Here is a 144179-nt window from a genome sequence, read left to right as displayed (position 1 = left end):
CTCCCCTGGCCAGGCGTAGTTGTAGGCCTCCCAAACTGACTGTACTCTTCTGGCTACCTTGCTAGAAGCTGATGTAAGTAGCCCACGTCCCTGAGTGTACCGTGTGGTGCTCACCCGTATGGCCGGTGACTCGGGGCCTTCTAATGGCTTCCGCTCCACGATGGCGGTGCTGGTCCCACGCGTGTGACCGTGCCTTCGGGCTTCTGGGCCAGAGGACCTGAAATCCCCTGCCTGACGGATTCTGCTGCTGGGTAGGAGTTAGTCCCCACAGCCTCGGACTCCGGGTCCGGAAAGAAGTCTTCTTAGTCAGGGCGAGCTCTGCAGCTGCCAGCCCCTGACTCCTTGTGACTCTGCTGTTTCCTATGCTGCTTCTTGTCTCTACTCCACTTGTCTGACTCACCCTGCCTCAGCCCCGGGTTTATACAGGGGAAGTTCTTCCCCTCCCAAGACTGGGCAGGAGGTGTGGCATGCACAGGATCCCTGACCAAAGGACCTCCCACCTGCTCTCAGACATAACATTACATTACTGTGGAAAACCAGACCCCTGGGGTGCCACATTCCCCCCTAGTGAAATTTAGTACTCCGGGACTAAACACATTTAGAAAAACATAACAAAGTATAACAATAACAATACTATAAGAAAAACACATAAGATGGTTACGGCGTGTCCGCAACCGGATGCAGTCTTTGAAGAAAAGCAAAGGTGTCCATTTCACCAACACAGGGAGACGTAACCAGGTAGGGGTCTGTCCTACCCCGAGTCCTTAACAGTCTCTAGTCCATCCTGGGTTACGCTCCAACTATATACAAGGATTCCCGGTAAATCCACCAAGGTTTCCTAAAAACAACTGGAAACACAAAATTATACACAAGCAACAATACACAGATAAACATAAATAAAACTATTTTTACACTTCAAATTCTCCAGCGTGCGGGTAACTGGCCTCTAGTGGCCCTAGTGGACCTACGGAGCTGACTGTCTGGCCCTGAACTACAGGGTGTAGGAGCTGTCAAGGGTAAACTGGGCAGCTGTCTACCGGCTCTTTGTCTCACTAGGGGTACGGCAGGCTCACTATAAGCAGAGGGTTGATTCTCCTGTTCTACTCATGTGGAGTCTTCTGCCTCCTGGACCGGCTGTTCTTCCAGCTCTACCCGTTGCTCCGTAGGTTCTTGGGATGATGGTTGGAGGAAGGTGAGTACGGGTACCACAACTGCACCATTGACTTGAGTCCAAGACCGAGGGAAGTCCCCGAGCACGGTACTAACCATATCTTCCCTTTCCTCTACGGGTCGATGGTCTTCTTGTTCTTCTTCAGGGTTCCTCAGTTGTTCGGGACACTTCTTCAGGTGGTCCCGGGATACAATGGCTGTGGTTTCCCCTCCGTCTTTACTGATGGTACAGACCTTCGGGTTCTCGTGGCTTGAGGGCAGTACGGTGTACGGGTCCTTCTCCCACTGGTCATCCAACTTGTGGAGCCGTCTTTTCCTCTTCAAGACCTGCTCTCCGGGTACCAGGGGAACAGCGGGAGCATACTGGTTGTAAGTCTTCTCTTGTCTTTCCCTAGCCTGACAGAGACTTCGCTCCACGCTCTCTTGTACTCTCCGGTACTGCTGCTGCCTCTCTGTGTCCCAGTCTGTTTCTGGTGAAGTGTCCTCAGGTGTCAGGACTCCCAATTCCAGGTCAACAGGTAACTTACCAGGTCTCGCCCTCATTAGGTAAGCCGGGGTACAGTTGGTGGAACCTACCGGGATGTGGTTGTATAGGTCCACCAGATCGGGCAACTTCTCAGGCCACAGACTGCGTTCTTCCAGGGGCAATGTTTTTAGAAGATCCATTACCACCTGGTTCATTTTTTCACAAAGTCCATTAGTTTGCGGATGGTAGGGTGTCGTCCTTATCTTCCGGCAGCCATACAGATTGCAGAATTCCTGGAAGACCTCCGCTTCAAAGGCAGGTCCCTGGTCCGTCAGCACTTGGTCCGGGTACCCGTGTGGACGGCAGAAGTGCTGCTGGAAGGCTCTAGCTGCTGTTTGAGCCGTTAAGTCCTTGACGGGGACGACAACCAAGAACCGGGAGTAATGATCCACGATGGTTAACGCGTAGACGTAGCCACTTCTGCTTGGGGTCAGTTTTACATGATCCAAGGCTACCAGTTCCAACGGTTGCCGGGTGACGATGGACTGCAGGGGAGTCTTCTGGCTGGCCCGGTCCTTCCTTCTCAGATTGCACGGGCCACAGTCTCTGCACCACTTCTCGATGGTTCCCCTCATGCCTACCCAGTGGAACCGCTCACGCAGCAGGAACTCCAGCTTTTTCCACCCGAAGTGTCCAGCTCCGTCGTGGTATCCCTCCATCACCATGGCTGCGTCTCTTCGTGGCACCACTACTTGCCAGAGTAGTTCATGCGTCTGGGAGTTGACCATTCTGCGGCACAACTTCCCCTTGTAAAGGAATAGTCGACTCTTCTCCGCCCATAGTTGTTTGGCTTCCTCCGGAGCGTCTGGTTCAAGGCGAGCCTCCGGCCGAGTCAGCATCTCCTTCACCAGTCGGACGGCAGGGTCGCTGTCTTGCGTTTCCGCCCAGTTGTAGTGGGGTAAGGGGTTCAACGTAGCAGCCTGCTTACCCCTTACCCGGTGGGAATACTGGATAGTCCCATGACGGTGGAACGCAGGGAGTTCAACTTCTTCCAGTCCCTCCGGATCTTCTCCTTCGTCCGGCAGGTTGGGCATCCTGGACAGGGCATCCGCGTTAGTATTGGAGCGTCCTGCCCGGTATTTGATTGTGAACTCGTAGTTGGACAGACGGGCCATCCACCTCTGCTCCAGGGCACCGAGTCTTGCCGTGTCCAGGTGTGTCAACGGGTTGTTATCCGTGTATACGGTGAACCGGGAAGAAGCGAGGTAATGCCTAAAGCGCTCGGTGACTGCCCATACCACGGCCAGGAACTCTAGCTTAAATGAGCTGTAATTCTCGGGGTTCCTTTCGGTGGGTCGCAGTTTTCGGCTGGCATAGGAGATTACTCGTTCTCTCCCCTGCTGAATCTGGGACAGTACGGCTCCTAGCCCGATGTTACTGGCGTCGGTGTAGAGGATGAAGGGCTGGCTATAGTCCGGGTACGCCAAGATTTCATCCCCCGTGAGGGCCATCTTCAGCTGGCGGAAGGACTCTTCTTCTAGCTCTTCCCATTTGAAGGGCGGCTTCTGGTTCTTGGCCTTTCGGGACTGGCCTATCAGGAGGTCCTGCATAGGCGCTGCCTTTTTGGTGAAACCGGGAATAAACCTTCGGTAGTAGCCTACCAACCCTAGGAACTGCCGCACTTCTTTTACGCTGGAGGGGCTTGGCCATCCCTTAATTGCGGTGATCTTATCGGGGTCGGGAGCCACTCCGTCAGCGCTCACCACGTGTCCCAGGTATTGCACCTTTGGTTTCAGGAGGTGACACTTGGAGGGTTTCACCTTTAGGCCGTAACTCGCCAGAGCTTCGAACACCTCCGCCAGGTGTTTCAGGTGGTCCTCATAAGTTTTGGAGTATACGATGACATCGTCCAGGTACAACAGGACCGTCTCGAAGTTTCTGTGGCCCAGACAGCACTCCATTAATCGTTGGAAGGTTCCTGGGGCGTTGCAGAGTCCGAACGGCATGCAGGTGAACTCGCTAAGTCCCATCGGGGTGGTGAATGCGGTCTTCTCCCGGTCCGCCTCTGCTACAGGAACCTGCCAGTACCCGCTAGTGAGATCCAAGGTAGAGAAGAAGTTAGCAGATCTTAAAGCAGCCAATGACTCCTCTATCCTTGGTAAGGGGTACGCATCCTTGTGTGTGATACGGTTGATTTTCCGGTAATCTACACACATCCTCATGGTGTTGTCTTTCTTTTTGACTAAAACTAGTGGGGCTGCCCAGGGGCTACAGCTATCCCGGATTACCCCAGCCTCCTTCATGTCTCTAAGCATCCCCTTGGCGTGTTGGTAATGTGCAGGGGGTACGGGTCGATACCTCTCTTTTATGGGAGGATGATCTCCCGTGGGGATGCGGTGTTCTACCCCCTTGACTCGCCCGAAGTCTAACGGGTGTTTACTAAACACTCTCTCATACTCTTGAACCACCCGATAGACTCCTTGTTTCTGATGTGAGGGAGTGGAATCAGTACCCAAATGTAGTTGCTGACACCAGTCCTCCATGTCTTTCTTAGAGCTGTTACCTTCCTCCGGGTGAGATGGAGGCAAGGGTTCCACAGATTGTATAGAATTTTGATTAGTGGTATATAATTTGGCTAGCGTGGCATACCGGGGCAGGTACACTTCCCTCTCCCCGATATTTATTATGCGAATGGGCACCCTCCCATGGCGTACATTGACCACCCCCCGTGCTGTCAAAATGGTGGGCCTACTGTCTGAGTAAACTGGTTCTACCATTGCCTGGTAATCTCTACCTCTCAGACCAATAGCTGCCCGGCACCAAATCATCATTTCACTTTTTGGGGGCATGGCAATAGGAAAAGGGTCACACATTCTTACGCTACCAATCTCACCGCCGGAGAGTTCCACTTGTTGCCGTTGCATCAGTGCCCGGATCTCTTTCTGGAGCACCCGCTGCTCGCCGGAGCTGGCGTTCTTGGCAACCTGCTGTAAAAGGAAAATCACCTCTGCAAGACAATTTTCAATTACGTTAGTTCCTAGAGTTATTTTTGGGTGACTCTCATGTTTATCAATATCTACAATGATCAGTCCCTGTGCGGCCAGTTCGACTCTACCGATTTTGAGGGTCACCTCTTTAAATCCGATCTGTGGCATGGGCTGGCCATTGCTGGCGATGATACTCAAGTCGTCGTCAGGGTAGCGGGTAATATCCGAGTCATTCCAGTACTGCTTGAAGAGCACGTACGGGATGGTGGTGACCTGTGACCCGGTATCCAGTAGGGCACTCATGGGAATGCCATCCAGTACCACAGGCAAGACTGGACGTCCTCCCACATATCTGTCGCGCCAGTTCGATGGGCCTGGTGATCTTTTTCCTGGGGGTTGGCCCTCTACCCCAGGTTGTGCCCGTTTAAAGAACAGTACCTTTCCATATGTCCGGGTTGATTGCAGCGGCGGCAGATGGGTCGTCCGTCCTCGCTGTATCGGTCACTGGGTCTTCCTCTGGCCGGTGGGGTCCTCCTTGGTCGACGCCACGGGATGTCCTCCGGTCCGGATGCCAGCTGGATCTTCCCTGGGGTGGAAACCTGTAAAGACTGCACAGTTCGGGTTAGCGCAGCAACGCTCTTAGCTAGCTCTTGGACCTGATGGTGTAGGTCTGGAGCCGGGTCATTGTCCAGAGCCTGCGCATCAGCTCCCACAGGCCCTGCTGACAAGGGCGCCGCCTCCTGGTAGTAAGTGGTAGTGGGGCGTCTGTGGGTCACAATGCCACCTGGTGCCGGTTCTCGGAGCACCCGGATGGCTCTGTCCTTGAACTGTGCAAAGTCCAGATGGGGATCCTGTAAGGCCATTGCCCGCAACTGGGTTCGGTGGGCATTGCAATATAAACCCTCTATAAATTGTTCAGTCAACAGCCTGTCCTCGTTTCCCACTCCATCAGGGTTGGTCTGCTTAATGGCCCTCAGGGCCTCTTGTAGGTTTAGTGCATAGTCCCTTATACTCTCATGCGCTCGCTGCTTGCACCCGTAGAATCTAAGCTTAATCTCGGCTGAGGTGCGGGTATCAAAGGTGTCCTTCAGCCGGGTTAGTATCCCTGCGACAGTCTTCCTCCCAGGTGGCCAGGATTTTACTTCCCTTTTGGCTGCCCCAGTTAGTTGGGCCAGCAGGATGCTCACTTTTTGCTCTTCTGTGAGGGGGTACACCTGGAAGAGGCTATCCAGCTTTTCTCTAAAGTCATGCAGGGTATGTGACTCCCCTGAGTACTGGGGTAGCCAAGCTGCTCCCGGGATATAGGGCATGGTGAAGGGCATAACTGCAGCAGCGGTGGCGCTGGCGGGGGTTGAGGCAGCGAAGCTCTCTTCCGTATCCGACATCTTCCTCCCCCCTAGTGGACCGTGGCCTACCTTGCGATGATCCTCTTCCGTAGGCCGCGGCTCCGCAGTGGATCGTCAGGGTTGAGGACCTTCCGTCGCGCTCCTGTGACGTCGGCGTCTGCTGGGCTCCTTCCAGGACCTTACGCAACGTCCGGACGTGAGGCGGGGCTTCAGTTCTCGCGCGCTTTCGGAGTCCACGCCCCTCTTCTTCCCGCGCGGCGTCCTCAAGATGGCGTCCAATGGCGGGAAAACTCCACGGATGGCGGGAAGAAGGTCGAAGATGGCGCCGGATGGCGGGAAAACTTCGCGGATGGCGGGAAGAAGGTAGAAGATGGCGCCGGATGGCGGGAAACCTCCACGGATAGCGGGAATCTTCACCACTGGTAAGTTTGAACAGTCTTTGCTTTTCAGGCACGCAGTACCCGGTGGTTGCGGGCACGAGATCCTGCCGACTACGCCAAAGTTGACGCGCCCCTGGGCCTGTGTCGCACTGCGGTGCGCACGCGGGAACTTACCCGGAGCCGGATCCGTGGAGGGTTGTAGTCTCGTGGCGGTGACCCGGTCCGTGCCCAGGGAGTCAAACTGGACGGCAGTCTATTAGTAGTAAATAGTTGATGACTACGCCACCCGTTGAGTGCAGCCAGGGAGCTGCTGCTGCGGGGCAGACCGCTGAGGCCGATGGTAGGATTATGCAGCGTGATAGTATAACCCCCAACGGGAGGGGTATGGCCTCAGGGCAGCCGACGTGGATGATGGGGGTAGCAGGAACCACTCAGAGACGGTACGGTGTAGTTCAGGGTCTTTACTGGTAACAACGATAGACCCTCCCGGAGTACTTGCTAGCGAACGGGGCCTGGTCAGTCCTTGAGCAGATGGGATCTCCCCTGGCCAGGCGTAGTTGTAGGCCTCCCAAACTGACTGTACTCTTCTGGCTACCTTGCTAGAAGCTGATGTAAGTAGCCCACGTCCCTGAGTGTACCGTGTGGTGCTCACCCGTATGGCCGGTGACTCGGGGCCTTCTAATGGCTTCCGCTCCACGATGGCGGTGCTGGTCCCACGCGTGTGACCGTGCCTTCGGGCTTCTGGGCCAGAGGACCTGAAATCCCCTGCCTGACGGATTCTGCTGCTGGGTAGGAGTTAGTCCCCACAGCCTCGGACTCCGGGTCCGGAAAGAAGTCTTCTTAGTCAGGGCGAGCTCTGCAGCTGCCAGCCCCTGACTCCTTGTGACTCTGCTGTTTCCTATGCTGCTTCTTGTCTCTACTCCACTTGTCTGACTCACCCTGCCTCAGCCCCGGGTTTATACAGGGGAAGTTCTTCCCCTCCCAAGACTGGGCAGGAGGTGTGGCATGCACAGGATCCCTGACCAAAGGACCTCCCACCTGCTCTCAGACATAACATTACATTACTGTGGAAAACCAGACCCCTGGGGTGCCACATGTGCACAGTGACTGCACCAGCAGAATAGTGAGTGCAGCTCTGGAGTATAATACGGGATGTAACTCAGGATCAGTACAGGATCAGTAATCTAATGTATGTACACAGTGACTGCACATGTAGAATAGTGAGTGCAGCTCTGGAGTATAATACAGGATGTAACTCATGATAAGTACAGGATCAGTAATGTAATGTATGTACACAGTGACTGCACCAGCAGAATAGTGAGTGCAGCTCTGGGGTATAATACAGGATGTAACTCAGGATCAGTAATGTAATGTATGTGCACAGTGACTGCACCAGCAGAATAGTGAGTGCAGCTCTGGAGTATAATACAGGATGTAACTCAGGATCAGTAATGTAATGTATGTACACAGTGACTGCACCAGCAGAATAGTGAGTGCAGCTCTGGAGTAAATACAGGATGTAACTCAGGATCAGTAATGTAATGTATGTATACAGTGACTGCACCAGCAGAATAGTGAGTGCAGCTCTGGAGTATAATACAGGATGTAACTCAGGATCAGTACAGGATCAGTAATGTAATGTATGTACACAGTGACTACACCAGCAGAATAGTGAGTGCAGCTCTGGAGTATAATACAGGATGTAACTCAGGATCAGTAATGTAATGTATGTACACAGTGACTGCACCAGCAGAATAGTGAGCGCAGCTCTGGAGTATAATACAGGATGTAACTCATGATCAGTAATGTAATGTATGTACACAGTGACTGCACCAGCAGAATAGTGAGTGCAGCTCTGGAGTATAATACAGGATGTAACTCAGGATCAGTAATGTAATGTATGTACACAGTGATTGCACCAGCAGAATAGTGAGTGCAGCTCTGGAGTAAATACAGGATGTAACTCAGGATCAGTAATGTAATGTATGTACACAGTGACTGCACCAGCAGAATAGTGAGTACAGCTCTGGAGTATAATACAGGAGGTAACACAGGATCAGTAGTATAATGTATGTGCACAGTGACTGCAACAGCAGAATAGTGAGTGCAGCTCTGGAGTAAATACAGGATGTAACTCAGGATCAGTAATGTAATGTAAGTACACAGTGACTTCACCAGCAGAATAGTGAGTGCAGCTCTGGAGAATAATACAGGATGTAACTCAGGATCAGTACAGGATCAGTAATGTAATGTATGTACACAGTGACTGCACCAGCAGAATAGTGAGTGCAGCTCTGGAGTATAATACAGGATGTAACTCAGGATCATTTCTGGATCAGTAAAGTAATGTATGTACACAGTGACTACACCAGCAGAATAGTGAGTGCAGCTCTGGGGTATAATACAGGATGTAAGTCAGGATCAGTAATGTAATGTATGTACACAGTGACTGCACCAGCAGAATATTGAGTGCAGCTCTGGAGTATAATACAGGAGGTAACTCAGGATCAGTAATGTATGTACACAGTGACTGCACAAGCAGAATAGTGAATGCAGCTCTGGAGTATAACACAGGATGTAACTCAGGATCAGTACAGGATCAGTAATGTAATGTATGTACACAGTGACTACACCAGCAGAATAGTGAGTGCAGCTCTGGGGTATAATACAGGATGTAACTCAGGATCAGTAATGTAATGTATGTGCACAGTGACTGCACCAGCAGAATAGTGAGTGCAGCTCTGGAGTATAATACAGGATGTAACTCATGATCAGTACAGGATCAGTAATGTAATGTATGTACACAGTGACTGCACCAGCAGAATAGTGAGTGCAGCTCTGGAGTATATTACAGGATGTAACTCAGGATCAGTAATGTAATGTATGTACACAGTGACTGCACCAGCAGAATAGTGAGTGCAGCTCTGGAGTATAAATACAGCAGGTAACTCAGGATCAGTAATGTAATGTATGTACACAGTGACTGCACCAGCAGAATAGTGAGTGCAGCTCTGGAGTAAATACAGGATGTAACTTATGATCAGTACAGGATCAGTAATGTAATGTATGTACACAGTGACTGCACCAGCAGAATAGAGAGTGCAGCTCTGGAGTATAATACAGGATGTAACTCAGGATCAGTAATGTAATGTATGTACACAGTGACTGCACCAGCAGAATAGTGAGTGCAGCTCTGGAGTAAATACAGGATGTAACTCAGGATCAGTAATGTAATGTATGTACACAGTGACTGCACCAGCAGAATAGTGAGTGCAGCTCTGGAGTATAATACAGGATGTAACTCAGGATCAGTAATGTAATGTATGTAGACAGTGACTGCACCAGCAGAATAGTGAGTGCAGCTCTGGAGTATAATACAGGATGTAACTCAGGATCAGTAATGTAATGTATGTACACAGTGACTGCACCAGCAGAATAGTGAGTGCAGCTCTGGAGTAAATACAGGATGTAACTCAGGATCAGTAAGGTAATGTATGTACACAGTGACTGCACCAGCAGAATAGTGAGTGCAGCTCTGGAGTATAATACAGGATGTAACTCAGGATCAGTACTGTAATGTATGTACACAGTGACTGCACCAGCAGAATAGTGAGTGCAGCTCTGGAGTATAATACAGGATGTAACTCAGGATCAGTAATGTAATGTATGTACACAGTGACTGCACCAGCAGAATAGTGAGTGCAGCTCTGGAGTAAATACAGGATGTAACTCAAGATCAGTAATGTAATGTATGTACACAGTGACTGCACCAGCAAAATAGTGAGTACAGCTCTGGAGTATAATACAGGATGTAACACAGGATCAGTAGTATAATGTATGTGCACAGTGACTGCACCAGCAGAATAGTGAGTGCAGTTCTGGAGTAAATACAGGATGTAACTCAGGATCAGTAATGTAATGTAAGTACACAGTGACTTCACCAGCAGAATAGTGAGTGCAGCTCTGGAGTAAATACAGGATGTAACTCAGGATCAGTACAGGATCAGTAATGTAATGTATGTACACAGTGACTACACCAGCAGAATAGTGAGTGCAGCTCTGGAGTATAATACAGGATGTAACTCAGGATCAGTAATGTAATGTATGTACACAGTGACTGCACCAGCAGAATAGTGATTGCAGCTCTGGAGTATAATACAGGATGTAAGTCAGGATCAGTAATGTAATGTATGTACACAGTGACTGCACCAGCAGAATAGTGAGTGCAGCTCTGGAGTATAATACAGGAGGTAACTCAGGATCAGTAATGTAATGTATGTACACAGTGACTGCACCAGCAGAATAGTGAGTGCAGCTCTGGAGTATAAATACAGCAGGTAACTCAGGATCAGTAATGTAATGTATGTACACAGTGACTGCACCAGCAGAATAGTGAGTACAGCTCTGGAGTATAATACAGGATGTAACTCATGATCAGTACGGGATCAGTAATGTAATGTATGTACACAGTGACTGCACCAGCAGAATAGAGAGTGCAGCTCTGGAGTATAATACAGGATGTAACTCAGGATCAGTAATGTAATGTATGTACACAGTGAATGCAACAGCAGAATAGTGAGTGCAGCTCTGGAGTAAATACAGGATGTAACTCAGGATCAGTAATGTAATGTATGTACACAGTGACTGCACCAGCAGAATAGTGAGTGCAGCTCTGGAGTATAATACAGGATGTAACTCAGGATCAGTAATGTAACGTATGTATACAGTGACTGCACCAGCAGAATAATGAGTGCAGCTCTGGAGTATAATACAGGATGTAACTCAGGATCAGTAATGTAATGTATGTACACAGTGACTGCACCAGCAGAATAGTGAGTGCAGCTCTGGATTAAATACAGGATGTAACTCAGGATCAGTAAGGTAATGTATGTACACAGTGACTGCACCAGCAGAATAGTGAGTGCAGCTCTGGAGTATAATACAGGATGTAACTCAGGATCAGTAATGTAATGTATGTACACAGTGACTGCACCAGCAGAATAGTGAGTGCAGCTCTGGAGTATAATACAGGATGTAACTCATGATCAGTAATGTAATGTACGTACACAGTGACTGCACTAGCAGAATAGTGAGTGCAGCTCTGGAGTATAATACAGGATGTAACTCAGGATCAGTAATGTAATGTATGTACACAGTGACTGCACCAGCAGAATAGTGAGTGCAGCTCTGGAGTAAATACAGGATGTAACTCAGGATCAGTACAGGATCAGTAATGTAATGTATGTACACAGTGACTACACCAGCAGAATAGTGAGTGCAGCTCTGGAGTATAATACAGGATGTAACTCAGGATCAGTACAGGATCAGTAATGTAATGTATGTACACAGTGACTGCACCAGCAGAATAGTGAGTGCAGCTCTGGAGTATAATACAGGATGTAACTCAGGATCAGTAATGTAATGTATGTACACAGTGACTGCACCAGCAGAATAGTGAGTGCAGCTCTGGAGTATAATACAGGATGTAACTCATAATCTGTAATGTAATGTATGTACACAGTGACTGCACCAGCAGAATAGTGAGTACAGCTCTGGAGTATAATACAGGATGTAACTCAGGATCAGTAATGTAATGTATGTACACAGTGACTGCACCAGCAGAATAGTGAGTGCAGCTCTGGAGTATAATACAGGAGGTAACTCAGGATCAGTAATGTATGTACACAGTGACTGCACCAGCAGAATAGTGAGTGCAGCTCTGATCAGCTGCTAGTCAGTGTGGTGAATGCGGGTGTGGTGGCTGAAGATCCTGCTGTGAGCTCCTGATCTCTGAGAAACCAACACCTCTCCACCTGGGGACCTGCTTTCTCTCTTTCCCAGGGAGGGAGCGGGTTTCTGGGATGAGTGATGGAGCCAAGTCCCAGGCTTCTGCTTCCCGAACCAGGCCGGCGGGGGGCAGAAGAAACCAGCAACCGGCCTGCACATCAGGGGACTCGGGGGTGAGACGCTGCACCAGGAGTCGCAGCAATGTGGCTCCTACTCCCCCCGGGATTGTGGAGACCCCCAGAAGCCGCAAGGCTTCCAGCATGGAGGAAAAGCCTGACAGCGGCGTGCAAGATGGCGCTCCTTCCGGAGGAAAGCTGAGTGCTCACGGAGGTGAGGCCGACCTCCCTGAGGGGGAATGGGCGCTGCAGGGACCCCGGGAGTCTGTGTCCACCTATGCCTCCCGGGTCATGATCCGCCTCCATGAGTATGAAGATGCCAGTAAGCTCATCAGGAGGCTCCGGGAGGAGCTGCGTTGCACAAGCGCCAAAGCTGCGGGGGCCTCCAAACCAAGGAAGGCAAAACTCCAAGCCGAGGTAAAAAGACTGAGCAGTGAAATTCAACGCCTGGAACTTAGGAAAGCCACCATCAGAGAGCAGAGTGGTCCTTTCAAAGAAAAACTTATAAATGAAGACCGCTTTAGAGAAATGGCTGATACCAGAGAGCAAAGGCAGATAGGGCTGCAGCCTGAGAGCCAGGTGGATGATGAGAGTGATGATGACCAGCAGGAAGCCCCACCTGGCAGCCTGCAAAGTCACCCGCAGGCCACGTGCAGCGAGCTCCCTGCAGGACAGGCGACAGTGACATCCGGTCGCAGTTCTGCCGGCTCTGGGGAGGACAGTGACAGCAGCGGCCAGGGAGGGGCGCTAATGGCGGAGATTAAGCTCCTGGAGTCCCCAGTGTGCCTCCAAAACTTCCATCTTGGTGACGATCTACCAGAAGAGGCACCTGGGGGCCACAAAAAGGCAAAGAAGACCAAGCCAAAGCTGCAGGAGGTGGTAAGATACGTATATGCCCCTCTCCCTGTACCCCCTGAGTCGGTGGCAGGCTCAGCTCGCTGTATAAGCCCCGTTGTCCAGCCCAGCCCGGGTTCTGCTGTGGATCCGGTGCAAAGGCGCGGGGAGATTACAGAGCGCGGTAGTGAGGCGCAGAGCTCCGTCTCTGCTTGTAGTAGTGGGGACGTAGCAGGAGGTGCATCAGCCGAGAGGCTGGACAGTGAGGGCGGCACGGCGGCGGGCGTTCCGTCAGGCCACGATGCTGTGGTGCGCTCCTCAGTGGGTGGGGGGAGCGGCCCGGTGTCGGGGGCAGCTCCAGTAGCCTCGGCACCTCTGAATGCTGTTGCCGCTGATCACTTAGCTGAGAAGCGGCGGCAGTGTGAGGGGGCAGTTGGGGCTGAGCGTTCCGGTCCTCCCACGAAAGTGCTATTTTGTGTTGGCGTCGCTGGTCCGGAAGATCCTGATGCTAAAGATCAGCGGCGCCTAACTGCAGCTAGAGATCAGCGGCACATTATACCAAATGCCAAACAGCGGAAATTACCGACCGATGATGTGGAGGGCACACATAAGACCGAGGGTGAGGTCGCCTCCAGTTCTATGGAGGTGACTGAGCCCCTTGTGCCTGATGCGGAGGTCAAAAGGTCATCCACCATTGTTACTGGTCCAGCAGGAATGAATGTGGTGGTGGGGGTGAATGAGGCTAATTCATTGTCTAGTGGTGTGGTTGCTGGTTTGGTGGAGGGTGAGATGGAGGTGGGTAATGGTGATACTGTTGGGGCTGATGTGGTCACTGGTCCGGTTGCCCCCCCGGGGGTGGCAACACCTGTCCAGAGTTATGCCAGTGTCACCTCCGGGGCAAATAGGGCATCCTCCTCGTCTCCGGGCTTTGGGGATGGCATGTTGCAACGGCGCCTTTTGGAGGCTCTAAAGAAGGGGGAGAGATCACTAATGGTGGAGGGTCGAGAGGTTGATCTATCCTTCTGGATAGAGAGGCATGGCCTCGGGGCCTTCCGAGAGCAAAAAGGGGGAGATACAGTGTGGTCCCTCCCAACAGCCGGGCCAGGCAGTGTGCGTAGGAATGTGGTCCGTCTTCGGTGGAGGGGCAGTGATGCATGTCCGCCAAGGTCTAAAGTTGTGGAGCTCCTGCTGAGGATGGGCTTCAAGGCGATTGACATCTACGCCTTGATACATCCCTATTCCACGCCTGAGTTTGATGTCAGCTTTGTTCGGCCGGAGGGGCTTGAGCTCTTCTGGGCGAATTATGAGTTGGCAAAAATGAGCCCGGCTGGCGAGACTTTGCCGTTCAGGCAGTGTCTCGCCAAAACCAGATCAAGAAAGTGACCGTGATGACTCATAACGAGTCGCTTTCTTGCTATGACATCATGACGTGGTTTGGTCGGTATGGAGAGGTGGTGGAGATGCCAAAGAAAAACCGCGATGAGTTTGGTATCTGGTCAGGGGCCTGGACGTTTATGGTAAAACTTAAGCGTTCAGGTGGTACGGTTGCCCACATTCCATCGTCTGCCTTCCTGGGTAGGGATCGTATCCTGGTCTTCTACCAGGGGCAACCGAAGATCTGTCACAGGTGCGGCGACCCCACACACTTCAGTGCAAACTGCACCTTGCAGAAATGCGCGTTGTGTGGGGGTGTCGGCCATCTTGCCGCCTCTTGTGTGGAGATTAGGTGCCACCCGTGTGGTGAGTTAGGCCACCCATTCAGCCGTTGTCCTCGCTCCTTTGCTAATGCAGTCGAGACCCCGGTGGGAGTAGACCGTGAGGCCGATTCTGCTGGAGAGGGGACTAGCAGGGGTGGGGGAGCTGAGGGGCCAGGGAAGAAAAGCAATAAAAGGACGCCTGCCCAGCTGAGGCGTCTAGACAAGCGCAGACAGGAGAGGGAGCGGGCCGAGCCCCAGACTACCGGGGCAGCCCCTGTCCTGGATGCCAGTGTTGCTGCTGAGGCCCCGAGGGATGATGAGTTGGATGAGGAGGTCAGGAGGATCCACAGGGAGGAAACTGCCTCTGCTTCAGAATCCTCCCATTATTAAAGTATGGATGAGGATAATAAGCGGTGGCTAGAGCACAAGCGTAAGCTCGGCACCAAAAAGAAGAGAAAGAAGGGAGATAAAACATCTTCTCCCGCTCTGACCAAGGTACCTAAGGAAGGTAAAACCGACTCCCCTCTAGTTGGTCTTTCTAACCGGTTCCAAGCCCTTGATAACATCTCTTCCTCTGAGGAGGAGGCTGAGGGTGAGGTTCCGGTTTCAGCGGAGCTTACAGGGGGCGCCGAGTCTCCTTCTCCTGGGGATGCAAGGTCCTTGGGGGGAGGGACTGGCCCAGAGTCCGGAGACGAGGACGAAAAAAGAATGAAAAATGTGGGAATGGACACCTCTGTGTCATTAAAGAGGGGGAAGGATTCCTCCTCTGAGGCAGAGGATAAGGGGAGTGGGAAGAAGAAAGCCATCTAACTCAATCACCAATGATGGCGGTACCCACTCCGTTGACGCTGGCGTCCATTAATGTCGCCAGCATTAAGTCAAACATGGCTAGATTTGCGGCCTTTGATTTTCTCAGCCGGGTTGAAGCTGACATTTTCTTTTTGCAAGAGACCAGGCTGCCAAATATGGCAGAGGTGTTTATAGCTAAGAGGGAGTGGAGACTCGGGTTAATCATGAGTACCTCTGGTCTGTCCTTCTGAGGTATGGCCTGCCGGGGGGGATTGTTGATTGGCTTAAGACCTTGTACTCTGGGGCAGAGAGTTTCCCGCTTGTGAACGGTTGGATTGGCAGCTCTTTTAAGGTTGGGTGTGGTGTTCGCCAGGGTTGTCCCTTGAGCCCGCTACTGTACGTGTTTGCGATTGACCCACTTCTTAGGAGGGTGGAGCGTGGACCGTTGCCGATGACGTCACCGTTTTTGTTTCCTCTGATGGGGAGGCAGAATGGCTGATGTCAGAGGTAAATCGCTACTCGGAGGCATCTGGGTCTAAGATCAACCGGGATAAGTGTGAGAGTCTCTGGCTGGGAGGAGGAGATCCTGGTTTTGATCTCCCGGACACCCTTCCAGAACCCAAAGTCTCTGCAAAAGTTCTTGGCGTCGAATTTGGCCAGGGGGATTACCCCAAACAAAATTGGGACAGCAGGCTAGAGATCGCCACTCAGAAGGTGAACCAATGGAAGGGTTGGTCTTTGACCCTAAGGGAAAGGGTAAACCTGATCAAAACTTACCTGCTCCCTTTGCTGATCTATCTGGGCAGTGTGTGCATCTTGCCAGAGCCTCTCTGGACTCGGGTCTACAGTTTGTTCTTTCAACTGTTATGGGGGAATAGACTGAACCTGGTCAAGAGGGAGGTTACTTACCGTACGAGGAGACTAGGAGGGTTGGGTATGGTCAACCCTGTGGTATTCCTTGTGAATACCTTCATTAAGATCAATATTGCAAACCTCTGGAAAGAGAGGGCTCCTCCGTGGGTATTCTCCTGTAAGGGATGGTTTCAGCCTTTCTTCCAGGAATGGGAGACAGGAGGGCAAGTGAAGGATCTCCGCACACCGCATGGACATCTCCCGGCTTACGCTACCGTGGTTCTGAAGGTAATTCGCCGGTGGGGTCTGGGAATGTGGGAGGTCAGGACTCTGCCAAGGAAGCTCCTTGACAAAAGGGTTCTGTTGACCCATTTTCAGAGGCCTCTGGCGCTCAGGGATTGCCCAAGTCGGGATCTTGGGGTGGGTCTGCATCTTTTGAATTCTATCAGGATCCCCTCGAAGGTTTGGGACTTGGCTTGGCGCTGCTTCCATGGGAAACTGTGTGTGAGGGACAATCTGAAGTGTAGGAGCTCTGAGGACAGGAACTGTCCTCGGGAGCATTGTGGTACCATGCTTGAAAGCATGGACCACTTCCTGCTTTGTTGTCCCTTTAACACAGAGGTGTACAACAGGGTGGGCGCCTCCATTGGCTGGCCCCGGCTGGCCGGTCTCTCTTATGCGGAATGGGCCTATGGAGCATTCGGGGACCTGGGTGGTCGGGACCGCTGCACCTCATTTCTAGTTAGCGCAGTGGTTAGGTATCACACGTGGAACGCACGGTGCTTAGTATCGACGCAGCGGAAAATCCTCCCAGTGGACGATGTGTTTAGGACCATACTTGGTGACCTGGTGAAGGTGCGTTCTCTGGAGTATGAGAGACTGGGTACACGGAGGGCCGCTCTCCTCTGGAGGGGCTTTTCTTTTAGTGTGCCCTAGTCTGGTCGTCTCCTCTCCTGGTGGTGGGCTGCTGCTGACACCATAGATTTTTGTTTTATTGATCAGTAGACAGTGATGTAGGGCTGCAGGCGCCAAACTTGGGCTTTGTCAGTTGTGGTTATTGTATTGTTTGTTTCTGTATATATTGTATATATGGGTTTGGGTAGAGGTGTTAGGTTGGGTGGAGGGAAAAGGGGGGAGGTGGGTTCATCTTGTGGGACACTGGTTATTTGGGTGAAAAACTGGCACTGCCTGATCTGTCCTATGGACGTTGGACATGGACTGAGGCATGAGGCGCAGGACCAGCTCTCAGGTCAGTGCCGGGGAGGGACTGGTGGGCTCGAGTGTGGGGGGTTTTGTTTTGTCTTGTATATATTTGTATAGTTAGCATTTATTTTATTTATTTAAAAAAAAAAAGAATGTATATATTAGTTTGTATATAATTTGTCGGTTATTGTTTATTATATTGTTATTATTTGTTTGGTAACCGGACCAGATGTCATGGTGTGGTGTAGGTAGTTATTATTGTGTATATATGTATAATATGTGTGTGAGGAGAGAGAGAGCGGCTGGACCAGTTCACTACATTGTTTATTTTCTGGTTATTAATTTTCTTATGTTTCTGTTATTATTATTGTTATGTTTTTCATTTTTATAATAAAAGATCTACAGGATGTAACTCAGGATCAGTAATGTAATGTATGTACACAGTGACTGCACCAGCAGAATAGTGAGTGCAGCTCTGCAGTATAATACAGGATGTAACTCAGGATCAGTACAGGATCAGTAATGTAATGTATGTACACAGTGACTGCACCAGCAGAATAGTGAATGCAGCTCTGGAGTATAATACAGGATGTAACTCGGGATCAGTAATGTAATGTATGTACACAGTGACTGCACCAGCAGAATAGTGAGTGCAGCTCTGGAGTATAATACAGGATGTAACTCAGGATCAGTAATGTAATGTATGTACACAGTGACTGCACCAGCAGAATAGTGAGTGCATCTCTGGAGAATAATACAGGATATAACTCAGGATCAGTAATGAAATGTATGTACACAGTGACTGCACCAGCAGAATAGTGAGTGCAGCTCTGGAGTATAATACAGGATGTAACTCGGGATCAGTAATGTAATGTATGTACACAGTGACTGCACCAGCAGAATAGTGAGTACAGCTCTGGAGTATAATACAGGATGTAACTCAGGATCAGTAATGTAATGTATGTACACAGTGACTGCACCAGCAGAATAGTGAGTGCAGCTCTGGAGTATAATACAGGATGTAACTCGGGATCAGTAATGTAATGTATGTACACAGTGACTGCACCAGCAGAATAGTGAGTGCAGCTCTGGAGTATAATACAGGATGTAACTCTGGATCAGTAATGTAATGTATGTACACAGTGACTGCACCAGCAGAATAGTGAGTACAGCTCTGGAGTATAATACAGGATGTATCTCAGTAAAGGATCATTAGTAGTGAATGTACAAAATGACTCAACTCGTTATGGAGGTGGATTCTATATGAATATTGTGTAATGAGGCTCAGAGGTCATTAAACCTTTCTAATTTGATAGATAATAAAACCTGTTACTACTGCAGGTTTGTGTCTTCTCCGCTGACAATCTCACCTCTTTTTCTCCTGCGTGAAATATATTTACTTCCTAACACTAAGATTTAGGATGACGAGGAGGAAAAATGAAACTGAAGTCTTAAGGGATTTTTTTTTTTATCAATTTTCCAAGCCATCGTCTTTACCTTTAATTTATATTTGTGAGGGAAAATTGATTTAATATCGTGAAGCTTGAACATCCCATCCAGTTTTATTACATTCTTCATGGGCCCGAGTATTAAAGAGATAAAATCGGGCTCAGAGCTTCTACATTGTAAAGACGATGAGGACAGGACTTATACTTTCATGTCTGCAAAAATGAGGTCAACTAAGACCTATTTCTATAAAAAAAAACACAACAACTTGCAATGCATTTCGTGATACATATATTTTCCAGGTTCTAGTGCATGTTAATATTGTGGCTAATAAATGCGCCCCCTGTTGGAAGCTGTTGGTACTAATTGGAGAAAAGTCAATAAATTTGCTCTTCACTTATGGGTCAATATTTTATTCCAACTGTTCCACATATACTTCCAAATTTCAGCACTTAAAAATTGGTTTCCTTTGCATTTTTTCTTAAGGGATTCTCTGATCAAAAGGTAAAATTGGCAGCGGACAGTCAGGGAGGCCAAAAGGGGTTTTCACATCATAAATGAGTAAACTTGCAAATTCTTGTAAAAAAAAAAACAATCAACTTTGCAATTTATTTCTTATTAAAAATCCTCTTCATTCTTAGGAAGGTTTTTTAAATTCATTCCCTGGGTTAAGGGCCACTGCTGTGGTCTATCAGAGGTGGTCGGTCGTCTAGACAAAGAGCGCAGCACTTACAAGCTTTTTGCCATGGAGCTTGCAAGTGCTCCTCTGAAGCTCCCTGGCTTGAGGCCATCAGAGTGATTTACCCAAATCGCTCAGTTTGGGTCGGAGGTGCAAAAATCCTGCTGGTGTCTGAACTGTCAATCATTAAGGAGTGCAATGAGACACAGCAAGCAGTAAAGCAGGGGAGTGCCGTGTTCCCAAAAAGCATACAGGAGAACACACCTTAAATAATAAAATAAGGCATTCTCACCCCGCACTCCACCCTGCTTCCCGCTATGATGGTCCGCAGGCTACTAGTGACCGGACTGCTGCGCTCACTGGGGTCACCGATGTCACTGCTCCTGGCATGGCCTCCACCACTGGTACGGAAGGGCGAAATTAGTAAGTTAAGTCCATGGGTGAGTAAGCATACTTTTATTTTGCCTCTTGGCTGCCCACGGTTGAATTTACTTTTAATGGTATATTGCTATAATTTGCAATCGGTGGATGGTTCGATCAATGTGACCTCTGACAATCCCTAAAATTAGGTTCGGACTGGCCCACAGGGGAACCAGGGAATCCTCTGGTAGGCCACCCCTGTGAAGGATTGCTAATGAGTAGTATTATTACACTTGATTCACAATTTGCAGAAAAAGGTATCATCTAATCATTCATTAAACAAGCATTTTCCTAGCTTTAATGACACCTTGTTGAAGCAATCAGAGATCACAATGATTACAAATCCTAGCAATATATCAGTAACGTCTTAAAGGGGTTTTCAGCTTTTGGACAATACTTTTTAATTTGAAATTGGAATAACCAGAAATCAGCAATTGTAGCGTCGGCGTCCCTGCCTCCTGCTAGGCAGGGACGCCATTCCCCCTCACCTCTCCGCTCCGTGCCCGGCGTCTTCCTCCCGCTCTGCTGGCAGCGCGTGCTGCTTCCCGGCCTCTGTGCTTAGGGCGCGTGCGCGCTTCCCCTCTCTTAAAGGAGCCGCGCGCGCCGTCCTAAGGTGTCCCCGGCCAATGGCCGGAGGACCTCACCATATATAAGGCACCTCCAACAAAATGGAGGTGCCCGAGCAATGTTGTTGCAAAGCCTTTCAACTCTGCTTCAGCCCTCAGGTCCCGTTACCAGTTACCTGCCAGTCACCTGCCAGAGTCCTGCTTGATACCTGCCTGATATCTGCTTACCTGCTTGCTATCCTGCGGTCCGACAGTCTGCCTACCAGCACCTGCCAGTCTGTCTATGGATCAGTCCGCCTGCGGACCAGGAAGTACCTGCCAGATACCTGCCTACCTGTCCAGAGACTCTTACTCGCTCACCTGGGAACGTTCACCTGCTACCTGCCTGCTAGCCTACCTGGAGGCTTAGCCGTCAATTGCTGTGACCACCTGCCTGTCCAGAGACTCTTGCCCGCCTTCCCTGGGAGCCACCAGCTTCCTTACAAGGACTGCCCCTTTGTATAGTTGCTCAGAGGTTCCACCTCCCAGACCCGTTACAGTTTGCTCGGGCCCTGGAACCCGGTGGCACCCAAGCTCCCTCGCTCTCGGACCTATGCCATGAACTGTCCCGTCGGAGGTCCCAACAGGAGTCCATCCTGAGCCACCTGCGTAGTGTTAACTCCCGTCTGGACACACTGACTACATCTTCGGGACCAGCTTCCAGTCGTACGACTCCTACCCCGGCAGCGCCGCTGCCCATCAATTCCATGGCATCTCTTCCCGGTCCCCGCCTCTCCGCCCCGCCTCGTTTTGGCGGAGATCCCGGTCAGGCACGGGGCTTCATTAACCTGTGCACTCTGCACTTCGAACTGTTGGCACACCAGTTTTCCACCGACCGAGCCAAAGTAGCCTTCATCATGTCCTATCTCACGGGGGAGGCGCTGGCCTGGCTAAATCCTCTATGGGAGAGAGGAGACCCCCTGGTGTCCAATCTGCCAGCCTTTCTCTCGGCTTTCCGGAAGGTCTTCGACGAACCAGGACGGAGGACCTCATCCGCCTCATCTCTGCTACGCCTCCACCAAGGAAGTCTCACCGTGGGCCAATATGCCATACGGTTCCGTACCCTTGCTTCGGAGCTTGCCTGGGATAACGACGCCCTGGTGTCCGTCTTCTGGGAGGGTCTGTCCGGCCGTATTAAAGATGAACTCGCCGGTCGGGACATTCCTACCACTCTCGACGACTTAATTACACTTGCCACCCGGATTGACATCCGGTTCCAGGAGCGCACCAAAGAAGTCACCCGTGAGAGGAGGTTTCCGCGCCTTGCCCCTACCTTCCAGAGATCCGTCACTTCCTCCGTTACTCCTCCGACGCACTCACCCGAGCCTATGCAGGTCGACCAGACCAAGATGGTCAAGACCCGTCATGAATTAAGCCGTGCCGAGGGCAGCTGCTTCTACTGTGGCAGTAAGGAGCACCGGATCCATTCCTGCCCGGAGAGGTCGGGAAACGCCTGTGTCTAGGATCGCTCAGAGAGGTCACCCTAGACAGAAATAAACCCTCTCCATCTCTAATGCTGTCGGTCTCTATCATCTGCGGGGAGAACCGTTATTTTGAACTGGCTCAACTTGACTCTGGAGCTGCCGGAAATCTCATTTCTCAGTCCCTGGTAGAGAAATACCGCATTCCCACCAAACCTCTGGCTGTACCCTTATCTGTCGCCGCCGTGGATGGGGGCCTCTTACCACATCCCATCCAACTCATCACCGAATCCATAACTCTGCAGGTGGGAATGCTGCACTCTGAGAGCATCTGCTTCCATGTTCTGCCTGGACTCTCTCACGCCCTCTTGCTAGGCCTACCTTGGCGCCAGAGACACGCACCCGTGCTTGATTGGCAGACCGGAGAAGTTCTTCGCTGTGGACAGGACTGCCATAAGTCTTGTTTAGTTCCCGTTCATCCTGCTCGTCCTTCTCCTACCCCAGCCAATCTATCCGGCCTACCGGCTCCCTACTGGTCTTTTGCCGACGTCTTTAATAAAAGTGAAGCAGAGACATTACCCCCTCATAGACCATACGACTGTCCAGTTGACCTGATGCCCGGCGCTACTCCTCCCTGTGGGCGTATTTACCCTTTCTCCGCTGCTGAGACCCGGTCCATGTCTGAATATATTGAGGAGAATCTGGCCCGGGGATTTATCCGGAAATCTACCTCCCCGGTGGGAGCAGGCTTCATTTTCGTCAAAAAGAAGGACGGCTCACTCCGTCCCTGTATAGACTATAGAGGCCTTAATCAGATCACAGTGAAGAATAAATACCCCCTTCCGCTCATTCCTGAATTATTTGACCGTCTGAGGGGGGCTAGAATCTTCACCAAGCTGGATCTCCGTGGGGCGTATAATCTGGTCCGTATCCGTCAGGGGGATGAATGGAAGACGGCATTCAACACCCGGGATGGCCACTATGAATATCTTGTAATGCCCTTCGGTCTCTGTAACGCTCCCGCCGTCTTTCAAGAGTTGGTCAATGACATCTTCCGTGACCTTCTCTACTCCTGCGTGGTGGTGTACCTGGACGACATCTTGGTCTTCTCTCCGGATCTTCTCACTCACCGGAGGGACGTTCGTCAGGTCCTGCTCAGGCTCAGGCAGAACCACCTCTACGCTAAATATGAGAAGTGCCTCTTTGAGCAGACCTCGCTTCCGTTTCTGGGCTACATAATCTCTCAGACCGGCCTACAAATGGACCCTGAGAAACTGTCTGCCATCGAGAAGTGGCCCCGACCAGAGGGGTTGAAGGCTATTCAGCGGTTCCTGGGCTTCGCCAACTACTACCGCCTCTTCATTCCGCAATTCTCTTCCCGGACTGCCCCTATCTCGGCGCTCACCCGTAAGGGCGCTAATCCCAGAGAATGGCCGCCCGAAGCAGAGGAGGCCTTCCTTTCCTTAAAAAGAGCTTTTTCCTCCGCCCCTGTGCTGCATCGTCTGGACGGCAACAAACAATTCTTTCTAGAAGTTGACGCTTCCTCCTCCGGAGCCGGAGCAGTACTTACCCAAAAGTCGTCTTCCGGAGGAATGGTAACTTGGGGCTTCTTCTCCAAACTCTTCTCCTCTTCGGAGCGCAATTATTCTATAGGAGACCGAGAATTGTTGGCCATTAAGCTGGCACTGGAGGAGTGGCGTTACCTGCTCGAGGGGGCTCTTCACCCGGTAATAATTTACACGGACCACAAGAACTTGGCTTACCTCCAGAGAGCCCAGAGACTTAACCCGCGCCAAGCCCGGTGGTCCTTGTTCTTCGCCCGCTTTGATTTCATTCTTCATTTTCGCCCGGCTGACAAAAACATCAAAGCTGATGCCTTGTCCCGATCCTTTTTGGTCTCTGATCTTGAGGAGGAGCCTAAAAACATCATCGACCCTGCCAAAGTAATGCAGGTGGCCCCCGTGAATCTAAATCGTCTTCCACCCGGTAAGACGTTCGTAACTGTTCCTGATCGTGAGAAGGTTCTACACTGGGGACACTCGTCCAAGCTAGCTGGCCACGCTGGTCAGAAAAAGACCCTCCAGCTTATTACCCAGCATTACTGGTGGCCTACCCTGCACAAGGATGTAATAGACTTTGTTTCAGCCTGTGTGTCCTGTGCCCGCAACAAGGTTCCGAGACATCTGCCAGCCGGCCGTCTCCTTCCTCTTCCTGTACCTGCAGCCCCGTGGCAGCATATAGCTATGGACTTTATTACGGACCTCCCTGTCTCTGCCGGTTGTACGGTCATATGGGTGGTCGCTGACCGCTTCTCCAAAATGGCTCACTTTATTCCCCTGCCGGGTCTCCCGTCTGCATCAGAGTTAGCTAAAGACTTTATCCATCATGTCTTCCGTCTTCATGGTCTTCCTCTCCACATGGTATCCGACCGAGGGGTTCAGTTCACCTCTCGTTTTTGGCGAGCCATGTGTAAACTGCTGGGGGTCACCTTGGACTTTTCTTCTGCTTATCACCCACAGTCCAATGGCCAAGTAGAATGGATCAACCAAATTTTAACCAGTTACCTCCGGCACTTTGTTAATGCTCACCATTCCGACTGGGTGGATCTTTCACCGTGGGCCGAATTTTCTTACAATAATCACGAGAGCGAATCTTCCTCCAAATCCCCGTTTTTTGTAGTCTTCGGTCAGCATCCTCGGATCCCGTTTCCTGTCTCCGCCTCGGTGGACAATCCGGCTGCAGAATCTCTCGTTAACGAATTTTCCTCCATTTGGGAAAGTACCAGATCCACATTTCTTCAGTCATCCGAGCAGATGAAAAAACAGGCTGACAAGAGACGTCTGGATCCACCACAATTCCGTCCTGGAGATAAGGTCTGGCTCTCGTCCAAATATGTCCGGCTCAAGATTCCTTCCTACAAGTTAGGGCCTCGGTTCATCGGCCCACTGGAAGTTATCAAACAAATCAACCCGGTGGCCTATAAATTGAAACTCCCGGCCAATTTGCGGATTCCTAACTCCTTCCATGTATCTCTACTCAAACCCGTGATACTTAACTCTTTTTCCAAGTCTACAGGTACGCCTCCTGCTCCGGTTTCCGCTGAAAACGAGTTTGAGGTAGAGAACATTCTGGCCACCAAAAGGGTAAGAGGAAGGACCTTTTTTCTAGTGGATTGGAAGGGGTTTGGTCCTGAGGAGAGAACATGGGAGCCCCGGGAGAACATCCATGCCCCGCTCATCCTTGATAAATTTCTGTGTGGCCTAAAAAAGGGGGGGCCTAAAGGGGGGGGGTACTGTAGCGTCGGCGTCCCTGCCTCCTGGTAGGCAGGGACGCCGTTCCCCTCACCTCTCCGCTCCGTGCCCGGCGTCTTCCTCCCGCTCTGCTGGCAGCGCGTGCTGCTTCCCGGCCTCTGTGCTTAGGGCGCGCGCGCTTCCCCTCTCTTAAAGGAGCCGCGCACGCCGTCCTAAGGAGTCCCCGGCCAATGGCCGGAGGACCTCACCATATATAAGGCACCTCCTCCAAAATAGAGGTGCCCGAGCAATGTTGTTGCAAAGCCTTTCAACTCTGCTTCAGCCCTCAGGTCCTGTTACCAGTTACCTGCCAGAGTCCTGCTTGATACCTGCCTGATATCTGCTTACCTGCTTGCTATCCTGCGGTCCGACAGTCTGCCTACCAGCACCTGCCAGTCTGTCTATGGATCAGTCCGCCTGCGGACCAGGAAGTACCTGCCAGATACCTGCCTGCCTGTCCAGAGACTCTTACTCGCTCACCTGGGAGCGTTCACCTGCTACCTGCCTGCTAGCCTACCTGGAGGCTTAGCCGTCACTTGCTGTGACCACCTGCCTGTCCAGAGACTCTTGCCCGCCTTCCCTGGGAGCCACCAGCTTCCTTACAAGGACTGCCCCTTTGTATAGTTGCTCAGAGGTTCCACCTCCCAGACCCGTTACAGCAATATTCTGTAGAAAACCCTGGACGTAAGTGTTACATTTCCCTGCAGCACCACCACAGGGGAAATAAAGAATTACACAATGCCTATTAAATTCATTAGGCTGTCTGTTTAATGCCGGGCGGGACCGGTTTTCCGGACAGAGAGACGCTCTTTGTAGCCATTCTGCGATAATTGATTGAAGCTGTGAATGAGTGATTATCCTCTAATAACTACTCATACCTTAAAAAGTTACCGACGTCATTTTTATATCATAAATCAATAGTACAGGTGAAAATAAGAAATTTTGTAATATATCTCATCAGAGAAATCTGCTTCTTTCTCCTCCTAGATGGATCGTTCGCTCTGAATTCATGAGTAAAATCTGTATTCAGTGAAGACAGATTTTCACATTACTGAGAAAGGACATGACAGTTGGTGCTTTTGACATTCTATGGAGGGTGGAGTTAAAGGCAGACATTGACATTCTTCTGCCAGTTCTCCTGAAATGACAGTTATTGTTGTCCATAGAACTTTATGAGCACCAACTGTCACCTCCTATCTCAGTAATGGGAACATATGTATTCACTTATGTCAGAGGAAATTAAACCCGTAAATTGTAAGTTTAAGGGGGGAATGTTTCTCTTTGTGGAGCCCACCGAGCTGGCGGATGGAGACTTATAAGCCATGCAATGCTCCTCTGGGAATTTAAATATGCAAATAGGCTCTACAAAGAGGAAGAGGACTAGAACTCTATTGGATGTCGCAACCCTAAAAGTCAATATCGACCCTTTAACGAGCCTTGCCACATGACGTAGGATAAGAAGTCAAATCAGAAACTCCATTTGCAGACACATGTTTCGGGTATTTGCCCCTCCTCAGTGCAAAGCAAGAGATCAATAGGTGAAAAGGCTTTTTTTGCACCTGTAAATTGAAAATTTGTGAGACTGAGACATCAGTCCAAGAGGAGAAAGAAGCAATTTTCTCCAATAAAAAAATAAAAATATTTTAATTTAATATTTTCTCAATAATTCTTGATGAAAAAAAATAATAAAAAAAAATTACAAATGATTATTCTTTAATAGTCTGTTTGAGTTTCTTTAACCATGCAATCCCTTTAAGTCTTATAATCATAGGACTAAACAATCCCTTGAAGGCTGGATCCACTCCACCCGGATTTCCTTTGCTCCTTATACTCGTTACAATAAAGATATTCCGGACTCCTCTGTCATCTTACTGAAGCACGAGGCTCCCGACACCTCGTGAGGGTTGATACACCAGCAGGTTATACTTCAGACGGGATACGTTCACGCCGGCTAGGTCCCGTGTAATCCGGAGGTGCAGCTCGAGGACAAGCTCATTCATGTTCACTTCTGTGGGATCTCGGCGCTCGTTTGCCCTGTGGCCGCTCTCATCATCAGACACAACAAAGACACAGTTGTCTGCTACATGAAACTAGAAAGACGCTTTAATTCCAAAGTGCTGATTTCTGCTTTTTTTTTTTTTCTTTTTTAATCACTGAGCCGGCTCTGACGTCTTTCAGCCGCCTGATGAAATCTCTTTGATTGCACTTCTGACAGAGCGGAGCGTACGGGGGGGGCCGTGATAGAGAAATGTGGGGATGGCGAACAAACTGCACACAATAGTCAACACCGTAGAGAGGCCGAAGCTCAGGACCCGGGTGTATAATAGGGGCCCCACCTTCCGTCAACCATTTATAATATTAGTGTCTTCCTGGCAGAGGGGCCGTTGGACCTGCTCATACGTCACACTCGGACTACGACCCTATTTCTAGGTAACATCCTAGGAAATCTGTTTTCCCTAAAAAAAAAAAAAAAAAAAAAATCTAAAAATCTAAATGGGTTATCTGTCCATCAAACATTCATTCCTGTAGGGACTACTCTCATTCTCCTGCATATTTGTATACTGCAATTTTCAATCTTTTTCCCATCTCCAGGACCTCTCTCTAATTTTCAATTGTCTCTAAGCTAGTGGGTAGAGACTAGCTGCTATGGTATCTCCTATACACAGACATGAGGGATTTTTGCTCCTCTGTCTCTATGTAGAGTATGTTCAGAAGCAGCAGCAGCATGGAGGACATTATACAGCAATACTGAGCAGTGTAGCTGTGAATCCAGCTCTGGGGCTGAGATAAAACACTTACTAGAAAACATTAGTGTTGTTCTGTGTATGTCTGCAGTTCTTTTTTCCTTAAGATTCTCACTCTGCTCCTCCTTCTTTCTCCTTTCTCCACAGACTTCCAATGGTAGCTGTAATCTGATTCCTCAGTGAGCGGTGACAGATTGAAAAATTGCTAAAAGTGAATGATGAGCTCAGAAGGCGGGTGGAGTAGAAGAAGTGGCTCGTACACAGCTCCGCCAACCAAAAGTCACCCGAAAAAGAAAGACAAAAGTCAATATTCGATTTCTATTTTTATTACTGCAGTGACATAAAATAAATTTTATTTTTCCAAGCAGCCCAGGTATCGTACAGTCACACACAGGGATAACTTTACTGTAAACCCCCCAAAGTTTTGCTAGGTTCCCAAGATCTCCACCAAGACCCCAGTGCCCCTCTACTGACCAGTATCATCACAAGTCACGCTGGACTTTGTGCTACCCAGCAGGGGGCGTAATTCCATGCCAGCGCCAGTCTGGCATGATGGCAGCCTAGCTAAATGGATGCCTATAGCTGAGGAGCAGCGGAGATACTGGGAAGTAAAATATGTAGGGGGGGGGTCCAGGTACTAACTTGAAACTTCCCAATTTACCATGATCATTACTCAATTCATCAACGTGGAGGAGATCCCTACAGGAATCAACCAGATCACTGCTTTTCTTCATCTGATCGGCTGCTTGTAGGCCCATTTACTTTTAGTCTGGCCTAAAATCAGAGCAGAATTTATAAAAAAATATATTGTGACAAATACAATTTTTCGAGAATTAGCGTCTCAGTGACGTTACTGGGTTCAAGTGGAAATTATAGATGGAAGCTCTGAAAATGGCGGCCACCAACTGTGCAAGTCAGATGAATACGAGGGTTACTAACCTACAAATGAACATAAGAAAAGATCAAAAAAAGAAAAAGATAAAAAAAAAAAGAAAATGATAAAAGAAAAGATTAAAAAAATAAAAAAAAGAAAATGATAAAAGATTAAAAAAAAATTGCAAAAATTTTTGAGACAGTCTCGTAAAAAAGTTGAAAATGAAAAATTCCTTAGAACGGCAGCGCAACCCTTATGCTCCAAGTCTCTATTTCATCCTAACTTTCCCCCGACAGATGATGTCAGGGATAACAAGGACTCGACATGTTAAATTTCAATGCCTCCTGGAAGATAGTCATTACCGAACAGCTCTGGCAGTGACTTCAGTCCCCTCTCCCAATTCATGCACCTTGTTACAGTGATTGGGGGAGTCAAGGGGCATCTGTAAAAGGGTCCACTGACAAACTGATCACAGCATATCTGTCATTTGTGCCAATAACTGCAGTGAATGTTTTGTCTTCCTGCAGCTCCCCCACAGGAAAAAATAAGTATTGCACAGTGGTGGTCCTCCAGGGTGAAAAACTTTTTTTTTGTAGTTGCCTTCTATTTTGGGCAAAAAAAAAAATGACGAGTACCCCCTTTCATCTTGCAAGTACCACCTAGCGGAGGAGCTACCTAATAAGGCAATGTCCATCCCATCAATTATAGACAGCCTGTTTGGGGGTGTTTGCCCCCTCATCAGTATTAGCTGAGTCTGAGTGCAATATTAAGGAGAAGTACTGGGTATGGAGTCTTAAAGGCAATGCTCCACGGGAGAAAGTATGCAAATTAGCGCTATCACATACCAGAACAAAAATATTTTGCAAAATTATCTAGGAGATATTTTTATATAGGGTAGCTCCAGTATAAGCCAGGTGCAAGGAGAAAAGCGAGGGCACAGGGTAAAGGGTCCACAGGGTGGACATTTCTCCACTGGACTTCATTAATGGTTTCTCCCTTTAAACGAATAGGTAGAGACCTCCCAACTGCGCTAGGTAAGTGGACACGTCTCACATTTTACTTAAAAGTAGTCTGTCAGCATAAAATGACTGTTCAAACTAAGCACAGGCACTCGAGCAGTTCATTGCACCTTCTCCCCTACTCAAGCATTTATCACTGCACCTCTCGATTGATTGACAGATGAGACTTCACAGGAGCCGGAGAAGGGTGAAGATGCACTGAACCATATTGGCCTCGGCTTTTGTGCTTGGTTTGACCAGTCATTTTGCGCTGATAGATTCTCGTTAATATTGAAGCTACATCCAATTTTCTCCTCTTGGATCTGAAATCTCCTGAATGTGTCACAATGTAAACTATAGATTGCATTCCTGACTGTGGAGGAATCTGCGATCAGTCCCTAGTTCTGCCCATAACCATCTGCTGGCGTCACTCAGCGGGCGCGTGGCTTGGAGGTGTGATATAATGTAGCACATAGAATGAGAAATGTGTCACGTTATTTATATCTATATCACCGTCTGTATCCCCAGGTAAGACACGAGCCGTAAAGTGCTAATAGCCTCGGAGTCACTGAGATATACAGAGGGCCAATTGCAACATATATCCGAGCCACGTGCATAAAAAAATAGCCGGAAAATTCAGATTTTTTTTTTTTTCAATGTGTATAAGATGAGGGTTAATTTTTATTATACGATCCTCAACGTTAAAGTTGCAGCATCAAGTCAAGAAATATTGTGAAATTATGGAAAAAAAAAATCACAGGATGGAGATCAATCAAATGATGAAAAAAACAGACACAAATTTTTCAAAACCTCCAAAATCCAAAGTTTGCAAAAAAAAAAAAAAAAAGTCGCCATTTTCTGAGATTCGTAGCGTCTCCATTTTTTGGGATCTGGGGCCGGGCGAGGGCTTATTATTTGCGCACCAAGCTGACGTTTTTATTGATACCATTTTGGAGTAGGTACGATGTTTTGGTCGCCCGTTATTGCATTTCATTGCAAGGTTGCGGCAGCCAAAAAACTTAATTCTGGCGTTTTGATTTGTTTTCGCATTACGTCGTTTACCGATCCGATTAATTTACTTCAGATTTTGATAGATCGGAAATTTCTGAAAGGGGGGTGATTTGAAATTTTAGAGTTTTTTTTTAAATTCTTTTAATAGTTTTTAAAACTTTTTTTTTTTTTTTTACTTTTTACTGGCTTCAATATTCCTCTTTGGAGACTTGAAGCTGGGATCATCCAATCGCCTGTGCTACACATAGCAGGGCTCAAACCCTGCTATCTATAGCATAAATCAAGATCTCCTATGAATGCTGGCCACGGCCCAGCGTTCATAGGAGACTTACTATGGCAGGTACGGGCGTCTTCTGCAGACCCCCGGCTGTCATAACAACCCATTGGTGCCCTGCAATCATGTGACAGGGGCGCCGATGGGCGGGTATGTGACGCACTTCCTTCCGGCATGTGCTACTTGCTGCTGTCAGTGATTGACAGCGGCATTTAACTTGTTAACAGTCGCAGGTGGATCAGATCCCCTGTCATGTGCAGGGAAAGATGCCACCTCAGTGCTGGAGCCAGCATCAAATGCAGGGACGCAACCTTCGACGTACCTATAAGTCAATGTCACACAAGGTGTAGGAAAGACAAAGTGCAACACAAAGGGAAGGGGGAAAAGGGGGCCCAGACTCTAGGGAAAGGGGGTAGTGGAGACCTCCTAGGCTGATCTGCAATCACCCTGTCTCCCCTAATGTCCCTATATTGGTTCCGCACCAATCGCTGCACAGGAACCTCGCCCTATCTTTCCCTGGAGTTTGGCCCAGTCTAGGGAAGGGAGGGGATGAGCACTAGTCGATCCCCACTGACAACTAAAGACAACAAGGGGGAACAAACAAGGGAAGATAGCTTAGCGTAGTCGACTTCAGAGAGATGAACGCATGTCCTCTTAGTGCCAGAGAGGAAGTAGTAATGCACTTGCTCTAAGCCTTCACAAGGGGTCATGTGAATATCACCGGCACCTCCCTCTAGTAAACAGCAGGTATTTATACACCCAGGCTAGGTTGTTATCAAGAGGAAGGTAGCGGCTGGGTCCCAGAGAGACAGCTTCTAAGAAGGTGTCTGTAATGCTAAACGAAGGGATCTTCCCCAACCAACTGCAGGGCGACTGTCTGTCACTTCTGACACACCCGTGACAGTCCAAAGTAGTGAAGGGATTAAGGGTATTAATGCTGAATATACTTGGGCATGGAAATAATCAAAATCCGCTGCTGGCAGCTGCCTTTGTATTTGCCGACCAATGAATTCCAAGCTGTGTTCGATGGGAGACAAGTCTGGAGACACTGCAGGCCATAGCTGCACAGATAAAATGCGGCCTGCAGTTGACTACTCCTTCTGGTTGTTGCAATTTCAATGTTGAGGAGTGTAGTTTTACCTCTTTACAAGTCACAAGTGCGGCCACATTTTTACTCTGGAGCCCAAAATCGTACGCAATATGCGAAGAAGGACATAACTGAATGGGTGCAGAGAAGAGAGACTAAGGTTATTACAGGTGGACTGCAAGTTTTGTTTCTATTTGCAGATCAGTAACTCGTCTCCATCCTGTGATTTCCTTATTTCCACGACTTTTCCTTCTTGATGTTGAGCGGTGTATTACAATAGATACACATTATTGATTTAACTAAACATTTTCTAAAAATGAAAAATCCATTACGCCCCCGTACCGCGCACCCGGACTTCACCCGCTTGCCCTCCAGCCTCTTGTGGCTTTAGCACATGCAGCCAAATGTCCCGAAATAACAATCACCCAGGTAGGAAATCAAAGGTTGCTGCCAACTAAGGTGAAAGTGATCCACTAAGCGACTGCCGCTGCTTCCCCATACCCATTATGCCAAGTTTCCAGATGTTCTCAGTAGGTGATATAAGTATCTGCTACACACGTCTGGGAGTGGCCTACTTGGAGAAAAAAGGACTAGACATGTTGAAATTCAACATGCCCAACCTTTTTTTAATGTCGTGTGACATGTAATAAGTGGAACAGTAACAAGTTCATACTTAGACCATTACCAAATATTTCATATAATGTCTCACACCCTCTGACCCCATGGCTGGGGTTGTCTGAAATAAAGATTTTACATGTTATAGCGCCACCCTGGTCCTATGGTTGTGTCTGATATTACAGCTGACCTCCATTGACTACCAGGCACAGCCCCAGTGCTGTTCATGGAAATAGTAGACAATGTGTTCTGATCCTTAAAGGGGATGTCTAGAACCAGAATATCAGATCAGATTGATCAATTTCATATAGGTGGGGGGGTCAAACACCAGATGCCCTTACCAATCAGCCGTTTTCAGGTCCTCCAGGTGATGGAAGTACATAGTGTATGAAACAAGGACACCAGAGCTTCGTACTCTGCATAGTGACCGTTCTTGGCTACTAGAGCGCAGATCATATCCACTTCTCTAGGAGCTGAGCTGCAGTACCAGAGAACAACCACAAGACAGAGTACGGCGCTGTTTAGTTCTGTGCATTTTCAGCACTCGTGGGGTCTAAAAACAGCTGACCATGGGGGTATCTGGTGTTTGTCCCCCCACCCACCAATCTGATATTGATGACCTATCCTAAGGGTGGGTCATCTTTAGCTTAGTTTTAGTATTTTCATCCAATACAACAAAATAAATCCAGCAAAAATGAGTTTCAGAAAAGTAATTCCAGCCCTTAAGAGTTCACAGTAATTTCCCAGCTAGGTCTATAGGACTTTAGGAATCCCTATGGACCCAAAATAAGGTTGAGGTTTTCAAAATATATATATATACAGAGTCCGTGATATGGAGGTCTATTCTTCTGTGTCACAGGAGCGGGGAGATCGATGCACGTGGAGATTTCAGAGAAGAGACTCCATTCCCTACTGAAAACAAAGAAGCATAATGAGATATGAGGTCATTGTCCTCCGGGCGGAAGACCCCACCCTCGCCACCCACCAACTGAGCCTGTTGTCTGTAACCAACGGTTTAGCCGTGGCATGCGAAGAAAACTGTTCCCTTATTGTTCCCTTGTCTCGGAAGGCGGGAGAAGGAGAGGAGGGTTAGGAGATAATAGGAGGACATCACAAAGACATTCGGAGTCTAATACAAGAGGCTACAGGCATACATTATGCACCATGGGGGATTATGGCAAGAGCACCTTGGAGAACAAAGCGGTCCTAAAAAGCATGAAGCATGTCATGGGGGAGGAATCTTCTGGAGCCGGATGTCAACTTGATTACTACGGTGGGCGACAGTTGTTGTGATGCCAAAAATTCAACTCTATGCACAACCTAAATGGTGGTCCCTTAATATGTCCAGAAAGGATGCAGCATATAGTGCTTCACGCCAAAGACCCCTAAAACAAAATCTACGAACATTGACAGCCGTTCACCAGACTACGGCTGAGGTGAGATCACTTCTGCTGCAGACTGATGGTCAAGTCGGGTGTCAATAATAGGACAACACGTCTACAATAAGCCAAAAATCACGTAAAGCCCAAACGTTTTTGAAGAGACCCTTTGTATAAGCGACATGCTACATAATGCCCCAATGAAACGTCGAAGTAGTAGTGTGCATGACATCAAATTTCCCACGTTAAGTTGGCAACGGCCCAACCAACTTGGATGGAGCATCACAACCAGACAACATGACAGCAGACCAGAAACCAGACCACAGTCCTCCAGAGACCCCCATCATGTAAACCTGAGGTTCCACAGATCCAGTTTGGGAAACTCTTCTATACTGGGTGGCAAAGGAGGCACTGTATCACCTTGGCTCCAATACAAAGTATGTACTTTACTGGCGGCATTGCTTATTGGGGCACCAGTCCGTTCGGTCGTAAGGGGTGGACGCTCTTATGGCACTATAATTAGGGTCACCATGATATTGTAAGCTCCATAAAGAGGTAATTGTCTCATGGCATGAGAAGTTGTACATAATATCAGTATGATGAGCTATTGCATTACCTTTTTTATACACCGATCAGCCATTAAACCCACCGGCCTAATATTGTCTAGGTTCCCCTCGTGCCTCCAAAACAGCTCTGACCCATGGAGGCCTGGACTTCATCAGGTCTCTGAGGGTGTCCTATTGCATATCGCCCGGATCCGTTAAAGGGATTGTCCAGTACTTCAGTATTGATGGCCTATGAATAGGATAGGTCATCAGCACTAGACCGGTGGGGGTGCGACACCCTGCATCCTTGCCGATCAGCTGTTCCCGATGGTGGCAGCTTGATGTTATGAGTTGTGGAGCTGCATAGCACACCTCCACCAACTGCATCGTGGCCACAGCTGAGTAATGTACTGGGGTGGATCCGCAGTACCTCGCTGCGGCCACTACGCAGTTGATGGAGCTGTGGTTTTCTGCTCCGCAACTAAGCACATTTGGCCACTACCACCACCTAGAACAGCTTATCGGCGGGGGTGTCCGGTGTCCCAGCTGCAGCTGGTTTCTTCCATTAGCCCTCACCCTCTCCACTTTATTAAGGATTTCTGCACTATGGAGTGCCCTGATTTTCAGTCTCATTATAGGTTCACACCTACCAATCTGGTATTGATGACCTGTCCTAAATATAAACCTGATGGACAATCCCTTTAATTTAGTGGTGTTGCTCGGTGCAGCCTCTGTGGATCGGACTTTTTTTTTTTCTACACATCCCATGATTCAGATTGAGATCTTTGAAATTTTGGAGACAAGTCATCACCATGATCTCAGTCATGTTCCTGGACAGTTTTTGCAGTGTGTCAGGGGGGCATTAACCTGCCGGAAGAGGTCACTGCTTTTAGGGAATGCTGCTGCCATGAAGTTGGGTACTTAGTCTATGCATTTTTAGGTCAAGAATGCTTGTCTCATCGACATGATACCAGGAGCCAAGGTTTTCCCAGCAGAAAATTGCCCCGTCACACGGCCTACGTCGGCTCGTCTTCTTCCCATAGAGCATCCTGGTGCCGTCTCTACCCCAAGTAGGTGACGTTCTCACATCGGCCGGCAACATGATGGAAAATGTGATTCATCAGACAGACCAGGCCACCTTCTTCTATTGCTCTATGATCCACTTCTGAGACTCTCGTGCCCATTGTAGGTGGACAGTGGTCAGTGGTCAACAAAGCACTTTGACCGGTCTACGGCTACCCATCCACATTCATGGCAAGCAATGATGTTCCTGCGTGATATGACACTTTTCTTTTATAGCGATCACTATCTTTTCGAGCAATTTATGGTCTTCTGTAGGATCAGACCTGATGGGTTAGCCTTTCCATCTCACGCGCGTCAGTGAGCCTTGGGCATCCATGACCTCGTCACCGGATCACTAGTTGTCTTTCCTTGGATTCCTTTATGTAGGAACCTTCCACTGAACACCTAAAAAAAATCCTGCCTTTTCGGAGATGCCCTGACGCTGTCGTTTAGCCATCAAAATTTGGCCCTTGTCAGAGTAGCTCACATCCTTACGCTTGCCCATTTTTCTTGCTTCTAAGTTCTCGGAGTGACTGCACACTTGCTGCTCATTGTATCCCACCCTTGACAAGAGCCATATGTCATAAGATGATCAAGGTTATTGCCTTCACCTATCAGTGGTTACCGTTCTGGCTGATCGGCGTCTACCAGTATATAGCCACGGTCAACGGTCCATGTGACAGTCACATATTGCACGCAGCTCAGTAGCAGTTTACAACCGGCACGTTTGGTGTTGGCCCTAAACGAGTGATTTTTATTACAGAAAATAAAGAGAGAGAATCGAGGATTTCAGACGCGTAATAATTACAGCCGAGAAGTCTGAAGTCTATTGTGAAACAAGCAGCGCAACTTATTGTATGAAACAATCCCCACGAGAGAAACATAAAATCAATACCCCACACAAACACTCCATTAAAAAACCATCAATGTGGAACGGCGCGGAGACAGACTGGAAAATAATACAGGATCCGCCAGAAAAATGTCTGGGCTCTAATACATACAGCGACACACGTCGCAATGAATAAAACATGGTCGGATGGATGTGAGCTTTAAGGAACACCAAGAAGTAATATCAAAGGAGAAAAAGAAGAACAGATGAAATGTATGCAAAAAAATATAACACAAAAAACACTGTGGAAATCATTCCCACTCACAAGTACAGGACAATCCCCCTGCATCAAAGAGCCTCCGTTACCCAAAATCTAAGCCCGGAGTGTGCCCCCTATAGACAGACATTCCTAAATGACCAGTGCCAAAGGGTGCCCACAATCCAAAACACTACTAGGATAGTACTCCAAATAACTAATATCACATGGTGCCCCATATAAACACTACTGTCAGCAGTGCCCCTCATAACCACTGCCACAAAGTACCCCAAATAACTAATATCACAGGGTTCCCCAATAAGTAATACCAATATACTGCCACAGCAGTGCCCCTCATAACCACTGCTATAGTGCCCCAAATAAACATTACTGTCAGCAGTGCCCCTCATAATAATTTCCACAGATTGCCCCAAATAAACACTGTCAGCAGTGCCCCTCATAACCACTGCCACAGTGCCCCAAATAAACACTAGTCAGCAGTGCCCCTCATAATCATTTCCAGAGTACCCCATATAAACACTACTGTCAGCAGTGCCGCTCATAACCGCTGCCACAGAGTGCCCCATAAAAACACTACTGTCAGCAGTGCCGCTCATAACCGCTGCCACAGAGTGCCCCAAATAAACACCACTGTCAGCAGTGCCCCAAATAAACGCTACTGTCAGCAGTACCCCTCATCACCACTGCCACAGTGCCCCAAATAAATGCTACTGTCAGCAGTGCCCCAAATAAACACTACTGTCAGCAGTGCCCCTCATAACCACTGCCACAGTGCCCCAAATAAATGCTACTGTCAGCAGTGCCCCAAATAAACACTACTGTCAGCAGTGCCCCTCATAATCACTGCCAGTGCCCCAAATAAACACTACTGTCAGCAGTGCCCCAAATAAATGCTACTGTCAGCAGTGCCCCTCATAACCACTGCCACAGTGCCCCAAATAAACACTAGTCAGCAGTGCCCCTCATAATCATTTCCAGAGTACCCCATATAAACACTACTGTCAGCAGTGCCGCTCATAACCGCTGCCACAGAGTGCCCCATAAAAACACTACTGTCAGCAGTGCCGCTCATAACCGCTGCCACAGAGTGCCCCAAATAAACACCACTGTCAGCAGTGCCCCAAATAAACGCTACTGTCAGCAGTACCCCTCATCACCACTGCCACAGTGCCCCAAATAAATGCTACTGTCAGCAGTGCCCCAAATAAACACTACTGTCAGCAGTGCCCCTCATAATCACTGCCAGTGCCCCAAATAAACACTACTGTCAGCAGTGCCCCTCATAATCACTGCCAGTGCCCCAAATAAACACTACTGTCAGCAGTGCCACAGTGCCCCAAATAAACACTAGTCAGCAGTGCCCCTCATAATCATTTCCAGAGTACCCCATATAAACACTACTGTCAGCAGTGCCGCTCATAACCGCTGCCACAGAGTGCCCCATAAAAACACTACTGTCAGCAGTGCCGCTCATAACCGCTGCCACAGAGTGCCCCAAATAAACACCACTGTCAGCAGTGCCCCAAATAAACACTACTGTCAGCAGTGCCCCTCATAACCACTGCCACAGTGCCCCAAATAAATGCTACTGTCAGCAGTGCCCCAAATAAACACTACTGTCAGCAGTGCCCCTCATAATCACTGCCAGTGCCCCAAATAAACACTACTGTCAGCAGTGCCCCAAATAAACACTAGTCAGCAGTGCCCCTCATAATCATTTCCAGAGTACCCCATATAAACACTACTGTCAGCAGTGCCGCTCATAACCGCTGCCACAGAGTGCCCCATAAAAACACTACTGTCAGCAGTGCCGCTCATAACCGCTGCCACAGAGTGCCCCAAATAAACACCACTGTCAGCAGTGCCCCAAATAAACACTACTGTCAGCAGTGCCCCTCATAACCACTGCCACAGTGCCCCAAATAAATGCTACTGTCAGCAGTGCCCCAAATAAACACTACTGTCAGCAGTGCCCCTCATAATCACTGCCAGTGCCCCAAATAAACACTACTGTCAGCAGTGCCCCAAATAAATGCTACTGTCAGCAGTGCCCCTCATAACCGCTACCACAGTGCCCCAAATAAACACTACTGTCAGCAGTGCCCCTCATAACCACTGCCACAGTGCCCCAAATAAACACTACTGTCAGCAGTGCCCCTCATAACCACTGCCGCAGAGTTCCCCAAATAAACACTACTGTCAGCAGAGTGCTTCCCTATAGAATGAAATTATAAAATGAAGGCCTTCTGCTGCTGACACTAGGGGGCGCTCACTGTATACTGTGACGTCAGCAGGAGAAATGACTCAATACATCTGCAGAAAGCTCAATTATTATGATTAGTAAATGTCATGTCGTGTGCTGAGGAGGATTGAGGGACTCAGGACCCTTGTTCTTATAATCTCCCCCAAATATATTTTGTGGCAAAACCCTGAAAGCAGAGATCTTGTGATTTTAGAATGGAGCCAGTGTCTCTGTATGTGACACTAACCCCCACGCCACCCATTTTCCATGGATCCCACCTATTATCCAGAGCCTGCTCCGTACCTGATGTGTCAGCTGCGTTGCGTAGCCCCCCTGCTCTTCACCATGGTCCATTGCCCGGAGGGGGGTTATGAAATCTTGCATTGGAGCATCCTTCAGCTGCTGAGTCAGGAGCCGTCTCTTCATCCCTGAGGATTAAACACAATCCCATTATAGAGCAGTTCAGGAGGGAAGGATGGGGAAATCAATGCTGATATGTATGAGAACATCACAATATCGCAGGGAACATCACAATTACTGCTCTCATAGGACTGATTTCATTACTCCATTACCAGGAGCCGAGTGCCCGCTGCACCCGCATCCAGGTCATGTTTACAATTTAGCTTTATTTCTTGCCAATGTTGCCAGGCACCTTGCCGGCCACCGAAGTGAAGAACGAGGTTCTGCTTAGGGTACTTGGCTCGGGACCTGGTTTTGTGTCTCTTCTGTATAATGGCGTTATGCCAGCATCCTGTGAAATCGCTTCCCACACAGGAGGAGTTTATTCCACTTAATTAAAGCGGTTCTGTCTCACTCGAGCCTGGGAAATGTGACTTCTCTGGATACAGAGCGATGGAGGATGACCTCATCGACAAGCCTCCACCGCAACGTGCCATTAAGCGATTCCCCAATATCCTTCCCTAATGGATGACCTTGCCGGTGTCCCCGAGTCTGGTGACACGGTTACATTACTCCCCATCAGCTCTACAGAGGCAGGAGGACAGTCTACAGACACGGGCTTACATGCACATTAGGACCCTCATCTGCTTTCAGCCTGGCGTCTATAGTTACACCATTTTCTTGGACAAGTCTATTGAGGGTCTTTTTTTTAATGGGTATTGATTGAAATAAACAGATGCAGCCCCATCAGCTCCAAAAGTCAATCAAAATATTGCCCACGTATGCATTATTCCAAGAATGATAGAAATGGTGTCGACGTTACGTAGATGACGTTTCACGGAAATGATCAGATCTATGAAGTTTTATATCTGCAGCCTGTAGCTCTACCACTCCCGGTAGATTCAGAAAGCAACAGGCAGTGGGAATTGGAAGTTTTGCAGCAAATATAACAAAATGAGGCCCTTTCCAGTTGTGCTGGAGGGAGGACGGAGGGTAGTACTGCTCCAATCTAATTTCCATAATGATTGCATTTTCCACTTTCTTGCATGACAACATTGCAGCACTTCTGAAGTCTATGGAGATTCTTACCGAGTGGACCCAAAGCCCCTGCATGGGCTGCCTGTGTTGTGCACATGTCCTTGATTAAGGGATATTAGGCGTTGCAGTTGTAGTTTCACAAAAGGCAGTGGTCTAAGGGGTAACGTTTCTTCTTATGGAGAGTGACATGACTGACATGACACTAAAGTTCAAGTCCTCTTACTCTCTGAATAGACAATTTACAATATTACCCCTTAGACCCCAGTCAGAGGCCTCTCACACAGCCAAATCAGGTCACATGCTTTGCACTAAGGAGGGGCAACACCCCGAAACATGTGCCAGCAAATTGAGATTCTGGTTTGTCTCTTATCCTAAGTCATGTGATAAAGCTCTTTAATGGGTCAATATTGACTTTTAGGATTGCTACATCCAATAGGTGACACTAGAGCTCTAGTCCTCTTCCTCTCTGAAGAGACAATCTGCAACGTGACCACTTTCACAGGCCTCTCACCCAGCCAAATCATATCTCATGCTTTGCACTGAGGAGGGGCAACACCCCAAAACATGTTTCTGGAAATTGAGATTCTGGTATGGCTTTTAGCCCAAGTCGTATGGCAAGGCTCGTTATAGGGTCGATATTGACTTTTAGGATTCCTACATCTACATCCAATAGGTGACACTAGAGTTAACGTCTTTTTCCAATTTGTACAAAGGCCAATGACTTAGTGCTTTCTGACTTCTAATATATCCTGTATATGGTCAGGTATATTGATAATCGTTTTCTGCAAAGGTCTATAGTAGGAATATCTCTAAGAAGGTTATCCCACTAAACAGGCTCATGTCTTATCCATTGATGTTGTCACGCTGTCTCTGTATACTGGAGGTAGGGGGCCTAAGCTGACCCTAAGCTGGGGCCCTGACTAATCCCTCAACCTGGAGGTACTGTTAAAGGTACAGAGGTCCAGGCCGCCAGCGTAACCCCTACCTCCTGAAGATCCCTGCACCTCAGTAATCTAGTCCTGAGAAGGACCCCGATCACAACCAAAGGGAACAAGAAATAATATGCCCAAACACAGTATTTAGACGAACGAGACAGTACAAGGGAAAAACCAAAACCACCTTGCATACAAACAACTTCTCAACTACAACAGAGGGAAAACCAAAGGGAAAGGAGATAAATGATAAAGCGAGGAAAGGGAAAAAACACTTCCAAGTACACTTATCTCAGCAACTCCAAACACCACGATCCGCTCTGTCAGTCTGAATGAAATGCTTTCACCGACACCTCCCAGACAGACCAGCAGGTATATGAAGGAGTCTCACTACAGAAGTATTGATTGCAGCTGGGCGAGGCTGGACCTCATCTAGCCCAGAGAGAGAGAGAGAATTAACTCCCTCACTGCCGAGAAACACAAAGCACCAACAAGTCAGCTGCGAGAAGTCAGGCTGTGTACTCGTGACGATCTTCGTGGCAACACACCCGTGACAGTACCCCCCCTTCTACGAGGGGCCTCCGGACCCTCAGGGCCAGGTTTATCCGGGTGAGTCGTGTGGAAGGCCCGAACTAATCGGTCTGCGTTAATATCCGACGCAGGAACCCACATCCTCTCCTCAGGACCATACCCCTTCCAATGAACCAAGTACTGAAGGGACCGGCGATTAAAGCGTGAATCAATGACCCTCGATACCTGGAACTCCAAGTTACCATTGACAACCACTGGAGGGGGAGGTAAAAGTGACGGTACCACCAGCGCCACATACCTCTTAAGCAATGATCTGTGAAACACGTTGTGAATTTTAAACGTAGGGGGGAGGTCAAGACGGAATGCCACCGGATTAATAATAGAACTGATTCTGTACGGCCCGATGAACCTGGGACCCAGTTTCCAGGAGGGAACCTTAAGTTTTATATTCCTGGTAGACAACCATACCCGATCGTTCACACTTAGGTCCGGACCAGACACTCTCCTCCTATCAGCCATACGTTTGTATCGGTTCCCCATAGTATTCAGATTCTTCAGCACCCCTCTCCATACTGAAGCGAGTGATGAGGAAAATCGTTCCTCCTCAGGAACCCCCGAAGAGCCCCCCCCACTGAAAGTACAAAACTGGGGGTGAAAACCATATGCCCCAAAAAACGGGGACTTACCAGTGGACTCGCTCCGCCTATTATTAAGAGCAAACTCTGCCAGAGGTAAGAAAGAAGCCCAGTCCTCCTGGTTCTCTGACACAAAACACCGGAGATATGTCTCCAAGCTCTGGTTCATACGTTCCGTCTGACCATTGGTCTGAGGATGAAAAGCCGATGAGAATGACAACTGCATCCCCCGCCGTGCACAAAACGCCTTCCAGAACTTAGACACAAACTGAGACCCCCGATCAGACACCACCTCGGAGGGTACCCCGTGAAGCCTCACAATCTCCCCAATGAACACCTGCGCAAGAGTTTTAGCATTAGGGAGAGCCGGAAGAGCGATAAAATGTGCCATCTTGCTGAACCTGTCCACTACAACGAGTATGACCGTTTTACCCGAAGACGGAGGGAGGTCCGTAATAAAGTCCATAGACAGATGAGTCCAAGGACGCTCCGGGATCTTCAAAGGTAAGAGGGCCCCAGACGGACGGGTATGTGAGGTCTTAGAGCGCGCACAAACCCCACAGGACGCGACAAAAGTTACCACCTCCTTATGTAAATTAGGCCACCAAAACCGACGCGAGAGGAGATCCACAGTTGCTTTACTCCCCGGGTGTCCTGCAAAAACTGAGTTATGGTGTGCCTCGATCACCTTTTGTCGCAACTGATCTGGAACAAACAATCTCCCTGGAGGTCCAACAGGGGCGTCCCCCTGAGCCTCCAATACCTCCTCCTCCAGCTCAGAGCATACTGCCGAAACCACCACCCCCTCCTGAAGGATAGGAATCGGGTCGTCCGTATTCCCGGCCCCCGGGAAACTACGAGATAAGGCATCCGCCTTTACATTTTTTGACCCAGGACGATATGTAACGACAAAATTAAACCTGGTAAAAAACAATGACCACCTAGCTTGTCTGGGATTCAGACGTTTCGCGGACTCCAGATATAGCAGGTTCTTGTGATCGGTGATGACGGTGACCGGATGAACTGCCCCCTCCAGAAAATGGCGCCACTCCTCAAAAGCTAACTTAATGGCCAAGAGTTCCCTATTGCCGACATCGTAATTCCTCTCAGCGGACGACAATTTTTTAGAGAAAAAGGCGCACGGATGCCACTTACCAGGGGACGAACCTTGTGACAATACTGCTCCCACCCCTACCTCGGAAGCGTCTACCTCTACAATGAATGGCTGAGACGCATCAGGTTGAATGAGTATGGGCGCCGAGGCAAAGCATTTTTTCAAAGAGGAGAATGCTTGACAAGCCTTGTCAGACCACCTAGAAAAATCCGTCCCCTTTTTAGTCATGTCAGTGAGAGGCTTAACCATGGACGAGAAATTACGAATGAACTTTCGGTAATAATTAGCAAACCCCAGGAAACGTTGTAGTGCCTTAAGATTCTCTGGCCGATCCCACTCAAGAACTGCCCGCACTTTCCCAGGGTCCATACGAAAACCGGACGCTGAAACCAGGAAGCCTAAAAACTGGAGTTCCTGTACGGCGAACACACACTTTTCCCACTTGGCATACAGTTTATTATCCCGCAAGATCTGTAACACCTGCCTAACGTGCTCCTGATGAGACACCAGATCCGGCGAGTAAATTAGGATATCATCCAGATATATGACAACAAACTGTCCCACCAAGCGGCGAAAAATGTCATTAACAAAGTGTTGGAACACCGCCGGGGCATTAGTCAGACCGAATGGCATGACAAGGTTCTCATAATGCCCCTCCGGAGTGTTAAACGCCGTCTTCCACTCATCCCCCTCCTTCATCCTAATCAGATTGTACGCCCCCCTGAGATCCAACTTAGAAAACCATTTGGCACCCACGATCTGATTAAAGAGATCGGGAATAAGTGGGAGCGGATACGGATCTCGGACCGTAATCCGATTAAGTTCACGGAAATCCAGGCAAGGGCGTAGGCCTCCATCTTTCTTCTTAACAAAGAAGAACCCCGCAGCCACCGGTGAAGATGAAGGTCTAATATGCCCCTTAGCCAGACTTTCTGAGATATAATCCTTCATGGCCTGCCTCTCAGGACCAGAAAGGTTATACAACCTAGCTTTAGGTAACTTGGCCTCTGGGAGCAGTTTTACAGAACAGTCATACACGCGATGAGGAGGTAGTTCCTGACACCCTTTCTCCGAGAATACATCCTCAAAGTCCGCCAGAAATGGAGGTAAGACCCAAGGAGTAACCGCACCAATGACCGTGTTCATGCAGTTTTTATTACAGAATTTACTCCATTGGCTTATCTCCCTGGTTTGCCAATTAATAACCGGGTTATGCTTAGCTAACCAAGGAAGGCCCAACACAATAGGAGTGGGAAGACCCTCCAACACGTAGCAAGACAACAGTTCTTTATGTATTGCCCCCACTTGAAGTTTTACGTCATGCACAACTTGCAAAAAACTTCCCTGCCCGAGAGGCCTGGCATCGATCGAGAATATGGGGATGGGTTTAGCCAACTCACTCAACCGCATACCTTGAACCCGGGCAAACCGAGCATCAACCAGATTAGCCCCGGCCCCACTATCCAGAAGAACAAATATCTTCTCAGTTCTCGTACCCACCACCACCTCCGCCGGTACGAGAAACTGAGACGAACCTAGGGACGAAATACCTACTCCCAGATTGCCGTCCACCACACAACCTGGGATCAACAGTTTTCCGACGACTCTTCACTCTGCAAGGGACGGGATGGACACCCCCCAATAAAATGTCCCTTTCTCCCGCAGAAGAAACACCTTCCTGCCTTATGGCGCACCACCGGTCCCCTCCCCCGAAATGATGTCCCTCCTAATTGCATAGGCTCCTCTGGACTGACCAGGGGAACCACCATATGAGGGGACCTTGTAGGAGGTGGAGTCATCACAGGGGGTAGAGTTATCCCGCACCTCTCCCGAAGCCGTCTGTCCACGCGAATAGCGAGGGCCATAGCGGCTTCCAGAGACACGGGAGAGTCATACTGTGCCAACACATCCTGTAATTTGTCGGATAAACCATGACAAAACTGGCTCCTAAGAGCCGGGTCATTCCACTGGGTGTCCGTGGCCCACCTACGGAACTCCGAACAGAATTCCTCCGCCGGACGATCTCCCTGCTGGATCCTACGTAACTTAGACTCAGCAAGGGAGATCCGATCTGGGTCATCATATACGAGTCCCAGGGCAGCGAAAAACCTATCCACTGTCTGGAGAGCCGGGGAACCCGGGGGAAGAGAGAACGCCCAAGATTGTGGGTCCCCTTGTAGGAGCGAGATGACAATTCCCACCCTTTGTTCTTCACTCCCCGATGACCGAGGCCGCAGCCGAAAGTACAATTTACATGCCTCCCAGAAAACAAAAAACTTGTCCCGCCCCCCAGTGAACCTATCAGGGAGAGCTACTTTAGGTTCTGGTCCGGCTTGCTCCTGAGGATGCCAAACCTTGGACCTAACGTCCGCCAGCTCCATGGACAAACTCTGCAATTGCCGAGCTAGACCGGCTACTGGATCCATAGTAGCTGGAGAAAAACTAAGTGGGTCGGTGAAAATGTCACGCTGTCTCTGTATACTGGAGGTAGGGGGCCTAAGCTGGGGCCCTGACTAATCCCTCAACCTGGAGGTACTGTTAAAGGTACAGAGGTCCAGGCCGCCAGCGTAACCCCTACCTCCTGAAGATCCCTGCACCTCAGTAATCTAGTCCTGAGAAGGACCCCGATCACAACCAAAGGGAACAAGAAATAATATGCCCAAACACAGTATTTAGACGAACGAGACAGTACAAGGGAAAAACCAAAACCACCTTGCATACAAACAACTTCTCAACTACAACAGAGGGAAAACCAAAGGGAAAGGAGATAAATGATAAAGCGAGGAAAGGGAAAAAACACTTCCAAGTACACTTATCTCAGCAACTCCAAACACCACGATCCGCTCTGTCAGTCTGAATGAAATGCTTTCACCGACACCTCCCAGACAGACCAGCAGGTATATGAAGGAGTCTCACTACAGAAGTATTGATTGCAGCTGGGCGAGGCTGGACCTCATCTAGCCCAGAGAGAGAGAGAGAATTAACTCCCTCACTGCCGAGAAACACAAAGCACCAACAAGTCAGCTGCGAGAAGTCAGGCTGTGTACTCGTGACGATCTTCGTGGCAACACACCCGTGACAGATGTCTGCTGGTCACCTGGCAATCCCAAGAATAAAGGTCCCAAAGTCCGCCATGTAGATGGAACAGGAGTGCAACCACCTCTAGGGATGTTAGTCCTATGCAGGAGAATGGAGTGTTGGTCACACCTGCATACTACCACTCCATTCACATTGGGATCAGAAGAGGGTCAGAGCGGTCAGATCCCCAGAGAGCATACATTTATCACCTATCCTGTGGGTAAATCCCTTTGTGCCCCTTTAGAATCCTCCCAGTCCAAACTTCATTTGACAGATTCGCTTGAATAGGGTGAGTTGCAATACCAAATGCAGCCTATGGATAAGGGTGGCGCTGTTACTCAGAAAAACTTAATAATGAAAGATATAATAAAACATTTCTCATAGGGAATGTGCAATAACACATCTGTTCCAGAGGCCTGTAACTCATCTGTAATAATAAAGCATATTACAGGAGGGGGAAAAGCGATATATAATTATTAATTGGTTTGGGTGTAATTTTTTGAGGGCAAGAAATATAATAATCAATGCAAAACAATGATTAAAAAAAAATTGTTTTCGTACGTAATAATCGCATGACTGGACACGATAATAAGCAGATTAATGCCGTCTATTGTTCTCCGTTTCCATTCTTCAAAGGGTCTCTAAAAATGATTGATTGCGCCATCTTTTCTTTCCACTTGTTTTATCGACTTATTTACGTCATTTTCTTTTGAACATTTTTTTTTTTTCTTCATTTGTCTACCAGGGTCGATACCTACGCATAGGGAACCCGGGCAAGAGCTGCACAGGTAAGTTGGAGGCGCACAATGCGTTTTTACAGAGGGCTCAGCCGCCACCCGAATCCAACAGCTGCAAATGGAGCTGGCTCTGATCGCTGCAGTTCAGCCTTTCAGATGCTGCTGTCAATCGCGGCAACAGCAATTAAGGGGATGGAAATGGGGGAAGGTTGTCCCTTTCTGATTCTCATCGGCCTCCTGCAACATGAGGTGGGAGCCAGGTTTCATAGTAGATCGATAATGTTACAATACACTGCAATATTACGGTATTGTAGAGTATCAAATGATCACAGGTTCAAAAATAATAATAAAAAAATCTAAAATACAGTTCAAATTGCCCATATTTTCCCAAAATATAAATACAATCTTAAAACAAAAAAACCAACAACTCATATTTGGTAACGCCGTGTATGAAACTGTCCGGACTAATAAAATATTTACCCCATATGGGAAACACAAAAAAAAAAATCAAATTATCAGAATTGCTGTTTTTTTGGTCACTTCACCTAGCTAAAAGGAGAATATAAAGAGATTGGATAGTCGTATGGAGCATAAAATGATATTGATAAAAACTACAATTCGTACCGCAAAAAACGAGCCCTGATAGACCTCTATTAAGTGGAATATGTAAATGGTATATACCTTAGAAGGAGAGGAGAAAAAAAATCAAAAGCCAAGAGAGGCCCAATGGGACTTACCTAAGGGCCCACGTAAACCTGGAGCCGACCCCGGCTCTTGATAATCCAGTACTAACCTACTCTGCTACTTAAAGGACGTATTATCCAAATTTTTTTACAATTTTTCAATAATTTGTGATGTATTTTTTGTCTCATTCTGGTCACTATAAATTATGATGTCTTCTGCTCAATAAAGTTTTGGGCAATTTCCTGAACGGTCTGGTTCCCCAGCTACATATTTCAGTACCTGTGAGGCAAAATACCCCCCCGTAACATCTGCTGTCTTAATTTTTTTTTTGACGAATTAATTAATGTTACTCGTGCATGTCTGAGAAATCTCCGCTGAACACGTCTGTAATCTCCTTCTTCATCTCCAAAATCAAGCAGAAAATCAACCCATGCCAAGCTTAACAAGTCTCTAATGAGGCCTGTGATACCACGGGGAGAGACCAAGACACCATAGACCGTCATAGCGTGGACTGTCATCCGGCCCGGTCCATACTAAGGGTAGAATGACCACCAGGGATTAGACTGCCGTACCGGTCATTACTTTTTGACTGAAGGCAAGGTTAACATATTCAGGCCCAGCTGTCGGAGGCCCATTCGGGGTTAATTTGTTGCTTACCAGTCTTTTTTTTTTTTCTTATTTCTTCCTGACAGTCGGTGACAAACGCACTTTGGGGGATTAAGCTTCGAGATAAAATTATAATTAATAATGAAAAATTGCCCTACTTTCCCGCTCGCTAAACAGCCATTATTACTAGGAGAGCTACCGACTTGGCTAAAAATGGATTCTTTCATAGAAATGTGTTAATGGGACACGGCTGGGAGAATTTTTGGAAAAAAAAAAATAAAGATGCATTTTTTGATAAAGATGTGCTTATAAAAAGACTTCTTATAAGAAATCATAGATTCGGGAATGAATCTAAGCTTACAGAGTGTGGGAGGAAACAGCAGACGAGGTTTAGGTGGCACGAACAGTCAATGATCTACTTGGGACTCTGTTCTCGGGGCCATAGACCTCTATGCATCTTGGGGTATGTGGGAGATCTTAGTCTTTTATCAGGGGATAGTCATCCGGCCAAATTAAAGAAATGCAGGAGTCAGTGAGTGGGATCTGGGCACCCGCAAATTTGTTGTTAATTTTCCCCAGTGAAAGTCAAACTCCTCAACAAACGCCAATTGTTACAGATCTTTTGTCGGATGTGGTCAGTTCTGGAGACAGGTATCATCGGTGGGACCTTCATCTACTATACAGTATATTTATGACACAAGGGCACAAGATGGGAATACTCTGTTCCAACATCATCTGTTGTGGGAGAATCAGGAGGACGGATACACATCAGATAGTCATCTAAACTGTATGTATCAACGAGATCTGGGCCCTCGGCACTGGGCCCCCAGGGGTCTCTGGGCCCTCTGACACTAGTCCTAAGCCCAAATGCCCAAGGTGATCAATGGATGAGAGCAATGGTTTCTCCTGTGTAGGAAAGAAGGGAGTGAGAGAAAGGAAAATGGGAAGAAAAAAGGAATAAACGAATGAAAGGAAAGGGGAGTGGGAGGAAGGAAGGAAAGGAGGAAGAAAGGTAGGAAGAGAAGCAGGAAGGAAGGGAAGAAGGGAGGAACGAGATAGGGAGATAGAGAGGGAGGTAGAGAAGAAAGACGGAAGTGAAGGAGGATGGAAGGTAGGAAGACAAGGAAGAAATGGAGAGAAGGAAGGAAGGAAAGAAGGAAGTGAAAGAGGAAAAAAGGTAGAAAGACAAGGAAGAAGGAAAGAGAGAAGGGGGAAGGAAGACAAAGAAGAAAAGAGAAGTAAGGCAGGAAGGGATGAAGAAAGGAGGAGGGAAGTGAAGGAGGAAGGTAGGAAGACAAAAAAGAAAAAAGAATGAAAAAGAGAGAAAGAAAGAAAAAGAAGGAAATGGAATTGAGGAGGGTAGGAAGAGAGATAGAAATGTAGAAGATCAGGGAGAGAAAGAAGGTAGAGAAAGAAAGCAAAATCAAAAAGGTACAAGGAAAGAAGGCAGAAAAAGGACCTAAAGGACAAAGAAATAAAGTAAGTATGGTAGAAAAGAAAGGAAGGGATGACGAGGGAGGTATGGAAGGAAGGAAGGAATGGAAGGAAGGAAGAGAAGGAATTGAGAAAGGACATAATGACAGAAGGAGGAGAATGCCTGTAAGGAAGGAAAGAGAAGGAGTTAAGGAAGGGATAAGGGGGAATAGGAAATGAAGAGAGAGATGAAAGAATGGAAGGAAAGAGGGAATAAAAGCAGGATGGAAAAAAAATTAGAATGGGAGAGAATAATAGGAAACAAGAGAAGGAAAGAAATGGAAGTGAACGAGAAAGAGAAGGAGAAAATAAAGAAAAGGGAGGAAAAGAAAAAAAAAGGTTAAACAAGAAAATATTAAGAAAGTAATAAAGGAGCAGAGAGAAGGGAGGGTGGGAAGGAAGAAAGAAACACAAGAAGGAATGAGCGAGAAATGTTGTCCGATCATAAAGTGAAATTAAAGTGCGCGGTTTACTTTCTGGCGTAGACGGAGTGTAATGTGTCGCAGTCATTCTGCCTCCTGCCCGGCCGCTTCCCCCTTGGGCTGTGATCTTCTGGGCCGGATCCCACATAGTATATGAGTGAAGATATGGCGCAGGCCTGCTTTATTTCAGATTAGCTTCCTCGGTTATCTGCTTTCCTCCCATACATCAGGAAGATAATGTGCAGCTCCACATTACAGCAGGGAGGTTCTGCTCTCTGTTTGGATATCTGTGATGCTGTTAATGAACTATGTGGTAATTTCTCTGTCCGCCCTGCAGCGAGAGCTCGGTCCCGCGCTGCCCGCCATCTTATCACTGGGAGCAGATGCGCAGCTTTTAATGCATTTCGCTCAAGCTGTGATACGGGGAAGGAAATTACAGAGAATTGTTAATGCGGAAATGAAACATGGACGACCTTTTATGCTCTGCCAGGCGTCGCCCTGTCTGGGATCTCACGGGCCGGGGTGCACAACACAAATACATACACGGTGGGTGCCCAACATCTCAAAAAGACACCTGCGCCATAACATTGTTGGTAGCATGGCTTACATACACTATTTTGGACACAGTTCCAGTTTTGACAATTGATAGATTGGATGGACAGCACCAAATATCTAAGGCGACGTCCCTCGTAAGACAGAAACCCAAATCACTCTCTGTCTACCCAATTAAAGGGTATGTCCATATTATTTCTCCAGTGATTCTATAACAAAATGTGAAGCAACTTTAATTAGAATGCAGACCTAGGCGTCGCTATGGTTACAGACTACAAACAAACCCTGTGTGTAGTCAGATCCTGCTGTCAAGTGTTCCTTCAAGTGAGGAAGAAGAGGAGGCAGAGATACAAGTGTAGTCTGATCTCACACTGGTGTTACTCTACTCCCACTGCCTCCTTAATGTTTGGCTGCAGGATCAGACTACACATCAGTTACATAGTTACATACATAGTTACATACATAGTTACATAGTTTATAAGGCCGAAAAAAGACAAGCGTCCATCCAGTTCAGCCTATTTCTTGTGCACTGCAGCTATTCCGCAGCGTTGATCCAGGGGAAGGCAAAAAAAACCATGCGGTATATGGCAATTTACATCATTGAGGAAAAATTCACTTCCCGACACCAATCTGGCAGTCAGATTAAATCCCTGGATTAATTAACTATCACTAAGTATAAGATGTAATTTTATTGTTCTCAAGAAAGGCGTCCAGGCCTCTCTTGAACTCATTGAGTTGGACATCACCACTTCCTCTTCCAGAGAGTTCCAGAGTCTCACGGCTCTGACCGTAAAGAATCCCCTTCTATGCTGGCGCAGGAACCTCCTTTCCTCCAGACGCATAGTGTGCCCCCTCATCTTTGTCACCATCCTTGGTATAAACAGGTCATGGGAGAGATCTCTGTACTGCCCCCTGATGTATTTATACATGTTTATGAGGTCTCCCCTAAGCCTTCTCTTTTCCAACGTAAATAGGCCTAATTTTGACAACCTCTCTGGGTATTCTAGTCCCTCCATTCCCTTTATTACCTTAGTCGCCCTCCTTTGTACCCTCTCTAGCTCCAATATGTCTTTCCTGAGCACCGGAGCCCAGAACTGTGCACAATATTCTAAGTGCGGCCTTACCAGCGCTTTATACAGAGGAAGAACAATGTTCTCATCATATGCCCCTATTCCTCTTCTGATGCATGCCATGACTCTATTTGCCTTCGCAGCTGCTGCCTGACACTGGGCACTCCAATTTAATTTGCTATTAACCAAGACGCCCAGGTCCTTCTCCATGTCAGATTTCCCCAACGGTTTCCCATTTAATATGTATGGGTGATTGCTGTTTTTCTTTCCCATGTGCATGACCTTACATTTATCGGCATTGAACCCCATTTGCCATTTTTTGGCCCAACTCCCCAATTTATCTAAATCCTCCTGTAGCTGTGCCCTATCCTCATCTGTATTAACTACTTTACAAAGTTTAGTATCATCTGCAAATATTGCTATTTTACTATGCAACGCTTCCACTAGATCATTAATAAATATATTAAATAATATAGGGCCCAAGACAGACCCTTGAGGCACCCCGCTAGTAACCCTGACACACCCTGAGCTTACTCCATTGATAACCACCCTCTGCTTCCTATCACTCAGCCAGCTATTTACCCACTTGCACACATTATCCCCCAGACCAAGCATTCTCATTTTATATACCAACCTTTTGTGTGGCACGGTATCAAACGCTTTGGAGAAGTCAAGGTATACAACATCCACTGACTCTCCCCGGTCCAGCTGTGAGCTCACCTCCTCGTAGAAGGCCATCAGGTTTGTTTGGCAGGAGCGATCCCTCATGAATCCATGTTGATATGGAGTTAGACAGTTATTATCATTAAGATATTCTACAATAGCATCTCTAAGAAATCCTTCAAACAATTTACCCACAACAGACGTTAAGCTGACTGGTCTATAGTTCCCAGGGTCACTTTTACACCCCTTTTTGAATATTGGTACCACATTTGCTTGGCGCCAGTCTAGTGGGACAGTCCCTGTCCATAAAGAATGCTTGAATATAAGATACAGCGGCCTGTCTATCACATTACTTAATTCTTTTAGTACCCGGGGGTGTATGCCATCTGGGCCTGGTGACTTGTCTATTTTGATATTATTTAGGCGTTTCTGAACTTCCTCCTGGGTTAGGTGGGTGATATTTAGCGGAGGGTTTACTTTATCACTCTGCATTTCCTCCGATAAATTGTTTTCTTTTGTGAAAACAGTGGAGAAGAAGCTATTGAGTAGGTTTGCTTTACCCTCATCGCCCTCTATGATTTTACCCAGGTTATTTTTCAATGGGCCAACGCCATCAGTTTTAATCCTTTTACTGTTTATATAGTTAACCGGTTCCCGACTGCCCACTGTAGATAAACGTCCGCGCTGCCTGGGCTCTGTGCAGCGCCGACGTTTAAAAACGGTGGGTGGTCTCGCAGTGCTCAGGACCCCCAGGGTCCTGCAAGCACTGCGATTCCGGTGCAGAGCGTTAGCTCTGACAGGGTACATCATCGGGACCTGATTAGATCAGGTCCCAGTGATGTTAACCCTTTGCTGTCTTCTATATGCTGTGATCTATAGTGATCGCGGCATATAGGAGACAGCAGGAAGAGAGGGGGTCGTCTTACTTACCTCCGAAGACCTCCGTTTCGTTTGAGGACCTGGGGTTGCTATGGCAGCTGGAGGTCACATGACCGCCTCCAGCTCTGCCATATATGGTGTCCTTCCTGTCTCGCTTCAGCCTGTATGTAGCTGATGCCAGACAGGAAACTGACTGAAAGAGTCAGTGAAGATCTCATGTAATGTAATATATGTCTATTACATTACATGAGATCAGTGATCAGAAAAATAAAAATTAATGTCCCATACAGGGACTAAGTAAAAATGTAAAAAAAAGTAAAAAAAAAGTTTTTAAACTATTAAAAAAAAAAATCACAAAATAAATAAAAATAAATAAATAAAATATTAAACCAATAAATCCGTATATTATTACAAAACCAAAAAAAGTACACATATTTGGTATCGCCGCGTCCGAAACAACCCGAGCTATAAAACTGTCACACTAATTAACTCCTTCTGTGCACACCGTAATAAAAATAAATAAAAAACGGAGCAAAAAAATATGCTTTTTCATCATATTGCCAAACAAAAAGTGGAAAAAAATGCGATCAAAAAGCAGAATAGAAATAAACATGGTACCACTGAAAACTTCATCTTGTTCCGCAAAAAAAAGCCGCCATACAGCTCCATCAGCCGAAAAATAAAAAAGTTATAGCGCTCAGAATAAAGCAATGCAAAAAAAATATATTTTTTTCTATAAAATTGTTTTATTGTGTAAAAGCGCCAAAACATAAAAAAAATACAGTAAGTGTAGTATCGCTGTAAACGTACTGACCCGAAGAATAACGCTGCCTGATCACTTTTACCACACACAGAACGGCATAAAAAAAACCTCAAAAAACAATTCCTGAAGTGTTTGTTTTTGTTAACTTTACCTCCCAAAAAACGGAATAGAAAGCGATCAAAAAATGTCACGTACCCAAAAATGGTTCCAATAAAAATGTCAACTCGTCCCGCAAAAAACAAGCCGTCACATGACTCTATCGGCCGAAATATGGAAAAATTATAGCTCTCAAAATATGGTGATGCAAAAACTAGATTTTGCAAAAAAAGCGTATTTTAGTGTGTGACAGCTGTCAGTCATAAAAACCCGATATAAATCTGGTATCTCTGTAATCGCACCGACCCGAAGAATAAAGTAATCTAATCAGTTATATCACACTAGGAACGGCATAAAAAATAAATAAAACAAATATTATTCACCTGCTACTGATTTGTTTATTATGTCTCCCAAAGATCCCAGTAAGGCTCTGCTCACATTTATCCTGTGCTCTGCGCTGAGCACTTACACCAGAGTTTCTGTGTAAATCTCTGAAATACGTGATTCAGCCAGAACCCATGATGGAAGATTCCCTGTAATGAGGCAGATATAGGCCACTGTGGACGCCGTCTAGCCTGGGATCCCACGGTGTCATTTGTTTTAGGCGTGCATAAAAGTGCGGTTGGCCACAGTTTTGTGCACTTCTGAAAAAAAGGACAGCGCTAAACAGAGGCCAGACGGAGTCCAGAGTAACTCTGCTGCCTCATTATAGTGAATGGATCCTGCAGGGGTTTCATCTGAATTACATCACTTGGAAATATAGACGGAAACCCCGATGTAAGTGCTCAGCCTAGAGCGCCGGATAAATGTTACGTAAAATGTTCCCAATAAAAGCTTCAACTCAGTCCTCAAAAAAAGCTAGTCCCCACTCAGGTCCATCATCTGTTAAAAATATAAGGGACTTCCAAGTTACTGGTAGCAGAAAGGCTCTGGAAAAGCAAAATGGTCCTTGCCCCCCAAAAGAAATTCAGAAAATTTTGTGCTCCCAAATCCAAATGCCTATTCTACAATAATTTGTTCTCCAATTGTCAAATAGCACTCCTTCCCCCTCAAATCTCACCGTATGGCTAAGTGGTACGATACAGCCACATATGGGGTATTAACACTTTTAGAAGAAATTGTGTGACACATTTCGGCACCATTTTTACCCCTTGCCCTGTGTGAAAATGTAAAATCTGAGGGTAAAACATTTTTTTGTGGTAAAAATATAATTATGCTTTTTTCACTGCCCAATGGTATAAATTTAAAAATTAAAAAATGCTCACTACTTCCCTAGATGAATTCCTTGAGAGGTGTAGTTTACAAAATGGGGTCACTTGTGGGGGTTTCTGCTGTTTTGGCATGTCAGCGACTCTTCAAATGTGACATGGTGTCTGCTGCCTATCCCAGCCAACATAGCGCTTCTTTCTCTTCCGAACCCTGCCGTACACCAAAGCAGTGGTTTTCCCCCACATATGGGGTATCGGCGTACTCAGGAGAAATTGTACAACAAATTTCATGGTGCAATTTATCCTGTTACCCTTATGATAATGCAAAATTAGGGAATGAAAAACATTTTTTATGGGAAAAATGTGAAAATTTTATTTTTACGGCTCAATATTATAAACTTCTGTGAAGCAGCTGGGGGTGCAAGGTGCTCACCACACATCTAGATAAGTTCCCTAAGGGGTCTAGTTTCCAAAATGGTGGCACTTGTGGGGGGTTACCACTGTTTAGGCACATTAGGGGCTCCCCAAATGTGACATGGCGTCCGCTAATTATTCAAACAAATTTTACATTCAAAAAGTCAAATGGCGCTCCTTCCCTTTCAAACCCTGCCATGTGCCCAAACAGTAATTTGCCTCCACATATGGGGTATCAGCGTGTTCAGGAGAAATTGCATAACAAATTTCATGGTGCAATTTATCCTATTACCCTTATGATAATGCAAAATTAAGGGATGAAAAACGGTTTTGTGGGAAAAATGTGAAAATTTTATTTTTACAGCTCAATATTATAAACTTCTGTGAAGCACCTTGGGGTTCAAGGTGCTCACCACACATCTAGATAAGTTCCCTAAGGGGTCTAGTTTCCAAAATGGTGTCACTTGTGGGGGGTTTCCACTGTTTAGGCACATCAGGAGCTCTCCAAACGCAACATAGCGTCTGCTAATTATTCAGACAAATTTTACATTCAAAAAGTCTAATGGCGCTCCTTCCCTTGCGAACCCTGCCGTGCGCCCAAACAGTGGTTTTCCCTCACATATGGGGTATCAGCACGCTCAAGAGAAATTGCACAAAAAAATTTGGGGTCCATTTTTTCATGTTACCCCTGTGAAAATAAAAAAAATTGGGTCTAAAGTAACATTTTTGTGAAAAAAGTTAAATGTTAATTTTTTTCTTCCACATTCCAAATATTCCTGTGAAGCACCTGAAGGGTTAATAAAGTTCTTGAATGTGGTTTTGAGCACCTTGAGGGGTGCAGTTTTTAGAATGGTGTCACTTTTGGGTATTTTCTGTCATAAAGACACCTCAAAGTGACTTCAAATATAATGTGGTCCCTAAAAAAATGTTTTTGTAAATTTTGTTGGAAAAATGAGAAATCGCTGGTCAACTTTTAACCCTTATAGCTCCCTAACAAAAAAAAAATTTTGGTTCCAAAATTGTGCTGATGTAAAGTAAACATGTTTTAAATGTTATTTATTAACTATTTTGTGTGACATATCTCTCTGATTTAAGGGCATGAAAATTCAAAGTTTGAAAATTGGAAAATTTTCAAAATTTTCGCCAAATTTCCGATTTTTTCACAAATAAACACAAGTTATATCGAAGAAATTTTACCACTATCATGAAGTACAATATGTCACGAAAAAACAATCTCAGAATCAGGGGAATACGTTGAAGCGTTCCAGAGTAATTACTTCATAAAGTGACAGTGGTCAGAATTGAAAAAATTGGCCCGGTCACGAAGGCAAAAACAGGCTCTGGCGCGAAGTGGTTAAGTTTACCGAAAGCCCTTTTTTTGTTTTTCATTGCCCTCTTGACTTCCTTATTTAGCCACATTGGCTTCCTCCTATTCCTAGCCCTTTTATTCCCATAAGGTATGTACCTTCTACAGTGACTATGTAGGACTGTTTTGAAAATTTCCCATTTTCTATCCGTGCTCCTATTACTGAAGATACTATCCCAGTCTATAAGGTGAAGGGCATCTCTTAGCTGATCAAACTTTGCCCTCCCACCAGGTTTTTTTGTAGTCTGTTACTATGGAGACGCATAAATCTACAAAGGAGTCGCATACATAAAATGTAGGGTGTGGCGACTTGCATGGTTCGATGCGATATTTTGTCCCGTAGGACTGGAGAGGATTACTATGATATAGAAATGTGTGGATTAAAAGGGGTTGTACGAAGTTTAGACGTTATCACCTATCCATAAGGATCAGGGATAAATTCCTGATTGTTGGAGGTCTGACTGCTGTCGAGAATGGGGCTCCCATCTAAATGGAGGTCAAGCATGCACACCTCCGCTTCCTTCATGCTCTATGGGACAGCTGGGAGGAAGCCCCATTCCCGGGACCGGTATGGTCCCAATGGTTTGACCCTCCCCCAGCAATTGGGAAATTTGGATAGGTGAGGACTTCAAAACTTGGTACAAACCCTTTAATTCCTACGGAGACTCTTTAAAAAAATTAAAAAAAAATTCTGCCTCCCCTAAGGATCAATTCTACTTTATGAAAATCTGATTAATGCAGACTGATGGTACGGCAAGTCATATGAGACAGACAGACTGCTAGACAGACTCTGCCGAACATGACAGCCCCATTACAAAAGTTACTGTATAGTTGTCAGGCAGTATACAGGCACCCAGTCTGAAACGCCGCACTATCCAGTATTACAATCTGCATTATTAATAAGATTTTTCTAAAAATAAGTGCATGATGTTTGGAAGCTTTTTAAGTGTCAGGCTGAACCAGAAGCTGAGACTGAGCCCCTTAGTCCTCTCCCATCATTAGATTATAGCTATAATATATATACCCTAAGGCCCCTTCTCCTGCAGAATACGCTCTGGTTATAATATTATATTGAATCTCCCCGGGTGTATGTGGTTCCTAGTAGACGGTTATTTTAAGGTTCCTGGCACGGCGAAAAAAAAAATAATAAAAACTAATATGAAGAAAAGATTGAAATTACGGCAGTAAAAGATTAAAAAAATACAGAGACAGAAAGACGGGGGAATAAAAAGCGCGAGTTATTATAGCAGCGGAGGTTCATCCATCACCATGTAACCGAGAGAGGCGCAGCGCTCCGTCTATGACAATTACCAGTCAATTCTCATTTGTGTATGATGGCGAGAAGAGGCATTTTAAACTGTTCCCTTCCAGCATTTTGTCGAGCCTTGCACAGATAAAAAAAAAGAAGGAGAAATCGTTAAGAATCTCAGCACAGAGACTAGAAGGGGTTCTTGGTGGAGATCCAGATATAGTCTCAACCATTGGTTTCCAACACGGGGTCTTCAGCTGCTCCCAGTATGTATTGGCATGCTGAGAGTAAGGCTTGCGTAAGGTATGACACTTTTTAAAGCCACAATTGTGGCACAGGGTCCTTCGTAAATGTCCTTGTACACCGTGTAGTGGTCATTCTTAGATACTGCAGCTCAGCTCCTATGGAGGTAAATGTGGCTGAACTGCGCCACAGAGAAAGACCACCGCACAGGGTATGTGTCACGCTAGGTATTGGAAGAACCCAGCGTACGACGACGAGAAAAGTGGAGGAAGCCTAGCAACTAGGGAAAAGGGGAGTGGAGACCCCTAAGCAGATCTAACAACACCCTGACTCCCCTATCGTCCCTAAATAGGTTCCTCACATATCACCGAGAAGGATACCTTAGCCCTGGCTGAACCTAAAGCTAGGCCCTAGGTAGGGAGGGGAAGGGGTGAGCACTAGTCAGGCCCCACTGCGACTAAAGACAAACTAGGGAAACAGACAAGGGGATACACTTAGCTTTGAGAAGACACCAGAGAGATGATAACTACAATCCACAAAGGCACTCCAAGGAGAATCTAGACGACTGCTAGAATTCCAGACCTGAACAGTGGAATTAACTCTATCACCAGCACCTCTCTGGAGAAACTGAGTGTATTTAAGGATCCAGCAAGAATGTGTCAATTAGCAGCAGAAGGTGGAGATCACCACTGGGTCCTACAGAGGGAAGGATGATGAAAGGACCAAGAAGGTGTCTGCAAGGCCAAGTGCAGTGACCTTCTACAGCCGGATCCAGAATGACTGTCAAACCTGACACAGCCGTGACAGTATGGAGCTGTGCTGTCCCGACTATCCACTGTGTACACATGGCCACTGTCAGATCTGCAAACATCTGATCTATTGGTGTTTCACATCTCAGACCCTCACAGATTGGATATTGATGACCGAATTTATGGATACCCTTTAAAGTGTTTAGCTTTCCCAAGATGCCACCATAAGGGGAAACAAAGAATTGTACAATTTCCCATTGACGCTGGCCCCTCCAGAGTGAGGGACACATTTCCATAGTCAACCCCTTTCTATTGGCACAGGAGTACAGACTGTTCAAGGGTCTCCTGACCTGAACTCGACAGCCTCAAGAGACCCTCGGCCAGTCTGAACATTGTGGTCCATACTTGAACCATGAAACAAAGGAGTGTGAATCCGGGTTCTACACCTTTAAAAAGTGCCATCACCTTGACCTGGGACACATACAAGTATTGTAATTTACGTGATGTCATAGCCAATTCTAGTTACCATTGTTCTTTTAAGCCTGAGACTTCTTTGAGTTCCGTTGGCCAATATGGATAAAACATCAAGGAAAATACATATTAGCATTGCAAGTTCTTCAGCTCTTGGGTCAGACATATATATTCCTCACCACCACGTGCACCTTCCATTATGCTTAGTCTGTAAAAATGCAGCATCATTTTCCATCTCCAGACTGGGATGAGATATATATTAGACAAGGTCCCTCAGTAGTGCAGCTTCTCCGCACCACCTTCCATTTGTCTTGCTAAATGTTACTGTCTCCTTGCACGGTAGAGGGACACTTTGTTTACGAGGCAAGAGCTCGGGGGCCATACATCAACATCACAAGACTGTCTGCGTGATGCATGTTACGCCAGGGTTTACAGCGCGGCACAACAGGTACAGATAAAACACACACTGCAAGCGCCAACATTAACCTTGATATACAATGACTACTGCACACGTCAAATTTCCAAGAACCGGACGGCGAATGATCAACCGTACAACTCACAAGAGAAGTCTCCTAACTGCAGATATTCATAGACATACTGTGAAGCCTAGCTGAAGGACCACCTCTGCAGGAAGATCCCAAGTTTCCATATATCAACCCTCTTGTCGCGGGGGTGACCTCTTTAGTTGCCGATCACGGCAAGGTTGATGGCCATAGGTACGGTAAGTGATGTTGCTTAAACATTGATTGTCTTCAGATATGGGCCACCGGTAGCTAGGGTTTGGAGGTCCAATTCAGAGTTTAGGAGACTTGACACATGGTGGTTTTAGATGGTCTTTCCACATCTTTGAGTCACAGGCTCTTTTCGGGAAGTGGTTCCCTTTCGGCTTCCCTCCCAAATGTTCTATGAGGCGGGTGTGACCATCATGTTCTGCGCCCCCATCAGTAAGTGAGCCGGTCTAGACTGGCTCTCAGTTCCACTGAGGTGGCAACCAAGATGTTTGGAGCAAGGTGGGCTCTCCTCAAGCTTCAGTAAGGAGAAGCCATCGATCCATGTCTCTTGGTATGGCCCTTTGGTCCGTATGGATGAACCATTGTTCTCCTTTTGGGATGGGCGGCCATATACCACATCTTTAACAACGGGCAAGAATTTAAATCTTTAGGGCCCAGTCAGACGGCCGTATAACACAGATGACGATCGCAGCACAGTGCACAGACTGGCCGGCGGTTCTCCTGACACGAGCGTGACAGCTGCATAGGAATACATTGTGTCATGCTCAGGTCGAGAGATCCGCCGGCCAGTCCGTGCATTGCAATGCGATCGTCGTGTGGCTGGAATGGACAGCAAAACTGACCTTATTATGTTAGTTTTTTTTTGCCAAAACTATAAAACCTTTTTAAAGAAACAGCAGGAGGAAAAAAAAAATCAGTGTATGTCTCCTGAACACCTGATTGATGATGCCTGCTGTATGCAGCCGCACTTCTGTATACAGGCTCTGCCCTATTAAAGTGAAAGGTGCTAAGCTGCAATTTTATGCCCTGCCTGAGGATGAGGGTGGCGCTTTTTCTTGGTTAAAAAAAAAAAGATCCGTTTTTTTTATTAGCATAGATAACCCCTTTTAATCATTGTCTAACCTCAGCTCTTTCAGAAGTGATTGAATGCCCGGAAACTATTTTTCTTTCTCGTAGAAAGAAAAGATCATCTCCTTTCATCAAGCCTCAGTGCCCGGCCGTCATCTATGAAAAGATGTAAAAGCCAGTTACTTTACATTGCAAGACATATTGCATTCCTTCGGCCACTTCTTGCAGTTCCCTTTATGCATTGTTATAAGACTCCCTGCAGCTTCCTTCCAATTACATCTAAAACGTCTTCTGCAGGAGGAAGATCTCCGACTCGGGGCAGAGACTCACAAATCTCCCGTCAGGGTCTCCCCTGTGCTCCGTCAGCTCTTTATCCTGCATCCTGGGACCCCTCGGGACTATGGTCAGACCATAACAATAACGTCAGGGGTCTGTGCCGGCTTTTTATGAGAGTATATATTATTTATCGCATTAATAGTGGATGAGAGGCGACTGTCCGGCTGACGTGCGGGTAAATCACCTCTGGGGATCCTGCCGTGTTCATTGTATTAACCTTCCCTCCGTACAAGCCGCTTTCTCGCCTGCAATCCGTCTCGTTACAAATTGTCTGTGTGATTCCAAGGTAAAGATGATCTATGGAGATGGTAGCCACAGGCCAGCCAGAGTTCAAACCGCGCCGAGAAAAGGGAAGACGCATAGCGCCGTGCATATTACTGTTATTACATACAAAATAGGATTGCGCCGCGGCACCGGGAATACAATATTTTTCTCTTTTCAAGCCGCCCATGGATGGACTGATAATCAGCACATCTATAGTAAACCTGTACAGCCAGAGCATCTAAGATGAATAATGAATCATTTTTGCTAATTATCATAATTAAATATCTTCTAATGTTTTGTGTATACAGCTCCTATGCAGACCTATGCGTGCTAACAGACAACAAAGTCTGTGCAGTCAGATCCTGCAGTCATTCTCCCAGCCATCTGTCCATTACCCCTTGGATACCGGTCAGACGCCTCTCACCCAGCCAAACCATATCTCACACTTTGCACTGATGATGGGCAGTACCCTGAAACACAGTGCCTGCAAAATGAGATTTTGGTTGTGGCTATTATCTTAAGTCGTGTGCAAGGCTTGTTAAAGGGTCGATACTGACTTTTAGGATTGCTACTTCCTATAGGTGGTGCTAAAGTTCAAGTCCTCTTCCTCTCTGAAGAGACAATTTTCATATTTCCCAGACTTAAAAGTCTCCTTACTTTGACATGCTTAACAAGTCACTCTCCGCAAGGAGAAAAGTTACCCCTTGGATACCGGTCAGACCCCTCTCACCCAGCCAAACCATATCTCATACTTTGCACTGATGAGGGACCGTACCTCAAAACACAGCGTCTGCAAATTGAGATTTTGGTTTTCGTTATTATCCTAAGTCATGTGACAAGGCTCGTTAAAGGGTCGATATTGACTTTTACAACTGCTACTTCCTATAGGTGGCGCTAGAGTTCTAGTTCTCTTCCTCTCTGAAGAGACAATCTGCACTACTCCTTGGTAATTTACCAAATGTTAGGAAAAGTAGAGACCGATTGAAGGAGTATAAAGGGAGGGTCAGACTACACAGGCTTAATTTGACACAGATCTGCATAAGAGCTATAAACATTATAATCAAATACATTTTTTTGAGCAATAAATAATCGATTAATGAAGGTTTATGAAGTTTTTAAGGGGGTTTTCCAGGGACTGGCCCCTTCAATCAGCTTATCGGCACAGGAGCCAAACATCATTCTAAGGGTAAGTCATCAATTTATAATCCCAGATAACCCCTTAATATTTATTTGGCAATTTAAAAAAAATAAATTCAAGGTAGCAGGACATGTGGTACTGTTTGATATAGGGGCACGAGTAAAGACCATGCCCCCATTTTAACAGTCAACTATTAAATCAGATTTCCTGTTTTGCACTGATGAGGGGCAAACACCCCAAAACATGTATCTGAAAATAAAGTTTTCGATTTAACTTCTTAGTTACGTGACAAGGCTCGTTAAAGGGTGGATATTGACTTTCGCTACATCCAATAGGTGGCGCTAGAGATCCAGTCCTTTTCTCTAGAGACATAACATAGCAAATGCATCAAATTTATGAGCTGAGACTAAAACTAGAAGTAGTCATCTTGTATTTTTGTATCCATTGCTATATGAAAAGGATAAAAGTGTAGGCGCCTGCTATCCATTCGAATCTGATTGGTAGAACCTCCACTCTTTCTGATGCCATAGCTAAAATAAATTAGCGTATTTTCTTCTCATTTATTTCATATGGAAATTATTGTGTATAATTTATTTTGTGCAAAAGAACAGCAGGGGGTGATAAAGGGTCACGCAGCGCCCCATTTCTGCACTCTGTCGCAGCAATAGATGCATCTCACCGCCCATCTTCATCTCCTATCGGAAGCATAAACTACAGGACGAGGGGAAATTGTGTTTTTAATTAATTGCAATTTAGTGTTTAATGAAGGAAACCGAACAGTAATTGCAAAAAACGAATTCACTTTGCGGGGAAAATGTTCTATCTAAATGGCAAACATAAGAAATGTGAGACTAGACCTGTTTTCTCTACTCGCTGCGAGGATGTGCAGAGAAACATATGGAGGTTATTAATTCACTCTAATGAGTGTCAGCTTCCTAACTTCTTCATTCAGCTTCAACTTCTTCATCAGATACTTAAAGAGGTAGTATAGAAAAACATGGCGGCTTTTCACCAAGGCTGTGTCTCGTATTGCAGTTTAGCTCTATTAAAATGAATGGCTCTGAGCCACGTATGCCACACACAATCTGAGGACAGCCACTGAATTTATTGCTGTATCTCACCCCAGTGCAGAATTCACAGCTACATTGCTCAGTACTGCTAAATAATGTACTTTTTGCTACTGATACTTAATAGAAAGTGTTTTCTCTCCCCTAGATCAGGATTCATAGCTACATTGCACAGTACTGCTGGATAATGTCCTCTATGTTTCTGATACTTATTAGAAAGTATTGTAACTCCCCCAGTGCTGGATTCACAGCTACATTGCTAAGTACTGCTAAATAATGTCCTGTATGCTGCTGATACCTCCTAGTTAGTATTGTATTTCCCCCAGTGCTGGATTCACAGCTACATTGCTAAGTACAGCTGGATAATGTCCTCTATGTTTCTGATACTTATTAGAAAGTATTGTAACTCCCCCAGTCACAGCTACATTGCTAAGTACTGCTAAATAATGTCCTGTATGCTGCTGATACTTACTAGTTAGTATTGCATTTCCCCCAGTGCTGGATTCACAGCTACATTGCTGGATAATGTCCTGTATGCTGCTGATACTTACTAGTAAGTATTGCAACTCCCCCAGTGCTGGATTCACAGCTACATTAATAAGTACCGCCGAACAAAGTTCTCTATTCTGCTGATACTTACTAGTTAGTATTGTATCTCCCCCAGTGCTGGATTCACAGCTACATTGCTGGATAATGTCCTGTATGCTGCTGATACTTACTAGTAAGTATTGCAACTCCCCCAGTGCTGGATTCACAGCTACATTAATAAGTACCGCCGAATAATGTTCTCTATTCTGCTGATACTTACTAGTTAGTATTGTATCTCCCCCAGTGCTGGATTCACAGCTACATTGCTAAGTACAGCTTTATAATGTCCTCCATACTTTTGAACATGTGCTACATGCTGCTGATACTTCTATTTCACTCAAGTGCTGGATTCACACCAAACTGCTCAGTACTGCTGTGACATTTTCGCCATGCCGATACTGCTGCTTCTGAACATGTGCTACATAGAGACAGAAGAGCAGAAATCCATCATGTCTGTGTGTGCTGTGTATGGGAGACATCATAGCAGCTAGTCTTCATCCACTAGCTCAGAGACAACAGAAAATTACAGATACAGCCTGATATCTAGGAACATTGTGAGATAGGTCAACCCAGCCATACCAGTTGGGCTTCTTGCGACTTGACCATCTCAGTCAACATGTGGGTCTAACTGTACATGCATGCAGGGAGAGACCTGTCACTCCAGGGTAGTGGGTGTGGGAAGCCACCGGGGCTCCGCCTGCACGACTAGTCTCCTGTGTGGCTCAGACCCCGGCAGCTGTTGAATTAATTTTTTTCTGAGTGTTTCAGAATGAAACATACATGGCTGAAATTGTGTCACTGCTGTCTGGTACATGACACCCGTGGATCGGGCAGCATGTATCAGCTGTCAAGTTCCCTTTAAGACAGCAGCATCCGTACTGCTGGCTCTGCCTGTGTACGGCCGTCTCTGCGCATTATCAGCTGCTTATGTACAGAAGACGATCTCTGCAGAGACACCATCCTACTTCAATAACTCTTCTCCTACGTACGGTCCGCATCCAGCCAGACACATGCTTTGATACATCCGCAGAATCGCTACTTATTTCTTAATTTTAAATGCGTGAGTCATTTGATCTAGCTAATCCTCTTGATACACAGGCTCGATCCCACTGTGTGTTCTGTAGGAGTTTGTGCAAACAAAGCCTAATTTCTTCTCCTCGTCTTATCTAATGAGGGAGCACTTCACTGGAAGAAATGAGAAAGCGCAGAAATAATCTCCTCCATTATATGCCATTGTTACTATATCCGGAACGTTCCATTGTGGAGGTAAATTATACGTTAGGGGTGATAAGTTGGTAAATATTTACTATGAAAGCTTGTGGAATAAGCTGGAACACGGAATCAGCCGTTAAATGTACAGAACATCCATTTCCATGCACTGATCACTATGCTCACACTGGGGCGGAGGTGTAGATGTAAGCAGGGGCGTAGCTATAGGAGGGGCACAGGTTACAGTCACACCCCTAAGGGGCTTCACAAGTACCTCCTGAGAAGATCAATACTATAAATGATATATAAAAGTCAGAGCGCCCTGTTACAGATTTGTATTAGAACCAAGAAGCTTTAAAAGGGGTTTTCTGGTTTTGGAAAACCCTTCTTCCTCGGCCAAGTTTGTTTTAAATATATAAACAAACTTGAGCTTTAGCCACCCTCCTTGGGTCAAGCAGTGAGTCTCCGCTGCTGCTCCTGGTGTCTCTGATTGTCTGCAGCGCTGACGATGTGAGTTCAGCCCTGCAGACAGTTACTGAGCTCAGTGGCTTTGCCCGAGTTGATGGCATAAGCCGCTTTGAGTTCACCAATTGGCCGCAGTGCCTTGTCCTTGCTACAGACAATAACAGACACTGGGAGGAGTGGCGGAGACTCCGCTCTGGACCTGGGGAGGGTGAGTAAAGTTGTTTTTTTTTTTTTAAATAAATTGCAGCCAGGGGACAGGTTTTCCAAACCGGAAAACCCCTTTAAGTTATACCCCCTGATGCTAAACAGCATATCTATGAAGATATGGGGCTTCTGTATGTGTGAAGACTAAGAGATGTCCAAGAAATCTTCTCTAGTACTTACATTGCTATGATCCCCTGACACCTTAAAAATTCCCACAGATGGGGAGGCAGAAATGAGTTTGTTTTGTTATTTCCTATCTGAACTGACTAGGAGTGCACTAGAGAAGAAGCTGAAAAATGACGATTGTTTCATTTATGCCAAAATGGAGAACCAGGGAGTGGCGCTGTCTTTGCCACAGAGAGAACAATGTGCAGGAACTTCAGGTTGCTTGTAAGTAAAATTTTTATTCACATCGATATAAAAGAAATAAAAACTATATACACAACGTGTTTCGGCAGCTTGCAGCCTTCTTCAGGTGTATGGAGAAAATTAATTTGACCCTTCTTATATAGCCCTTTCCCAAAGTGAGAGAGGGAGGGGATATAAAAGAGGAGGAGGAGTAATTCATCCCGCATTATTCTCTGTGGTTTCATTTAAAATCCTTATGATATTTCGCTTCTTTGTCCACCTAAACTGTGGAGGTTAAGATATAATGTGTGTCGCATAGATATTGATGAGTAAAGACACAACACTAAACCAATTTTGCAAAGGAAAAGGACTGGAACTCTAGTGCTACCTATTGGATGTAGCAATCATAAAAGTCAGTATCGAGCTTTGTCACTAAACTTAAGATGTCTCCTTATGCCGACTTCTCACTCTCCACAAGGAGAAACATTACCCCTTAGACCTCCTGTCACAGACCTCTCGCCCAGCCAAATTAAATCTCTTGCTTTGCACTTATGAGAGGTAAACATCCCGAAACACGAGTCTGTAAATGTAGTTTCTTATTTGGATTCTTATCCTAAGTCATGTGGCAAGACTAGTTAAAGGGTTTCAACACCAGTTCTTCAAAGGGTTTTCAAAAGTTCCAACTAATATGATACATCTTGTAATGTAACCAGTTCTCGTTGAAACTCTGCCTCCATCCACCACACACATCCCAACACAAATTAATTTCCAAAGACCAAGTCTTCTTCCATGTTGAGAATCACTGCACTTTTTTCATGTTCCCTTGATTAATAGGCACTGGGTCATGTTGTCTCTGCTTTGTCCCTTTTTCTAGGCAAAGTTGGACAAATCTCAAGCTGGAAACACTATTATTAGGCGACCATTGACCACTGACCTCTATGGAAGGTAGAAGTCCAGAACACAACACAGTGCACCTCCTTCATCAGCGATGGTGGCCGATTCAGATGTTTTAGGAAGAGGACATGGCTTCATAGCTGGAGGACAACAGCTTTTCATTTTTGATGGAATAATTGTATGGACAATACCATCTTAGGATGTCGGAGGGTGATCATCTGCTCATGGTGCCCTCTACTATCATCAGAGGAGAACACCGCTGATGATAGTAGAGGCCATCCTTTGGCACCGAGAGCTGATCCTTTGGATTTCAGCTCTTGGTGATCACCTGTAGGTCCTCATTTAGAGGAAGTGGTGTCCAACTCGCTAAAAAAAAAAGTAATATATAAGATAATCCTGCATGTTGTATCCTGGCTTCTGTCTCATGACTCAAGTGGAGGTATAAAGCTCCCACAAACTTTTGGATCACAAGAGAGTCACCGTCCAGACCATGTTCAGTCCACCACTGGTGCCACAACTGTATTGGGGGCCAATGGACACTTCGACTGGAGCATTTATGGTTGTTTGAAGAAGCAAAGCCGACAACTCTGACCGGACACTAAAGATAAGAGCGCAGTATACAGCCTTCTAATGAGAAACATGGGATAATTGTCTTCTAAGAAAGGATTAATAGTCCTCGTGAGTGGATATGCTTTCTCATTTCCCTTTTAATCCCCTCATTAAAACAGAACAAGTTTCAGCCACGATTAAGAAAAAAAAACAACTATTTCTCAGCTTCTAAATAAAGTTTAAATTCACATTATTTTCCAAACCGAGAAGCTAGTCGTCTCGACAGTCACTTAAGGCGACGTTACTGTATGTGAAGTGCTCCCAGTCATCCTATTCATGTCTTCTACAGAAGGTAACAAATGCCTCTGTGCCGTATACTTCCCGACCACAGCAGAAAATTGTGATTCTGCGGCACAATCTCGGATGACGGATTGGTTTCATGAAAAACTTTCAAGCCAAACTTAAATGCATTCTGAGATGAATGCCTTGTTACTGCACTTACCTCGCAAACTGCCCAGACGATCATGCCCAGCCAACAAAGACGTATAATTAAAGGGGGTATTCCACTTTGTGCATCAACTCTACATGGCTGCTGTCAATCAATGATGACCTTTAAGGGGTATTCTCAAGTTTTAAAGTTTCCCCCTATCCATGAGATAAGGAATAACTTCCCAACTGTGGGGACTCCCACCGATCTCATGAATGGAGCGGTGGTCTATTATGTGCATGGCTCCATTCATTCTTATGGCAGTACCAAAGACCAAAAAAAAAAACCACAGAATCTGGCTATCTTTGGTGGTCCCATTAAGAATGAATAGAGCGGCAGTGCATATGACTGACCTTCCCTCCATTCACACGAGGCTCCTCAGAGCCCTGGTTGCCAGGATCGGTGGGTTCCCAGCAGTTGGACCCCCCAGCAATTGGGAAGTAACCCCCTAAGGATTGTCTCCTCAAAGGCGGACAACCCATTTAAGCTCATCCCCCCAAGGATTACTCTGGGGTGTGGATTTCCTAAGCCTTGCCCCTTTTTGCGATCTGGTTCACTGAATTGTACCAGCAAAATCTGCATTGTTGGAAATTATGATGATACTTGGTCATTACTGATACAGTACACCTGTGAGAGCTCTCTTGGACAGGTGGATAACCCTTTTGAAAGTATAACCATGTCTACTTTTGCATTCATGTATTATGATCTAATACATCTAAAAAAAAAATAAAAAAAATCAACTTTACTAATAGGTTTCAATATAAATATTTCACCGTTTTCGGTATACAGCTCCTATGCAGAACTATGTGTCTTCATAGTAACTAAAACAAGCTCAGAGTAGTCAAATGTTGCTGCTATTGCTGTTTGTCCCCTACTTTTTGATACCCCACCAAATGTATGGAGCTATGAAGAAGGCCTCAGAATGAGGGAAATGTGACCGCCCAGGGTTTGTTTGTGATTTTATAACCATGGACACATATAGGTTTGCATAGGGGCTGTGTACGCAAAATGGTAGGAGATTTTCGAAAAACTAGACTAGTTGAAAAGTTGCTTAAAAGGGTGGTCCGGGAGTTTAACATTGATGGAATAGCCTTAGGATAGGTCATTAATGTCAGATTGGTGGACAGATTGGCGGAGGTGCGATACCCGGCTGTTTCCGGTCTTGGTGGAGCGGCATAGCTCTGTGGACTGTATAGTGGCCGCGGCCGGGTACGGCACATCCGCCACCTATTCAAATCAATAGGGGGTGGACGTGCAGTACCCGGCTGCGGCCACTATACAGTCCACAGAGCTGTGCAGCTCCGCAACTGAGCAGTTCTGTTCAACGGGAACAGCTGATTGGCGGGGGTGCTGGGTGTCGCACCCCCACCGATCAGACATTGATGACCTTTCCTAAGGATGCACCATCAATGTTAAAGTCCCCGGACAATCCATTTAACTCTGTAGTGGTGGCAAATATATAGATGATGATTATGGTCTTCAGTATATAAGATACATAGAGTTAAGATATGGAAAAGTAACTAATGTGCAGCTTGAGCTTACGGCTGGAGAGCATTTCAGACTAAGACCAAGATAAATTCGACACAAGTGGTATCTGTGTTCTCACTTTGCTTAGGTTTGTGAAAAACACAAGAAAATTTTAGTCTGTCGCTTTAAGAGATATCACATTGCCTATAGAAAAGACAATGATGCATTGTTCTCTGGCACTAATTAAAAGCAGAGCCTGGTGGGGGCGCTGTGGCTTTTTCCATCTATTTAGTCATTTAATGCTTAAGCTTTTATGATCCAGATTAATTCCCATAAGACCTGTATACAGATAAATAAAATGCAAATATGCAGAGAAGGTAAATTATCTGCACACAATAAACTCTGTTCATATATTTTACTGCCCTTGTGAGACAAAATAAAGAACGCTTGTAAAATAAGGCATATTCCTTACAATCACATTGTTGCATTCCTTAAAAGCACTGGCCCCAGGAAACCCCCTTCTCATGAAGAATTTAGAATTCCTCAAGATTTTTCATGCAAAATTAAAAGGGATTGTCCTAATATTGCAACCGATCCATTGTCTGATCACTGGGAGTCCCACCTCTCATGGGAACCCACCAGCAGGCTCATTGTTGGCACCGAACTTTACTCTGATCATTTGCACTCTGGAAAGTGTCCATGATGGGGCCACCCACTGCTCCCTGATCCATGTTGGTGCCATGCACCTTAAACTACTGAAGTAATATGGCTCAGGCCATCCATATTAGTCTTTCAGTGCAGATTTATTTTTAGAAGTCCCTGAACTTATAGACAACTCGATCTCATTTTATACATATAGTGAAAAATAAACAATCTGCTGCCCACTAAGTGTCCATCTACTGTGGAACTCGTGGTCTTTTACCTACTGTCAAGTGCAACTTGTCCCTATCAGCAGAGATATCAAGATGTCAGTCTTTGACTCTAAAAACTATAAAAAGTGCAGGTGGTTCTTTGTCGCTCTACAGTGGGTGGGGGCGGGGTCTTTGTCTCTCTACAGTGGGTGGGGGCGGGGTCTTTGTCTCTCTACAGTGGGTGGGGGCGGGGTCTTTGTCTCTCTACAGTGGGTGGGGGCGGGGTCTTTGTCTCTCTACAGTGGGTGGGGGCGGGGTCTTTGTCTCTCTACAGTGGGTGGGGGCGGGTCTTTGTCTCTCTACAGTGGGTGGGGGCGGGTCTTTGTCTCTCTACAGTGGGTGGGGGCGGGTCTTTGTCTCTCTACAGTGGGTGGGGGCGGGTCTTTGTCTCTCTACAGTGGGTGGGGGCGGGTCTTTGTCTCTACAGTGGGTGGGGGCGGGTCTTTGTCTCTACAGTGGGTGGGGGCGGGTCTTTGTCTCTACAGTGGGTGGGGGCGGGTCTTTGTCTCTACAGTGGGTGGGGGCGGGTCTTTGTCTCTACAGTGGGTGGGGGCGGGTCTTTGTCTCTACAGTGGGTGGGGGCGGGTCTTTGTCTCTACAGTGGGTGGGGGCGGGTCTTTGTCTCTACAGTGGGTGGGGGCGGGTCTTTGTCTCTACAGTGGGTGGGGGCGGGTCTTTGTCTCTACAGTGGGTGGGGGCGGGTCTTTGTCTCTACAGTGGGTGGGGGCGGGTCTTTGTCTCTACAGTGGGTGGGGGCGGGTCTTTGTCTCTACAGTGGGTGGGGGCGGGTCTTTGTCTCTACAGTGGGTGGGGGCGGGTCTTTGTCTCTACAGTGGGTGGAGACGGGTCTTTGTCTCTACAGTGGGTGGAGACGGGTCTTTGTCTCTACAGTGGGTGGAGACGGGTCTTTGTCTCTACAGTGGGTGGAGACGGGTCTTTGTCTCTACAGTGGGTGGAGACGGGTCTTTGTCTCTACAGTGGGTGGAGACGGGTCTTTGTCTCTACAGTGGGTGGAGACGGGTCTTTGTCTCTACAGTGGGTGGAGACGGGTCTTTGTCTCTACAGTGGGTGGAGACGGGTCTTTGTCTCTACAGTGGGTGGAGACGGGTCTTTGTCTCTACAGTGGGTGGAGACGGGTCTTTGTCTCTACAGTGGGTGGAGACGGGTCTTTGTCTCTACAGTGGGTGGAGACGGGTCTTTGTCTCTACAGTGGGTGGAGACGGGTCTTTGTCTCTACAGTGGGTGGAGACGGGTCTTTGTCTCTACAGTGGGTGGAGACGGGTCTTTGTCTCTACAGTGGGTGGAGACGGGTCTTTGTCTCTACAGTGGGTGGAGACGGGTCTTTGTCTCTACAGTGGGTGGAGACGGGTCTTTGTCTCTACAGTGGGTGGAGACGGGTCTTTGTCTCTACAGTGGGTGGAGACGGGTCTTTGTCTCTACAGTGGGTGGAGACGGGTCTTTGTCTCTACAGTGGGTGGAGACGGGTCTTTGTCTCTACAGTGGGTGGAGACGGGTCTTTGTCTCTACAGTGGGTGGAGACGGGTCTTTGTCTCTACAGTGGGTGGAGACGGGTCTTTGTCTCTACAGTGGGTGGAGACGGGTCTTTGTCTCTACAGTGGGTGGAGACGGGTCTTTGTCTCTACAGTGGGTGGAGACGGGTCTTTGTCTCTACAGTGGGTGGAGACGGGTCTTTGTCTCTACAGTGGGTGGAGACGGGTCTTTGTCTCTACAGTGGGTGGAGACGGGTCTTTGTCTCTACAGTGGGTGGAGACGGGTCTTTGTCTCTACAGTGGGTGGAGACGGGTCTTTGTCTCTACAGTGGGTGGAGACGGGTCTTTGTCTCTACAGTGGGTGGAGACGGGTCTTTGTCTCTACAGTGGGTGGAGACGGGTCTTTGTCTCTACAGTGGGTGGAGACGGGTCTTTGTCTCTACAGTGGGTGGAGACGGGTCTTTGTCTCTACAGTGGGTGGAGACGGGTCTTTGTCTCTACAGTGGGTGGAGACGGGTCTTTGTCTCTACAGTGGGTGGAGACGGGTCTTTGTCTCTACAGTGGGTGGAGACGGGTCTTTGTCTCTACAGTGAGTGGAGACGGGTCTTTGTCTCTACAGTGAGTGGAGACGGGTCTTTGTCTCTACAGTGAGTGGAGACGGGTCTTTGTCTCTACAGTGAGTGGAGACGGGTCTTTGTCTCTACAGTGAGTGGAGACGGGTCTTTTGTCTCTACAGTGAGTGGAGACGGGTCTTTTGTCTCTACAGTGAGTGGAGACGGGTCTTTTGTCTCTACAGTGAGTGGAGACGGGTCTTTTGTCTCTACAGTGAGTGGAGACGGGTCTTTTGTCTCTACAGTGAGTGGAGACGGGTCTTTTGTCTCTACAGTGAGTGGAGACGGGTCTTTTGTCTCTACAGTGAGTGGAGACGGGTCTTTTGTCTCTACAGTGAGTGGAGACGGGTCTTTTGTCTCTACAGTGAGTGGAGACGGGTCTTTTGTCTCTACAGTGAGTGGAGACGGGTCTTTTGTCTCTACAGTGAGTGGAGACGGGTCTTTTGTCTCTACAGTGAGTGGAGACGGGTCTTTTGTCTCTACAGTGAGTGGAGACGGGTCTTTTGTCTCTACAGTGAGTGGAGACGGGTCTTTTGTCTCTACAGTGAGTGGAGACGGGTCTTTTGTCTCTACAGTGAGTGGAGACGGGTCTTTTGTCTCTACAGTGAGTGGAGACGGGTCTTTTGTCTCTACAGTGAGTGGAGACGGGTCTTTTGTCTCTACAGTGAGTGGAGACGGGTCTTTTGTCTCTACAGTGAGTGGAGACGGGTCTTTTGTCTCTACAGTGAGTGGAGACGGGTCTTTTGTCTCTACAGTGAGTGGAGACGGGTCTTTTGTCTCTACAGTGAGTGGAGACGGGTCTTTTGTCTCTACAGTGAGTGGAGACGGGTCTTTTGTCTCTACAGTGAGTGGAGACGGGTCTTTTGTCTCTACAGTGAGTGGAGACGGGTCTTTTGTCTCTACAGTGAGTGGAGACGGGTCTTTTGTCTCTACAGTGAGTGGAGACGGGTCTTTTGTCTCTACAGTGAGTGGAGACGGGTCTTTTGTCTCTACAGTGAGTGGAGACGGGTCTTTTGTCTCTACAGTGAGTGGAGACGGGTCTTTTGTCTCTACAGTGAGTGGAGACGGGTCTTTTGTCTCTACAGTGAGTGGAGACGGGTCTTTTGTCTCTACAGTGAGTGGAGACGGGTCTTTTGTCTCTACAGTGAGTGGAGACGGGTCTTTTGTCTCTACAGTGAGTGGAGACGGGTCTTTTGTCTCTACAGTGAGTGGAGACGGGTCTTTTGTCTCTACAGTGAGTGGAGACGGGTCTTTTGTCTCTACAGTGAGTGGAGACGGGTCTTTTGTCTCTACAGTGAGTGGAGACGGGTCTTTTGTCTCTACAGTGAGTGGAGACGGGTCTTTTGTCTCTACAGTGAGTGGAGACGGGTCTTTTGTCTCTACAGTGAGTGGAGACGGGTCTTTTGTCTCTACAGTGAGTGGAGACGGGTCTTTTGTCTCTACAGTGAGTGGAGACGGGTCTTTTGTCTCTACAGTGAGTGGAGACGGGTCTTTTGTCTCTACAGTGAGTGGAGACGGGTCTTTTGTCTCTACAGTGAGTGGAGACGGGTCTTTTGTCTCTACAGTGAGTGGAGACGGGTCTTTTGTCTCTACAGTGAGTGGAGACGGGTCTTTTGTCTCTACAGTGAGTGGAGACGGGTCTTTTGTCTCTACAGTGAGTGGAGACGGGTCTTTTGTCTCTACAGTGAGTGGAGACGGGTCTTTTGTCTCTACAGTGAGTGGAGACGGGTCTTTTGTCTCTACAGTGAGTGGAGACGGGTCTTTGTCTCTACAGTGAGTGGAGACGGGTCTTTGTCTCTACAGTGAGTGGAGACGGGTCTTTGTCTCTACAGTGAGTGGAGACGGGTCTTTGTCTCTACAGTGAGTGGAGACGGGTCGTTGTCTCTACAGTGAGTGGAGACGGGTCGTTGTCTCTACAGTGAGTGGAGACGGGTCGTTGTCTCTACAGTGAGTGGAGACGGGTCTTTGTCTCTACAGTGAGTGGAGACGGGTCTTTGTCTCTACAGTGAGTGGAGACGGGTCTTTGTCTCTACAGTGAGTGGAGACGGGTCTTTGTCTCTACAGTGAGTGGAGACGGGTCTTTGTCTCTACAGTGAGTGGAGACGGGTCTTTGTCTCTACAGTGAGTGGAGACGGGTCTTTGTCTCTACAGTGAGTGGAGACGGGTCTTTGTCTCTACAGTGAGTGGAGACGGGTCTTTGTCTCTACAGTGAGTGGAGACGGGTCTTTGTCTCTACAGTGAGTGGAGACGGGTCTTTGTCTCTACAGTGAGTGGAGACGGGTCTTTGTCTCTACAGTGAGTGGAGACGGGTCTTTGTCTCTACAGTGAGTGGAGACGGGTCTTTGTCTCTACAGTGAGTGGAGACGGGTCTTTGTCTCTACAGTGAGTGGAGACGGGTCTTTGTCTCTACAGTGAGTGGAGACGGGTCTTTGTCTCTACAGTGAGTGGAGACGGGTCTTTGTCTCTACAGTGAGTGGAGACGGGTCTTTGTCTCTACAGTGAGTGGAGACGGGTCTTTGTCTCTACAGTGAGTGGAGACGGGTCTTTGTCTCTACAGTGAGTGGAGACGGGTCTTTGTCTCTACAGTGAGTGGAGACGGGTCTTTGTCTCTACAGTGAGTGGAGACGGGTCTTTGTCTCTACAGTGAGTGGAGACGGGTCTTTGCCTCTACAGTGAGTGGAGACGGGTCTTTGCCTCTACAGTGAGTGGAGACGGGTCTTTGCCTCTACAGTGAGTGGAGACGGGTCTTTGCCTCTACAGTGAGTGGAGACGGGTCTTTGCCTCTACAGTGAGTGGAGACGGGTCTTTGCCTCTACAGTGAGTGGAGACGGGTCTTTGCCTCTACAGTGAGTGGAGACGGGTCTTTGCCTCTACAGTGAGTGGAGACGGGTCTTTGCCTCTACAGTGAGTGGAGACGGGTCTTTGCCTCTACAGTGAGTGGAGACGGGTCTTTGCCTCTACAGTGAGTGGAGACGGGTCTTTGCCTCTACAGTGAGTGGAGACGGGTCTTTGCCTCTACAGTGAGTGGAGACGGGTCTTTGCCTCTACAGTGAGTGGAGACGGGTCTTTGCCTCTACAGTGAGTGGAGACGGGTCTTTGCCTCTACAGTGAGTGGAGACGGGTCTTTGCCTCTACAGTGAGTGGAGACGGGTCTTTGCCTCTACAGTGAGTGGAGACGGGTCTTTGCCTCTACAGTGAGTGGAGACGGGTCTTTGCCTCTACAGTGAGTGGGGACGGGTCTTTGCCTCTACACTGAGTGGGGACGGGTCTTTGCCTCTACACTGAGTGGGGACGGGTCTTTGCCTCTACACTGAGTGGGGACGGGTCTTTGCCTCTACACTGAGTGGGGACGGGTCTTTGCCTCTACACTGAGTGGGGACGGGTCTTTGTCTCTACACTGAGTGGGGACGGGTCTTTGTCTCTACACTGAGTGGGGACGGGTCTTTGTCTCTACACTGAGTGGGGACGGGTCTTTGTCTCTCTACAGCAAGTGGGGGCGGGTCCTTGTCTCTCTACAGCAAGTGGGGGCGGGTCCTTGTCTCTCTACAGCAAGTGGGGGCGGGTCCTTGTCTCTCTACTGCAAGTGGGGGCGGGTCCTTGTCTCTCTACAGTAAGTGGCGGTGGGTTTATGTCTCTCTACATAAAGTAGGGGCAGGTCTTTTTCTCTGTCCAGTAAGTGGGGGTGGGTGATTGTGGGGCAGGTCATTAAATCTCTATAGTAAGTCGGGCAGGTATATGTTACTCTATATGTTACAGTGGGGGCAGGTCATCTATGTCACTCAACAGCAAGTGGGGGATAGACATTTATCTCTGTACATTAAGTGGAGGTAGGTCTTTGTCTCTTTGCAGGAATTAGGGGCAGGTCTTTATGTCTCTAAAGCAGGTGGGGGGGTCTTAGTTCCTCTACAGAAGTGGTGATAAGTCTTAGTACCTCTGCAGGAAGTGGGGGTGGTTCTATGTTTATCTACAGGAATTGGGGGGTGGATTCTTTGACTCTGCTCCTGCTCTCCAGTCTATCAAATTCCATATCAGCATAAAGAGAGGCAGGCTTTTATTTCTGGGCAGGGAAGCCATTGGACAATAGAAGGGGAAATGCATGTTGTTAAGTAAGGAAAAGGAAGCTCCAGCACCTATAGTGCTGCCAGAATTCTGATGAAGAAGCAATGCTCACTCACGGTAAACATTAAATGACCTGTTACAGAGCATAAGAATCACGGCAGTTCCTATATATATTAGACTTGTATGCGCTCGAAAGGCAGTTTTAACTAATTGCAGGGGATGAGGACAGCAAGACAGGTTTTGTGTGAAAGGACAGATACACTTTAAATCAGATGATTTAACCCATTTTTTATCTTCTAGGGTCTTAAAGTAATGGTTTTATAACCAGGTTGTTGGCGTTTTTAACCCCCTTATGTCAGGTAAGCCGAAGATGAGCAGACTGATTGTAACCCTGTACGACATTACTGCAGCAAAGCGCCCCCTTACCCGTGCTACACATCATTTATAATAACCGAGAGCCAGATAATATATTCCTGTCTTGTCTATCATCCAAGGACCCTACTTCAAAATGACCCTTCTTAATCTTATTAGAGGAGCCCGTTTGTGCTCTCTTTATCAGAGAGGAAAGTAGAAGAGCGAAAACCCCTTGATATAATCCCATTTATAATGAGGAAGGAAAATTACCAGCAGAATCATTTTTGTCAGTCAAGTGGCAATTCTCAAGTAATTAGCTGAACCTGGAAGAAACGCAGAAACATTGGCCCAGTGACCCCCTCAAACCTCCGGCAGAGCCACGATCACCCGGCTGCATCAATCATTATTGTTCATTCATTCAGAGCTTCTTCTCCTCCTCCCTCCCGAACTATTTCTACATCCATTATGAAGGTGAAAGTCATGGACGGCCTTTCCTGGAAGGCTGCAGCGATCCTGCTGCATTTGCAAGCAAATCAAGATATAGTGTTGCACGTTTCCAGAGCCGGCCATATTCTATCATCTATTACAAATACAATATCAGGAGAGTACAAAGAAATCATGGGGCCGTATACCAATACTTACCCCCCACTTCCCTATTTAACGCAACAATACGTATTGTTTTTTTTTTTAATTCATCAATGAGATTTACATGACTAAATATTCAGTCTGCAGCCACCACTAGAGGGAGCTCATTGCACATGAATGTATACAGCTCATACTAAAGGGGTTTTCCAACTCTCAAACATTTTTAAAATTGCTGCAAATGTTACAAAACGAAAAAAAAAAGGAACAGTGCTCAACTATTATTTACCCCAGCGATCCAGTGCTGGATGTCACCATTGCAACAAGTCCGTTAATGGCATTTCTTCCTCCTGAATCTTCCCCATCACCTGTGAGTGATATTATTGGGAAGTGGAAGGAACCGCAGCAATTCAGCTACGAAGAGGAGACCCCATAATGTTACAGAGCGGGGGGCCGAGTGCTGAGGAGCAGAGGGCAGAAAAGTCCTCACTGCTCCAGACCTCCTCTGGTATCAGCACAAACACTGCGCCCCCACCAGGAGCTTCATGGCCGAGCAGCTGCCTGCAGCCGTACATCACCAAGCACAATGCTGAGCGTCGGATGGAGTGGTGTAAAGCCGCCACCACTGGACTGTGGAGGAGACGTGTTCTGTGCAGTGATGGATCGCACTTCTCTATCTGTGTCTGATGGAGGAGTCTGGGTTTGGTGATTCCAGGAGGACGTTACCCCCTGATTGCATTGTGCCCCCTGTACAGATGGTGGAGGAGGATAATAGTATGGGCTGTTATCAGGGGGCACCCGCGGACCCTCAGCTCCAGTGATGGCAAATCTTAATCTTCAGCGCAAGACATTGTGGACAATTGTAGCTTCAGCTTTGTGGGAACAGTTTGGGGAAGACCCTTATCTTTCCCCCATGACGGTGCCCAGTGCACAAGCTCCATTCAGACATGGGGGGGGCGACAACATGACACAGAGTCCGGACCTCAGTCCCATTCAACACCTATGACGGAGATTGTGAGCCCGGATTTTCCCCAACATCAGGGACTCACCTCACAAAGGGACAAGAATTGCAAAATCTTGTAGAAATCCTTCCTAGAAGAGCGGGGGCCATTATATCTGCAGAGGGGCGACTCCATATTAATGTCTATGGATGTAGAATTGGAGGTCAAGAAAACTCCTGGAGGTGAATGTGGAGGGGAACACCCAAAATTACACATAAATAGTCCTCTACATCATAGCCCCTTAGACGTTTACCCGTATAATGCTGCAGCACTTTGAGTTTGCCACTATTCCTGGAATCTCTTTCAGATTTTTCACTAGACGTGGGAGAAGGAGAATATATTGGGTAAAAGTTTTTATTGTTCTCTAAAGAAGCTATATACGGAATTCATTACAGCGCGGCCATATAAACTTCTCAAAATAAATTGGTTTTCACCGCGGTGTGTGCGATCTTATCTAAATGAAGAGTCTTCTGTGCCCCTAATTAATGTACAGAATATACGGCCATCAATAGCACTTGATGGATATCCAACTGTGTAGGGACATCGTCTATAGCCGGGCAGTAAATGATCCAGGAGTGGATTCTCAGACCTGTAATGATATATCTTATCCCTCCAGTGTATAGGAAGCCGTTATCTGAAGATCCGCAGCCCTGCAGATTAATCCCATACATCTCCGCTTCCGCACCTGACAAGGCACTATAGAACGGGATGTCTTATATACTACCCCAGTGAGCTCTTTATTAAAGGCACAGTATTCCCTATACTTTCAAGAATATTTTTGTAGCTATGTTTTTTTTTAGTTAATGTGAATGTGTTTTCAGGAAATGATCTACTGTTTAAATCAGGTTTTTACGTGAAATGTACAGATTTGTTTACATTGATATTTATTTTTCATAACACTATATTAATACATATTTTGCAATTTTCACACTGAACACTAGGTCCAATATTACACTCCTACTTCCTTTTGGGCAGCAATAGACTGACTCATGCCCTACTGAAATGTATTCAAGTATTTAAGAGCATGTGGTCATCAAGGCAAAGGTTATTGTGTAGAGAAGGGAGGAGGTGAGCTGTGACATCACCTATTGTGAATTGTGGATCCTGTGTTATCAGTCATTATACCGGAGGAGGAGGAGGTGAGCTGTGACATCACCTATTGTGAATGGTGGATCCTGTGTTATCTACTGTATATAGAGGTGTTATCAGTCATTATACAGGAAGAGAAGGTGAGCTGTGACATCAACTATTGTGAATGGTGGATCCCGTTATCTATTGTATATAGAGGTGTTATCAGTGATTGTACAGGAGGAGGAGGTGAGCTGTGACATCACCTATTGTGAATGGTGGATCCTGTGTTATCTACTGTATATAGAGGTGTTATCAGTCATTGTACAGGAGGAGGAGGTGAGCTGTGACATCACCTATTGTGAATGGTGGATCCTGTGTTATCTACTGTATATAGAGGTGTTATCAGTCATTGTACAGGAGGAGGAGGTGAGCTGTGACATCACCTATTGTGAATGGTGGATCCTGTGTTATCTACTGTATATAGAGGTGTTATCAGTCATTGTACAGGAGGAGGAGGTGAGCTGTGACATCACCTATTGTGAATGGTGGAAATAAAAGATCCATGGTGGCTCAGTGGTTAGCATTGTTGCTTTGCAGCGCTGGAGTCCTGGGTTCAGATACCACCAAGGACAATATCTGCAAGAAGTTTGTATGTTCTCCCGGTGTTTGTGTGGGTTTCCTCCAGGTTCTCCGGTTTCCTTGCACACTCTAAAGACATACTGATAGGGAATGTAGATTGTGAGCCCCAATGGGGACAGCGATTATAAATGTCTGTAAAGCGCTCTGGAATTAATGGCGCTATATAAGTAAGTAAAATAAATAAAAAATAAATCCAGCATGATTTCTGGCGAACTTTAATAAATAAGTTTTAACATAATTTTCCCTCATCGCTGGATCTTCTATTTCCTCTGGATTTTCCTATGGAGCCTTGACTTGGCTGCTTCTATATTAGGTATGCACTTGACTAACCTAGGAGTAGTTGGATCCGAGCTTTAGAGCATTTTTGATCCCTGTTCTCTTGTAGCTGATATATTTGGTGTTTCTGTTAATGGTGATTGGAGTTCAGCTTCGAATCATAAGAGTGCTAGCGGGGCCCGGCGTTGTATCACGTGGATGCTATAGGTCGGCATACCAAGTTATATTTTTATTTTCTGGGTGCTGATATTTTTAATGCCATTTGAAAAAAAAAATTGTGGGAAACTTTGAAATTTTATAAAATAACTGAAAGCCGGCGATTTTTAGGCAGACTACTCTTATGAGATAAGTTTACGCTCATTCAGATGGAAATAGCGTAATTAAGTATGACGGCTGATCCCCTGATCGCCAGCGGAGTCACGTCCCATGCTGCGCACACACATATGTTTAGTGACAGCACAACATCCCGCGCCCCCCTCGGGTTTCTCTGAACTTATGGTCATCTGCTGCATCTAGCACTTAGATAACTATGACATGAGCGGCAGCGACAGTCAAAGCCTCCACATTTTACATTAGGGACTAAGAAAAAATAAATAAAATATGGTAGAAAATGCAAAAGGTTCGACAGTGTTTTCGTGCGCCCACAAGGATGCGGCTGAAAATACGACAGAAAATATCCCGCGGTATAATACTCAGCTCTATGCACTATTTTCACAAAAAAAAAAGAGATCAATTTTAAGATTTTAGTTATTGCTGTTTTAATGCTTTTGGATCCTCATTTTGTTTTTTTACGTACAGTACAGACCAAAAGTTTGGACACACCTTCTCATTTAAAGATTTTTCTGTATTTTCATGACTATGAAAATTGTACATTCACACTGAAGGCATCAAAACTATGAATTAACACATGTGGAATTATATACTTAACAAAAAAGTGTGAAACAACTGAAAATATGTCTTATATTCTAGGTTCTTCAAAGTAGCCACCTTTTGCTTTGATGACTGCTTTGCACACTCTTGGCATTCTCTTGATGAGCTTCAAGAGGTAGTCACCGGAAATGGTCTTCCAACAATCTTGAAGGAGTTCCCAGAGATGCTTAGCACTTGTTGGCCCTTTTGCCTTCACTCTGCGGTCCAGCTCACCCCAAACCATCTCGATTGGGTTCAGGTCTGGTGACTGTGGAGGCCAGATCATCTGGCGTAGCACCCCATCACTCTCCCTCTTGGCTAAATAGCCCTTACACAGCCTGGAGGTGTGTTTGGGGTCATTGTCCTGTTGAAAAATAAATGATGGTCCAACTAAACGCAAACCGGATGGAATAGCATGCCGCTGCAAGATGCTGTGGTAGCTATGCTGGTTCAGTATGCCTTCAATTTTGAATAAATCCCCAACAGTGTCACCAGCAAAGCACCCCCACACCATCACACCTCCTCCTCCATGCTTCACGGTGGGAACCAGGCATGTAGAGTCCATCCGTTCACCTTTTCTGCATTGCACAAAGACACGGTGGTTGGAACCAAAGATCTCAAATTTGGACTCATCAGACCAAAGCACAGATTTCCACTGGTCTAATGTCCATTCCTTGTGTTCTTTAGCCCAAACAAGTCTCTTCTGCTTGTTGCCTGTCCTTAGCAGTGGTTTCCTAGCTGCTATTTTACCATGAAGGCCGGCTGCACAAAGTCTCCTCTTAACAGTTGTTGTAGAGATGTGTCTGCTGCTAGAACTCTGTGTGGCATTGACCTGGTCTCTAATCTGAGCTGCTGTTAACCTGCGATTTCTGAGGCTGGTGACTCGGATAAACTTATCCTCAGAAGCAGAGGTGACTTTTGGTCTTCCTTTCCTGGGGCGGTCCTCATGTGAGCCAGTTTCTTTGTAGCACTTGATGGTTTTGCAACTACACTTTCAAAGTTTTCCCAATTTTTCACACTGACTGACCTTCATTTCTTAAAGTAATGATGGCCACTTGTTTTTATTTACTTAGCTGCTTTTTTCTTGCCATAATACAAATTCTAACAGTGTATTCAGTAGGACTATCAGCTGTGTATCCACCTGACTTCTGCACAACACAACTGATGGTCTCAACCCCATTTATAAGGCAAGAAATCCCACTTATTAAACCTGACAGGGCACACCTATGAAGTGAAAACCATTTCTGGTGACTACCTCTTGAAGCTCAACAAGAGAATGCCAAGAGTGTGCAAAGCAGTCATCAAAGCAAAAGGTGGCTACTTTGAAGAACCTAGAATATAAGACATATTTTCAGTTGTTTCACACTTTTTTGTTAAGTATATAATTCCACATGTGTTAATTCACAGTTTTGATGCCTTCAGTGAGAATGTACAATTTTCATAGTCATGAAAATACAGAAAAATCTTTAAATGAGAAGGTGTGTCCAAACTTTTGGTCTGTACTGTATATATTTTTATTATATATTTTGTATATTTTATACACTCAAGAGCAGAGAGGTCCCAGTAGTCACCACCTTCACCAGGTCCGGAACCAGCACCTGGCGATCCTGGGCTAAGTGTGCACAGCATATTGGGGGCCCTCTCTGCCCACGTTTTAATTTGCGACATCCGCCATACATGTATGATGTGGGCTCAGGAGCTGTTATACACAGCCCCGATACCTAAGTATAACTGCTGCCGCCATCGGAGCCAACACCGATCATAACAATTAATCCTCTTAGATGTGGCGGTCAATAATAGCGGCATTTAAGTAGTTGAAAATGGGGGAAGGTTTCCCTTTTGATGCCCTTCAGCTCCCCGCATCATAATTGCGGGGAGCTAATGGCAATATTATGGGAGCCGGATCTCCCTCCTGAAAGCCTGCGCATCTGCCATGTTTGCACATCCTGTGGTTGGACTTTACAGATTGGTAATTTCACAAATACACTGTAATATTACAGGATTGCAGTATATTGTATAAGCAATCAAGTGGTTCTATGTGATCTATAAAAATGTAAAGAAAGAAAATGGTAAAAAAAATATTTAAATATTATATATAACTTCATATCACCCCCTTTTTATACATAAATAAAATCTTAAAAATAAGAAAATAACATATTTGGTATCACCTTGTGTGTAACTGTCTGAACTTATATTTATCGGATACGGTGAATGTCGAAATTGATGAATCGCTGTTTTTTTTGGTAAAAAAATAAATAAAAAATGGAATAAAAATAAATCAGAAAACCACATGGATCCCAAAATGGTAATGATAAAATCCTACAGCTCCTACTACAAAAAAAACAAGCCCTAATACAACTATCGACTGAAAAATAAAAAGTTATAGCTCCAGGAAAGCGACGAGCAAAAATCGAAAGCGTAGAAGGGTCCACTGGGACCGGTATACACCTGGAGCCGGCCACGTCCTCCATATTACACTTACTCACAATTTATGAGAAAAGTGGCAGTAAATAACACCAGGCCATTGACCAGTGTATTCCCCGGTGTATCTTGTTGGGGGTTGTATGACCTGTCTCTTCACAATCAATACGCACTCCTAGACATGGCGGTGACAATTTAATTTGAATGTCTGTCAATCATCCCTCCCCCACCCACCGTTCAATCAGGAGTATTGATCTGTCATGGCTTCTTGGTTTGTCACTCCTTATAGCCTGCGTCCCATCCCCCTCCTCACCTCCACATTACACATGTAACCTCCCAGTGACACTGTATATAGGATTATAGGCCTAATTCACACATTGTTCCTATCAGTTCTACATTTGGGAATGAATATGTAGGCAAAGTTCACACGACGACACGATGTGTACTGGCACCGTGTTTGTTTTTTGTCATAGAAAACAATTTTTTTAATGCAAAAACATAAAGGCCTATGGGGCAGATTGATTAACAATATCAAGTGGAAATACTATGCTTCCCATGGCAACCAACCACAATGCAGCTTTAATTTTACCAGAGCTGGTTAATAAATGAAAGCTGGACTCTGATTGGTTGGTTTCGGCAACAAGGACAGATTTTCTTTATGCAGTTTTGATAAAGGTTTTATATAATATTATATATATATATATATATATATATATATATATATATATATATATATATATATATATATATATATATATATATATATATATACACAGTACAGACCAAAAGTTGGGACACACCTTCTCATTTAAAGATTTTTCTGTATTTTCATGACTGTGAAAATTGTACATTCACACTGAAGGCATCAAAACTATGAATTAACACATGTGGAATTATATAGTTAACAAAAAAGTGTGAAACAACTGAAAATATGTCTTATATTCTAGGTTCTTCAAAGTAGCCACCTTTTGCTTTGATGGCTGCTTTGCACCCTCTTGGCATTCTCTTGATGAGCTTCAAGAGGTAGTCACCGGAAATGGTTTTCACTTCACAGGTGTGCCCTGTCAGGTTTAATAAGTGGGATTTCTTGCCTTATAAATGGGGTTGGGACCATCAGTTGTGTTGTGCAGAAGTCTGGTGGATACACAGCTGATAGTCCTACTGAATAGACTGTCAGAATTTGTATTATGGCAAGAAAAAAGCAGCTAAGTAAAGAAAAACGAGTGGCCATCATTACTTTAAGAAATGAAGGTCAGTCAGTCGGAAAAATTGGGAAAACTTTGAAAGTGTCCCCAAGTGCAGTTACAAAAACCATCAAGCGCTACAAAGAAATTGGCTCACATGAGGACCGCCCCAGGAAAGGAAGACCAAGAGTCACCTGTGCTTCTGAGGATAAGTTTATCCGAGTTACTAGCCTCAGAAATCGCAGGTTAACAGCAGCTCAGATTAGAGACCGGGTCAATGCCACACAGAGTTCTAGCAGCAGACACATCTCTACAACAACTGTTAAGAGGAGACTGTGCAGCAGGCCTTCATGGTAAAATAGCTGCTAGGAAACCACTGCTAAGGACAGGCAACAAGCAGAAGAGACTTGTTTGTGCTAAAGAACACAAGGAATGGACATTAGACCAGTGGAAATCTGTGCTTTGGTCTGATGAGTCCAAATTTGAGATCTTTGGTTCCAACCACCGTGTCTTTGTGCGACGCAGAAATGGTGAACGGATGGACTCTACATGCCTGGTTCCCACCGTGAAGCATGGAGGAGGAGGTGTGATGGTGTGGGGGTGCTTTGCTGGTGACACGGTTGGGGATTTATTCAAAATTGAAGGCATACTGAACCAGCATGGCTACCACAGCATCTTGCAAGCGGCATGCTATTCCATCCGGTTTGCGTTTAGTTGGACCATCATTTACTTTTCAACAGGACAATGACCCCAAACACACCTCCAGGCTACTTGACCAAGGAGAGTGATGGGGTGCTACACCAGATGACCTGGCCTCCACAGTCACCAGACCTGAATCCAATCGAGATAGTTTGGGGTGAGCTGGACCGCAGAGTGAAGGCAAAAGGGCCAACAAGTGCTAAGCATCTCTGGGAACTCCTTCAAGATTGTTGGAAGACCATTTCTGGTGACAACCTCTTGAAGCTCATCAAGAGAATGCCAAGAGTGTGCAAAGCAGTCATCAAAGCAAAAGGTGGCTACTTTGAAGAACCTAGAATATAAGACATATTTTCAGTTGTTTCACACTTTTTTGTTAAATATAGTATAAATCCTCAAAAAAAACAGCGTGAACATAGCCGAAGTGTATGTACAGACGGCAGAGGGTTTTTTTTGCAGAGTTTTCGAAACAGAACCTCCAATTTTTTAAGAATGATTTAGAGAGTTTCCTCTCCAAAAACTCCTAAAAAATTTGGTGTGCACATACCCTAAAGCCTTTCTTACACATAAGACAAAAATGGGCCGACGATCAATTGTTCATCGGTTGGCTAAAAGGACATTCGTTGGTGGAAGGAAAAGAAATCTTAGACCAGTCATGATAAGTTCATTTTTTTATATTACTGCAGTCTTTGTGATTTTTCCCGCTCAGGTACAAGGGCCCCGGTGTCACAGTTACCTCTGCACCCGCTTTACAAAAATTGCATGCAGAATTTTTTTTTTTTTGTATCTCCAGTAATTAATACAAAAATATTCTCAATATCATTAACACCATACATCTTTAAAAAATAAAAAAAAAAATACAATATTTTGGAAAATGTTTTAGAACGATGGATAAGAAGTTCTTTATTAATCCTGCTGACTCGGCAGGGAGGAGGTGTTTTTTTTTTTTTCCGTTCCTCCATGTAGTTATAAAGGATTTGTCGAACTCCATGTTTGGATATGGGTTTCGTAGCTTGGCCGGGGCCCAGTTGTTGGGCTACAAATATAGACCGCACATTCTGGCCACTTAGAGGATTAAAAGTGTGGGGTGGAGATCAGCAAATGGGGTGTTTTGTGTGGAGGGAGGGCTCTCGTGATGACGGATAGCGCTGGTGATATAATCCCTGCTCTCTGCTCTGTCACCCGGCCGTGTGGAAAGCCACTTACATTCCTGCGTCTCCTACATACACAAGTTTTATCCGTGCCAGATTTATGTCTAAGAAGGAAACCTGTCAGCGAGAGTCACATTAACCAGCTGCCGCCACCTCCATTGCGGGATTACACTACATGTATTCTGGTTTTTGGAATTCCAGGATAAGTGGGGAAAAAGGAGAACATGAGAAATACATAAAGGGTTAAAATCGAAGGATCGCTTTTAGTATAAAGCTACATACCTATGGCATTAATGTAATGTTTCCCTATGGGGCATACAAAGAAAAAGCATCACGAGTGTAAGAACCAAACATCCATGTTATAACTTATACAGAGCTGAGCAAAAAAGATTCGTAGGACCCACGTTGGTAGTCCGTGGCTGCCAGACCATAGCCCTGTGGATCGTCTCCTAAATGTTGGCATCCTCTGATTAGCAGACCCAAAGACATCGTTACGTTGCAGCAATCTTAAAGATTTGCGAGGGATGCCAAAAGGTAAAAAGGAGGTTTGAGGGGTCGGGTCCGGCGGCCATGAACTGTCGACGTGGCCCTTGTTTCAGGGCCCTAAGGATCTTTTTTTTTAAGCTCATATTTTAAATAGGGAATATATTGTCTGTATACTCACTCATCATCCTCTTCCAGATCCTAGCAATTAAAAATAAAAAAAGAGAAATAGGTTAGGAAAGGAAAACATGAAATAGAACAAACAAAAAGAAAAAATGTTTTTTTTAAAAGTTTTGCACCAAGAGTCCTCTCTCCTTGAGTTTGTATGGAGGGGAGGGGGGGAATTGGCAAAACTACAGTCTAATTTACAGTAGTTTTAACAAAAAATTTGCCACAAAAGCAAGAAATACAAATGTACATGTGTATATAGTAAGAAAAGATATATATATATATATATATATATATATATATATATATATATATATATATATATCACACACATACAAAAAACATGTAAACAACTAGTAAACTTTTTGATGGCGATTTATTTTTCACGTTTGCCCTGTTCTTATCAGAACTCTACTTTGTGATCCCGTAGACCAATCTGAGAGTTTTGGGGTTTTGATCCAGTGTAAAAAAAATTTTCATCGCTGCACTTTCTTTACCCCCAGAAGGACGAGTCCCAGATACAGACCACCTGCAGAGATCTCAATTCAAACCTTCCATCATCTTGTCTACAAAAGCTTCCCGTCAGCCATAATTTCTGTACGTCTATTGCAACCTTTACAACCTCCCGGACTGAGCAGGATAATCCTCAGCAGGACGCCATTACAGCCGGTTATCTGACGCCTATGGCTGGTGCTTCATGGTCGAATTAAGTGCAATGTCATGCGTAATGTTTTCTATAAGTTTTAAGGTAAACCCATACAAGTACATGTTGACTTCTGCGCGTAAGGGCCTTTCCATGAAGCTCAGCCTGTCGCTGGGCTTCATAGGAGATCGCTATTGTCGCTGTATATTGCAATACTAAATTAGTACAGTATGTAGTACAAACAATCAAAGGTTAGATAAATCTGTAACAGGTAATTTTTACTGCAGGTCAAATGTCATAAAAACAAACCCAAAAATTATGGCAGAATTTTCAATCTTTTTTTTCACCATTTCATTGCACTTCAATTTTTTACCTAATTTTTCAGCACATTATAAAGGTAAAGTGACTAGTGTCATTCAAAACCACAAAAAAAAAAAATCTATTGTACAAATATGTAGAAAGAAAAGAAAAATGTTTTTTTTTGGAAGAAGAGAAAAAAACAAAAGTGCAAATGTCTCCAATCGGAAGGGTTCATGTTCTGCATGGGAGTGTCCATAACACACCCAGGAACTCCCCAGCTTATTTGGGACCGCTCTCTTTTGGTATGAGGATTTAAACATCTCCCCTTTTTTGCCCGAGCCATCCCCAAATTTGATGTATTTGAAAACTTGAGATAACACTTTTAAATTCAAGACTTTTGGCAAACTTGCAATTCCAAAGACAGACCACAAATATTTTGTCCTGGAAAACTCAATTAATACAAATTTCCTTTTCATAGTTGCCGTATTCCCTGCGCTGGCAACTAAGTGACTCATGTTCTTATTGTTAAAGGGGTTTCCCACTACTTGACAACCGCTTCTTAAATGCTATAGTCCCCAATGTAAAATGAAAAATACATATACGGACCTCCTGGACAGGCGCCGTTCCAGCATTGTTGGCGATGTGTCTCCCGGCATTCACATAACCTTGTTACATCACGTGACCGCTGCAGCTTATCAGCGGCCGCTGAAAGGCTGCAGTGTTCACATGACATAACAGTGTCACATGAGCGCTGGGGAACACAGCACCGACATCACTGGAATGGCGCTGGACCGCGAGGTCGGTATATGTGTTTTCTTTTATTATTTTTTTGGGGGGACTATAGCATATAACAAGTGATTGTGCAGAACCCCTTTAAGCTTGGTGGTTGCGGTGTCGGGAGCGGACACGAGGGTATGGTCACCTTAGGTTTTTGCCTTACCAGTTGGTTAAAGCTGTTGAGTTGTTGGGTGATCTCGGCCATTTCATCCATCAGCTTGCACATATGGACATTGAGTTCGGCCAGGACCTCAGTTACGTGAGCGGAGGCCACGGCTTCCTTAAGGTCCACGAAGTGCAAGGCCTTGGTCTCCTCCTCGTGCACCAGCTTCTTCATGTGTTCAAACTCTTTCTGTATAAAAATCTTCAGCTCAGTCCGTGTGATCTACGAGACAACAGGAAAAGAAGGGCTAAGTGTTCAGAAAGGGATCTACTGGTTACATCAGGGATCAGGTTGTTACGTAAAATGTATTTATTGAAACTGTAGTGATAATTTATGTACAAATCAAAAAAAATTATTGCATTTTTCACACTGTTCATTAGGCTCCTAATTCCTATTCTTTACAAGGACATTAGCAGCAACAGAATGACTCAGACCCTGTGTAAAGTATAAGCTGAGCATTCTCTAATCTGGGCAAAGATCAATGTGAAGGAAAGTGGAGGAGGTGAGCTGTGCTATCACCTATTGTGAATGATGGATCCAGTTTTATCTACTGTACATAGAGGTGTTATCAGTCACTGTACAGGAGGAGGAGGAGGTGAGCTGTGAAATCACCTATTGTGAATGATGGATCCAGTTTTATCTACTGTACATAGAGGTGTTATCAGTCATTGTACAGGAGGAGGAGGTGAGCTGTGACATCACCTATTGTGAATGATGAGTCCAGTTTTATCTACTGTATATAGAGGTGTTATCAGTCACTGTACAGGAGGAGGAGGAGGTGAGCTGTGAGATCACCTATTGTGAATGATGGATCCAGTTTTATCTACTGTACATAGAGGTGTTATCAGTCACTGTACAGGAGGAGGAGGAGGTGAGCTGTGACATCACCTATTGTGAATGATGAGTCCAGTTTTATCTACTGTACATAGAGGTGTTATCAGTCACTGTACAGGAGGAGGAGGAGGTGAGCTGTGACATCACCTATTGTGAATGATGGATCCAGTTTTATCTACTGTACATAGAGGTGTTATCAGTCATTGTACAGGAGGAGGAGGAGGTGAGCTGTGACATCACCTATTGTGAATGATGAATCCAGTTTTATCTACTGTATATAGAGGTGTTATCAGTCATTTTACAAGAAGAGGAGGAGGTGAGCTGTGACATCACCTATTGTGAATGGTGGATCCTGTGTTATCTACTGTATATAGAGGTATTAACAGTCATTGTACAGGAGGAGGTGGTGAGCTGTGACATCACCTATTATGAATGGTGGATTCTGTGTTATTTACTGAATATAGAGGGGTTATCAGTCATTGTACAGGAGGAGGAGGTGAGCTGTGACATCACCTATTGTGAATGGTGGATCCTGTGTTATCTACTGTATATAGCGGTGTTATCAGTCATTGTACAGGAGGAGGAGGTGAGCTGTGACATTGCCTATTGTGAATGGTGGATCTTCTGTTATCTGCTGTATATAGAGGTGTTATCAGTCATTGTACAGGAGGAGGTGAGCTGTGATATCACCTATTGTGAATGGTGGATCCTGTGTTATTTACTATATATAGAGGTGTTATCAGTCATTGTAAAGGAGGAGGAGGGGGTGAGCTGTGACATCACCTATTGTGAATGGTGGATTCTGTGTTATTTACTATATATAGAGATTCTGTCTGTGATAATAATGAGACTGCTAAAAGGTAAAAATTACTACATTTATGTTCTTTAATGATGTGGTAAGTTGAAAAACTTTATCAAACATTTTTTCCTGTACATTGACTTTTGAGGGAAGGTTTCCTAGGCTTGCTATATGAACAGTGTAAATATCTGGAGCACACGTATACTCCCTCCTGTAATATATTATTAGCATTACATTTCTTTTAATTACCGTGGAGTCACATAGTAACCAACAAAAACGCCACCACTTGTTTCTTGGCTTTTTCATGACTGGTATGCAGAATATTCCGCAAAGTGGGAGGCAGAACTTTCTACAATCTTTATGGAAAAATTCCAGGCTGCTCCTCCACACTTGTGGCCGGTGCCCCACCAGTACCAACATGTGCTCCTTGTCACGCTGTCTCTGTATACTGGAGGTAGGGGGCCTAAGCTGACCCTAAGCTGGGGCCCTGACTAATCCCTCAACCTGGAGGTACTGTTAAAGGTACAGAGGTCCAGGCCGCCAGCGTAACCCCTACCTCCTGAGGATCCCTGCACCTAAGTAATCTAGTCCTGAGAAGGACCCCAATCACAACAAAAGGGGACAAGTAATAATATGCCCACACACAGTACTTAGACGAACGAGACAGTACAAGGGAAAAACCAAAACCACCTTGCATACAAAAACTACACAACTACAACAGAGGGAACACCAACGGGAAAGGAGATAAATGATAAAGCGATGAAGGGAAAAAACACTCCAAATGCACTTAGCTCTGAAACTCCAAATACCACGATCCGCTCTGTTAGTCTGCATGAAATGCTTTCACCGACACTTCCCTAACAGACCAGCAGGCATTTGAAGGAGTCTCACTACAGCAGCATTGATTGCAGCTGGGCGAGGCTGGACCTTGTCTAGCACAGAGAGAGAGAGAATTAACTCCCTCACTGCCGAAAAACACAAAGCACCAAAAAGTCAGCTGCGAGAAGTCAGGCTGTGTAATCGTGACGATCTTCGTGGCGACACCCCCGTGACAGTACCCCCCCTTCTACGAGGGGCCTCCGGACCCTCAGGGCCAGGTTTATCCGGGTGAGTCGTGTGGAAGGCCCGAACTAATCGGTCTGCGTTAATATCCGACGCAGGAACCCACATCCTCTCCTCAGGACCATACCCTTTCCAATGAACCAGGTACTGAAGGGACCGGCGATTAAAGCGTGAATCGATGACCCTCGATACCTGGAACTCCAAGTTACCCTTGACCACCACTGGAGGGGGAGGTAAAGGTGACGGTACCACCGGCGCCACATACCTCTTAAGCAACGATCTGTGGAACACGTTGTGAATTTTAAACGTAGGGGGGAGGTCAAGACGGAATGCCACCGGATTAATAATAGAACTGATTCTGTACGGCCCGATGAACCTGGGACCCAGTTTCCAGGAGGGAACCTTAAGTTTTATATTCCTGGTAGACAACCATACCCGATCGTTCACACTTAGGTCCGGACCAGACACTCTCCTCCTATCAGCCATACGTTTGTATCGGTTCCCCATAGTATTCAGATTCTTCAGCACCCCTCTCCATACTGAAGCGAGTGATGAGGAAAATCGTTCCTCCTCAGGAACCCCCGAAGAGCCCCCCCTACTGAAAGTACAAAACTGGGGGTGAAAACCATATGCCCCAAAAAACGGGGACTTACCAGTGGACTCGCTCCGCCTATTATTAAGAGCAAACTCTGCCAGAGGTAAGAAAGAAGCCCAGTCCTCCTGGTTCTCTGACACAAAACACCGGAGATATGTCTCCAAGCTCTGGTTCATACGTTCCGTCTGACCATTGGTCTGAGGATGAAAAGCCGATGAGAACGACAAATGCATACCCCGCCGTGCACAAAACGCCTTCCAGAACTTGGACACAAACTGAGACCCCCGATCAGACACCACCTCGGAGGGTACCCCGTGAAGCCTCACAATCTCCCCAATGAACACCTGCGCAAGAGTTTTAGCATTAGGGAGAGCCGGAAGAGCGATAAAATGTGCCATCTTGCTGAACCTGTCCACTACAACAAGTATGACCGTTTTACCCGAAGACGGAGGGAGGTCCGTAATAAAGTCCATAGACAGATGAGTCCAAGGACGCTCCGGGATCTTCAAAGTTAAGAGGGCCCCAGACGGACGGGTATGTGAGGTCTTAGAGCGCGCACAAACCCCACAGGACGCGACAAAAGTTACCACCTCCTTATGTAAGTTAGGCCACCAAAACCGACGCGAGAGGAGATCCACAGTTGCTCTACTCCCCGGGTGTCCTGCAAAAACTGAGTTATGGTGTGCCTCGATCACCTTTTGTCGCAACTGATCTGGAACAAACAGTCTCCCCGGAGGTCCAACAGGGGCGTCCCCCTGAGCCTCCAATACCTCCTCCTCCAGCTCAGAGCATACTGCCGAAACCACCACCCCCTCCTGAAGGATAGGAATCGGGTCGTCCGTATTCCCGGCCCCAGGGAAACTACGAGATAAGGCATCCGCCTTTACATTTTTTGACCCAGGACGATATGTAACGACAAAATTAAACCTGGTAAAATACAATGACCACCTAGCTTGTCTGGGATTCAGACGTTTCGCGGACTCCAGATATAGCAGGTTCTTGTGATCGGTGATGACGGTGACCGGATGGACTGCCCCCTCCAAAAAATGGCGCCACTCCTCAAAAGCTAACTTAATGGCCAAGAGTTCCCTATTGCCGACATCGTAATTCCTCTCAGCGGACGACAATTTTTTAGAGAAAAAGGCGCACGGATGCCACTTACCAGGGGACGAACCTTGTGACAATACTGCTCCCACCCCTACCTCGGAAGCGTCTACCTCTACAATGAATGGCTGTGACGCATCCGGTTGAATGAGTATGGGTGCTGAGGCAAAACATTTTTTCAAGGAGGAGAATGCTTGACAAGCCTTGTCAGACCACCTAGAAAAATCCGTCCCCTTTTTAGTCATGTCTGTGAGAGGCTTAACCATGGACGAGAAATTACGAATGAACTTCCGGTAATAATTAGCAAACCCCAGGAAACGTTGTAGTGCCTTAAGATTCTCTGGCCGATCCCACTCAAGAACTGCCCGCACTTTCCCAGGGTCCATACGAAAACCGGACGCTGAAACCAGGAAGCCTAAAAACTGGAGTTCCTGTACGGCGAACACACACTTTTCCCATTTGGCATACAGTTTATTATCCCGCAAGATCTGTAACACCTGCCTAATGTGCTCCTGATGAGACACCAGATCCGGCGAGTAAATTAAGATATCATCCAGATATATGACAACAAACTGTCCCACCAGGCGGCGAAAAATGTCATTAACAAAGTGTTGGAACACCGCCGGGGCATTAGTCAGACCGAATGGCATGACAAGGTTCTCATAATGCCCCTCCGGAGTGTTAAACGCCGTCTTCCACTCATCCCCCTCCTTCATCCTAATCAGATTGTATGCCCCCCTGAGATCCAACTTAGAGAACCATTTGGCGCCCACGATCTGATTAAAGAGATCGGGAATAAGTGGGAGCGGATACGGATCTCGGACCGTAATCCGATTAAGTTCACGGAAATCCAGGCAAGGGCGTAGGCCTCCATCTTTCTTCTTAACAAAGAAGAACCCTGCAGCCACCGGTGAAGATGAAGGTCTAATATGCCCCTTAGCCAGACTTTCTGAAATATAATCCTTCATGGCCTGCCTCTCAGGACCAGAAAAGTTATACAACCTAGCTTTAGGTAACTTGGCCTCAGGGAGCAGTTTTACAGAACAGTCATACTCGCGATGAGGAGGTAGTTCCTGACACCCTTTCTCCGAGAATACATCCTCAAAGTCCGCCAGAAATGGAGGTAAGACCCAAGGAGTAACCGCACCGATGACCGTGTTCATGCAGTTTTTATTACAGAATTTACTCCATTGGCTTATCTCTCTGGTTTGCCAATTAATAACCGGGTTATGCTTAGTTAACCAAGGAAGGCCCAACACTATAGGAGTGGGAAGACCCTCCAACACGTAGCAAGACAACAGTTCTTTATGTATCGCCCCCACTTGAAGTTTTACGTCATGCACAGCTTGCAAAAAACTTCCCTGACCGAGAGGCCTGGCATCGATCGAGAATATGGGGATGGGTTTAGCCAACTCACTCAATCGCATACCTTGAACCCGGGCAAACCGAGCATCAACCAGATTAGCCCCGGCCCCACTATCCAGAAGAACAGATATCCTCTCAGTTCTCGTACCCACCACCACCTCCGCCGGTACGAGAAACTGAGACGAACCTAGGGACGAAATACCTACTCCCAGATTGCCGTCCACCACACAACCTGGGATCAACAGTTTTCCGACGACTCTTCACTCTGCAAGGGATGGGATGGACACCCCCCAATAAAATGTCCCTTTCTCCCGCAGAAGAAACACCTTCCTGTCTTATGGCGCACCAACGGTCCCCTCCCCCGAAATGATGTCCCTCCTAATTGCATAGGCTCCTCTGGACTGACCAGGGGAACCACCATATGAGGGGACCTTGTAGGAGGTGGAGTCATCACAGGGGGTAGAGTTATCCCGCACCTCTCCCGAAGCCGTCTGTCAACGCGAATAGCAAGGGCCATAGCGGCTTCCAGTGACGCGGGAGAGTCATACTGTGCCAACACATCCTGTAATTTGTCGGATAAACCTTGACAAAACTGGCTCCCAAGAGCCGGGTCATTCCACTGGGTGTCCGTGGCCCACCTACGGAACTCCGAACAGAATTCCTCCGCCGGACGATCTCCCTGCTGGATCCTACGTAACTTAGACTCAGCAAGGGAGATCCGATCTGGGTCATCATATACGAGTCCCAGAGCAGCGAAAAACCTATCCACTGACTGGAGAGCCGGGGAGCCCGGGGGAAGAGAGAACGCCCAAGATTGTGGGTCCCCTTGTAGGAGCAAGATGACAATTCCCACCCTTTGTTCTTCACTCCCCGATGACCGAGGCCGCAGCCGAAAGTACAACTTGCATGCCTCCCGGAAAACAAAAAACTTGTCCCGCCCCCCAGTGAACCTGTCAGGGAGAGCTACTTTAGGTTCTGGTCCGGCTTGCTCCTGAGGATACAAAACCTTGGACCTAACGTCCGCCAGCTCCATGGACAAACTCTGCAACTGCCGAGCTAGACCGGCTACTGGATCCATGGTAGCTGGAGAAAAACTAAGTGGTCGGTGAAAATGTCACGCTGTCTCTGTATACTGGAGGTAGGGGGCCTAAGCTGACCCTAAGCTGGGGCCCTGACTAATCCCTCAACCTGGAGGTACTGTTAAAGGTACAGAGGTCCAGGCCGCCAGCGTAACCCCTACCTCCTGAGGATCCCTGCACCTAAGTAATCTAGTCCTGAGAAGGACCCCAATCACAACAAAAGGGGACAAGTAATAATATGCCCACACACAGTACTTAGACGAACGAGACAGTACAAGGGAAAAACCAAAACCACCTTGCATACAAAAACTACACAACTACAACAGAGGGAACACCAACGGGAAAGGAGATAAATGATAAAGCGATGAAGGGAAAAAACACTCCAAATGCACTTAGCTCTGAAACTCCAAATACCACGATCCGCTCTGTTAGTCTGCATGAAATGCTTTCACCGACACTTCCCTAACAGACCAGCAGGCATTTGAAGGAGTCTCACTACAGCAGCATTGATTGCAGCTGGGCGAGGCTGGACCTCGTCTAGCACAGAGAGAGAGAGAATTAACTCCCTCACTGCCGAAAAACACAAAGCACCAAAAAGTCAGCTGCGAGAAGTCAGGCTGTGTAATCGTGACGATCTTCGTGGCGACACCCCCGTGACACTCCTCATCATCACCCTAGGTGAGGCGAACACGCCACCTCCATATCTAGGTTTTGGCAGAAGCTGCTTTACCTCCCGGCCGGTTCACATTTTCTAAAAGATAAGACGAGGATCCAAACCCTGGAAATTTAAAGGGATTTTTTTTTTTAACTTAGGTTAATGTATATTGGAATTTTTGCAGTTGGGTTTCAATAAAATGTTCCACCTTTTGGTTTTTATTGGCTGTTTTTTTCCCCTATATATTGCTGAGTTAACTGAGAATCCATCAGTAGGCTGATTCTCACAGAGTTTATAACTCTTTACCCTGTCTTTTATTTTAGCTCTCAGCTGATTTATGACAACACCTAAGTTCAGTTTAACTTTGATGCGGTCTACTTTTTCCAAGTAGGTTTAATTAAAAAAAAAAAAAAAATTGCACCCTCTTTGCTTTTACGGGCTCTTTATTTCTCTTCACGTTCGATTTTGATATAGTCTGTGGTCATAAATCATTTGAGAAGAGTTCAGAAAAACAGATAAAAGTGTTAGAAACTCTCCCGTTGGACTGTCACAATGAGCTCACTGATGGGTTCTCATTTAGCTCATTGTGCAGCCAACAATAAATAGTGCAACACAAAGGCTATAGAAGGCAAACGGTACAAAATTTTTAATGAAACAAAAATTATTTTTAGCAAAAAAATACGTGCATTTAACTTAATAAAAAAACAATTATGATCTAGGTATTTTCCCATAAAACCTGTTTACAGATATATAAAATGCAAATATATGGAGAAGATCAGCTATCTGCTTACAATGAACTTTGCTCATATTACAGGATGAACATCGAACCCAGGGGTCAGCAATCTGCAGTGTTCCAGCAGTCAGGGTATGCTGGGAGTTGTAGTTTCACAGCCGCGGGAGTGCCACGGGTGTCTGAGCCTGACTGTATCAAGCTGGGGTGCACTTTATCGGCTGCAATATCTTCAATACACCAAGTCTGCTCTTCCTGATTTGGTGCCCAGCACTTGCTGATTCCAGCAAAGAAATCATGAAATCAGCTGACTGTGAGGCACCTATCTGCAGCAGGAGCCGACTGTCCTGGCTGCAATAGGGTGGATAAACACCACCTATTTTATGCAAATTTTCAAAGGGTTGTATCTGGCTCTTCCGGGGTGTTCCCGGGTGTAATTATAATTATTTCTTTACATTGTAAATTGTTATTTGGAAATATTTTCTGCAACATTCACTGTTTTTGCAGAAAGAGATTCCTCCCGCTGACAGTGCTGCATTCATGGCGGGAATCTGTATTGCTCTCAAGCTGTGAAGAGTGGAGATCCCGCAGTTTTGTGAGAGCAGAGACATCATTTCCCCGCGAGCCTCTGTCCTACAATGACTTTCAATATGTAATTTTGTCAGAATTTCAACTTTTAGAAAAAAAAACTTTCGATTGACCTCATCTGGAGCGGAGAGGAAACATCTCGACATCTCTAACCCGAGCAATCAAACATTAGCGAGCGCGTCAATTAGAGACCGACATTAACATCGATTCTCTCAAACCTTTATTCAGCGGGGATGAATCGAATAATGGAAGTGCCTGCCGGCTCCAGAAAAGGAGGTAAAATCAGCATTAGCAAAATGTAAGAACCAGGCAGGTTTACCAACCATCAGCAGGGAAAAACAAGCAGGAAAAAGTCAGTAAATTCTGAACTTCTGCATACTATAGATTACAGGGATTGGGAATGGTTTCTTTAAGAGGTCAGGGCCCCTATTTAATGTACACACTATGGAGCTCACCTCGGAGTTATCGACCACTTTTGACTACAAGACTAGTGCAGCATGAACTATACATTTGCCGCCAAACGCGAGGGCCTTGACAAAATCGCACGGACACAGTTAGCTCATTGAGGTCGTTGGTCGCTGTTTGGATCATTTGCATCACGGATTCAAGGCCTCTATAAAGCATCATATTAGCTACACCTTTGGAGCATACCTATTAACAATCCTGATTTTTAAAGGACTGTCCCACAACCTATATATAGAGATAACCTCAGCACCGACAACGCAGGATAGTCCGGATAATGGATAAGCGGCCCCAATCAAGTTCCAAAGAAATTCAAGCTGTCCTGCAGGCTCAGGGTTCATCAGTGTCAGCGCAAACTATCTGTCCACATGTGAATGAAATGAAACGCTATGACAGGAGACCCAGGAGAATCCCACTGGTGACACAGACACATAAAAAAGCTAGATTGCAGTTTGACAAAATGTACGTCAGTAAGCCAAAATCCTTCTCAGAAAGCATCTTGTAGACAGATGAGCCCAAGATGCAGCTTTTTTGGTAAAGCACATTATTCTACTGTTTACTGAAAACGGAATGAGGCCTACAAAGAAAAGAACACAATACCTACAGTCAAATATGGTGGAGGATCAAAGAAGTTTTGCTGCTCTGGCACTGGGTGCCTTGACCGTGTTCAGTCAATCTGAAGATTACCAAAGGATTTTGGGTCGCAATGTAATGCAGGACAATGACCCCAAACATACTTCAATGAAATGAATGGAAACAAAGCGCTGGAGAGTTCTGAAGTGGCAGCAATGAGTCCGGATCTAAATCCCATTGATCACCTGTGGAGAAGACGCCTTCACATATTAGAGACCTGGAGCAGATTGTAAGAAGAGTCCAAGAATCCAGCGGAGAGAAGTAAGAAGCTGATGGTTATAGGAAGCGATTGAAGTTCAGGATGCCAACAATTTTGTCTGGTTTTGTGTGAAATTATGTCCACTCAGTCTTTTTTTCTCAGTTTTTTTTTTTGTGTTCCAATACACAGAAAGGAAATAAACATCAGTATAACAAAACGTGTGACTGAAATTATTTTCTGGGAGAAATACTTAACTTTCTGGAACAATTTCAAGGATGTCAACACTTTCGGCCCTGACTGTACATACAGGCACCCAGCCACTATTCACACAGATGTCCCTAATAAAGACCGCAAGCAGGTTGAAATGTTGGACAATATCTGTTTCACTGGTGCCGGAACAAAATAAAAATCACATTTGCAGCAAATCCCATCCTCGTTTCTAATTGTCGGTGCTGAGGTTATCGCTATACAGTAGGTACGGAAAGTATTCAGACCCCTATAAATTTTTCACTTTGTTTCATTGCAGCCATTTGGTAAATTCTAAAAATTTCATTTTTTTCTCATTAAAGTACACTCTGCAACCCATCTTGACTGAAAAAAACAGAAATGTAGAAATTTTTGCAAATTTATTAAAAAATAAAAACTGAAATATCACATGGTCATAAGTATTCAGACCCTTTGCTCAGACACTCATATTTAAGTCACATGCTGTCCATTTCCTTGTGATCCTCCTTGAGATGGTTCTACTCCTTCATTGGAGTCCAGCTGTGTTTAATTAAACTTATAGGACTTGATTTGGAAAGGCACACACCTGTCTATATAAGACCTCACAGCTCACAGTGCATGTCAGACCAAATGAGAATCATGAGCTCAAAGGAACTGCCCAAGAAGCTCAGAGACAGAATTGTGGCAAGGCACAGATCTGGCCATGGTTACAAAAGAATTTCTGCATTACTCAAGGTTCCTAAGAGCACAGTGGCCTCCATAATCCTTAAATGGAAGAAGTTTGGGACCACCAGAAGTCTTCCTAGACCTGGCCGTCCAGCCAAACTGAGCAATCGTAGGAGAAAGCCTTGGTGAGAGAGGTAAAGAAGAACCCCAAGATCACGGTGGCTGAGCTCCAGAGATGCAGTAGGGAGATGGGAGAAAGTTCCACAAAGTCAACTATCACTGCAGCCCTCCACCAGTCGGGCTTTTATGGCAGAGTGGCCCGATGGAAGCCTCTCCTCAGTGCAAGACATATGAAAGCCCGCATAGAGTTTGCTCAAAAGCACATGAAGGACTCCCAGACTGAGAAATAAGATTCTCTGGTCTGATGAGATGAAGATAGATCTTTTTGGTGATAATTCTAAGCGGTATGTGTGGAGAAAACCAGGCACTGCTCATCACCTGCCCAATACAATCCCAACAGTGAAACATGGTGGTGGCAGCATCATGCTATGGGGGTGTTTTTCAGCTGCAGGGACAGTTGCAATTGAAGGAAAAATGAATGTGGCCAAGTACAGAGATATCCTGGATGAAAACCTCTTCCAGAGCGCTCTGGACCTCAGACTTGGCCGAAGGTTCATCTTCCAACAAGACAATGACCCTAAGCACACAGCTAAACTAACAAAGGAGTGGCTTCAGAACAACTCTGTAACCATTCTTGACTGGCCCAGCCAGAGCCCTGACCTAAACCCAATTGAGCATCTCTGGAGAGACCTGAAAATGGCTGTCCACCAACGTTCACGATCCAACCTGATGGAACTGGAGAGGATCTGCAAGGAAGAATGGCAGAGGATCCCCAAATCCAGGTGTGAAAAAACTTGTTGCATCATTCCCAAGAAGACTCATGGCTGTACTAGCTCAAAAGGGGGCTTCTACTCAATACTGAGCAAAGGGTCTGAATACTTATGACCATGTGATATTTCAGTTTTTCTTTTTTAATAAATTTGCAAAAATTTCTACATTTCTGTTTTTTTCAGTCAAGATGGGGTGCAGAGTGTACTTCAATGAGAAAAAAATGAACTTTTTAGAATTTACCAAATGGCTGCAATGAAACAAAGAGTGAAAAATTGAAAGGGGTCTGAATACTTTCCGTAGCCACTGTATGTCTATAGGACCAGTGTCCTTTCCTCTAGCACGACCACTGCTATAGGCCGTGTTGCCGGCTTGATCTTACGTGTCCCACAATCTAGGCTGCAAAAGGGTCTGAATTAGTGATAATTAGTATTAAAGGGGCATTTATGTTATTTTATTTTTGTCATGCTTAAATGTAAGCATGACAGACCTGCCGTATACCGGGAACACCCCGCAAGACCTGCCGTATACCAGGAACACCCCACAACACCCGCCGTATACCGGGAACCCCCCACAGGACCCGTCGTATACCGGAAACACCCCACAACTCCCGCAGTATACCGGGAACCCCCCACAGGACCCGCTGTTTACCGGGAACCCCCCACAAGATCCGTCATATACCGGGAACACACCACAAGACCTGCCGTATACCGAGAACACCCCACAAGACCTGCCGTATACCGGGAACACCCCACAAGACCCGCCGTATACCGGGAACACCCCACAAGACCTGCCGAATACCGGGAACACCCCACAAGACCCGTCGTATACCGAGAACACCCCACAAGACCCGCCGTATACCGGGAACACCCCACAAGACCCGCCGTATACCGGGAACACCCCACAAGACCTGCCGTATACCGGGAACACCCCACAAGACCTGCCGTATACCGGGAACACCCCACAAGACCTGACGTATACAGGGAACACCCCACAAGACCTGACGTATACAGGGAACATCCCACAAGACCTGACGTATACAGGGAACATCCCACAAGACCTGACGTATACCGGGAACACCCCACAAGACCCGCCGTATACCGAGAACATCCCACAAGACCTGCTGTATACCGGGAACACCCCACAAGACCCGCCGTATACCGGGAACACCCCACAAGACCTGCCGTACACCGGGAACACCCCACAAGACCTGCCGTATACCGGGAACACCCCACAAGACCTGCCGTATACCGGGAACACCCCACAAGACCTGCTGTATACCGGGAACACCCCTCAAGACGTGCCGTATACCGGGAACACCCCACAAGACCCGCCGTATACCGGGAACATCCCACAAGACCCGCCGTATACAGAGAACACCCCACAAGACCCGCCGTATACCGAGAACACCCCACAAGACCTGCCGTATACCGGGAACACCCCACAAGACCTGCCATTTTGATGATGCTCTGATCTTGACATCCCAATTTTGCCCTTTTCGAAGCCGCTTGCCCATGTTTCCTGCTTCCAAAGCTTATAGAACTGAGAGTTGCTTTGCTGCTTAATATATTCATAATAATGAACGTTATTCCCGTCACCTGTTAGTGGATTTAAGGTCATATCTGATTGATGCATATATTATCCAGTGTAAGTTATTCATGTATTATATGACACTGCACCCTTGCAAGGGCCCTCTGAAAAAAAAACATTTTACCCAGAGTCCTGCGTTAACCTTGATGGGGCTTTGAATGCAAGGATATGTGATCACATAGGACAAATATGTTGAATAGAAAATTGATTGAGACGGTTTTATCTTCTTTTTTTGACTGCAACGTGCTGCTCTTCATGATCAGATGACGGCTCTGAGCTCTGAGACGAAAGTGCTGGAGCAATGCGGCATTAAAACCATAAAAAACTATCGAAAAGTAACTCATATCACTCATGGAAAAATGAAGAAAGGAAAGCAAGATCATGAATGTCTGCAGAACATTACAAAGTTACAAAGAACGCAGGATTTGGCTCGTCTATAAGGTACAATAACGGCCCATGAAATTCAATGGGCAATGTGTAATACCTCTTGTCCCCAGTGGTGGCGCTGTAGAGAAGGAAACACTTTTTGCAGGTTTCCCTTAGTTTACAGCTGTTCATTGTGTAACCCCTTTTTCTCGTAGTTATTTTTGCTGCAGATTTGTCAGGGATTTCACCCTATGCATTGCAAAAATTTGCAGAAAAAGTTGGTGCGCTGAAGATTTAAAAATCAGCAGCACTGGTCAATTTCCACGCGGAAATTTTCTGCAGTGTGCGGATGGGATTCACTATAATCCCATCCACTTTGAATACGCTGGTGAATTTCCACCAGCAAATCCGAAGGGAAATTTTGCTGAGTACTTGCCACATGTGAACATACCCCAAAAGGAACGATTCGGGCAAGAGGAGTAAATACAGGATCAGATGTGCATGGAATTCCCAATATAAACTAACAAAACTTTACCTTTAGCTTAAAGGGATTTTCCAGTGTCCAAATCGCTTATCCGATGGACCGATAATAATCATTAGGGCATTCTTAAGTTTTTTGGGTGCTGATTTTGATACATTTCCTGTAGTAAAATTTGAAGCATTTTAAGAAGAAAAACATCAAGAAAAAAGATGTCGCTTCTTTTTACACGTAGAAAAAAAAAACACGTAGAAAAAAAACAGCACCTTGTGCACCATAGGGGGGCTTTCTTTCGGACATCAAAAGGAAACTTATTCAAGAGTATTTTAAGTGGTTTTTGGAGCAGAATCCACTTCAAAATCCAAGTAAAAAAAACTCTGTGTGAAAATAACCTTTGATTAGTGCTTAATGGAGTGGCCGGATGGGCATGCACCCTGCAGGTGAGTTTACTGCTCGTTGCCTAGGTTACTGGCCACCTCACCAGTGCATCACAAGTGGTCAGTCTTCTAGGCTAGAAGCGAAGCGCTTACAATCACTTTGCTGTGCAGTTTGCAAGCGCTGCGCTGAAGCTGGTCGTGTCCAGCAATCCGGCTTCAGTGTCCGATGCTGCAAAGGCAAAGCTACCTCTTTTAGCAGCATCGGAGAAAGCAAATTTTGGGTTAGCGGCGCCATCATGCTGCTGGCAACACTCATCAGGAGGGCGTTAAACTAGAAGAAGAGGGGATGGGAAGAAAAACGCCGGACACGAACATGCAACCAGAGGACATACTAATGAAAGATATGAAGTGCGACAAAGAAGGTCCAAGACAAGATGCTTGGAAGGGAGGTAAGAAAATTTCAAATACAATCCACAGGGAGAAGATTGGAACAAAACAAAATCGTGTAAACTGCGTGCTAGCAAATGCCAGAAGCCTGACAAACAAGATGGATGAACTGGAAGCAGAAATATCTACAGGTAACTATGACATAGTGGGAATAACCGAGACATGGTTAGATGAAAGCTATGACTGGGCAGTTAACTTACAGGGTTACAGTCTGTTTAGAAGGGATCGAAGAAGTCGGAAAGGGGGTGGAGTCTGTCTATATGTAAAGACGTGTCTAAAGCCTACAATACGGGAGGATGTATGGGAGGGAAATGAGGAGGTCGAGTCCTTATGGGTGGAGATACATGGGGCAAAAAACAATAATAAAATTATCATAGGAGTCTGTTATAAACCACCAAATAAAGCAGAAGCCATGGAAAGTCTATTAATGAGACAAATAGACGAAGTAGCAAAAAATAACGAGGTGATTATTATGGGGGACTTCAACTACCCCGATATAGACTGGGAAACCGAAAGCTGTAGATCTCAGAAAGGAAACAGGTTTCTGTCAATTATCAAAGACAATTATTTGTCACAACTTGTGCAGGAACCAACTAGAGGGACGGCCCTTTTAGACTTAATATTAACTAACAGGCCAGACAGAATAACTGAGGTGCAGGTCGGGGGGCACCTGGGAAATAGTGACCACAACATTATACAATTCCACATGTGCTTCAGTAGGGTGCCCAGCAAGGGAGCCACAAAAACACTGAACTTCAGCTAAGAGATGCCCTTCACCTTATAGACTGGGATAGTATCTTCAGTAATAGGAGCACGGATAGAAAATGGGAAATTTTCAAAACAGTCCTACATAGTCACTGTAGAAGGTACATACCTTATGGGAATAAAAGGGCTAGGAATAGGAGGAAGCCAATGTGGCTAAATAAGGAAGTCAAGAGGGCAATGAAAAACAAAAAAAGGGCTTTCGGTAAACTTAAACAAGAAGGCAGCGAGGAAGCGCTAATATCTTATAGGGAAAAAACAAAATCTGTAAGAAACAAATAAGAATAGCAAAAGAGGAGACAGAGAGACTAATTGCCAAGGAAAGTAAAACGAATCCCAAACTGTTCTTTAACTATATAAACAGTAAAAGGATTAAAACTGATGGCGTTGGCCCATTGAAAAATAACCTGGGTAAAATCATAGAGGGCGATGAGGGTAAAGCAAACCTACTCAATAGCTTCTTCTCCACTGTTTTCACAAAAGAAAACAATTTATCGGAGGAAATGCAGAGTGATAAAGTAAACCCTCCGCTAAATATCACCCACCTAACCCAGGAGGAAGTTCAGAAACGCCTAAATAATATCAAAATAGACAAGTCACCAGGCCCAGATGGCATACACCCCCGGGTACTAAAAGAATTAAGTAATGTGATAGACAGGCCGCTGTATCTTATATTCAAGCATTCTTTATGGACAGGGACTGTCCCACTAGACTGGCGCCAAGCAAATGTGGTACCAATATTCAAAAAGGGGTCTAAAAGTGACCCTGGGAACTATAGACCAGTCAGCTTAACGTCTGTTGTGGGTAAATTGTTTGAAGGATTTCTTAGAGATGCTATTGTAGAATATCTTAATGATAATAACTGTCTAACTCCATATCAACATGGATTCATGAGGGATCGCTCCTGCCAAACAAACCTGATGGCCTTCTACGAGGAGGTGAGCTCACAGCTGGACCGGGGAGAGTCAGTGGATGTTGTATACCTGGACTTCTCCAAAGCGTTTGATACCGTGCCACACAAAAGGTTGGTATATAAAATGAGAATGCTTGGTCTGGGGGATAATGTGTGCAAGTGGGTAAATAGCTGGCTGAGTGATAGAAAGCAGAGGGTGGTTATCAATGGAGTAAGCTCAGGGGGTGTCAGGGTTACTAGCGGGGTGCCTCAAGGGTCTGTCTTGGGCCCTATATTATTTAATATATTTATTAATGATCTAGTGGAAGGGTTGCATAGTAAAATAGCAATATTTGCAGATGATACTAAACTTTGTAAAGTAGTTAATACAGATGAGGATAGGGCACAGCTACAGGAGGATTTAGATAAATTGGGGAGTTTGGCCAAAAAATGGCAAATGGGGTTCAATGCCGATAAATGTAAGGTCATGCACATGGGAAAGAAAAACAGCAGTCACCCACACATATTAAATGGGAAACCGTTGGGGAAATCTGACATGGAGAAGGACCTGGGCGTCTTGGTTAATAGCAAATTAAATTGGAGTGCCCAGTGTCAGGCAGCAGCTGCGAAGGCAAATAGAGTCATGGCATGCATCAGAAGAGGAATAGGGGCATATGATGAGAACATTGTTCTTCCTCTGTATAAAGCGCTGGTAAGGCCGCACTTAGAATATTGTGCACAGTTCTGGGCTCCTGTGCTCAGGAAAGACATATTGGAGCTAGAGAGGGTACAAAGGAGGGCGACTAAGGTAATAAAGGGAATGGAGGGACTAGAATACCCAGAGAGGTTGTCAAAATTAGGCCTATTTACATTGGAAAAGAGAATGCTTAGGGGAGACCTCATAAACATGTATAAATACATCAGGGGGCAGTACAGAGATCTCTCCCATGACCTGTTTATACCAAGGATGGTGACAAAGACGAGGGGGCACACTATGCGTCTGGAGGAAAGGAGGTTCATGCACCATCATAGAAGGGGATTCTTTACGGTCAGAGCCGTGAGACTCTGGAACTCTCTGGGAGAGGAAGTGGTGATGTCTAACTCACTTAAAGAGTTCAAGAGAGGCCTGGACGCCTTTCTTGAGAACAATAAAATTACATCTTATGCTTGGTTAATTAATCCAGGGATTTAATCTGACTGCCAGATTGGTGTCGGGAAGTGAATTTTTCCTCAATGATGTAAATTGGCCTGTGCCGCATGTTTTTTTGTTGCCTTTCCCTGGATCAATGCTGCGGAATAGCTGCAGTGCACAAGAAATAGGCTGAACTGGATGGACGCTTGTCTTTTTTCGGCCTTATAAACTATGTAACTATGTAACTATGGTCCAAACTGTCAATCATCAGGAACACAACGCCGCCTGTCAAGCAAGCAGGAAGCCCGGAGGCCAAGAAGCGGTGCGCTCCTGAAGATAGAAGCCTTTAAATCTGTTCTCCGAACTGCGTCGCAACGAGTCTGAGGTTGCGAATTAATTAGTGCATGTGATTTTATGGGTTCGGATGACATTTTTGTATAGCTGAGCCATGTCAATTGTCTAAGGCAGCGGGAGGAAATGGTTGTTGTGTTCCTTAGCGACTGATTACATATGCCACAACGAGCCCATTAATTATACAGAAGATGACACTACTTGAATGGTATCCAAACCCAAAGTTAAGTGTTTCATAACCGTTTCCAGGCGGCATGGAAAGCAAGAAAGCGAGCGAGAGAAAGCAGAGGACAGAGGAAGCAGCAGGGGAGACGGGAACAGAGGGCACGACACGTACACTCACGCGCACTTACTTTGGAGTTGGCGCATTTCTCCTTTAACTTCACCACCATTTCGCCCATGGCCAGCTTCAGGTCAGCGGGTTTTCTATTCTACAAGAAAGAGGATGAAGGAGGTTATAAATCACCTTACACTAGGACAAAGAAATAGCTAATCTGTGGACTGTATTGGTTTCTATACCCCACACCAGTTCAGATTGGACTCTGCCTAATAAAGGGCCTCCCCCAAACTGTTCCCACAAAGCTGAAAGTGCGTTCCGTCACTGCACACAACACGTCTCCCCCAGAGTCCAGTTGTGGCAGCTTTAGACCACTCCATCCAACGCTCGGCATTGTGCTTGGTGATGTACGGCTGCATGCAGCTGCTCGGCCATGTAGCTCCTGGTGGGGCGCAGTGTTTGAGCTGATACCAGAGGAGGTCTGGACTCTGCAGTTATGGGGTCACCAGAGCGGTGGGGACTTTTCTGCCCTCTGCTCCTCAGCACTCGGCCCCCTGCTCTGTAACATTACGGGGTCTCCACTTCGTGGCTAAGTTTCCGCAGTTCCTTCCACTTCTCAGTAATATCACTCACAGGTAATGGGGGAAGATTTTGGAGGAAGAAATATCATGGACGGACTTGTTGTAATGGTGACATCCAGCACTGAATCGCTGGGTTAAATAATAGTGGAGTACTGTTCCTTTTTTTTTGTTTTGTAATCTTTACAGCAATTTTAACATTTTTTGGAAGTTGGATAACCCCTTTAGTATGAGCTGTATACATACATATGCAATGAGCTCCCCCTAGTGGTGGCTGCAGACTGACACTATTTAGTCATGTAGATCTGCCACCAATACAGAAATGCCAATGCACTACAGAAATGTTGTAGACAACAAGACAAGCTACGGTAAGGGCAACTTGGATAATGCGCCAATTGCTATATATATATTTTAGTACACTCAGCGGGTACTATATGAGGGAGTAGGGGGCGCTCTGCTAACAGTAATGATAATTGGGAGCATTCTGCTTCTGCTGTCAATGATGGCGGCACTCTTCTCACACAGTTTATTGGACACTCTGCGCACTTTTTTTATGATGAGGGATTTGAAAAGTTTTATGTATAAATAAGTTTTTGAAAGACATTTTAAAATACAAAGTAACGTCACAGATTGCAGAACACTTCCCCCAAGAAACATTTACAAATTATCGAAATTGTTCACAATCCAGACATTCTTTCCTCCGACAAGTCTCTCTTATCTGCCTTCCCTGCACCCATGGCATATCATCTGCCCTATATCTGCCAAGAATGATCCTTACCGCAAGCATTTATCACGCCTGGAGAAATTAAACATACCGTAGTTCAAAGTCTATACATTTATCATTCAGTGGGCAGAGCGAGAAAGTAAAAGATGCTCCAAAATCTGACCCGGACCTGCAGTGATTTAAGGTTGTAATGTAAAAAGAAACTGTCTCTTGTCATAAATAACTTTTTCTACCTGGTGTGAATGCCGCTGTTCTCCTGAATCCGGCGTCTTTTTTTTTTTTTTCCTGCGCCTCTCCAGTCCTGAGATATGGCCTCCTCTTCCGTGTATATAAACCTACTTTTGATAGCCAACTGGGCGTGGTCTTCAAAAAGACACCCATGAGGAAACTGGGTGACTACACCCACTTTTTTTTTTTTAAGGACTAGTTGTACATTCAGTTAAGAGGATGCAACGTCTCAGGAACGGAGAGGCGCAGAAACATAAGGAAAACAATTGCCTAATTCAGGGGAACAACGGCGTTTACACCAAAATAATAAAAATTATATATTTATGGAAAGTAATAGGTCGTCATTAAGGAGGACGCATGAGATTATAAAAATAGGTACATTTTTTCTTTGCTCTTGTGCATGGGCCGTGTCTGGTATTACAGTTGAAACCCATTCATTCAGGGCGGCATTACCGAACATGGCCTAAAAAGAAGAGTGGCGCTCTTTAGAATGGAGAGTGAAATTATTTGTATTGTTTCCCAAAATTCCAGAAGGTCCAGCTCATGTATCCAAGCCATAATACATAATAGCAATCTGCTCTATTTATTGTGTTTATTATTATTATTATCTAAAAAAAATACTTTTCCCTTTTTTTATGTATTTAGTGGGTTTTTTTTTGTTCCCCCTCCCCCAAATTCCCAATAGAAAAGTCTGTAGGAAATAAAGAAAACACAAAAAAAAATTTCCACTTTGTCTTTACAACCATGTGCAGAGACCTGGCATTTTTTTTGCTCTGCGGGTCTCCCCCAAAAATACATAATAGAAAGCTCCTAAGTTTATTCCATTTTTGTTGTGTTTTTTTCCACACTTGAAGGGAATCTGACAGCTGATTCGTGCTGCCCGATGGCCGGACACGGGAGTACATATCAGACATTGGCTGCATTGTTTCAGCCATGTATGTTTGACTCTAAAACGCTGCGGCGCTTCTGAGAAAAATGGGAACGAGCAGCATGGGACACTAGTAGGACAGGCTTCTCCCCGCCTGTTGCCAATGATTGACAGGTCTCTCCCTATAAACGCACAAAGGGTGAGACCTGTCACTCCAGGGAAGCGGGCGGGGATCCGGTACTAAATCAAAAATGTCTAATTTTTTTTTTCTGAGACTATCGACCTGCAGCAAAACCTGATATCTTGGCAGGAAAGAAGCTGCGTCAAAAAAGCAGGTTTTGGTGCGTTTTTCAGGATCCCAAAGTTCAGCTTTGCTTCCACCACAGAAGCATGAACACAGGTCACCAATGCAAGACATATGTGAAACCATATTAACCATAATTACAAATGTAACAGTGGGGGGGAGATGAACTGTTCAGGAACAGTTTTTCTAAGACACTGGCAGTGCATTGAGCTTGTAGGACACCATTTATTTTCACACTATGGTCTGCCATTGAGTTGCTCAGAGATTGTTCAATTTCACACCTCCGTGGGCCACAGGTATTGTTCAATCTCACACCTAGGTGAGCCAATGTTTACATTGTACACATCACTAATTTAAACTCTCCTAATCCAAACTGCCATCTCAGGTGACAAAGACAAGATGGTAAAATCACAAAAATAAATGAGTTTCACATACTGCTGTACTTTTTTTTTCACTAAAAACGCAGCGAAACTTGATAGCTATGTTCACACACTAGAAGTTTTTTCCACCTCCCGTTACTTTCAATGGGTGAAAAACGCAGAAAAAACGCTGAAAGAAGTGACATGCTCTATTGTGCAAAAAAACATGCAAAAGCACAAAATACTGATGACACAAAAACCAATGTGTGTGCATGAGATTTCTGAAATCTTATAGACTTTGCTGGTTCTGTAAAACACAGTTGAAAATTTGCATATAAAAACGCATAAAAAAAAACGATTAAAAAGCGGCTGGTGTGAACATAGCCTAATGGGTACAAGTTAATTCACTGATAAATATAGATAAAACACGTATGTGAAAACAAAGGATGTCTGAATAAGACCTAACACATACAGATATTGCTGCAACAATGTTTCCAGATTTATAGCAAAAGCTCTGTTGGAAATATCCGCCATGTCGGGCTTCAGTCTTGCATCTTTGTCCGTCGAATAACCAGGACATATTTTTATAAACTGGAAGCAAACAATGAAAGTTCCTATTGGATGAAAGCAAGCAGAGATCTTGAACACTTCCCATTATATTGCAAATATCACATTCTTGTTCCGGTCCACATCCCATCTTTTTTTCCAGTTACATTACTGTCTATTGCTTCTCTCGTTAGATATCAGTAAATAATTTACACGACCCCCATTATGATTTTTCTAGAATACGCTCAAAGCGAGAACACGTCTATACGTCCCATTAAGTCTTTTTCAAAGCCCAGTTGTGCGGTTTTATAATGTGGCACATAGCTAGCGTCGGGGTATGACATTCATGCTGAGCCAGCGGGGAAGATGAAAGCTGCGCCAGTCACACTGTCATTACCTGAGCTCAATTAACGGCCTGAAACGCGTGTGGTTGGGCTTTATAAGCCAAAAAAAGGCAGACAAAAATCTGTATTCATTATATGCGGAACAGAAAAATCAATGAGAGTTTAAATTACATGTCAAAATTGTGTCATTCTGTAAAAGCACTAAACACTACTACTCCCAACATACCCTGATCACTGGGCATGACCATTAAACGATATGTTCTGTCCCAGGGCACTCTAGCTGTTGTGAAACTACAACTCCTAACATGCTCTTACAGCTTGTAATGCTGGGTATTGTTAACCCTTGCTTTGATACTTCATGTCTCAGACACCAGACATAATCTTAAAAGGTACATTACATTCCCACACGCTTTGGACCTTCTGCAACACATCGCCATTTCGGCCGAGATTTCCGGGTTTAGTAAAATCCCATCTACAATGCCGCTATTTTAACCCCTTAACGCCAAGGCAATTTTTCATTTTTAAGCTTTGGGGGTTTTTTTTCCTTCCCTTCTTGGTAACTTTTTTTTTATTTTTCTGTCAATCAACATAGCCGTGTGCGGCACAAGTTGTAGTTTAGAAGGATACCGTTCAGTTACCTAACAGACTGGACATTAGCGTCTCCCACTCACACTCCACTTCCTCATCTCGTACCCCATCTGTCGGTGTCCCCCAAGGTTCAGTCCTAAGACCCCTGCTCTTCTCCATCTACGCCTTCAGTCTGGGACAGCTCATAGAGTCTCATGACTTTCAGTATCACCTCTATGCTGATGACTCACAGATCTACCCCTCTCTGGATCTGATACCTCCTCCCTACTAACCAGAATCCAACAATGTCTGTCCGCTATCTCATCCTTCTTCTCTGCTAGGTTTCTAAAACTTAACATGGACGAAACCAAATTCATCATCTTTCCACCATCTCACTCAACCCCACCCCACCTGACCTACCCATCATAGTCAATGGCTGACCACTCTCCCCAGCCCCGCAAGCTCGCTGCCTCGGGATAACCCTGGACTCTGATCTCTCCTTCAAACCTCGGATCTAAGTGTGGCACCCTGCTGCGCATTGGTGCCACAGAACCCAGAAGGGTGCATGGATGGACTTCTCCACAAGAGGCCCTCACACATTCACACACCTCCACCGTACCACCTCAGACCAGCAGAGGGAGCCCGTTAGGGATATATATATAGGGAGGGTGGAGCCAGGTAGCTCAGTTAGTTAGTCTCTCAGACACAGAGAGGGACAGAGCTCAGAGTTGAGCAGAGAGCGTGCTGACGCTCAGAGAGCAGTGCGCTGGCTGCTGTGCTTAGGCGAGCCAAGGCCTACAGCACGTGTGAAGGCCTAGTGAGGGCCTTGAGTGTGGCCAAAGGCGAGAGGAGAAGGAAGAAGTAGCGAGGGGGCAGAGTAGCATACCAGGCTCACCCCGAGATATATAGCGGACACCGGGTCCGCGCCTACAGGGTCATTTATACCCAGTAGGAACCACCAGAACCCCTGGAGGACTACAGGTCCCAGGTTTACCTAACGCTGACTACAGTACCAGGGCTAGGAGTCACGGAGGCCCCAGCGTACAGGGAGAGTGATCTCCAAAAGAAGGCCCTACCACCAGGTAAGCAGGTGCAAAGAGAGACTGTAACCAAGCTAGGCCTAGTTCCAGGCAGGTCAGAAGCTTAGTGAGTAAAGCCACGGATCAGGAGGCCCTATACCCGCTCACTGGGGAGAGTCCGGAAGTGCGCCCTTCGCCCGGAGTACCCTGGACCGTGCCTGCAACATCACCAGTAAAGGTACTGAAGTTTACCCCCGTGTGAGTGTCCGTCTTTCCTCCGGGACCGTCCTGCCGTCTCTCCCCTGCACCACCATCCATTACACCCCACGCTGCCCTGGAGCTAGCTCTACCTGTGGAGAGCCACACCATCCCTGCTGCCGTAACACCAGCTCCAGAGGACTGCTCCGCAGCGGCGGCACCCCTTAGCCGCATTCCACAGGTGGCGTCACGAACACTTACAACCCTTATAAATACCCCCCTTTTGACTGACCACCCTGGGTCACGGACCGGGCAAGCTACCGTAATATCCCCTAGCAACCAGAGGCCCGGCTGCCGAGTACCCCACGGCCCAGGGGGCGCGTCATAAGCCCTTTCTACCTCCTGCCGACTTCAACGCAAAAATATTTCCCGGTTCCGTATATTCCTTAACCAAGTATCTGCAAAAACACCAGTGCACGCCCTCATCATCTCCCGCCTCGACTACTGCAACTTTCTGCTCTGTGGCCTCCCTTCTAACACTCTCGCACCCCTCCAATCTATCCTAAACTCTGCTGCCCGACTAATCCACCTGTCCCCCACCTTCGATACTACTACTTCGACTACCCCCCTCTGTCAATCCCTGCACTGGCTCCCCATTGCCCAGAGACTCCAGTTCAAAACCCTAACCATGCCATGCAAAGCCATCCACAACCTGTCTCCTCCATATATCTGTGACCTAGTCTCCCAGTACATACCTATACACAACCCCCGATCCTCTCAAGATCTCCTGCTCTACTCCCCTCTTATCTCCTCTTCCCACAATCGCATACAAGACTTCTCCCGTGCATCCCCCCCTATTCTGGAACTCTGTACCCCAACATATCAGACTCTCGCCTACCGTGGAAACCTTCAAAAGGAACCTGAAGACCCACCTCTTCCGACAAGCCTACAACCTGCAGTAACCACCGCTCCACCATACCGCTGCACGACCAGCTCTACCCTCACCTACTGTATCCTCACCCATTCCTTGTACACTGTGAGCCCTCGCGGGCAGGGTCCTCTCTCCCCCTGTACCAGTCACTGACTTGTATTGTTCAAGATTGCTGTAATTGTTTTTGCCATGTATACCCCTTTTTCACATGTAAAGCGCCATGGAATAAATGTCGCTATAATAATAAATAATAATAATTCATATAATGTACTAAAAAATGGAACAACAATTACAATTTTGTTATCCTTTTCCAAGACCAGTTAAATTTTTATTTTTCCATGGATATTGTTGTGTGGGGGTTTGTTTTTTGCGTAGCGGGCTTATGGTTTTATTGATACCATTTTGGGGTAGATATCAAGTTTTGATCACTTCTTATTGTACTATTTTAAGAAAGTGTTTTTCCCTGAAAAATTGCAATTCTGGCTTTTCGAGCTTTTCTTTTTTCTTTACGGTGTTTACTGTACGGATTGATAAATGTTATGTTTTGATACCAGATATAGTTTTTTTTTATTATTTGTCAAATTTCTTTATTTTTAATGAGGGAATAGGGGGAGGATGATTTGTATTTTTCTATATTTTTTTTTTAAATTTTTGTTAGATTTACAAAACATTTTTTTTTACTTTTTATCTTTTAGTCCTCTCGTCTGATTGCTTATATCCTGCGATACCAGTATACATATATAATAAAAAAAAAAAAAACACACGCAGAGCCACATTTGCGTATTCATGCCGTGGAAATGCACCCTTAACTTATCCTATTATCTGTATTTGGAGCACTACAACTCCAAACATAACCCATATTTGCAAACAGTCCTGATTTTGCCAGGATAATCCCAGGAATCTAACAAAACAAAGCGTGAGATTTAGTAAAACCACACCTTAAATTGGGCGTACGGGCCATTTCAGGGGGTTACCATTAAAACTCATCTCATAGTAAAAACAGGCCCTATTGCTCATGGCAACCAATCACAGCGCAGCTTTCATTTTTCCACAGCAGTTTGAGAAATGTAAGCAGGTTTCTTATTGGTTGCTATGGGTAACGAGGCCTGAGTGACTGTGAATGAGGCCTATTGTTATTTGGGACGACAGTTCTTTCCCAGCGGTTATAATAGGGAACGATAAGACATAGAATTGTTAGTAATGGACACATTAAAGGGGTTTTCCAGGAATTGACTTTACCTTGGTGTCATGCCTGGTAATGCAACTCCCACCCCCTGTCCACCTGGAAATGCCTCCAGCCCACCTGGGAATAATCCCCCCCAAAATGAGTCCACGTGTTTTCAGCCTGGAATAGCCACAATTTTGCTGGGATTGTATAAAAAAAATTAGGGCAATCCAAGCAAATTTGGGACAGTTGACCGCTATGGGTGGGAGAGGACAATACAATGAGCTTTTTCAATCCAAGTAAAAAAAGATTTTGTGTTTTTTGACAAGTTTTCCATGTTTGCGGCATTTCTGTTTCAGTAGTCAAATTTCAAACGTTTTTCAAATAGAAACTCCTCAAGAATTGACATGTTTCTTTTTCCACATGGAAATAAAAAAAAGACATGAAAAAAAAAAAAAAAGCACCATGTGCACTATAGGTGAGTTTTATGAATCATGCAGTTTTTTTCAGCATGGAAAAGAAAAAAATAAAAAACATGTCAATTTATGAGGTATGTTTTGTATGTGGATTGTTTAACGGATCTGCTTCAAAATCCACATTAAAAACTTCCAGGCGAACATACTATAGCTCTGATGGAAGCCTTGTAATATGTCCACAAAGAGTTTTTGATGTAGATATTTTGGGATGAAAAATCTATGGCTAAAAAAGAACCTTTTGATGCTTTTTTATGCTGTTTTTTTTTTTGCATAGGGCGTTTTTTTTTTGTGTCGATTATTTCAGTAGTCAAATTTGAAATGTTATTTCAAGCAGAAAAAACGTTACTTCTTTTAGCAAGCGAGCAAAAAGCTGCACCGTGTGCACTATAGGTGGGTTTTCCCATGGAAGTCAATAGGCAACTTACTTAAAGGGAACCTGACAACCAAGACATGCTGCCCGATCCAATATGGTTTCAGCCATGCATGTTTGACTCTGAAATGCTGCGGCACTTTAAAAGCCGCCGGGGAACAAGTCACACAGGAGACTAGCCGTAGAGGCGGGTTCCCGGCGGCTGCTTCCCACCAGCTCCCCTGAAGTGACAGGTCTTTCCCTATTTACACAAGCAGGGGGAGAGAGACCAGTCACCCCAGGGGGAGCGGGCAAGGAGAAACATGTCATCCCAGTGGAGCGGGTGGGGAGAAGCCGCCATGGACCCACCTTTCCAACTAGTCTCCCGTGTGGCTCGCTCTCCAGTGGCTTTTAAAGTATGTTTTTCTCTGCGTTTCAGAGTCAAACATACATTGCTGAAATCATACAGCCACTGTCTAATACACGCTGCCGCAAGTTGTCAGGTTCCCTTTAAAGAGTATTTGAAGACGTTTTTCCATGTAGATATTGGAGCAGAATCAGGTCCAAAATGCACATTAAAAACTCAAGTTTGAACTTACCCTTCTTGAAAAAAAGATCCAAATTTGACATTTGAATCAACTGAAGCAGAAAAACGCCCTATAGACAAAAACGCATAAAAAAAGAGCAAAAAAAGGTTTTTTTTTAATCATTTTTATGTGGATTTTTCAGTAAGGAAAATCCACTATAAAAAAACTCCATGTGAACATGCCCCGACCCAGCACCCATGTAGCGGTTTTCCACTCAGTTCCTGCTCTGTGGCATGCCTGTGCCCTATGAGAGCCTGCAGACTTGGGTTGTCCCGTAGGGACGGCTGTATGAGATGAGCTACTGGACACTAGTGGGGATGTCACCTGCAATGGAGGGGGCAATGCACTGTAATGCTTGAATTCATTATTGCATTTGCGCATTTTTTGTTTTTGGCTCTTTTCCTTTGCGCCTTATTGTTGTTTTAATTTTTGCCTTTTTTAAAGTCTATTTTATATGTATTCGCCTGTTTTTTATGTCCGTTATTTTGGGAAATCACTGAGGTTTCCATATGTTTTAGGCTGATTCAGTAATTATGACTCCTTAAAGGGAACCTGTCATGTAAAATAACTCTATTAACCTGCAGCTATGGGGTTAATCTGTAGGTTACTAGCGCACAGACACCATGCGGTGCCGGCACTGAGAGCCCCACTGCCGAGAAGAAATTAATTTTATCCTCCCCGGCAGTGTTTGGCTTCCAGTCATGGGGTTGATGCCGATGTGGTTTCAGTCACGGCTCAGTATATAGAGATCAATGGCTGTAACCGCGCCCCGGGTACTGACTGACAGTCTGTCCTAATGCTGAGCTGCTGTCAGTCAGTGCCCGGGTCGCAGTTACAGCCATTGCTCTGTATACACAGAGCGGTGACAGAACCGGCGCCGACCCCGTGACTGGAAGCCGAATGCTGCCGGGGGGAATAAAGTTAATTTCCTCCTGGCATTGGGGCTCTCAGTGCCAGAGCCACACGGTGTCAGAACACTATTAATCTGCATATTAACCCATTATCTGCAGGTTAATAGTGTTATTTTACATCACAGGATCCCTTTAAATATTTGTTGGGGTTTTTTTGAGAAAACTTTCTGACATTTTAGAGAAACATCCAACTTTTTTACGCTGAAAAGGTTAAAGAGAAAAATAAATAGCATTTTGAGCAAAAGTCATGAACTACGTGTGCCATTTTGAAGAATTTTGCCCAAAATACATCAATGCATGCACAAAAAAAGAAAATCGATGTGAAAAATGCAGGTGATGAAAGGAGCTTGAAATCTTTTAAAGACTCCATGGTCCCATCGTATAAGACCCCAACCCCAGTGCGCCCCGGTACCTTCATTTGCAGGTAGGCCTCATTGAGGGTGATGAGCTCATGTTGGCGGTGGTCTCCAGCTACGGCACATAACACACAGATGATCTTGGAGTCCTCCTTGCAGTACAGGCTGAGCTCTTGCTTGTGTATGGGACAGGTCTTCTTCTCGGACGTACCGCTTTGCTTCGTTTTAGTCTCCGGCTCCTCTACTGGGGTCGTCTCTTCTGGAGACGGCTCTTCGAAATCCCTGACCTTGTGGGTTGCGTATTTTTCCTTGTGCTCGGAAGCATGCAAATCACAAAAGGAAAAATGACAGTCGTCGCAGATGACCAGAGCTTCCTTGGCCTCGTCGGGCTCACAGGCGTCGCAAGTGCCATCGTAAGGGAGGTGTGAGGTTTCGTCTGCTGCGCTGGCCATGGTGGGATTTATCTTCTAAACGGAGGTTAACGGTCAGTTTATGGAAATCTTGATCCGTCTCTCTGGATTCCTAGAGGTTGTATTGCTCTTGCACTTTGCACTTTTTTCCTTGCACGCCTGTGAGTTCTGCAAACCTTGGTAGATGCACACACTCTTTTTGCTCCTGCTTCACCTTTCCTGTTTGGATTCTTGTGTCCAGGCTGCTGCAGTCGATCCCCCTCCTGTGCAGAACAATGAGGATTTTCCTGGTTCAGGCCTCGCTCTGCTCAAAGCTTCCTGCTTTCACTATCCACGCTGCTGTGTTTTGCTTCCTGAGTCAGTGGGACAGGAAGTGCAAAGCTTCTTACACTTACAAAGAGCCGCGTCTTCCATTGATATTCACCGGGGGAAAAAGTCGATGATGGATGTGTTCTTTATACAGAGCTGCAAAATGTGACATTGTGCATATAAAAGAAAAAAGATTTCATACCGTGTGAGCCAGTTGAAAAAAGATTGATTGTTCTCAGTGGGAGAAACAAAATAATAATCTTGTAGTTATGATACATTTTAACGACTAACAATAATAAATGATGTTGCAAAGTGAGCTTTCGAGACCTCTTAGGTCTCTTCATCAGGCATGGTATAACAAAGTATCCGAAGAAACGCAAATATATACACAAAAAGAGCAGAGGCATGGCATAATAAATGTCCATTTATAGTAATATAATGTCCATTTATTATGCCATGCCGCCTCTGCACTTTTTGTGTTCCTTCAGATACTTTGTTATACCATGCCTGATGAAGAGACCTAAGAATTCTCAAAAGCTCACTTTGCAACATCATTTATTATTGGTAGCCGTTAAAATGTATCATAACTACAAGATTATTATTTTGTTTCTCCCACTGAGAACAATCAACCTGCATATAGTAATATGAGGGAAAGTGTGTAATCTTGTGGACGACGGGATGCCACCTTTTGCAACCAAAAATACCGGCCAAGTTTATGTGGGTAAAAAGCATCTGAGGTCTAAAAGAGAATCCATCACCGGGTGTTTGCTACTTGATCTGATAGAAGCATAATGTATGGGGTAGAGACCCTGATTCCAGCAATTTATCACTTACTGGGCTGCTTGCTGCAGTTTTGATAAAATCACAATTTTCTCTGTTGCAGATCTAGCAGTGCTCTAAATGCTGAGCTGTGTATAACCCCACCCACACCACTGATTGACAGCTTTGTGTGTACACTGTGAATAGGCAGAAAGCTGTCAAGCAGGGTTGGGTGCTTGATTGTACAGAGCTCATGAATATGATGGACTACCTGGAAGCAGGTTCACTAGTCCTCTAGTGATAATCTCCTGCTGATAAAACTATGATTTTATCAAAACTGCAGCAAACAGCCCAGTAAGTGATACATCACTGGAATCAGGGTATCTGCCTCTAATGTAAACTGGTCTCAAATTAGGAGGCAAAAATATGGTGACAGATTCCCTTTAAGGCATTGGCTTCATATTACACACCTAGACCTGATTATTATGTTACATGCAATAAGAGCTCTGCTATTTATTGTACTTATATAGCGGCATCATATTCCACAGCACTTTACAGAAATCATCTTCACTGTCACCATTGGAGCTCACGATCTACATTCCATATGTGTTTGGTGTGTAGGAGGAAACTGGAGTACTGCCTTTGACAGCTGGATATGCTCTCCGGCGCCATACAGTGAAATATGGTAGTGGCTCAGTGATACCTACAGTGAAGCATGGTGGTGGCTCAGTTGTGCCTACAGTGAAGCATGACAGTGCCTCAGTGATGTCTACAGTGAAGCAGGGCAGTGACTCGGTTATGTCTACAGTGAAGAATGACCATTGCTCAGTGATGTTACAGTGAATCATGGCAGTGACTCCATGATGCCTACAGGAAGGCATGGTAGTGGCTCAGTGATGCCTACAGTGAAGCATGGTGGTGCCTCAGTGATGTCTATAGAGAAGCATGGTGGGGGCTTGATGTTGGAGCCACTTAACTTCCTCTGGCATTGGAAACCTGCAGCATGTGGAGGACAAGATGGATTCAATTATGTATCAGGAAATGCTGGGCTTAAAACTCATGCAATGTGATAAAGCTGAAGATTGGGCGTCATTAGAACTTCCAACAGGACAATGATCTCCAGCATATCTCACAGTCCATCATGATGAAGATTCTGGAGTGGTCGCCTGACTTGAACCCCATAGATAATCTTTGATGGGATTTGCAGCATAGAGACCCAAGAATGTTAGTGATCTGGAGGCCATTACCCATGAGAAATGGGCTAGGATTCCTCAGGAAAGCTGTCACAAGCTGGTGTCCAATGATGCATCATGTCTGCAGCAGGTCATAACAGCCAGAGGAGCTTTACTAAGCACTAAAGACAGTTATCATGAAAGGCTGAATAAATCTGATTGTAACTGTATGCAGCTGCAGACTACCGCACCATTTATAAATAGTGATGGAAAATGACTTTCTCGCCATATATATTAATGTCAGGAGATCAGACAGAAAGTGGTTGAAAGTTTTCAGAAAAAAATCCTCAATTTATAATGTTCCGTTGGCTGTTGATTGTAAAACTGCGCCATAACTACAGACTGTGATGAACCTGTAGCCGCCATCTTGGTAATGATAAATCATATCCAGGGATGGCCACACTTCAGCAGCCCCCACCCTTGGGACCTTCTGTTAAAACGTCAACTAGATAGTTTCCCCCCATCCAGGCTCCTGTAAGATAAGAAGCCTACTTAACACTTGAATGCTAGGAGCTTCAAAGACTTCGAGAGGAAACACAGCCAGCAGGGGGGGGTGCTTCGTCTATCTGTACCTGACCATTTGTCCCATAGGACTAGTTTCTTTGTCTGTCACAAGCATGGAGGCATAAGATATAGAAACATGAATAGTACACGCATGTTGCGTGGGATGGGCCAATAAAAAAATATCACGGCGTCCCGGAGCCATTGCGCACACAAGCCTCCGCGGTAGACGTTTGTACGTGCTCTGGAAGCCAAGATATAGCGCGGAGCCATTCCTGAGGACCGTATGGTATCATAATTGATATCAAAAGGTCGGTTACGGCGGCCCGAATCCATGGGAACCCCTGGGGGTATCATGAGGCCATCCCAGAAGAAGTTATTGGGTTCCATAGAATTTGGGCTTCTGATCGAAGTTAGACCTGAGGGTGGAGACTGAGCCAGCTGACCTCACCAGCAGTGGGCGGGACGGGGCAGGTAAGATAGCAGGACAGACAAGAGACAAGTCAGTCTTGACCCAAGAGTGGTGTGCTGAACATCTGAGCACCAGCTGAGGCCACCAAGGGGAGGAGCAGTTTGACCATGCGGTGGTAGGCCTCAGCCTGTAACAAAGAACCGTGCCTGCGATCGCAGAATCCTCTCCCTGCGTCACAAGAAAATCAAGAAACCGGTAACTGATATGCTGTGGTGATTCTGTGTGTTGTATTCCATTGTTGTATAGTTTAGCCTGACCTTATACCTGTGTAAATTTAGTTGTATATCGTGTATCTAGTGTATTATTATAATCAATTACCTCAAGTAATTGTGGGCCTGCCTTTTATTCTGCATAACGAACGCACGTCCGTGTGAGCTCGGCTCAAGCCAAAAACGCTACCCAGGGTTGGTTCCTGGCCCGATATAGGCCCATTCACGGACTGGGCGTATATCTAAAATAGGGACTGGTGGCAGCATACCAACTGGGGATTGGGGAAGGCTGGTAGTGACGGTCGGAGGTTCAGATATATATATTCCTGGCGCGGCCAAGGAAGATATATATACCGCCCTCACTACAGAGGGCCCCGATACCCAGTAGGTTACAGGACAGTCTCTCTGGCGACCGCTTATCCTAGGTGCAGTTCCTTGACTGACCTGAGGCTAAGAGGGCGCTAGCGAGTTGTGCTGTGTAGTGACGTTACGGTTTAGTGACGTTGAAGGGATAACACACTACCGTGTTCCCTGTGCTGGTTGCAGCTACCTGGCACTACTTTCTCTAGGTGCAGTACCTTGACTGACCTGAGAGGTAAGGGGGCGCCAGAGAGCTGCACCCACCGGCCAGCTTTCATCACATTGGTGGCAGAGCGGTGGGATTGCAGAATAATAGTGTTGTGGGACCCCTACTCCCAGGCACTAAAGACTGCCAGTGGTAACTTCCACTGCTGGAGTCTTAAGGTCAGCCCAACATTAGACGGTCAGGCTAAAAGTATAACAAGGTGTGTGCAAACTCAGGGTTGCAGCGGTGTCGGTTACCAAGATGGCAGACGGCACCAGGAGCAAGACCCTGCAGGAGGCTAATGCTACGGTCCGTGTGGCAGGAGGGGAGGACATTGTTACTCATGGCGAGGAGGAGTCCAGCCCGGGCACCTCAGGGAGCCAGTCCCCAGTATACGGTCCCGCAGTGGGCTGCCCACCACCTACCCAGCCCAGCCTGTCCAGATCACAAGCCCTTTTACAAGCGGCTATGGCAAGTCTCCAGTCTCATGGCGATGCCGTCTACAAAACCCTCCTGGCAGCATCAGAGAAGGCAGCGGAGGAGGAGCGCGAAGCTGCAGAGCGCCGGGAGGCTGCGGAGCGTGAAGCTGCAGAGCGCCGGGAGGCTGCGGAGCGTGCAGAGCGAGCTGCGGAGCGCCAGCACCAACTGGACCTGGCCCAGCGGGGGCTTCCGCTAGAGCAACCAACCCATCAGGAGACCAAGTCGTCCAAAGTCCGAGCTGAGGACTTCCCTCTACTGGAGAAGGATGGGGACCTGGACTCCTTTCTGGTGGCATTTGAACGGACCTGTCTTCAGCACCATCTGGCCCGGGATCAGTGGGCCAGATACCTGACCCCCCGTTTGAGGGGTAAGTCCCTGGATGCCTTGGGGGACTTACCTGCCGGGGAGGTACAGAACTACGACTGCATCAAGCGGGCCCTGATCCGGCAGTACAACCTCACTCCTGAGTCGTACCGCCAGAAGTTCCGGAGCCTGCTGCGTGGCCCCAAGGACACCTGGACCGATCATATGCGGGCGCTGTTGAGAGCCGCAGAGCACTGGACCTCGGGTCTAGCGCTTACTACCCGCCAGGAGGTCCAGGAACTGTTCGTCACGGAGCAGTTCTTGTGGAACTGCCCAGAGGACCTCCGACAGTTCCTCCGTGACCGAAAACCAACAGGGGCTTCTGCTACAGCCGCCCTGGCAGACGAGTATGCCAATAACAGGGCGCCTGAGCTGAAGAAGTCTGCCAGCAGCACCTGGAGAGGGGGTAAGCCCAGTCATGCCCCTGTTTCCCCGGCCCCTAGAACACAAGGGGTGTATCCCCCTGTTGCCCTCTCCAGGCAAGGACCAGACGTAAGACGTTGTCATCTATGCAACAAACCAGGACACTTTAGGGCTGAGTGTCCCCAGCGCCAAAAGACCCCATCCCAGTCCCAGAGAGCGCCCAATGTTTTGTGTGTGGGAGGGGGTGGTGGTAGGTCCCTGGACAACATCCAACCCGTCACCATAGGCCGTTCTGCGGTCATGGGACTGCGGGACACGGGCGCTGAACGAACACTGGTACGGCCTGAGGTGGTGTCCCCCCAGGACTTGGTACCAGGAAAGACTCTTTCCGTCTCCGGGGTTGGAGGCGTGGAGCCGGCACTTCCCGTTGCCATGGTGTATTTGGACTGGGGTGCCGGAAGGGGGATGCGGGAGGTGGGAGTAACGCCAAATATTCCCGCAAATGTTTTATTAGGGACCGACTTGGGGCGTCTAGTATCGCAGTATGTACCCTCTGAACCCCCAAGTTCGGCCCCCCAAGAGTGTATTGATTTGTCTGCTGCTAATGCCAACCATGTTGTATGTAGTGTGTGTCCTGCTGAGGAGGAGGGAGTGAAACCTGAGGGTAACACCTGCACAGACACAACACAAACAGGGTTAGTGAAAGCAGGTGGGGAGTGTGGGGATGCCCGCAGAGGTGCTCAGCCGGCGTGCCGTGACCTCTTGTCCTCCGGTGAGGGAGGGGGCGGGCAGGATTCTGTAGAGGGAAGCTCAGGGATGGAGAGGGGGGCAGCTACCGGCAGTGTAGGGCTCCCAGGTGTATCCAGGCTGCTGAGTATAGGCCCACTGCAGGGGGAGGAACAGGCCATGGGAGGTGGGGGTGTCCCAAGAGAGGAGCCGCCAGGTAAGACCCCAGGGCAGGAGTTCCCCACATCCGAGATGTCCAAAGGCCTAGGAAGCCTGCCTGATCGGGCGGCTTGGTCAGAAACAGAGGGGAAGCAGGCACTACCCACGGTCACAGCGGTCATAGCCGCTGTCACCAGGAGTGGGAGCGCCGGAGCCCAAGGAGCCTTGCAGAGGTCCGACGGCTTCCCCACTTCTGACCAAGTGTCTGCCGGGTCAGACAGCGGCCAGGTGACATGCCCGGAGGGGCTGACAGAGGATGTGGCAGTTTCGTCGATTCTGGCCACATCAAGTCAGGAATTTCAGGCTGCGTTGGAAGCAGACGACAGCCTGAAAGCTCTCAAGGAACAGGCGGCACAGCCTCCCATGGAGTCAGACTGCGAGCGGGTGGTCTGGGACCAGGGACGGCTGTACCGGGTAACGGTCCAGCAGGGTTCACCGGAGGCGTGGCCCAGGGACCGACAGTTAGTGGTACCCTATCCGTTCAGGGCGGAATTGTTGCGGATCGCACACGAGATTCCGATGGCCGGACACCTAGGGATCGCTAAAACCAAGGCCAGGATAGCTCAGCATTTCTACTGGCCTGGGATGGGAGCCGCGGTGGGTGCCTACTGCCGTTCGTGTGACACCTGTCAGAGGGTGGGGAAGGCGGGGCCGCGCCCCAAAGCCCCACTGGTAACTCTGCCAATCATCGAAGAGCCTTTCTCGAGGGTCGCTGTGGATCTTATTGGACCTCTGTCCACTCCCAGCCACTCCGGGAAATGCTTCATACTCACGGTAGTGGACTATGCCACCCGGTACCCGGAAGCGGTAGCTTTGTCGTCCATTCGGGCCGACAAGGTGGCTACCGCCTTACTGGAGATCTTCTCCAGAGTGGGTTTCCCCCAAGAAATGCTCACCGACCGAGGGACCCAGTTCATGTCGCGGCTGATGGAGTCCCTCTGTAAGCAAATGCAGGTGCAACATCTGGTGGCCAGCCCGTATCACCCACAGACTAATGGCCTGTGTGAGCGGTTCAATGGCACCTTAAAGCAGATGCTTAAGATGTTGGTCGACTCCCACGGGAGAGACTGGGAGCGTTACCTCCCACACCTCCTATTTGCTTACCGGGAGGTTCCGCAGGCCTCAACGGGGTTCTCCCCCTTTGAGCTCCTGTACGGGCGACGGGTACGGGGCCCCCTGGCTCTGGTGAAGGAAGCATGGGAAGGGGATTTGGCCACCCCCGAGGTGTCGGTCATCGAGTATGTCGTGCGCCACCGGGACAGGATGATGGCCTTGGCAAAGCTGGTGCAGGACAATATGGCCCAGGCCCAGGCCGACCAGAAGCGGTGGTACGACCAGAATGCTTGTGAGAGGACCTACCAGGTGGGTCAAAAGGTGTGGGTACTGGTCCCCGTACCACAGAACAAGCTTCAGGCAGCCTGGGAAGGTCCCTACTTCGTGCACCAGAAACTCAATGCCGTCACCTATCTGGTCACCCTGGATCACGCCCGTGGAAGGAGGAAGGCCTTCCACGTGAACATGATGAAGGCTCATCATGAGCGGGAAGCGACTGCCCACCCAGTGTGCAACCTTCCCGAGGAAGGAGAGGTAGAAACCCTCCTGGATCTGCTCACCCAAGCCAAGGCGGGTGGGTCCATCGAGGATGTGGGGGTTGGCCACCAGCTCACGGAGGACCAACGGTCCCAGCTGGGGACCACCCTGCACCCCTTCCGGGGGCTGTTCAGCAGCCTGCCCGGAAGGACTGAGATGGCTGTCCACGACGTGGACACTGGCGATCACCCGCCGATCCGGCGTTCAGCATATCGGGTCTCTTTCGAGGTGCAGGGAAACATGCGCCAAGAGATAGACGAGATGCTGAAGCTGGGGGTGATCCAGGCATCCAGCAGCGCGTGGGCCTCGCCTGTAGTCCTCGTACCAAAGAAGGACCGTACTACACGGTTCTGCGTGGACTACCGGGGGCTCAACGCTGTAACGGCCACCGATGCGTTCCCCATACCACGCATCGATGACCTGCTCGATCGGATGGCCGGGGCTAAGTACCTGACCATCATGGATCTGAGCCGGGGGTACTGGCAGATTCCTCTGACCCCCGCGGCAAGGGAACGCTCTGCCTTTATCACCCCTTTTGGACTGTACGAGTCCACAGTGATGCCATTCGGCATGAAGAATGCCCCTGCCACTTTTCAGCGGATGGTCAATACGCTGCTTGAGGGACTTGAAGGGTACGCGGCTGCGTACTTGGACGATATTGCAGTCTTCAGTCCCACTTGGGAGGATCACCTAGAGCACCTGCGGCAGGTGCTCGGTCGGATCCACCGGGCAGGCTTGACCATCAAGCCGGAAAAGTGCCAGCTGGGCATGAGTGAGGTCCTCTACCTGGGTCACCGGGTAGGCGGGGGGGTTCTGAAGCCAGAACCGGGGAAAGTGGATGCCATCGCATCCTGGCCCACTCCTAGGACCAAAAAGCAGGTGATGTCCTTCTTGGGGACCGCCGGGTACTATAGGAGGTTCGTCCCACACTATAGCACCCTGGCCAAGCCCCTGACGGACCTCACCAAGAAGAAGCTGCCCGTCGCAGTCGACTGGACAGTCGCCTGCGAGACAGCTTTCGGGGCACTCAAGGCCGCCCTAAGTAGCTCCCCTGTACTGCAAGCTGCCGACTTCGACCGGCCGTTTGTGGTACAGACCGACGCCAGTGACTTTGGCCTCGGTGCTGTGCTAAGTCAGGTCAACACGACAGGCCAGGAACATCCTGTCTTGTACCTGAGCAGGAAGCTACTGCCCCGGGAGGTGGCTTACTCCACGGTGGAAAAAGAATGCCTGGCAATTGTATGGGCCCTGCAGCGTCTGCAGCCCTACTTGTACGGGAGCCATTTCACCGTGGAGACGGACCACAACCCCCTCAGCTGGTTACACACGGTCTCTGGGTCGAATGGCAGGTTGCTACGCTGGAGCCTCGCTCTCCAGCAGTACCACTTCTCCATTCGCCACAGAAGAGGCCGTGACCACGGTAACGCTGACGGGTTATCCCGGCAAGGGGAGGGTGCAGAAGGACGCACGGGGGAACACAGGAATGTGCTACCCCCTCGCGCCCTCGTATAGGGGGAGGTGTGATGAACCTGTAGCCGCCATCTTGGTAATGATAAATCATATCCAGGGATGGCCACACTTCAGCAGCCCCCACCCTTGGGACCTTCTGTTAAAACGTCAACTAGATAGTTTCCCCCCATCCAGGCTCCTGTAAGATAAGAAGCCTACTTAACACTTGAATGCTAGGAGCTTCAAAGACTTCGAGAGGAAACACAGCCAGCAGGGGGGGGTGCTTCGTCTATCTGTACCTGACCATTTGTCCCATAGGACTAGTTTCTTTGTCTGTCACAAGCATGGAGGCATAAGATATAGAAACATGAATAGTACACGCATGTTGCGTGGGATGGGCCAATAAAAAAATATCACGGCGTCCCGGAGCCATTGCGCACACAAGCCTCCGCGGTAGACGTTTGTACGTGCTCTGGAAGCCAAGATATAGCGCGGAGCCATTCCTGAGGACCGTATGGTATCATAATTGATATCAAAAGGTCGGTTACGGCGGCCCGAATCCATGGGAACCCCTGGGGGTATCATGAGACCATCCCAGAAGAAGTTATTGGGTTCCATAGAATTTGGGCTTCTGATCGAAGTTAGACCTGAGGGTGGAGACTGAGCCAGCTGACCTCACCAGCAGTGGGCGGGACGGGGCAGGTAAGATAGCAGGACAGACAAGAGACAAGTCAGTCTTGACCCAAGAGTGGTGTGCTGAACATCTGAGCACCAGCTGAGGCCACCAAGGGGAGGAGCAGTTTGACCATGCGGTGGTAGGCCTCAGCCTGTAACAAAGAACCGTGCCTGCGATCGCAGAATCCTCTCCCTGCGTCACAAGAAAATCAAGAAACCGGTAACTGATATGCTGTGGTGATTCTGTGTGTTGTATTCCATTGTTGTATAGTTTAGCCTGACCTTATACCTGTGTATATTTAGTTGTATATCGTGTATCTAGTGTATTATTATAATCAATTACCTCAAGTAATTGTGGGCCTGCCTTTTATTCTGCATAACGAACGCACGTCCGTGTGAGCTCGGCTCAAGCCAAAAACGCTACCCAGGGTTGGTTCCTGGCCCGATATAGGCCCATTCACGGACTGGGCGTATATCTAAAATAGGGACTGGTGGCAGCATACCAACTGGGGATTGGGGAAGGCTGGTAGTGACGGTCGGAGGTTCAGATATATATATTCCTGGCGCGGCCAAGGAAGATATATATACCGCCCTCACTACAGAGGGCCCCGATACCCAGTAGGTTACAGGACAGTCTCTCTGGCGACCGCTTATCCTAGGTGCAGTTCCTTGACTGACCTGAGGCTAAGAGGGCGCTAGCGAGTTGTGCTGTGTAGTGACGTTACGGTTTAGTGACGTTGAAGGGATAACACACTACCGTGTTCCCTGTGCTGGTTGCAGCTACCTGGCACTACTTTCTCTAGGTGCAGTACCTTGACTGACCTGAGAGGTAAGGGGGCGCCAGAGAGCTGCACCCACCGGCCAGCTTTCATCACACAGACTATGGCTGACTAATGTCTGATGAAATTTCTGGCATATTGTTGGACAGTTTCAATATCTGCATGGACTTTGTGGAAACCTACAAACCAACAGGTTCTGAAACACAAGTTCTGAAGATTGTTGATGGCCAACTCACCGACCAACGGAGGTCAATGGAAAGATGAAGGAACAAGAGTTATGAAAGCTCCCCTGACAATGTGGGCGACTGCTACCTTAGAACATTATATCCACCAGTAGGCACGGCCTCTTCCATCAGTCACCAGGATGTCTCCTTGGCTCAGCAGATATCAGCGTCTGCAATTTGTCCGACTTTTTTTGCTCTGACGTCAGACGAATATCAGTTTCTGAAGTTTTTGGGAAGTTTCTGAAGTTTCTGTCCTTTTCTTACTGGTTTCCCTGTCTTTTGAGAGTATCTTGTGTTCCTGCAATCTTCTTGTGGTGCACTTTGTGGTCTAGGAATCATGCACATCTGTTATATTATCTTGGAAATATCGTAAGGTTGGCCGCATAGGGTCAATAACAGAAATTCCCTAGGTTTTTGGCAGTGGTGCAGCGTATGTTGTCAGCTCCAGGGGCATGAAAAGTATTGCTCCCACTAAACCAGTAATAAAGCCACCTGAGTGTCAACATAAAAAAATAATACTGCTACCATTGTGCCAACCCCTGCAAGAAACAGAGTGGGTGACCACAGGCTGCACAATTCAGCGAAGTCATTGTGCCATCTGCATCGGGACACGGACATCTTGTAGGCTGTAGAGCTTGAAGCAGCCTGTGGTCTACAGGACGGAGAATGGTGGAGCAGAGAGACTATAGCTTCCGGCTCTACCAGTATTCAACTATATCAGTGTCATATTGATCTGCCAGAACATTATTGAAATTGGAATCAATCGGCAAAGCTGTGCTTTACCCCGGCCCTCCTTACGTGAACGGGGCCACAAGTCCCAACTGTATATTTTTAAGTTTCACAGTTAGAGAGTTAATGTTCATCTACAGTACAGACCAAAAGTTTGGACACACCTTCTCATTTAAAGATTTTTCTGTATTTTTATGACTATGAAAATTGTACATTCACACTGAAGGCATCAAAACTATGTATTAACACATGTGAAATTATATACTTAACAAAAAAGTGTGAAACAACTGAAAATATGCCTTATATTCTAGGTTCTTCAAAGTAGCCACCTTTAGCTTTGATGACTGCTTTGCACACTCTTGGCATTCTCTTGATGAGCTTCAAGAGGTAGTCACCGGAAATGGTTTTCACTTCACCGGTGTGCCCTGTCAGGTTTAATAAGTGGGATTTCTTGCCTGATAAATGGGGTTGGGACCATCAGTTGTGTTGTGTAGAAGTCAGGTGGATACACAGCTGATAGCCCTACTGAATAGACTGTCAGAATTTGTATTATGGCAAGAAAAAAGCAGCTAAGTAAAGAAAAACGAGTGGCCATCATTACTTTAAGAAATGAAGGTCAGTCAGTCCGAAAAATTAGGAAAACTTTGAAAGTGTCCCCAAGTGCAGTTGCAAAAACCATCAAGCACTACAAAGAAACTGGCTCACATGAGGACCGCCCCAGGAAAGGAAGACCAAGAGTCACCTCTGCTTCTGAGGATAAGTTTATCCGAGTCACCAGCCTCAGAAATCGCAGGTTAACAGCAGCTCATATTCGAGACCATGTCAATGCCACACAGAGTTCTAGCAGCAGACACATCTCTACAACAACTGTTAAGAGGAGACTTTGTGCAGCAGGCCTTCATGGTAAAATAGCTGTTAGGAAACCACTGCTAAGGACAGGCAACAAGCAGAAGAGACTTGTTTGGGCTAAAGAACACAAGGAATGGACATTAGACCAGTGGAAATCTGTGCTTTGGTCTGATGAGTCCAAATTTGAGATCTTTGGTTCCAACCACTGTGTTTTTTTGCGTCGCAGAAAAGGTGAACGGATGGACTCTACATGCCTGGTTCCCACCGTGAAGCATGGAGGAGGAGGTGTGATGGTGTGGGGGTGCTTTGCTGGTGACACTGTTGGGGATTTATTAAAAATTGAAGGCATACGGAACCAGCATGGCTACCACAGCATCTTGCAGCGGCATGCTATTCCATCTGGTTTGCATTTAGTTGGACCATCATTTATTTTTCAACAGGACAATGACCCCAAAACACCTCCAGGCTGTGTAAGGGCTATTTGACCAAGAAGGAGAGTGATGGGGTGCTACGCCAGATGACCTGGCCTCCACAGTCACCAGACCTGAACCCAATCGAAATGGTTTGGGGTGAGCTGGACCGCAGACTGAAGGCAACAAGTGCTAAGCATCTCTGGGAACTCCTTCAAGATTGTTGGAAGACCATTTCCGGTGACTATCTCTTGAAGCTCATCAAGAGAATGCCAAGAGTGTGCAAAGCAGTCATCAAAGCAAAAGGTGGCTACTTTGAAGAATCTAGAATATAAGACATATTTTCAGTTGTTTCACACTTTTTTGTTAAGTATATAATTCCACATGTGTTAATTCATAGTTTTTGATGCCTTCAGTGTGAATGTACAATTTTCATAGTCATGAAAATACAGAAAAATCTTTAAATGAGAAGGTGTGTCCAAACTTTTGGTCTGTACTGTATATGGGATGATTTTTGCCCATTGCCAAGCACCATTCAACTATATGCAAGTGAACTTTGGCTCATTTATGCCACATTCACACGGGCAGACAAAATTAATGTGGATCATTAAAACGAGCCGATGTGTTGGCGAGAACGACGATTTAATGAACGATCCAATTAGCCAATGAACAAGCATTTTGTGTATGGGCCGATAATCAGGAATGATGGCACATTTTCAGCCCGTGAAAACATTACTTTTGTTTTCTAAGTTTTCTTAGTCCTCCATACAGAATAATGGGCCCCACATAGTCGTCCATACAGAATAATGGGCCCCACATAGTCGTCCATACAGAATAATGGGCCCCACATAGTCGCCCATACAGAATAATGGGCCCCACATAGTCGTCCATACAGAATAATGGTCCCCACATAGATGTCCATACAGAATAATGGGCCCCACATAGTCGTCCATACAGAATAATGGGCCCCACATAGTCCTCCATACAGAGTAATTGGCCCCACATAGTCCTCCATACAGAATAACGGGCCCCACATAGTCCTCCATACAGAATAATGGGCCCCACATAGTCCTCCGTACAGTATAATGGTCCCACATAGTCCTCCATACAGAATAATGGGCCCCACATAGTTCTCCATACAATATAATGGCCCCACATAGTCTTCCATACAGAATAATGGGCCCAACATAGTCCTCCATACAGTATAATGGGCCCCATATAGTCCTCCATACAGTATAATGGGCCCCATATAGTCCTCCATACAGTATAATGAACCTCACATAATCCTCCATACAGAATAATGAACCTCACATAGTCCTCCATACAGAATAATGGCCCTACATAGTCCTCCATACAGAATAATGGGCCACACATTGTGCTCCATACTGTTTAATGGGCCCCACATAGTCCTCCATACAGTATAATGGGCCCCACATAGTCCTCCATACAGTATAATGGGCCCCTCATAGTCCTCCATACAGAATAATGAACCTCACATAGTCCTCCATACAGAATAATGGGCCACACATAGTCCTCCATACAGTATAATGGGCCACACATAGTCCTCCATACAGTATAATGGCTCCACATAGGGGTGGCGATTCTAGTGTCGCGGGCCAAATAATACCACCCTGAAGGCCAGATTTGGCTCACGGGCCGGAGTTTGACATGTTTGATTTAGATCAGTGTTTCCTAAACTCCAGTCCTCATGGTCCCAACAGGTCATGTTTTCAGGATCTCCTTAGTATTGCACAGATGAGAGAATTCCTGATGCCTTGATGATACTTCGATCACCTGTGCAATACTACGGAAATGCTGAAATCATGATCTGTGGGGGCCGTGAGGACTGCAGTTTGGGAAACACTGATTTAGATCGTGCAAAAAAAAGTGAATTGAACTCTGTTGCTTGAAGGGGCCCAAAGTCCACTTTTCCCCAAAATTTAAAGCCGGATTTTTTCCATCGGAGCCCAGGAATTATCTATGAAGTCAGCTTAAAAATGTTAGTACTTAATTGTAACTATAGACTGTACGTTTTTGTGTAATGTTCTTTTTTCCACGGGGTAGAAAATTCTGCAGATTTTCCATATTGCCGCATCAATACTAAACACTAGGGGTCATTATTCATTTACTAAGAATTTCCTAAAAAAAAAAAAACCACAAATTTCTCTTTGTGTCCTCTTTTCAGCACGCGGAAGTGTCGGGTTGTTATGACAACACTGTCACAATGCCAGGATGGAAAGTGACAGCTGGGACAGGAGAAGAGGGGGATATTAACCAGATAGTAAAATTCGACTGAGCAGGACGACAGTGATACTGAAATGTAGGTTAAATGCGACATGTCAGCAATGCATTAATCACTGGGATCGCTTGTAATCCAAAGAAACACGTCCAGAGAGTAAAATGAGGCATTTATTATCATTTCTGGCATCGTTACAAAGTGTGTGTGTTTCCTAATTCTCAATATTCTCTTTTTTTTGCAAGGGAAAGTTTCAGATGTTCAGATATGCTGTGCTCTGGAATCACCGCAAAACTAGTAATGGATTTAGACTAATATATCATTTATAATATGAATGTAAATTAGAAGTAAAAATAATAACTGCATAAACCTTAACTAATGTGTGGCGCCCCTGCGGGTTCAGTCGCCATAGAGGTACTGCACCTCACCCAGAGGTGTGGTAACCTACTCTCAGGTAAGGAAGGAGTACTGTCCGGGACCCTAACACCTGCATCCAACACATTCCACTTCAGTGGGGGCAGGGCGAGATTGCTCCTAAGGGAGAGCACAGTCCCTGGTCCCTAGCTGAAGGGTGGAACTATGTAGTGGGTGTGGGTGGAGGGCGTAGTTCAGGGGAGCATAGGAAAGGAAGTGATATAAAAGAGGGAACCATCTTAGAAAGACAAGGCAGTCTGAGAAGAGAGGTAGTGGGAGCAGGAGCTCTGCAGGAGCTCTGCTCAGGAGGAGGGCCTAGCAGAGAGGCCCAAGACTGAGGAGAGAGGAGCAGGAAAGAAGGCTCTGTAGCATCGGCGTCTCTGCCCCCTGCTAGGCAGAGACGCCGTCCCTCTCACCACCGCGCTCCCTGCCCGGCGTCCTCCAGCGCTCCTCTTCCTGCTTCTGCCGGTGCGCGCAGCTTCCCGGGCACTGTGCTTAGGGTGCGCACGCACGCTCCCGCTCCCTCCCTCTTAAAGGGGCCGCGCGCGCCACCCTAAGGAGTCCCCGGCCAATTGCCGGAGGTCCTCCCATATTTTAGCACCTCCTCCAATATGGAGGTGCCCGAGCAATAGTTGATGCACAATGTACTTACCTCTGCTTCAGCCCTCAGGTCCCGCTGCTAGCCTGACTACTAGTCCTGCCCGCCAGCCTGACTATCAGTCCAGCCCGCCAGCGTGACTACTCTCCAGCCCGACAGTCTGTCTTCCGTTCAGTCCGCCAGTCTGTCTATGGGCTTTACCTGCCATGCCTACCTGGAGGCCCCTGCTTGCTACCTGCCCGTCACTTGCCGTGACCACCTGTCTGCCTACCTGGAGGCTCCTGCTCGTCACTTGCCGTGACCACCTGACAACCTACCTAGAGGCTCCTTCCCGTTTCTTGCCGTGACCACCTGACAGCCTACCTAGAGGCTCCTGCCTGTCACTTGCCGTGACCACCTGTCTGCCTACCTGGAGGCTCCTGCCCGTCACTTGCCGTGACCACCTGTCAGCCTACCTGGAGGCTCCTTCCCGTCACTTGCCGTGACCACCTGGCAGCCTACCTAGAGGCTCCTGCCCGTCACTTGCCGTGACCACCTGTCTGCCTACCTGGAGGCTCCTTCCCGTTTCTTGCCATGACCACCTGACAGCCTACCTAGAGGCTCCTGCCCGTCACTTGCCGTGACCACCTGTCAGCCTACCTGGAGGCTCCTTCCCGTCACTTGTCGTGACCACCTGTCAGCCTACCTGGAGGCTCCTTCCCGTCACTTGCCGTGACCACCTGACAGCCTACCTAGAGGCTCCTGCCTGTTGCCTGCTGTGCCCATCTGCTGTATCGGTCAGTCCCAACCATCTGACCCGTGGGAGTCACCTGCTCTCTTACAAGGTCGTCCCCAGAGTAGCACCTGGTCCCTCTGCTCGGTCCCTTCCTGGTCACGGAGTCGTTAGCCGCCGTACGACCTAGGTCGGTCCGAGTTGATACTTAGTTACGCCCCTCTGGGTCCCTCCTTGCACCGCAGCACAGAGGTTCCACCATCCGGATCCGTAACAGGCTCCAGGAGGAACGAGGGGATCATAGGGGTACGGGCAGTGCTGGAGGCCACCCGTACGCCCGAATCAACCAGGACGTAGAAGGATCAAGCCGCAGAGGGGACCGGCCCCTAACTAGTGAGAATTGCAACGTTCAGCTAGAAACCGGAGGCTTCTGTACTTTTAGGGTGCAGTTGTCACAGCCACAATTACATCGCCGAAAAGGTGGTCACAGAGGGTCCAGGGGACTGCAGGTTGCCCAACAAGACCCGAGGCTACCGACTTGGGACACTGATTGTGAGGCGCAGGGCAGGAGGGTGAGAGCCAGCGCAGGAAGATGACTGAGAAAGGCACACAGAGGGGGGTCCCGTTATGTGCTCTTGAATTACCTGAGGGATTGCTGAACCTCTGCCTGGTGAAAGCAGCGCGACGTGGGAAGTTACACCGGTACCTGTAACTTGGATTGCAACAACTGTGAGTAAAGCTTGAAGACTGCACCCCACTGTCTCCGTGAATTACTGCTGCGCCATCACCCCCTGCACTACACCGCAACATCCATAACATCTCAGCACAGCCCTGGAGCTAAGCTCTACCTGTGGAGAGCTAAACCAACTCTGCTGCATTAACAACAGCTCCAGAGGACCTGCTCCGCAGCGGCGGCTCTCTTTAGCCGCATACCACAGGTGGCGTCATGAACTTTATATAAAAGAACTATAAATCCCCTGTAAATATTTCCCTTTTATTGACCGCCCTGGGTCACTGTGACATCTCCCCTAGCAACGACCGGCCTGGCACCGAGTACCCCACGGCCCAGGGGGCGCGTAAAATGCATAGAATGAGAATCTACAATCTTGTAATGAAGATAGGTTGAAAGGATTCTTTCTAGTTCAGAATTTTCTTAGTAGGCAGAAACTAGAAATCTGTTGCAAAACAGGTTCTCAATATCCTGTGCAATAAACATAAAAGAACAGCGTCATAATCCCCGGCTGAGACAGATTGGATTACAAAACAAGAATGGGCAGGAATTTCATCGCTTCAAGGAATTTGTCTAACACAGGTTGTGTCTGCAATGAAAGACGGTAATCTCTGCGGATCTGTGCCAGGTGTGCTCATATGATATCATCCTGAGGATAGATGCTATTTATACATGGGTCAGCCATCCATCCATCTATCCAGCTATCCATCCATTCATCCATCCATACAGCTATCCATCCATACAGCTATCTATCTATCCATTCAGCTATCCATCCAGCCAGCTATCTATCTATCCATCCATTCAGCTATCCATCCATCCATCCATCAATCCATCTAGCTATCCATCCATCCAACTATCCATCCAGCTATACAGCTATCCATCCATTCAGCTACCATCCATCCACCCAGCTATCCATCCATACAGCTATCCATCCATTCAGCTATCCATCCAGCCAGCTATCCATCCAACTATCCATCCAACTATCCATCCATCCAGCTATCCATCCAGCTATCCATATATCCATCCATCCATACAGCTATCCGTCCGTCCATCCATCCATCCATCCATCCATCCATCAATCACATTCCACCTGGAGATGTTTTTATGATGTACCATAACTCTTCACTAGATTCATGCTGCCCAAACTACAGGCAGCATGTATCAGAGGCTGGTTGCACGGTTGCAGCCAGCTGTATCTTTCTTTGAAATGCATTTCAGAAAAAAACATATGTTACACGTACGCCGCCTAAGTTCAGATAGGGGCGAGACAGGTTACATGAATTCGTTGGAATCCTCGGGGAACCGTTACTCAGGGCAACCATAGGCTGCAGCTTCTCTCAGGCACAGGATAGATTCAATTGCTGACCAGACACATTTGACAAGAGTCCTCAGAAACGGTAGAACAGTAACATTTAATGAGGCATGGCCAGTGCAATTTAAGTGTCTCTTTGAGCAACAGGCTCCAGTAACAACAGTACAATCTCCTTTGCAATACAGCAGTACACAGTCTATTATCCGGTAGCACAGTACAGCACAGTTTTAATGCATACACAACCACAGGCTGTCAATCACCTGGAGAGGGGTGGGGAGAAGCAGTCTAAGGACCTACCACAAACTAATCTCCTCTCTCCCTCTAGTTCCCGACTGGATCTTTAAACTATGTTCTTTTCTCTGAGTCTCCTGCGGTCAGGCTCCGATTCATGCTGCCTGTTGTTTGGGCAGCATGAATCTAATGACAGGTTTATCTGGATTTCTAAGAATGTAAAATATGCTAATTAAACTCTTGTCAGGTATTATATAATCACCCGCTCCTGCATTATCTTGGTCAGATGCTGGTGCTTTATTCCTTGCAGGAGCACTGATAGAGGCACGACCAAACAGAAGACAGTTTTGGCGGCCAGTCCCTGCCCCCAGTGTATTACAGACAGCAGCCCAAAGAGAAGACAGATTTGGTGGCCAGTCCCTGCCCCCAGTGCTTTACAGTTAGTGGACCAAATAGAAGACAGGTTTGGTGGCCAGTCCCTTCCCCCAGTGCTTTACAGACGGTCAGTGGACCAAGGAGAAGACAGGTTTGGTGGTCAGTCCCTGCCCCTGCTTTATTCACATCTCATGTGTTCTGTCATTTTTGCCAGTTATTGGATACTTCCCTGGTGAATCATTTGGATTGAAGTTCTGTGTTCTCATCCAGCTGTATTTATGCCCATTCTCCTGTTTTATTTAGGGTCTACTGTAAAGACCTACCCTTGTAGCCTCGAAACTAATACTTGGGTGCAGCTACAGGGGGTACAGAGGTAAACCTCAAGCTCAAACCACGTTACAGATTTTGCCCTGTGTGATGAGCTACGAGTTGAGCCGCTGATAACTTTAGTATTACTTTTGGACTACAAACTTTCACTACCAATGACTACCCAGCATCCTCTGACACGCCGTAAACACAAAGTACTCTGGGAGAAAAATGATCTGGTCTGCTCTTTTTGAATTGCTCGTAAGTAGTGTTTAATTCCTTTCAGTAATACGAGGGTGGTTAATCGCCGCGCTCCTCCCTGAAATGGTCTTCACTGCTCACATTTATCAGTCTTTCAGCTCGAAAAAAAAAAATTTTGACAAGCAGAAATGTGTCGGCGCCAAAAATCTCATATATTGCAAAAGCTAATGTTTAATTTAATAGTTTGGATTCTGCGCTTGTTTTATGGCTAGGGGAAGCAAATGAAGCACAACAGGAGCCAAGCTTCTGACTCTGATTGCAACTGTAAATTCTTTAGGTCTGTGAAAAAAAAAAAAAGAGAAATAAAAACAAAGATGAGAATTTGAGAATTTGCATCATTTGCATAATAGGTATCAGAAGCGGACACTGACAACCAAAGGCCTATGTGTGCGACTTGTGTCTGAGCCCCCCTCTGCTATACCCTACTGATGTATACATATGCACACACACAAACACATGCATATTCAAGGTAATCACACACATACACAAGTGTATTTAAAATATGCACCTGCGATTTACATTACACACATGTAACCATTACCCACGCTTATGCATTACACACACATACACATCACACACACATATACACATTATAAATGTATATGTGTTACATGTGGCGCCCCTGAGGGTTCAGTCGCCACAGGGGTACTGCACCTTAGATAGAGGTGTGGTATCTCCTCTTCCAGGTAAGGATGGAGCATCACCCAGGACCCCACTTCACACTCAACACTACACCACTCCTGTTCTGCAGGGGACCTAAATGCACCAGGGTGCTGCCCGTTCCGGGATAGAGGAGATGGGGGGAACCAAAGATAGGGGGAACCAAGTAGTGGGTGAGGGTGGAGGAAACACTTACAGGAAGCACTTATAGAATCATATATAATATTTGGCCATCTTTAGTTCAAGGTCTTTGATTGTGGGTCTTCTGTCAGGGTCCAGCAAGAGGCTGTAGCTGGCTGAAGATTCACGGTCCTCGCTCTCTGGCCTTGAGACGAGGAGCGGGTAAGAGTTAACAAGTGTCTCTGCCCGGTCAGGGTCCCGTTCTAAGAAGGCCTTGGAGGGGAGAAGAGGAGATAGGCTCCACAGGCGAAAGGATCCCAGGGGGATACGGACGGAGCGGAGTCGCCACCTGTATTTGTAGCGCCCCGAGGGTTCGGCCGCTACAGGGGTATTGCACCTCAGACCAGAGGTGTGGTATTCCACTCCCAGGTAAGGATGGAGTATGGACCAGGGCTCAGTTAGCTGCATACAGCACACACACCCCATTTCCGAGGGACAGCTCAACGGTGCTCCCACTAGACAGAAGTGCAGGCACGACCGACTATGTCCCTGTCTGGAGTGGGGAGGGGGGTGGAACACCCAGTGCTGTAGGGGCAGATAGGGGTTGGTTCCTGAGCATAGGAAGGAGCCCATTGGTTGCTGGTCACCTGGGCTCATGGTCAGAGGGAGGTATAAAAGGTGGGCACCATCTTAGATCTAGGTTCGTTCGTTCAGTCAGAGGAGAAGACAGGGAGTAGAGGCTCTGTAGGAGCTCTACTCCAGGAGGGCCTAGTGAGAGGCCGAGGAGGAGGTGAAGGGGAGCTGAGATTTTGGCTCATCTCAGCTCCAAGAGAACGGAACAGAAAGGAACAGGAAGGAACGGAAAGGGAGAAGAAGAGACAGAGAAACAGAAGGGCTCAGGAACAAGAAGGTGGAAGGGACCCTAAGAACCCACGAGAATCCAGGGTGAAGGGTCAGGCAGATTAAGGGTACCGGACCCCAAGTTGGTGGAGGAGAAACTACCCTCAGCCAAAGACCGGTCGTCGTGATCATCTATTGGTGCGACACCTCATCAAACCTGCTAGGAAGGCACCATATAGGACAGCGGAGGACGGGGCCCACGTTTAACCGCACAAGTCCGCGGCAGCTGGACAAAAGTGGGTCACTGGTGAGGCAGGCCAGAGAAAGGATTAAAGGGGGTCCTGTGCCATGCTCCTGAACTGCCTGGGAGTTGACCGATCCCCACACCTGGTGGACGCAGCCCGGCTCGGGCGGTCACTGCTGACAGAAGTGACCCGGAACAAATGAACTGTGAGTAAAGACCCTGGACTGTAACTTGTTGTCTGTGTGCTCATTCGCGCCTCCAGCACTACCGGTACTGGGACTCTCACCACCATCACTCCCACCATCCACTACACTGCCCTGGGGCCGCACTCTTCCCGTGGGGAGTCACACCATCCCAACTGCACACGTCATCGGCCCCAGCGGACTGCCTTGCAGCGGCGGTTCCTAATAGCCGCAATCCACGGGTGGCGTAGTCGGACATTAACTGAAGCACGTAGCAGACTACCATTGGTCTGACCACCCTGAGCCGCGGGACCGGGCCGCCACTACTACCCCCATCGTTCCCCTATCGCCCGGATCCGCGTGCCCCACTTCCCAGGGGGCGAGTCAGCTTTGGCGTAGTCGGCAGGATTTCGTGCCCGCTAACCACGGGTACTGCGCGCCTGAAAAGAGACTGTTTCGGTGTACTAAAGATGGCGCCCGCCCTAGAAAAACGAGCGCCATAATGTGCGCACCAAAAGACCACAGGAGGCCGCCTCCCATCGTGGGCCTGGTCCCAGAATCGCGCCAAAGAGGAAGCCCGCCCCCAACAACCATGAGTACGGCTGTGGAAATGTCCGTCAACATGGGGGGGCTGCCCCTGAGAGTGATTGTCAGCAGAATGCCCCAGGACCACCCCCCATGGGGGCGGAAAGAGAAGAAAACTGCGGGGAAGGGGGTGGTCTGGATCAGTCCAGACAGACCGCACCCGGGAATGGACGCCCTCAGCAGCACCAGCCTCCTGGCCCGAAGCCTGCTGCAGGCCGAACCGCTCTGCAGCCTAGCAGAAGTCCTAGCGCAGCTCCCCAGAGACCTGGAGCGTGCGCAAGCTGCACTGGAGGACCTGGAGCGGAGGATGGTCCGGGCGCAGCGAGGTGCACTCACCGAGTGGAGAGAAGAACTGGCCCGGCAGGCCGAGACCCACCAGCGACAGGCCTCAACCGCACCCCGGAGTTTGCCTGCCTCTGAGGACGGCGCAGGAGGAGAGAGGACCGGAGGCGACGCCGCGGAGGGAGCCACGAGGACTGAGGCAAGTGAAGGGGACGTCATCACCCCAAGCCCAGCAACCGCAAGCCTGCCCCAGTCTCCCATCGCAGCACCCGAAGCCCCACTCACCGCACCTGTTGCCGCGCCGCCACTGCTCCCAGCTAGGCCTCAAGCGGCGAGCGCCGCGGCCACGCCCCTGTCACGGGTGTGTCGCCACGAAGATCGTCACGATTACACAGCCTGACTTCTCGCAGCTGACTTTTTGGTGCTTTGT

The 144179-nt window shown here is 46.9% G+C and overlaps 1 protein-coding gene across 2 annotated transcripts; it reads right to left on the bottom strand.

Moving 5' to 3' along the window:
• Positions 1-30839: 30839 nt before the first annotated feature.
• TRIM44 (tripartite motif containing 44) lies at positions 30840-121129 on the bottom strand. Of its 2 annotated transcripts, none has more exons than XM_073658138.1 (6): positions 120405-121129; positions 109915-109992; positions 91283-91504; positions 89413-89432; positions 39729-39853; positions 30840-34003 (listed from the first exon to the last, which is right to left on the bottom strand). In XM_073658138.1, exons 1-5 carry the CDS (start codon positions 120798-120800, stop codon positions 39766-39768), a joined length of 804 nt encoding a protein of 267 aa, XP_073514239.1. In that variant the 5' UTR covers positions 120801-121129; the 3' UTR covers positions 30840-34003; positions 39729-39765. The 2 variants fall into 2 exon arrangements, with proteins under 2 accessions (XP_073514239.1, XP_073514240.1); XM_073658139.1 differs by having other exon boundaries at positions 30840-34000.
• Positions 121130-144179: the final 23050 nt, after the last annotated feature.

The sequence above is a fragment of the Phyllobates terribilis genome, unplaced genomic scaffold (assembly GCF_046119375.1).
Source record: "Phyllobates terribilis strain yellow unplaced genomic scaffold, ASM4611937v1 Scaffold_13__5_contigs__length_258822181, whole genome shotgun sequence".
Taxonomy (NCBI): Eukaryota; Metazoa; Chordata; class Amphibia; order Anura; family Dendrobatidae; genus Phyllobates; species Phyllobates terribilis.
Note: the sequence above shows the minus strand (reverse complement) of the source record. Positions and strands in the feature narration are given on the sequence as shown.

Excerpts from the sequence above, each read along its gene's own strand:
- TRIM44 (XM_073658138.1), bottom strand. The coding sequence starts at position 120,800 with ATGGCCAGCGCAGCAGACGAAACCTCACACCTCCCTTACGATGGCACT. Across the intron at positions 89,433-91,282 it reads TCAACAGCTTTAACCAACTG|GATCTGGAAGAGGATGATGA; the intron begins GTAAGGCAAAAA and ends TTTAATTGCTAG. Across the intron at positions 39,854-89,412 it reads GATCTGGAAGAGGATGATGA|GGATGAAGAGACGGCTCCTG; the intron begins GTGAGTATACAG and ends TTTAATCCTCAG.